We start from the raw sequence: 117,136 nt of genomic DNA, 5'->3' as shown, positions 1-117,136 counted from the left end.
GTCGACATTTCAGCCTGAGATCTTTCTTCAGGACTGGAAAGGAAGGTGGGGGGGAAGGCACGGAGTACAAGCGAGAAGGTGATACGCAAAACACATCTCTGGGACCAGAGTGACATATGGTGAGTTCAGATGGGCTCTGTGCATCCTGCAAAGCTTCATGATCTGGGTCAGCAGCTCTTGAGGTGGTCACATAATACAACTCCACGTCAACTTACAAAGCAGTGCGCTTCCAGCTGAGTGAATGATGCAAACTGGCTCCTCCATCTCTCTTTATTTCATTAGCTCGGGTTCCATAGAGCTGCTGCCCGTGACTCATTCATTGCCTGGCAATTGTAGCAAGGGGTCCTGGTAAGATCCAGACCCCTTTGCAGCTGCTGTGGCCGAGGGGAGAGTGACACTCAAGCTTGGTGCAGCCAACTTTAAAGCTCTGTGGAGAAGGACTACAATCAAGGCTCCTTCCACTGGTGAGAGAAGCCCTTCAGATACTAAAAGGGTGTGTCACCCCAGGGGAAGACATGAGTTGCAATGATCCTATGGTTTTCAATAAATATTAACACCACTGAATACGTTGATCAAATGACACTAAGAATGTAAAAACTTTTGCTCTGTTGTTTTTATTTTTGTATGTATATTTTATTATGAATAAAGTTTATTTTTGAAATAAAAATGTAATATTGACTGCCTAGGCCAAGCAAGCCTGCACAAAGTGTACTGCCTGGCAATAAAGTGGCAAATGTGCAGTCCCAACCACCCAAAATTCATCCCAATCACTTCAGTGAGTCTGGGAATGAGCAGGCTCCGTATAGTACGTACATATTCCATACAAAATTATGGCCCATTGAATCCATGTTGGCTCACAGAACCATCCAATTCCCCCTTGAATTTGCAACGCTTCCCCTCCCACCACCTTTTTAACTCTGGTACGTGCCCCTTCCTTTCCAGTCCTGATGAAGAGTCTTGGCCCAAAATGTCGACTTTTTATTCCTCTCCATAGCTGCTGCCTGACCTGCTGAATTCCTCCAGAATTTTGTGTGTGTGTGTGTGTGTGTGTGTGTGTCCCTTGAAAATTTCCCAGTAACTTCTTCATCACTGATTCTATCATCCTCTACGAGCAAGTTACAGCGGTTGATGGAGCCACCAACCACATAGTGGGTGTTCCACTCCCTGGGCAGTCTGCTACCTTGCTTCTCCTCCCTCTGCTTAGTTTTCCTAATCCTTTTCCAAAGATCTGTAGAGGTTTGGTTAAAGAGTCCATTCTTCAGCTGAGCCAAGAAAGCTGCTCCCCACACCCCAAGTTAGACCACACCTGTAACCCAAGAAAGCAGCATAGGGATGAGATACTGACGTTGGAGGCTGTTGGCTTTCCTGGAGGCCAAGGTTTAAAATTACAAGATCATGGAGACACAAGGATCAACAGATGCTCAGATCTGAAGCAACACACAAAATACTGGAACAACTCAGCTGGTCGGGCAGCATCTGTGGAGGGGAATGGAACAGTCAACACTTTGAGTCCAGGTGAAGGGTTTCAACTTGAAACATTGACTGTCTATTTCCCTCCACCAATACTGCCTGACCTGCCGAGTTCCCTTGACTTATTAAATCATACTACCATCATCTCTGGATCTACATTAAGGTATCACTTACTGAAATTTCTCAGGTTAGTATGGGAACAGCTGAAGTCCAAAGCAAGGAATGGTTTACGTTACTTGGCAAATCTGGGACCAGAGAGTGCAGGGTAGACTTGGCAAAGAGTGCCAGGGTTTCAGGAGTGCTTTTGGAAGCAAATCCACACATGTTTGGTGATTGCAGAAATCCTGCTCAAGCATAACTTGATACCAGGGCAGTCATCAATTTTAAATCTGAGATTGGTACCAAAGATATTAAGAGCTACGGGCTACAGAAAGAATCAGAATCAGAATAAGGCTTATTGTCACTGTCTTATATGACATGACATTTGTTGCTTTGCAGGAGCAGTACAGCGCAAAGACATAAAATTGCTATAAATTACAAAGTAAGTACAAAAGCAGGAGTAATGAGGTCATGTTCATGGGTTGATGGACTGTTCAGAAATCTGCTGACAAAGGGGAAGAAGCTGTTCCTGAATCATTAAGTGAGGGCCTTCAGGCTCCTGTACCACCTCCTCGATGGTAGTAATGAGAAGATAGCATGTCTCAGGTAGAGAGGGTCATTAATGATGGATTGGGGCACTGTCCGTTGAAGAAGTCCTTGATGGTGGAAAGGCTTGAGTTGGCTGAGTTGTGATCCTGTGCACTGGAGTCTCCGTAACAGGCAGATTGCTCGTCATTATACATCTACAGAAATTTGCAATAGTCCTTGGTGACATACCAAATCTCCTCAAATCCCTAGTGAAGTAGTATTGCCGGCACACACAGTGTAAACCTTGAAATAATAGAATGCAGGGAAGCTTCAAGAGGCCAAACAGTCTGCTGACGCTAATCCTCCTGTCCTTATCAGCCTTGTTATCAGAGATTCAGCTGCTAAATTGTTATTAGATTGCAAGGCTGAGCAGGAATTTCGGATTATCCAAATATTTAGGGTCAGAAATCTTGAAACATGTTTGCACTGATGTCTGGAGTAACTCCAGCGCCAGCGATAAGGGAAGCGGCAGAATTATGGAGAGGTTCATGCACGGAGCAGAGCTCACAATCACAGCAAAAAAACAGAAGATATTCTTAATTTCAAAAACATTTCTTTATGTGGAAAATTTGCAAATATGATACAGTATAATACATTCACACATTACTTTGCTCTGTACAAGCCATATCATTTCACTTATATCACATCGACACAAGGTCAAATTTCCTTTACATCTATTCCTTACACAGTGCCAGGGTTCCGACCCCGCAGTGCACAATGGTGTGAGGACCCTCCACTGTGACCCTCTGCGGTGACTCACCATGCACCCCACGACACGTGGTCCTGGATGTTGAGAGATACCAGCCTGTGGCCTTTGGCTGTGGATGGCCCCATCCACTGGAAGCTTTGGGCCAGAGAACATCTTTACCAGATTCATAACCTTCCAGCAGCAGTTGGTATTTGTCTCAGTGTCTCCGGAAACAGCCGGAAGGAGTCCTGGGTTACACAATGTTCGATATGAACCCTGACAGCGCCACAGAATCTCTTTCCTGACCTTCCGGGCAAACTCCCATCCCAGAAGGAGATGGGTGAGTGAGGATCTCATCCCCCATTGCAGCCACCTCATGGGCAGCACACAGGGGTTATAAAGCCATAGCATCATAGAGCACAGAAACAGTCCCTTCAGCCCATCTAGTGCAGGCCACATTGTTATTCTGCCTGGTCTCATCTACCTGCACCTGAACTATAGCCCTCCATACCTCTATCCATGTACCTATTTGAACTTCTCTTAAATGCTACAATTGAATCTGTACCCACCACTTCCACTGGCAGCTCATTCCACACTCACACCACTCTCTGAGTGAAGAGGTTCCTCCTCAGATTTCCCTTAAATATTTCACCTTTCACCCTAAACTTACCTGCATGACTTCTAGTTCTAGTCTCACTCAACCTCAGTGGAAAAAGCCTGCATGCATTCACTTAATCTATACCTCTTATAATCGTCTATACCTCTATTAGCTCTCCCTTCATTCTGTTACACTCTAGTGAATAAAGTCCTAACCTACTTAACTCAGTTCCTCAAGTTCCGGCAACATCCGGAATTTTCTCTGTACTTTTTAAAGCTATTGAGATCTTTCTCATAGGTAGGTGATCAGAACGGCACGTAATACTCTCAGCTTGGCCTCAGCAACATCGTGTACAACTGCAACATAACATTCCAACTCATGTCCTCAGGGCCCTGATTTATGAAAGCAAATGTACCAAAAGATTTCTTCATGACCCTATCTGTCTGTGATGTCACTTTCAAGGAATTATGGATCTGTATTCCCAGGTCCCCGAAGTGCCAGCTGTCAGTGAAAGATTTGACAGTGAGGGCCCTTCTCCACCAGTTGAAAAGGGCCTTGCTGCTTGCTTGTGAGTTCTGGTGATAAGATTTTCCTACAAGTGACTGTGGGGGTCAGCTCAGGAGGCCATCCAATTGGATCCACCTTCTCCCACAAGACCTTGTGTTTCAAACACACTACTGCCTGATGGGCTGATGGCCGAAGATGTTCTTCTGCACAAAATTATCCACAAGGGGCAGGTGATATGGCACAGTCCAGCTGATTCAAATTGGTTTATTGTCATACACACCAGGATACAATGAAATACCTCATTTGCATTAAGCTTACAGAGTAAACAGTGTACATGGTAATAATAAATACAATGTATACAGTGCTGAGTGCAAACACAGCAGATTGATGCCAAGTACTGCAATGCAAACCGAGGGAGTGTAAAAAGAAATGCCAAAGTAACAGGTAGAATTAAGTGTCTGAGAACGTGGCCTGAACCATCGGGAAGGGGATGTGAGAGAGGTGATTGGTTCAGGAGTCTGACAGCAGTGGGGAAGAAGCTGTTCTGGAGTCTGGTCATCCGGGCTTTCAAGCTCCTGTATCTTCTCCCAGAAGGTAGAAGAGAGAAAAGGGAATGGCCAGGGTGGCGGGAATCCTTGCAATACTGTTAGCCTTCATGATGTAATGCACTGTGACTGGATGAAAAGGAGTGACGAGCCCTGTGAAAGGAACAGTCCACAGTACCCTGGCCAAACTATCCTTCCCAACACCAGGGGCAAGCAGAGCTTCAGCACACAGTAGCATTTGTTGTTTGCACAGCCACAGTCCACACACAGAGCTTGACACAGCCACACTCAAAGTCAGACACCAGGCCATGTTGGCTGCATTTTCACCCCTTTCGCTGGTGATTTGTACACTCTATTTCTGCAGGTGTGGACATGGAGTCATCCAATAACCTGTAGGTTTACCCATAGCTTCAATGGTGGACTCTAAGCCAAAATGGCCATTGAATCACACTCTCTCCCCTGCCTGGTCAAAAGGGAAACAGAAGATTTACAAGTGCTGTGTCCAAGAGTTGAGTTGGCCACATATTTTGTGTTTTAGGTTGACGTGACGAGAACCTTTTAGTGCCTTGATTTTTCTCCTTGAAACCAATGACCCTTTCAATATATCCATCGGAAATTTCAATATATCCATCGGAAACTCAGAACCTGTTTGCAAATGTCTTTCTGCTTCAAGTGAATGCTGGTGTCAGACAGCGTCATGTTGCACTGGCTCCAGGTGCAGATGGGTTCAGGCTGCCTGCATGGAGAAGTGCAGCTGTGGCTCAAACTTAAATTGCTTTCAACCCAAAGAACTCAGGCGAAACCTGCTTCAAATAATCCATTTCAACACGCTCCTTGTGCTAATGGCATTGATTTTGGTGAGAAAGTGGTCAAGTAAGTATAGTTGTTAAAGCAAGATCATTAAATTAGTCCAATAGACCATAAGATATAGGAACAGAATTAGGTCATTCGGCCCATCGAGTCTGTATCGCCATTCAATCCTGGCTGATTCTTTTCTCAACCTTATTTTCCTGTCTTCTCCCTGTAACCCTTAACCCCCTTACTGATCAATTTCTGCCTTAAATGCACCCAGCTGCTTAGCCTCCACAGCCATCTGCAGCGATAAATTCCACAGATTCGCCACTCTCTGGCTGAAGAAATTTCTCCTCTGTGCCCTCAGATCCTACATAGTACCCACACTTCTGAAAGAGTTTATTGTCTGTAAAGTGCTTTGGGACATGCTGACAAGGCTATTTAGTTAAAAGGCTATCTTTTCCTTGGCCCATCTTTGCAAATGATGAAATCCTATCACGTCAGCCGATAATCTGTGCATTGGAATGTGGAAGGGGGGATGGAATAACTCAGTGACAGACTGATGCACCATCAATAACTCACACTGAGACGTAAGGCGAGATATCGGCTTTTATTGACTGAAGAAGGAACCAGCACTGAGTGACCATCATATTACATCCTGGAGAATGAGGCAGAGGATTAGATCTGAATCGCCTTTATACAGGGCCTGTGGGAGGAGCTACAGGAGCAGTCAGAAGGGGGCGTGTCTAGACAGGCACATAGTTCACCACATTCACCCCCCCCCCCTTTGTTTGAAAGAGTCCCCATGTGGCGAAGTTTCTTACAGGTCAAGTCTATCAGGTGGTCGAATCTGTCGCTGCGATCTACGTAGCACCGACTGTGATTGCACCGATGCCAGCAACATTGGAGATTGCACAGGAGACGGAGGTTGTGCTGGTTCCAGCTCATGCATGTGCGAGGCACCTGGTATATATGTGTCATGAGGAGTCCATGTAGAGCCTGGTGAGCACGGTGTCACCTCGGGTACAGGGTTCATAGTTACCGGAGAGTGTTCAGGGTAGTGGTCTGTTGCACCTGCGGGCGCCAGGTCGCAGATGGAGACCGTGTCCTCCCGCCCATCAGGTAAGACCACGTAAGCATACTGGGGGTTCGCATGCAGAAGGTGAACCCTCTCGACCAGCGGGGAGTATTTATTGCTCCTCACATGTTTCCGGAGCAGCACTGGCCCCGGGGACATCAGCCAAACTGGTAGAGCGGTCCCAGTGACAGACTTCCTGGGAAAAGAGAATAGGCGTTCGTGAAGGGGGGGTAGGGCCACCATCCAACCACCTGGGCCCTCCAAGGGCTTGTGCTTGGCTCAATGATCCCCTCCCTGAGCAACCACTGCACCGGTTTACAGTCGGGGTCAGGTTGGCGAACAGCGGCGGGGGAGGGACCTCGAGAGTGGAGAGACTGCAAGTGGTGTCGGTAGCGCAGCTGTCGTGCTGGATGGGATGTGTGTGTCGCTGTGTGTGTGTGGTCAGTGGTGATGAAGTCCCACAGAACTGAGGATTCCGGACAGTGAGTGGTGGGAGGGGCCCGTCATATACCATAGACACACTTTCGAGATGGCTCTGGAAGTCCAGCCCCAATAGCACAGGTGCGCACAGATTAGGCATGACCAGTAGCGCAAAGTCCCGATATTCTGTGCCTTGCACCACCAATGTCGCTACACAACCCCCCTGGATGTCTGTGGAATGTGACCCAGAAACCAAATGGATCTTCTGACTTACTGGCCGTGTTGCGAGTCCGCAGTGTTGCACTGTGTCCGGGTGAATGAAACTCTTAGTGCTGCCCGTGTCAAACACGGGCACATCTAGTCCTGTGCCCCTCCACCCGGATGTCCATCATGGACCTTGCAAGCCGGTGTGGGGCGCTTTGGTCAAGGGTTACAGTGGCCAGAATTGAATCGCCGTCGGGGTACCCGGTAAGCATCGGAGGGCCGGGGGCGGGGCATGCTGACGTCGACAAAGATGGCCGCTCACATCCGGGGTACCCGGTCAGCATCCGAGGGTCGGGGGCGGGGCGTGCTGACGCCGACAAAGATGGCTGCCCACATCCGGGGTACCCGGTAAGCATCGGAGGGTCGGGGGCGGGGCGTGCTGACGCCGACAAAGATGGCCGCCCACATCCGGGCATGCAAGATGGCGGCCCCCACGTTTCACCCGCAGCGCTGCACTCCGCTCGCAGTTTAGACTTACAGACCTTGGCGAAATGGCCCCGCTTTCCGCAGCTGGAGCAGGTCGCTTCTCGCGCTGGACAGCGTTTTCGAGAGTGTTTTTTATGGCCACAGAAATAACAAAGCACAGGCTTCTGACGGGCTGCCGCTGTCGTCGGGTTCGGGGAGCTCATGGAATCGCGACTGGCAGAGGCGATTTCGCTCGCGGGAGCCGGCGATGGCGGGGTCTGAGGCGTCCACGGAACCGGCGGGGAATCGCGCGACTGGACAGCGTCGGCGTAGTGCAGCGCAGCTTCCAGAGCGTTGGCCGTCTCGATCGCCGAGCGTAAGGTAAGATCTGAGTGTTCCAGCAGTCGCTGGTGCACGTACACTGACCTCAGTCCCGTCACAAAGGCGTCTCGCACCAGCAGCTCTGCATGTTGTCCTGCCGTGAGCGTCTTGCAGTCACAAGCTCGGACGAGTGTCTGTAATGCTCGGAGAAACTCGGCGCTCGATTGTCCAGTCCGCTGTCGCCGGGTAGCTAAACGATGTCTTGCGTAGACGGTGTTCACCAGCTGCAGGTACTGTCTTTTGAGGGCGTCCAGTGTCCCTTCGTAGGTCGGCAGGTCCCGGATAATGGAATAAACTTTTGGGGTGACCCTCGAGAGGAGAATTCTGTACATAACGGCAGGGTCAGTCGCACGAAGCTCTGCCAAGTATGATTGGAAGCATGCAAGCCAGTGTTCAAAAGCAAGAGCTGCTTCAGGGTCTTGAGGGTCCAAATCCAACCTTTCCGGACGTAAAACGGTTTCCATGTTTTAAAACTTTCAGTCAATAAAATTGATGCACCATCAATAACTCACACTGAGAAGTAAGGCGAGATATCGGCTTTTATTGACTGAAGAAGGAACCAGCAGTGAGTGACCATCATATTACATCCTGGAGAATGAGGCAGAGGATTAGACCTGAATCACCTTTATACAGGGCCTGTGGGAGGAGCCACAGGAGCAGTCAGAAGGGGGCGTGTCCCGACAGGTACATCGTTCACCACACAGACGATGAGAGCTTTTCGTTGAATGTAAGCTTTTGCTTTCATGCGAGTAAATCCCAGTGGTCTAGGTGTTTATCACCCACCTGGTTTATATGAAAGGAGTGAAGGAAATAGAGATCTTTCCGCTCAGATCCTCTGGAACGGAACTGAATGCAGTGAATGTGGAGATCGCCCTGCAGCTAACTCCACCTTGCTAGGCTGTAGGGATGTCAAAGCTGCACTGGTACAGATTATTGGGTAACATCGACTAGCTTCTGTGGGATGAGAGAGAAATTTTCAATCTTTTCTAACATAAGAGGAGGAAATTCAGCACATCATCTGAAGTTCAAAGTTCAAAACTAAAAGTATATTTATTATCAAAGATACTATATACAACCTTGAGATTTGCCTCCTTACAGACAGCCACAAAACAAAGAAACCCAACAGAATCCATTTTAAAAAAGACCAACAAACACCCAATGTGCAGAGAGAAAAATTGTGCAAACAATAAAAGGAAGCAAATAGCATTTAGAATGAAAGTGAGCGCTCAGACATGAAGCCCAGAGTGGGCCCAGCATTTCTACGCCAGTTCTCTGATCAATCCCATTCCTCCACTCATTTCCCTGTCACCTAACCCATTACCTCCCTTCCTCCACCACCGCCCCCCTCCAACTCTTCCACCACCCACCCACACTAGAAACAAGTTATAGAATGCAATTAACTTACTGACCCAGCACATCTTTGGGATGTGGGAGGAGGCCCAGACAGAACAAACAAACTCATACAGTCAGCACTGGACATCAGGATTGAACACAGGCCTCTGTGTCACTGTGCTAGCCTAGTATAGAAGGAAAGTCAGCAAACTAAATTAAAGGGTGGGACTGATATGAGGCACTGGAAAGAGTTAAAGACCAAAACTGTTGCTTTGTATGAGGGTACATTGATTTGACAGCATAACAAGAGAGACATATACTGATTGTACTTCCTGCTTATATTTTTATGAATAATGGATACATTTTAAATAAAATCAAGTTATCACAGTTGTGGTATACAAAATTGAATGCATCACCGTTTCATCTGTCTCTCACATTGGATGAGGAGTATTGAGGGACCCCAAATTGTCCTTGAGGTAACATGAAATCTACTGTACACCCACACACAAACTCTCTCTCTCTCTCTCTCTCTCTCTCTCTCTCTCCCCCTCTCCCTCCCTCCCCCCCCCCCACTCTCTCTCTCTCTCTCTCTCTCTCTCTCTCTCTCTCTCTCTCTCTGTCTTCTGTACATGGTTTCCCAGCGTGGGTCTTGACTCACAACCTTCTGACCCTCAAGCAAGAATGCAGCCCACCGAGCCTCGAAGCTGGCTGCAGGATAGCAGCTGGATAAGTTTGCAGAGGAGATAAGGAAAGGAAGGAGCCAGTGAGAATGCACAGGTAAGGGCTTCTTCAGGAGAAACCCGACTTTTCTCTGTAACATATTCATCTTCCAGGATGGGCACATCACCTGTAGAACCAACATTTATTGCCCATCCCTAATGGCCCTTAAACTGAGTGATCACTTCAGAAGGCAGATTGGAGCCAACAACATTGGTGATCTGGAGTCACACTGGGTAAGAATGGCAGGTTCCCCACCCTCAAGGACTTTGATGAACTAGATGGGTTTTTGCAAGATTCACATTATGATGCCCTGAAGTACTAGCCTTAGTCCAATTGATCTGCGAGGCCAGGCTGAAGAAAGGTGACCTTAACAGTCGTCTGGTTCGACATGGCCGATGACTACCACACATCCTCATCCAGGTTGGCCTGGATCACTACCCTATCCCAGCAGTAACGCAAGGCATGATAACCAGCTACCTAGGAGGTTCAAGCTATGCTTCACTTCAGCCCACTTTACAACCAGGTGACAAAACCTCCAAAAAGGGATTCCAATTGGCTGTACCAACTCCCCCATCTTGTTTGTTATGGGTATGAACCTCCTCATATCAGCAGCAGCTGCAGGCATAACCTGCGGCTCAGCGTTGGAGCCCAGGAGCTGACAACCTGTAATATGGGAGTTCATGGACAACACCACAGTAACCATAGTAACAATGTCTAAGCAAGATGGATATTGGAAACCCTGGACAGTATAGCTACCTGGACTAAGATGACCTTCAAGGCCAGGAAGTCCAGATGCATGGTGATTATAAAGGGCAAGATTACTAGCAAGTTCAGTCTTCAAGTACAGGGAGAAGTTATTCCATCTATAGAGGACAACCCCATAAAGTCTTGGAAAGTGGTTTACTGCAGAAGTGGCAGTCAGCGCCAACACCACCGACACTGTAAAGAAGAATAAAGAGTGGCTGATGAAGATTGACAAAACTGGACTCCCTGGTAAATTTAAGACATGGCTGTACCATCATGGTCTTCCAAAGCTACTCTGGCTTTTCACTGTGTGATGCTCATGACCACTGTTGGAGGCATCGAGAGGAAAGTCAACCAGCACCTGCAGAGGTCGCTGGAGATACCCCCCAAGATTTTCTTCAGTGGGGCTCTACATAAGATCAGGCCAGCTACAGCTCCCATTGTCATTGGTAGTGGAGGAGTTCAAGGTGGCAAAGTGTAGAGTTGTGTTAGCACTGAGGGGCTCCGATGACAAGCTGGTAAGTCAAGCAGGAGTCACAACAAGATTGGGCTGAAAGTGGGCCACCAACTCGGCCATAGTTCAGGCAGTGAGCTCCCTGCAATTGACAGACATCGTCGGCAACCCAGGCCTGGGATGGCAGGGCTTCAGCTCAGCACACTTCCAGTGATGCGGGAGTGCAAGTGCAAGGGGTAGGTGTGACATGGTCCAGGCAGAGGTACAGAACCATGAGGATGAAAGGTGGGTATCAAAGACAGTGGAGCTGGGGGGGTCTCAGGGAGCCTGGACGAAATGGGATCTCCCCAAGCTCAAGATCACTTGAGCAGAGCTTTGGAGACTGGAGCCCTTCCACATTTCTTTCCTCCTGCAGTCTGTTTATGACACTCTCCCTACAACATCACAGCTGCACATGTGGGGGCTGAGAGAGGGCCCTAACTGCAAGCTTTGTTGTCAGTAGGGTTCACTGGCACACATACTGTCAGGATGCAAAACAGCTTTAACACAAGGACGGTATAGGTGAAGCCACGACAAGGTCCTGCTGTCCCTTGCTGACACACTGAAGTGGGAGAGGTGTAAAAAGAGACCAGCTGGCAGAGAGACAAACAAGGCAGTCATTTTCATCAAGGAGGGGGCCACAACAGGCATACCAAAGAGGCCTAAATCCAATCTGCTGCAAACGTCCAAAATCATGGGAGATGAGGGTCGATGTGGGGAGGAAGCCGCAGTTCCCGGAGGTGGTGCAAACCACACTTGGACCAGACATCATACTGTCGTCCTCCAAAGACAAGAAAATCACCCTGGTGGAGCTCACGGTACCATGGGAGGAAGGATGTGAAGAGGCTCACGAGAAGAAGGCCCTGAGGTAACTGTCCTTAGTCCAGGAGTGCAGGGACAAAGGACGGCAGACGTGGCTATTCCCTGTGGAGATCAGCTGTAGAGGGTTCCCAACAAGGTCAGCATGGAGGTTGCTGTCTGCGCTGGGCCTTGATGAAAAGGGCAAGAATCAAGCAGCTCGCAGGATGGGGGGTGAGGGAGGAGGAAGCAGAAAGAGCCTCTTGCTGGAGATGGAGCAGGCGAGAGGAGTTGAGCTGGAAGTCAGGAGCAGATGGGCAGTGAATTGGCTACTGACTCGCCAACTGGTGAGTGTAGTTGTAGGACAGGACTGGAAGGAGCTGTAGAGGGTTGTAAATCTAGTCAGCTCCATCTTGGGTACTAGCCTACAAAGTACCCAGGACATCTTCAAAGGGTGGTGTCTCAGAAAGGCAGCGTCCATCATTAAGGACCTCCAGCACCCAGGACATGCCCCTTTTCTCACTGTTACCATCAGGTAGGAGGTACAGAAGCCTGAAGGAACACACTCAGCGATTCAGGAACAGCTTCTTCCTCTCTGCCATCCAATTCCTAAATCGACATTGAACCCATGAACACGTCCTCGCTTTTTAAAAAAATACAGTATTTCTGTTTTTGCATGATTTTTAATCTATGCAATATATGTATACTGTAATTGATTTATTTATTTATTTTTTATTATTATTATTTTTCTTCTTATATTACCATGTATTGCATTGTACTGCTACTGTTAAGTTAACAAATTTCACGACATATGCCAGTGATAATAAACCTGATTTGGACTCAATTAAGGGTTGAAGCACTCTGTGAATGTTGGGCACCACCTGACGACATCTGCTCCTGGCCAGAGGCTACAGTTAACTCACCCGGTAACTGAAGAGAGCACCCCAATGTATGGTGCAGGTCCTTTTTATTTGTTTTACATTTTTAGTCCAGACTTCTGGTCTACTAATCCAATGATGTAACCACTGTGTAGTGGGTCAAAACTGCAAGAGTTTGAGCAGGAGAGGCAATGGTTGGGAGCACATGATCAATGGGCTGTCAGGTTTCAAGCTCAGCTCTCGATGGAAGAGGTTACCAAGGATGGATGTGCGACAGTTCCGCCGAATCCAGTGGTTAGGGTGTCAAATGGAGTCACTGAAAAGGAAGGAATAAAAGCTCTGGATGTTATTCACCAACAGTATGCAGAGAGACACAACATGGAAATAGGCACTTCGATCCATCGAGTCCATGCTGTCCATCAACAACCATTTACACAGATCCTATTTTATTCTCCTCATGTTCCCATCTACTTCCCCCAGGATCTACACCCCAAAGGCTCAAAGGTTCAAAGCTTAATTTTATTATCAAAGTATGCATGCAGAATACACCTCTGAGATTTGTCTTCTCCAGATAGCCATAAGATACAGAAAACCATACAAGTAGTTGAAAGAAAAAACTCCTCTCCTCCGCAGGAAAAGAAAAAGAAACAAAAACACCCCCCCACACACACACAAAAACTGACAGATCACCCAAACCCCCAGCCCGCCAATCAACAACAAGAAGGACTGGGTGAGAACACATAAAACTGACAGAGGCCAATATGAACTACAGTCCAACCCATATATGTCAGAATTTCGATAACATCTCCAAGAGCGCCTGAACCCAGTGGCCACTCCAAGAGAAGCAACTCAAACCCAGCGGTCCCTCCAAGGCTGTCACTCACACACTAGGGGCAATCTACATCAGCCAGTTAATCCACCAATCTATATGTCCTTAGTAAGTGGGAGGAAACCCGAGCACTAGGGGGAAACCCACAGGGAGGACATGCAGGCTCCACACAAACAGCCTCTGAGATCAGGAGCAAAGACAGATCTCTGAAGCTGTGAGACAGAGGCTCTTCCAACTGCACCATTGTGCTGCCCAGTCACAATACCCCTCCTGATAGCTATCGACAGGAGACTGGACTCACACACTTGGTTGCATTCGTTCATATATCACAGAAACCTGTGTTCACAGACAGTCCCTTCTAGTGATGTCACCAAGGACTTTCAAATTTCTATAGATGTATTAAGGAGAGCCTTTTGACTGGTTCCATCGGAGCGTCCATCACAGTCTATTGTCCGCCACACTCTACCATCCACTGTGTGAAAACAGGTGCAGTGGTGATGCTGTATGGGGTCCTGCGACCTTCCCAAATGCACCATTTCAGTGCTGGAAGACCTGATTTTTAACTGTGCCTGACATCCTTTGCAAGGTCCTTTGGTGTATTTGTAGCTTGCATGGGAAGCCACTGCCACCCACAACGGATCCCACAATTCCTCACAGCGGAATTTTACACTGGGACTGGTTGTTGCTGGAATATTGTTTGCTTTGAGAAGGAAACTCAGACTGGCCAATCACAGAGCATTTCTACACTAACCTTTAAAGTATGGTCACAGATGTAAAGTGGGATATGTGGCAGCAGTTCCCGCACAGCAAGGTGGGAATGATCAAGTCGTCCCAGTTAACAGTGTTGACCGAGAGACAAATATTGGACAGGACTCTAATAGGTTTTCTCCTTTCTTTTTCTCAAAATAGGATCTTCTGTATTCAGTAGAGGGGGACCTCTTTAAACACCTTGTCCAAAAGGGGGCCCCTTTTACAGTGCAGCACCACCTCAGTAATCATTGGAGCATCAGCCTCACACCTCTGAGCTTCTGCATAAATGTATAAAATCAACAATCCGTAGATTAGCTTGAAGTGGTGAATGGCGGCAGCTTTCTGTTCCAGAGGGTTGTGGAGACTTGCTCATTAGGAATACTTAAAGTAGACCTTTGTATTTTTGAAAGATTGGGGGATAGAGGGTGATGGGAATTGGGAACAGCGATGGAAGTTGAGATTTGAGGCTGATCAACAATGATCATAATGAATGGTGGGGCTGGCTTGAGGGGCTAACAGGCCTAAAAAAATGTTGTCTCATTGTTACTACGTACTGTACCAGCAGTTATGGTCGAAATGACAATAAAAGTGACTTGACTTAATATTCTGCTGTTCTTCTTGTGTACAGTGCAAAACTATGTTCTACTTGCTGGCCATTGGTAATGTAGTGGTCAAGGTATATTATGCGCGCGTGTTTCCTGATGGGTACAAGGGTAGATTGTTAAACCTCGTCTTGCTCACCCTCTCATTACAGGTATAGTATGGGCAATGTTAAACAGATTCAGCTGAGGCTGCCCGGAGTTACTAGCTAAATGTAACTATCTGTCGGGGGCAAAATTAGACCGGGGAATCAAACAAATGTCATTCCCTACCCCGTCAAGTGTCCCTCAGGCAGGGGACATTGGAGGAAGGTTACTGCCAGTTTTATTGTGTCTGTTGAGGAGGGCAGTAAGACTGCTGGGATTAAGCCAAAATTGTGACAGAGACTTTTGTAGTGCAGGGGGAACTGTTGCTCAGCAGTGTGTGGAGCTCACAAAGAAACAAATTATACAGGGACTCTAGGACAATGATGATTAATGCTCCTTCTTCATTCAATACTTTGTTGTGTTCATTCCCTACCTGGAGTTCCTTTAATTGAAGTAATCTGATACAACCGGTGATAAATTATTGATGATGGAATTTAAGAAGGATATTTAAGTGCTGTACTTGGTGAAGTATTGGGAACAGGCTCGAGCTCATCTGTGCTGGTAGCCACCAGTCGAATAGCTTGTTCAAGCTCACACTAATATGAAGTACCAAAGGAGTATCTTGTCCAAAAGGCAGCCCCTTCTGCCATGCATTACCATACCACTTATGAGGATGTTTCTAGAACTAGAGGGCCTGAGTTCTTAGGAGAGGTTGAATAGGCTAGACCTTTATTCCTTGGAACATAGGAAAATGTTTGGCAACCTTATAGAAATGTTTAAAATTATAAGAGGCGTCGATAAGAATTTTAAAAATATTAGGTTTATTTGTCACGTGAACATTGAAACATCGACAAATACTGTGAAATGTGTGGTTTGTGTTAACAGCTAACACAGTCCGAGGATGTGCTGGGGGCAGCCCGCATCGCCATGCTACCACTGCCAACATAAGATGCCCACAACTTACTTCCAAACCCGTATGTCTTTGGAATGTGGGAGAAAACTGGACAAAACTCACGCGGTCACTGGGAGAGTGTACAAGCTCCTAACTGTCTTAAACCCAGGTTAGGGGAGTCCAAAACTAAGGAGCATAGGTTTAGGGTGAGAGTGGAAAGATTCAAAAAGGACCTAAAGGGCAGCTTTTGTACACAGAGGGCGGTGAGAATATGGAATGAGCTGCCAGAGGAAGTGGTTGAGGCAGGTACAGTCATATCATCGAAGAAGCACTTGGATAGGCACAAGGCGGGACGAGTCTTAGAGGGATATGGCCCAAACACAGGAAATAGGGATTAGATGGGTGGACAATGTGATCGGCATGGACTGTGTGGGCCGAAGGGTCTGTATCTGTGTTCTGTGACTCCAACAGAACCCCAGCTAGAATTAATTAAAATGGCCAAGGAAATAGACTGCCAAAAAAGGTGATTGGTTGAAACAACTAAAGGCATTCTCCTGTGGATTTATAACCAGCCTACACTGGGACAGAAGAAAATAAAATCCTTCAAAAACACAAGAGTGCCAAAATTATCATGTAATTTAAACTGGCAATTAGCCAGGTTTCTCTAGAATAGTTCTCAGGGTAGTAAAATCTTTTCACTGTAAAGAACAAAGCAACCTAAATGAATAATGACTGGAATAAGATCTGGGGGAGTGGACAGCTCATTGCACCAAGTTTTGGTTGAGAACTGAAGAGTGTCCTTTGAAAAGCACCATTAGGTCTGCACAAAGCATTGGGTGTAACCTTTCACAACACAGCTTACCTTGGATGAGCTGAGTAAACTGCCAAGCTTAGAATGGATTTAAGGTGGACCTGTTTGGGGTGTGTTGATGAGGTAGCAGGTGACGATTGGAAAGAGTGGGATATATCGGTGGGGATAGTGGGAGGGGGTGGTGGAAAGAGGAGGGGGGAGTGGGCAGGTGCCATGCTTCCTCAACATTACCTGCCCCTCCACCTATCTTTATATCATCCGCAAACTTGGCCACAAAGCCATCAATTCTATCATTCAAATCATTGACATATAATGTTAAAAGAAGCAATCCAACACTGATCCCAGTGGCATACCACTAGTCACTGGCAGCCAAACAGAAAAGGACCCCTTTCTTCTCACTTTTTGCCTCCTGCCAGTTGTTAGAGCAATTTCTGGGTTTAGAACATGTACATTCAGCAATTGACTTTGGCTACCATTCTTCACATCTGAAAGTGTATTATAGATTTAATTTGGAGTGCAGCTCTGAACAATGGGTTCCTAAAAGCCATGAATCCCAGACCAGACAATGCTGACTAAAATTCATTTGTGAAGTTTGTGTGTAGCTTCAAAGAAAGCATTGTCCATACATTGTAAATATGGAATTGCCCTTAGATGTTTAGCACATAAAACGTCAAGCACCACATCGGGCCAGCGAGGCCTTTCGACCAAAAGTGTCTCCGGATGATGTATACTGTATCTTGTTTTGTTGAATAGAGAAGCTGCTTTGTATCTACCAGTACTTTTCTCCAGTGACTTCATTCATGCAACAATACAGTAAGCCAATCTTCTGTTCATGCTGGTACCTTTCTTGTAATACCATGGGTTCTTATCTTGTTAAGCAGCCTCATGTGCAGCACCCTGTCAAAGGCCTTCTGGAAATTCAATTACACCATATCCACCAATTCTCCTTTGTCTATCCTGCTTGTTATTTCCTCAAAGAATTCCAACAGATTTGTCAGGCAAGATTTTACCTTAAGGAAACCATCCTGACTTCGTCCTATTTTATCATTTACCCTAAAACTTCATCCTTAACAATCGACTGCAACATCTTTCCAACTACTGAAGTCAGTTTAATTGGTCTATTATTTATTTTCCTCTGCCTCCCTCCCTCCTTAAAGAGTTGAGCGACATTTGCAATTTTCCAGTCCTCAGGAACCTTTCCAGAATTGAGTGATTCTTGAAAGATCATTATTAATGCTCCACAATTTTTCCCACTACCTCTTTCAGAAACCTGGAATGTAGTCCATCTGGTCCAGGTGACTTAACTACCTTCAAACTTTTCAGTTTCCCAAGTACCTTCTCCTTAGTAATAACAATGTCACTCACTCCTGCCTCCTGACACTAACATTTCTGGCATTCTGCTAGTGTCTTCCACAATGAAGACTGATGCAAAATACTTATTCAATTTGTCCACCATTTCTTTGTTCCCAATTACTGCCTCTCCAGCATCATTTGCCGACATTCCAATATCCACTCTTGTCTTTCTTTTACCCTTTATACTGTATATCTGAAAAAAAACTTTTGATATTCCCTTTGATATTATTGGCTAGCTTACCATCATATTTCATCTTTTCTCTTTATAGCTTTTTTAGTTGCCTGCTGTTGATTTTTCAAAGCTTGTCAGCCACAGTTGCCTCATCCTCCTGTTAGAATACTACTTCATTCTTGGGATGTATCTTTCCTGCACCTTCTGGATTCCCCCAGAAACCCCAGCCATTGCTGTTCTGCCTTCCCTTCCAATCAACTTTAGCCAGCTACTCTCTCTAATGCCTCTGTAATTCCCTTTACTCCACTGTAATACTGATACATACAATTTTAGTTTCTCCTTTTCAAACTGCAGGGTGAATTCTATCATATGATCACTGTCTCCTAAAGGTTCCTAATCAACCTTAAGCTCACTAATCAAAGTTGGGTCATTACATAGCACCTAATCCAGAATTGCCATTCCCCTTGTGGGTTCAACCACAAGCTGTTCCAAAAGCCACCTTCTAGGCATCTGACAAACTCTCTCTCTTGGGATCCAGCACCAGCCTGATTTCCCCAGAACTATTGTAACATTGCACTTTTGACATACATTTTCTATCTCCCATTGTCATTTGTAGCCCACATCTTGGCTACTGTTTGGAGGCTTGTATATAATTCCCATCAGGGTCTTTTTTTTTTTCACCCTTAAAGTTTCTTGCTCTACCCACAAGGATCCTACATCTTCCAATTGTATGTCATGTCTTTCTAAAGACTTGATTTTATTTTTTACCAAGAACCATCCTGCCCCCTCTGCCTCCCTACCTGCCTTTTTGATATAAAGTATATCTTTGGATGTTAAGCTCCCAACTATGATCTTCTTTCAGCCACCACTCAACAACATCATACCTGCCAACCTCTAACTACACTACAAGATTGTCTACCTTATTCTGTATACTGCATATAATGCATATAATGTACTGTGGTGCTTTATAGCAAGGTTCATCAGATAAGTTGCTGATACTGTGCCATGCTGGAAGATCTATCCTGGGCCAGGTACATTAATGAATAAGGCCCGCCAGTGGCTCTAATTCGTGAGGAGTCTTGTATCCTGCTGCTGGAAAACAACAAATTTCCTAGTACATGTCAGTGATATGAATCTGATTCAGACCAGCACAGGTGGCTACAAGTTTGTTCACGTGGTTAGGGTTCAAGCAATGGGGTGAAGGAAGACAAAGCAAGGTGGAGGCAGAGGGAGAAGTGGAGAGGTTTCTGGAAGGAATTCCATAGTTCAAGGAAGGAATTCTACAATTTAGTATTCGGTCAGCACTGGTGGAATATTTAGCCAAGGCCCAGAATGGAAGGAGTGCTCAGAATTCCGAGAGTCGTAGGGCTGGAGGGGGTTACAAACATAGGGAATGTCAACATTGTGCTGGAACTTGACTGTAACATTGAGCCTTAGCGATAGGTGAACAGGTGCAAGATAGGTTAAGGGCAGGAAAACTTCGGATGGCTCCCAAGTTTTCAATGAAGGCAGATGAGAGTGCCCGACTAGTGAAGGATAAAGGAAATGAAGATGCAAGCGAGAGTTTCAGCCGGAAGTGTACAGGGCAGGACGGAGTCAATGATGTTGCAGTTGTGGGAGCAGGGACTGGAGATAGTACAGAGGAGAGTTCCAAATCTCAGCTTGGGACCAAAATCAATGCCCGGACACCCAACAGTCCAGTTCTGTCTTAGACAGATTGCTGGGGCAAGGATAGAGTTGGTGACGGGGGTGCAGCAGTTTTTGTGACGAGGAACAAGGATAACAGCTCCACTCTTCCCAGCATGCAAATGGCAATAATCAACATGTGAGGTCCTGGTAGACTAATTAACAGTGAAGTTCATAGTAATGTTTATTTTAAGATAAATGTTTGTCTCACAAAAGGTGTGGTCCTGCAAGTTTGCAAGGCTGATGTAGAAGTTGCCATCATATGAAGTCCTAGTTATCATGTTGGTTTTATGAAAATGAACAATGTTGACTTTGCTGCATTCCTCTCTGAAAGAGCAGTGTTGCCCTGTCTCGGCCCGCTGAGACAGAAGAAAATCACTTCATCTCATGGGTGACTCCTTGTTTTGAAACACTGACCCCTAGTTTTAGATTCTCCCACAAGAGGAGACATCCTCTGTACATCCACCCTGTTGAAACCCCTCAGGATCTTACGGGTTTCAGTCAGGTCCCTTTCACTCTTTGAAACTCCAGCAGATACAAGCCCAGCCTATCCAAATTTTCCTCATAACTCAACCCACCAGATCCAGGTACCTACTTGCTGGAACAATGCCCACACATTGCACAGCTGGGTGGCAAGGGAACATAGCCTTCCCATTTCACACTGCTACAGTGCACCTGCAGCTCACTGATGCAGGCACCCTGTGGGAACTGTTTGTCACTCAGAAAATAGCCTTTATACTTCCAATGGGGCAAATTTCTTATTGTCACTGCTGAGTTCCTCCAGCATTTTGTCTGTGTTGTAAAAGGTTTCTGAGGCAGGCAGGAAAATGGATTACAATTCGATCAGCCGTGATCTGATTGAATGCCAGAGCAGGATTGAGGGGCTCTATGGCGTCTTGCTTCCAGCTCGTATGACCGTGTGCATGTTTGTAAGCCCCCTGTTTGTCTTCATCGTTATGTGTTAAAATCAAATCATCAGGAGATGAAGCAGAGAGGACTTGATTTAAGTCATTGGTTACTTCATATCGCAAACACAAGGAAATCTGCAGATGCTGGAAATTCAAGCAACACACATTGAAAGCAGCAGGCCAGGCAGCATCTATAGGAAGAGGTTCCTGACGAAGGGTCTCGGCCTGAAAAGTCGACTGTACTTCTTCCTATAGATGCTGCCTGGCCTGCTGAGTTCCACCAGGATTCTGTGTGTGTTGGTTACTTCATATGTTGGCTCACATTGCATTGAGTTTACTGGCAGATAAAGCCTCTTACCAAGCCTGCTTCAAATTACATGGGCACAGGTCCCTGGTTGACGCATACCATTTGAAGACGAGTCACAGAAACGGACATAAACTCGACACCGTTGGATCTCTTATATCCACCTTGTGAATATGGTTTAATATCTCACCCACAACGTGGTGCCTCTAGTGCACACCAGGAATGGGAAGTCAGGTGAATCAGTCCTCACTGAGGGATCAGTGGTGGGAAGGGTGAGCCTGGGTGTGGACGTCTCAGAGGATCTCTCCAGTGTCCTGAAGACAGATGCAAGCATGAAGAAGGCACACCAGCATCTCCACTTCCTTGGAAGTTAAAGCATGTCACTGAAGATGCTGAAAAACTTCTACTGCTGCACAGTGGAGAGCATTGTGACTGGTTGCATCACATCCTGGCATGGGAACTCCAAGGCACAGTATCCCAAGAGGCTGCAGAAAGTGGCAAGCTCAGCCAATTCCATCACAAGTGCAGCTCTTCCCAACATCGAGTTCATCAACAAGAGGTGACGTCTCAGGAAGGCAACATCTGTCATCACCAGAGAAATTATAGGTGTCAGAGAGAACTCCACACAAACAGCATCTAGTTGTGGGAGGATTGAACCCGATTGCTGGAACTGTGAGGCAGAAGCTCGACCACTGCATCACTGTGTCATCCCACCTACCTCAGTGTCATCCCCCAATGGGGTGTCCAAGGAGGGGTAGCACCTTTGGTGGCAGGCTTGTCTGCTCCGCCCAGAATCCCCACCTGATATGAGGAGCGTTTGATGGCTCTGGGCCTGTATTCACTGGAATTCAGAAGAACGAGGGGTGACCTCATTGAAACCTATCAAATGATGAAAGGCCTTGATAGAATGGATGTAGAGAGGATGTTTTCTATGTTGGGAGAGTCTAAGGCCAGAGGCCACAGCCTCAGAATAGATTGATGTCCATTTAGAACAGGGATAAGAGAGGAATTTGGTGAATCTGTGGCTCTTTATCATAGATGTAATGTGCTGAAACTGGAGAGGGTCAAAGGAGATTCATGAAAATGATTGCGGGATTGAATGGTTGTCGTATAAAGATCATTTGATGGCTGTGGGCCTGTATTCAATGGAATTCAGAAGAACGAGGGGTGACCTCATTGAAACCTATTGAATGATGAAAGGCCATGATAGAATGGATGTGAGAGGATGTTTTCTATGGTGGGAGAGTCTAGGACCAGAGGACACAGCCACACACACACACACACACACACACCCACACCCACTCACATTCCTTCTCACACACACACACACACACACACACACACACACACACATACAGAGACACATATACATAACAGGCATACACATACACTCATCATACATGGGGCACTGGTGATCAGATTTCTCAGGGGATGTAGATATCACTGGTAACGCCAACATTCTTTGGCCACCTTGAGTTCCTCAGACTGTCATAAGTGAGTGGATCTGGAGTCACACCCAGTCCAGATGGGGTAAGGTTGGCAGTCCTCCTATTCTGGTGAGCACGTATGATCCAATGGACTGATTGCAGGAATGCAAAGGGTTCCAAGGATGGAGGAGGCTACAGAGGGAGGGAGGCAGCTATCACCGGGCAAGAATTTGAGCACAGCAGGGAGGACCATGTTGTCCACTTGCACCTCCATTCTGAGCGCAAGGTCACTTTGGCAAATGTACCATTAAACAGGATGCCAAGTCCTGTGACATCACTGGACAGTCAAGTGAGCCATCTTTCAGCTGTCCTCCATCAGGGAAGGAAAATAATACATTTGTGTCTACAGGTCCTTGGTACGGGATTAAATAGTTTAGAGAAATGCGCGTTGTTTTGATTGGCCAACTCTGTCTGCTGTTGATACATCTTTGCCTGACTTGGTTTTTGAATATGGACAACCTCACCAGTAAATGGAAGGCAGGCAAACACCTGCATTGGTATGGCAGCATTCCCAAAGTCTTTTCCATCCAACAAATAGTTCTGAACTGGCACCTCTGTGGTAGTGCGGGGAATGGCAGCAGTCAATTTGTGCACAGCAGGATCATACAAACATCGTTATGTACACCACAGTAGCGTAGTGGTTACAGCTCAAGGCGTCAGAGTTTAGATTTCAGTTCCAGCGTCCTCTGTAAGAAAGTTTGAACCTCCTTCCCATGAGTGCATGAGTTTCTCTGAGTGCTCTGGTTTCTTCCAACAGTCCTCCTGGTTCGTAGCGTAATTGGTCATTGTAAATTTTCCTGAGAGGGGAAGCCTGCTACATGGGCAACAGCTTGCTCTTCATATCGTACTGCCCTGGCTTACATATCACATAGACAGTTGAGACACATCGTCCGTGGTCAACCTCAACCAACTACTTGTCCAGCAGTTGAGCTGCTGTTAAATAGGGGGGGTTGCTGGGTGTTGCGGCTTGTTGGGCCAATAGGGTCTGTTCCATGCTGTATTTCTAAATAAATATCTAATAAATAAAATAAAATGACCAGATAATTGGCTTGAAGTGCAAAATTGGGTTATTAAAACCATTTGGCCTGTCTCCAGAGTTTAGTACATTGACTTTATTGAGCGGGAGATTTGATAGAGGTATACAAAATTATGAGAGGTATAGATAGGATAAATACAAGCAGGCTTTTTCCCTTCAGGTTGGGTGAGACTAGGGCTAGAGGTCATGGTTTAAAGATGAAAGGTGAAATACTCAAGGGGAATCTGAGAGGTAACTCGTGCCGTAGTGCTCTATGACTCTATGACGCACAGTTGCATCTCAATGCTGTCAAGCAAGGAAGCTTTCTTAGGCAAACCATACCAGTATTGGGAATGATGGATAGATACTGGCACCTTCTTTCTCGTAAGCTAAAATGGAGGGTGGTGGGTGTTCACCTCCATCCTTTCTTCTGAAACAACGCTTTGCAATGCAGGGGTTTTAAGTTCAATTTCAAGTTTAGTATCATTGGTACATACACCAAGGGTATAAATACCATGAAAGTCTAGTCCTTAGCAATAGAAACACAGTACATGATAAACATAAATTGACATAAGCTAAAATTAACATAAATTGTACATAAAACACACAACAAAATAAGCAGAATGACACTAGTGCAAGTTGAGTGAGGGAGAAAGAAGTATAATCCAAGGATTTTTTGGTGTTTCAAGCTGGAAGAAGCTGTTGTTGAACTTTGAGGTGTGGGTCTTCAGTCTCCTGTACACCCTGCTTGATGTACCCATGATGGAACTGGCTGAATCGTAGCTTGCTCAACCTATCCTCATAGGATATGCTCTCCATTCCAGGCAGCCCCCTAGTAAATCTCTTCTGCACCCTCTCTACAGCTTCTCGATCCTTCCTATAATGAGATGACCAGAAGTGAATAGGTTTTGCTAACATTGAGGGAAAGGTTGCTGTCCTACCCCTTTAACCTCCAAGCTGGATTTGAAGTTGCAAACCCAGACAGTGCATGGCCTGAAATCTGTCCTCTGTGGTACGTTCTGATTGTATACACTTGCATTGAATGCTACTTTTGAAATATGGTCCCATTTCCTTCACTCAAACTGCAATTGAGATAAGGAACTTAAATTGCTCATGTTACCAATCGGGGTGTTGAGCAGAGAGCAAAGGGCAATGTTTACTGAGGAATGATGACAGGAAATGATGAAGAAGGGTGGGATGAAGAGAGGCACACCGATCACTCCTTCGCTTGCTCAACTTGTGAACTTGCCTGCACAGTTTCTCAAATGCTGAATTAATTTGCACAGCATTAATCTTACACAGCATCAGTGTGCAAATTGCAGTTGTTTTCTTTACTGTTTGCAAAGCCCAATATATAATGGGAGTGCCCTGGCCTCATCACAGCATTGCACTGGGTGAGGGAGGAAGGAGGAAATCGTAACGTTGGACTGATTCTTTTTTTATCTAAATGACACTTGAAAACCAGGTGGGGCACGGGTAAAATAAAGATAAAATAAATCTTGCAGAACCATGTTCTGCCCATGCCCCACCCTGCAGGTAAGAAGAGGACAGGAGATCTTTGAACAGGGTGTGGTACTTTACTCTACAACAGCTCATGCCACAGTTTACTACTGTTTACCCCAGATGCCCACTAAGCACACTAACTGGGCTGCAGCCAACAGAAGAATCCAAAGTGCCATTGCCCCATTGCCTGCTCCACCCCAGGCATAGCAAGGTCTCATCACATGCTAAGGTTATAAGGTGGCACAATGCCTTGGAAGTAGAATGGACTTAATCCCTGGCTTTTGAAGACCTGAGAAAAATAAGTTGCATAGTATGAGGCACACAGGCTTAAAGGATAATATTCCCACGTTAATACCACTGGTTGTATTACAGAAGATTAGATTGCATTTCTTGCTTTACAACAGGAGAAGGGATCAGCTCTCAAAACTTGGATTTCAAGCTGTTGCTGACTGTAAAACCCTGCCTATTATCATTCCACCCAGTATTGTGTGTGAGCCTCGCTTGGGGTAGTGAATCAGACTTCTCAAACCCACCAACCACACCATAAGCCAAGAGGGGAGCTTACAGGGCATTTTGGAAATGTCAGATCACTCAGGAACTCTCTCTGGTACTGCAAAGGGCAATTTAAGCAATGTTGCCTCATGAGAGCCACACCTGAAAAATTCAGTGCCAACTGGTGCCAGCTGTGTCCAGTTTATAACAATAGCCAATGGCGTAGTTTCAAGTTTCTGAGCTGAAGTTAGCAAGGTGTGACTGAACTCATTGTGGCTTCTCGCAAAGAGTAGGGGTTCATCCCTTGAAGGGGAAGCATCTCTGTCCGCAGTCAATGATGAAAGGCATTTGATTTTTTTTTGCAGATCATTTGTCAAAGAAGCCTTGGGGAGTGTTTTGTGGATGTCACATGCTGTTGCTAGGGGAAGTGAATATTTACAGCGATGGTGGGGTGTCAAATCATGTGTTGGATGGTATTAGGCTACTTGAGAGCTGTTTGAATGAATACCATTCAGTGGAATTTATTCCATTGCACTCTTGACTTGTCTCTTGTAGATGGTGGAAAGGCTTTCAGGTATCAGGAGCTGAGTCACTCACTGCGTCTGATGTCTTTGATATTCATGAGGCTGGCCCAGTGGAGTTTCTGGTCAATGTTGTTATCCAACGTGCTGAGACTTACTGATGGCAATGTAACCAAATATCAAGGATAGGTGGTTGGACGCTCTATTGTTGAAAATAGCTATGACCTGGCACTTTTGTGACAGTTATTTCTGGAATTGCTTTATTTTTGTCACATGTACAATGAAAAGCTTGTCTTACATACTGTTCACACAGATCAGATCATTACACAGTGCATTGAGGTAGAACGGGGGGGGGGAATAAAGTACAACAGCTACGGACAAAGCACAGTGCAGGCAGACAATAAAGTGCAAGGCCATAACAAGGGAGATTGTGAAGTCTGAGCCCATATTATTGTGCTAAGGGACTGTTCAATAGTCTGATAACAGTGGGATAGAAGTTGTCCTTGGGCCTGGTAGTACGTGCTTTCAGGCTTTTGTATCTTCTGCCAATGGGAAAGGGGAGAAGAGAGAAAGTCTGGGGTAAGTGGGGTCTTTGATTATGTTGGCTGCTTTACTGAGGCTGCAAGAAGTATGGACAGATTCTATGGAGAGGAGGCTGGTTTTTGAGATGTGTTTGTGCAACAAAAGTACCCAGATGCTTCCCCAGCTCTTGCTGCTTGTAGCCTTGACTGCTTCATTTTCTCTGCCCTGTATCTGGAGAGCAGGCTGCCTTGGTAAAAGGAAGGGTGAATCACTGTATCCTTACAGTATATCCCAGAAGGATCACTCATTGACTCCCTTACCTCGATCCTCCTCGCCTTTCTCGTCCTCTTCCTCCCACTCCCTTCACTCCAACCCATAGCTAGGCTCCATTGGAAGGATGAACATAGAACAGTAGAGCACAGTAAGGCCCTTCGGCCCACAATTATGTGCCAGCCTCTTAACCTACTCCAAGATTACTCTGACTCTTTCCTCCCACAGAGCCCTCCATTTTTCTATCATCTATGTTTCTTTCCAAGAATATCTTAAATATACCTGACGCATCTATCTCTACCACCACCCCGACAGCATGTTCCACATACGCACCAATCTCTGTGTGAAAAACATACCTCTAACGTCCCCCCTATACTTTTCTCTTATCACCCTTAAAATATTCGTATTTCTGCCCCGGAAAGAAAAAGCCTCTGGCTATCACTTGATCTATGCCGGTTATCATCTTGTATGCTTCTATCAGGTCACCTCTCATAATCCTTCACTCCAGAAAGAAAAGCCCTAGCTCACTCAACCTGTCCTCATAAAACATGTTCTTTAATCCAGACGGCATCCTGAAAATTCTCTTCTGCACTCCCTCTAAAGCTTGCACATCTTTCCTATAATACTGTGACCAGAACTGGATGCAGTATTTCAGGTGTGGTCTAACCAGGGTTTTATAGAGCTGCAATATTACCTCACAGCTCTTGAATTCAATCCCCCAATTAACGAAGGCCAACACTGCATACACCATCTTAATAACCTTCCTTGTGCAGCAACTTCAAGGGATCTATGGATGCGGATCCCAAGATCTCGCTGCTCCTACCCACTGCCAAGAATCCTGCCGTTAACTCTGTATTCTGCCTTCAAAATTGATCTTCCAAAGTAAATCACTTCACACTTTTCCAGATTGAACACCATCAGCCATTTCTCAACCCAGTTCTCTATCTACATTACTACAGAGTCAAGTCAAAGTTTGTTGAACTTACGGCAGGTGATGGAGAAGGAGGAGTCCTTTCGGGATGGGACTACGGAGAGACTCAAAGTCGACTCGGGCTCCAGAGCCCATTTGAAGTTTCTACTGATTCCAGCGCTCCAAGCAGTAGGATATAGATATCTGTACCTCACTAAATTTTACCTGACTTTACAATGTACCACATTGTCAATCATGTAGCTTTTATGCTGTGACTTTCATGCTTTATTTCTCTGTAGCTTTCTACACTTTATTCTGCATTGTTACTGTTTGATCTTGTTCTACCTCATTGTACTGTGTAATGAAATGATCTCTATGCAAGGCAAATTTTTCACTGTATCTTGGTACAATTCCAATTCTAATTCACAGGGGACTGGGAGCTTCTGGCCAACCACAGCTGCCAGAGCACTTTGGCCATGGGATTGTGTTGGGTTTGCAGCTGGCCATTATTACGGTTGGTGATGGTGTTTGCAGATACAGTATACGAAATGCTCATCCTCCCTGTGGCTATGTGTGTGCCCAAACACTGGCTCTCTGTAATGCCCATGCATGTGTTGATTGTATAAACATTTCAATGCAACTGCATCCTGGTAGACCATGGAACAATATTACATTACAACTCTTAAATATTTATGCTATTAACATTTTTAATGTGTTCACTTTAACTTCCATTTTCCACCATCTTGTTTCAGTTGACGCTGCTTGGGTCTGAGAGATTATTATTGAATGGCAGAATTATGGATGTTACTTCATGAATATTTATATAAAGACGCAGTTCCTAGTGAGGAGCAAAAGCACTGAATTTCAGGCAATATCGATCGATACTTTATTGGTCGAACATGACCAATCTTTGTGACAGTGCAAAATGGATGGCAGCATTAAAATTGGGTTCTAAAGGCCAGGGGATACAGCGGCCTGAAGTCCCACACTACCATGTTCAAGAACAGCTATCTCTCTTCAACCCTGAACCAACCTGCACAACCTTAATTCCTTCCTCAGTATAACAACTTTCTGACCATTTACATTGCAATGGACTTGGGTTTCTTTTTGCTCGAATTGTGTTTTTCTTGAATGTTTGCATCAGGTTCTTGAACCTGAGCAATGGAACATTATGGACCACCTTTTGCACTACTGTGAACATGGCTCTGCATGCTTTTGCACTAACGTCTTTTTTCCCCCAGTCTTTTTTCTCTCTTTCTTCACTACTTTCTGTATAATATATGTGGTCTGTGATGCTGCTGCAAGATTTTCATTGTACCTCACCGTACTTGTACACATGACAACGAACTCATCTTAACTTGAACCTGCCTGCCACGATGGCACATTTGTAGCTTTGGTTTCAACAAAAGGTTTGGAAGTGCAGCTGCTTGCAAATGCTGCATGTCCTCATGGTAGCTGTGAACATGACAATAAACTTAACTTGACTTTACGCTAACATGAGAAAGTCTGCAGATGCTGGAAATCCAAGCAACATGCACAAATTGCCAGCTTTTCTCTGTCAGTAGGTCATGACTCACTGGAGTGTCTCCTGCTACATACATAGCCTGAAGGGGTGGCTGAAGCAGACTCCCACAATATTTAAGAAATATATCGACAACAATCAAATTGCCAACACATGAAAATGCTAGAGACCACGTACAGTCTGGAAGGTTGGCATGCACTAGATGGGCCAAAAGGCCTGTTTCTATGCTTTAGCTCTTTATGACTAATGCAGTCCAGTTGGGGAATTTTTTTTTCTTAGGAGGACACCAGTGTTACCTCCAGCTGTAATTCCAGAGCCAAATAGCTAATTGTATTTTGTTAGCTGTGGTTGAGTGGGGCAGCACTTGTGTTTTTGCTTCAGCAGGGTTGTCAGTTCAAAATAACTTCTACAGACTTTGGCACTGAGGAAAGGTGCACTATGTGTCATTTGCTGGGACATTAGATAGCGGGTCTGACTGTTCCATCAGGCTATGTAAAAGAATTAACAGCAGAAAATGCTGGAAACACTCAGCAGGTCAGGCAGCATCTGTGCAGAGAGAACAACAGTTAAAGTTCCAGGTCTTCTTCAGAATTGGGAGTGAGAGATGATAGAGCTGTAACTGAGTCTGGTGAAGGTGGGCAGAGATCTCCCAGCTTTTCTGGTACATATTTATCCCAAACAATATCAGATGACCTGCTTGTTATAATACCGCAGTTTGTAGGATCTTACTGCATATCACAAATTTCAACAGAGACAGCACTTTCTAGGTCTAAAGTGCTTAGGCTGTGTATTTATTTAGCACTATAGCTTGGAGTAGCCCTTCTGGTCCTTTGGGCCATGCTGCCCCAACAACCCCACAACTCCAATTAACCCTAACCTCATCACAGGATAACTTACAATGACCAAGTACCCTATCTGATATGTCTTTGGAAGTGGGAGGAAACCAGAGAACCTGGGGAAAACACACGCATTCCATGGGATGGATGTACAGAGACTCCTTACAGAATGGCACCAGAATTGAAATTCGAACTCTGGAGGCCCCAAACTGTACTAGCGTTGCGCTATCTGCCAACACACCACACACTTTCTTAACCTTTTTGTTAATTTGCATGTCAACTTTGAGGGATGTATGAAAGTGATACACTCTGGAAGATCGAACTTGAAGGCAGAGTACAAGTTAATAGGCAACCGTTTCAGGCGCCCGTCACTCTGTGAAAAAAACCTGCCTTGCATATATACTCTGGAATCCCTGCACTTTGGGATTTTTATAAATGGCTTTCATGAGGACATGGAAGGGTGGATTAGTACGTGTGCAGATGACATGAAGGTTGGTGGTCTTATGGATAGTGTATAAGATTATCGTAGGTTACAAAGGGACTTTGACACGATGCAGAACTGGGCTAAGAAATGGCAGATGGAGTTCAAACCAGAAAAGTGTGAAGTGATACACTTTAGAAGATTGAGCGTGAAGGCAGAATACAGGGTTAATAACAGGATTCTTTATAGATCCCTCAAAGTTGCCATGCAGATTCATAAAAAGGTTAAGAAGGTGTATGATGTGTTGGCCTTCATTAGTAAGGGCATTGAGTTCACGAGCTGTGAGGTAATGTTGGAACTCCATAAAACTCTGGTCACCTCATTATAAGAAGGGTGTGGAAGCTTTCGAGAGGGCGCACAGGAGATTTACCAAGACACTGACTGGATTATAGGACATGTCTTATGAAAACAGTTTGAGCAAGCTAGGGCTTTCCTCTCTGGAGTGAAGGATGATGAGAAGCAATTTGATAGAGCTGTACAAGATGATAAAGGGCACTTTTTCCCAGGGGGGTAATGGCTAAGATGAGAGGACATGCTTTTAAGGTGGTTGGAGGGAAGTACAGAGGGGATGTCAGAGGCAAGCTTTTTACACAGAGGGTGGAGGGCATGTGGAACATGCTGCCAGCATGGCAATAAAGGCAGATACATTAAGGACATTTAAGAGATTCTTAGATAGGCAGATGGATGAAAGAAACATGGAGAACTATGTGAGAGTGAAGGGTAGATTGATCTTGGAGCAGATTAAAAGTTCAACTTAAGGACCTGTACTGTGCTGTATGTTTCAATGTTTTATGTTCATATATGAACTTTAAATGTACCCCCTCTCATCTTAAATGCATGCCTTCTAGTACTTTAACATTTTGACCCTAGAAAAAAAGACTGACTGTCTACCCCATCTTTACCTCTCATAATTTTTATAAACATCTATCGAGTTGCCCTTCAGTCTCTAATGCTCCAGGGAAAACAACTCAGGTCAGTGCAATCTGTATCAGAAAGGAAAGTATGGACAGCTTGATTCATAAGCACAAGGGTGTGGAAGATCTGTTGTAACCTGGCTCACCTGAGTAAGGTGCCATTAAATAAATAACTTTAATTGCTGTAGATTTATGATCCACTGTCACGCTCACTGTGGTGTTTGTGATCTCTCAGTCAGAGTCAACTTCCTGTAGATTAAATAGTGCGGTGTTGATTCATAAATGCACCCAAACTGATTGAACCCCATCCTCTCCAACTTATATAACTCAACATTCCATCTATAACTTATAATGAGCTGGAAGCAGCTAGTTGAGAATGACTGTACTACAAGGTATATCAGTACAACACAATGAGCCAAATATTGGTTAAACATTGCATGTGGCCATGGATACCGGAGAAGAAAAAAATGTCCACTTGATATGGACATTGCCCCATGGATTATCTGTTGATGAATAACTCAGTGATGAAGTATTTTATGGATGTGTGAATCAGTGTGTGTGTGTGTGTGTTTGCCTTTCTTCTCAAAATCTACCAGCTATGATAATGAACAAAGAGCATTTCACCAGTTATTTACAAGCTGCTGTTGTGGGTGTTTGATTGATGCATTAAAACATTTTTATCAATGATGATGGGTGTTCCCCTAGACCCTGCCTTTTTGCCCCACCAAGCGAAAATATTTCAACAGCTCTATGAATGCAGTCATTAACTAAGTGCTCTAGGTCATGCTTTTAGGCTCGAATGAAATACTTCAGTTAATTTAATACACAAACTTATTAATGTTCAACCACTGGTTAACACAATTGCTTGCTAAACTTTCAAAGTTAAAATGTATAACTCATCCCCTGAAGCTAAATTCTGGATACCTGAAATATAATGCTCAGAAATTGAAACGGAATTATTGTTTCAGATGCTTTTAACTTAAAATTCAAAGTTCAAAGTAAATTTATTATGTATATATGCACTGTATATGTCACCATATACTACTTTGAGATTAATTTTCTAGCAGGCATTTACAGGAAAATAGAAATACAATATAATTTTATGAAAAAAACAAAACATATACAGACAACGACTACCATATGACCATAGACAAAACTGCAAATAAAAATAATACTGAGATCATGAGTTGAAACAAGTCCTTGAATGTGACTCTGTAGGTCATGGAACCAGATCAGGGTGGAGGTGAATGAAGTTATCCATGCTGGTTCAGGAACCTGATGATTGTAGAGTGCTAAAATGATAACATTGCTACAATTGCTGATGTTTAGGACAGCAATGAAGGTATTCCATCTCTGGCGGTGTTCTTTCATCGTGTCAGTAGCTCAGTTTTCACTACTGTCAGTCATGCAAGTCCCGGATGGGGACTCAGGAATACCGTCACACTCACATGTAGAAGGATTCTTCATCACTGTTTCTGTAACAAATTTGTTTAACCAGACAGGGTTGTTAGCCCTAAGCTGAATCCCTGAACCTGGAGGACCAGTGGACCACTCTTCGTCTGGCCTCTACCCTTTGACCTGTTTAGCATGGGTGACCTACCAAGAGCCAAAGCATAAAGCCTTGACTCCAGCCAACATCGCTCTCCAGGTCATTGAGACACACAAGCCTCCAAACCATGACGAGGTTGTGGTCCTCTTGGAGGTCTAGAGCTAGTAACGTTGCTTCAATGCCTGAGGAGTGTGTCTGTAAACAGAGACAGACTTTGCTTCATCTCTATGTCTGTCCATGGCAAGGATGGGCCATGTCTGTTTGTGATCTTGCCCAGCCCCTGGCAAACTTGGCATTGTGCCTATCAATGGGCTGTCCTGGTGAGTTGGCGAATGGCCATGAGGGCAATCTGATGGAGTCCTTTGGACCTACAGTCACAGCCACAATGTGGGCGACACAGCAAGCTCCCTCAGGCACCGCAGCTGGACAAGTTGCCTCGCAGGTCCAGAGACCTGGGTTGGATCCTGACCTCAGGTGCTGTCTGTGTGGCGTTTGCATGTTCTCTCTGAGACTGTATAGGTTTCCCTTGGATGTTCCAGTTTCTTCCCTCATCCCAAAGATGTGCAGCTCAGTGGGTTAATTGGCTGCTGTGAATCGCCCCTTAGTGTGTACTTGAGGGGTAGAATCTGGGGAAGTTGATGGGAATGTGGGGAGAATGAGATTATTGTAAGTGGGTGGTTGATGGTAAGCAGAGACTTGCTAGGCCAAAGGGCCTGTTTCCAGGTGGTATGATTCTATGACCTATCACTTGCCAGCTTGTACTCCTTCCCTACCCTTCACCTTCTTATCCTGGCTTCCTTTCTAGTCCTGGTGAGGGTTCTCAGCCCAAAAAGCCAAGTGTTAATTCCCCTCCATAGCTGCTGCCTGACCTACTGTGTTCCTCCAGCATTTTGTGTGACTTTACAACTTCCTGCTTTTACATTAGAAAGCTAAGCTGATGAGAGTCATGAAACACAGGAGAAGGCTCAAGTGAATGTCAGCAGTAATTAGTTGGACCAAAAGGCCTGTTCCTGTGACCTACGCTCATAGGTCAGGGATGCAGCTCACAGTTTCTTCATTCAGACAGAATGTCTTGTGTTTATTTAATTATTTTGATATTACAGGTGCGTAGCTGGCTGCACAGTGGCTTGATGGCCTCCCCAGGATTAATCAGAGCCTGATAATATCCCCACCCTCTTGTTCATCTATTCACTTCACACAATCAAATGTGGGCTTTGTCTCCTCTGAAGGGTCAATAATCTTGATAAGGCCCTGCTGGCAAAACAGATTCCTGGTCACCTTGGAAACCAAGGCACTCCCAGTATGACCACAGCTCTGTTCCGGGGTGGCTTGTTTACCTTAAAAGGAGTTGATGCAGAGATCCAGGTTGCTAGCAGATAAGGAAGGAATATAGTTGCTGGAAGAGAGTAATTTATAATGTTTGAGCAGGGTAGGGCACACTGCTCACAGCCCAAACATTCCTGAAACAGTAAACATGGAGAGGTTTGGTAGTGTGTTGTTCCATATTGAGAACACCAAGAGAGTGTGCAGCCAATTAAGCCAGTGGCTCCGGGCTCCACATTTACAAACACTCAACTATACACTCTCCCCACTGTAGTATTACAGCTGCCCGTCTACTTGGATCAGTGGGCAATGAGAGCTGTCAGTGTTGAGGAATCAGTGGGGTATTAGAGCAGATGGTGTAGAGGGATCAGTGGAGTATTAGAGCAGTCAGTGTAGAGGGATCAGTGGGGTATTAGAGTGATCGTTGGGACTGTGGACATATTTGTAATTTGATAATAAATTTACTGTGAACTTTGAACTGCAAAGGCCCTTCAGCAAGGATTTCACCCCCACCCTGCACTAAAAATTTAAGCTATTACAAAAACTTGTCTCTGTGGAGGTAAATCAACATCACCTATTATCCCGACCTATCGACTTTACAAGAGCAAAGGAAAAGAATTTTAATCTATCATTGGTAATGATAAATCATGGCTGCAAGGGATTTGACCATATCCTGCTCTGGAGTTTGTTAGGTGTGTTCAGGAAGGTTTCTTGACACAATATGTAGATAAGCCTACAAGAGGAGAGGCTGTTCTCGATCTGGTTTTGGGAAATGAACGTGGTCAGTGGGAGAGCATTTCGGAGATAGTGATCACAACTCTATCTCCTTTATCATAGCATTGTAGAGGGATAGGAACAGACAAGTTAGGGAAACGTTTAACTGGAGTAAGGGGAAATCTGAGGCTATCAGACAGGAACTTGGAAGCTCAGGGAACCATATGAAAGAAATGTGACAAATGTTCAGGGGTTATTTGCGTGTGCTCATTTCTGGTCACCTCACTACAGGAAGGATGTGGAAGCCATAGAAAGGGTGCAGAGGAGATTTACAAGGATGTTGCCTGGATTGGGGAGCATGCCTTATGAGAACAGGTTGAGTGAACTCGGCCTTTTCTCCTTGGAGCAACGGAGGATGAGAGGTGACCTGATAGAGTTGTACAAGATAATAAGAGGCATTGATAATGTGGATAGTCAGAGGCTTTTTCCCAGGGCTGGAATGGCTAGCACGAGAGGGCACAGTTTTAAGGTTCTTGGAAGTAGGTACAGAGGAGATGTCAGGGGTAAATTTTTTACTCAGAGAGTGGTGAGTGCGTGGAACGGGCTGTCGGCAACGGTGGTGGAGGCGGATACAATAGTGTCTTTTAAGAGAATCCTGGATAAGTGCATGGAGCTCAGACAAATAGAGGGCTATGGGTAACCCTAGGTAAATCACCCTAGGTAATTTCTAAAGTAAGTACATGTTCAGCACAGCTTTGTGGAATGAAGAGCCTGTATTGTGCTGTAAGTTTTCTGTGTTTCTATGTTTCTAAGATCTTCTTGAATACGTTTGATCCTCTTCTGAAAGTTTTGCTGCTGTTTTGTTTTTTCTGCTGAGCATTGTGGGCAGAATGTGTGGTGCCGCTTGCGAGCTGCACCCAGCGCATCCTTACGTTGCATTGGCTGATAACTGAAACAATTCCACTGTTTGTTTTGAAGTACATCTGAATCTGAATTCTTTCGATGATCCCAGCCATCCATTTGTGGATATGCTTTAGTCTATCACTGTCAGATTCAAGATGTCTGTGTGGAAGATGGTGAATACGTCATTTGTAGTATTTCACCACTTCCTCAACCTGTGAGACGAGGATGCCTGCTGTATCCGCAAGGTCTTTACTGCTTATTTTATCTTTGTCCATGGTCTCAGTACAACCATTTGTGGTTGATGTGTGGGCAAGGGGCACCAGCAGGAGATCTTATCTAGCCCCAGGTTGAGGATCACACACACTTTCATGTGCTTGCCTTGACAGGAGGATATTTGGGAAATCCCCTGGCAGATGCTTTTGGTCTGTTTGCAGAGGGTTTTGGGGCAATCCAAAGGCATGAACCACACAGAGAGCTCTTGGTCTTCATTCAGTATAAGCAAACATTGAGAAGGAAACCTGATGGGAGTCTCTCCTGGGAGGAACTCAGTATTATCGACCCAAGCTAAACATATATTGAGTTTTTATACTCTTAAGGGCAAAGATGGCAGCGGATGTAATTTCAATCATTACTATTGCACCATTTACTTCAATATTGGTAAATTGGTGCCACTGGGGTACATGTTTACAATGGGAAAATGCTGCAACTTACAAGACACCTCTGTATGTTTAAACACCTTTACTGGGGCAAGGTAATTCACATAGGTGGTCTGAAAGCTTCTGAGGGCAGAAACCTCAGACATCAAAATTAGAGTGATGGGGGCTGATTCTGTGAGGACACAAATACTCCTAATTATCAGTCAATGGAACAAATACGCTCAGGAATTAGCGTTGTGAATTTCTTCTGGAGCAGTTTCAAACTTAACCAAAATGCAATCACATCGCACCTGCCTCCCTGGCAGGGAAAAAGGGGCCTCTTTCTGAGTCAGGCGGCCCACTGAGAGCAGTGAGTGACCACACCAGCTTCCTGTGGATTTGAACTGCTGGACTGAAGATGGAGCAGAAAGCATAAATCATGGTCAACACTTCACCTCCCGCATTACCAGTGTTAGAGGAAAAGTACTCGTGGCAGACCAGCCCTGTGCACTCACAAAGAGAAAGAATCAGAGACAGAAGGATCAGTGCCTAACTTACTTAACAGGCACTGAAGTTCTCATTCAATCTGCAAATTTTCACTCCAAATCAATTAATCCTGATGCATACTTGCCCTTGATTTACAAATCCATTCCTCACTATCATGAAATAGCTCTGGATGATAAGAGAATCAAGGGATATTGGAATCAGAACTGGTTGATTGTTATTGCATGTACCGAGATACAGTGAAAAACTTGTTTTGAATACTGTTCATACAATTTCAATCATTACTCAGTGCATTGATGTAGAACATGGTAAAAGAATAACAATGCAGAGTCGTAAACACAAGAGATTCTGCAGAAGGTGGAAATCTAGAGCAACACAGCTAAGATGCAGGAGGAACATCAGCAAGTCAGACTGCATCTATGGAAAGGAATAAACAATCAATGTTTCGGGCTGAGACAGAACAGTGTAGAATAAAGTGTAACGACTTCAGAGAAAGTGCAGTGCAGGTAAACAATAAGGTGCAAAATCATAATTAGGTAAATTGTGAGGTCAAGATTTCATCTTATTGCACTAGGGAACCATTGAATAGTCTTATAACAGTGGGGTAAAAGCTATCCTTGAGGCTGGTGGTCCGTGCTTTCAGGCTTTTGTATCTTGTGCAAATGGGAGAGCAGAGAAGAGAGAATGTCCGGGGCGGGTGGAGTCTTTGTTCATGCTGGCAACTTTACTGGGGCAGCAAGAAGTGCAGAGTCCATGGAGGGGAGGCTGGTTTCCATGATGTGTTGAGCTGTGTCCACAGCTCTCTGTAGTTTCTTGTAGTCACGGGGAGAGCATGCAAGGAGAGTCAAGGTGCTGTTCTTTGAGTGAGTTATTCAGCTGCGGGTGCATCGCCTGAGAATGGCTGCACTTGATAGCTCATTGAATAGACCATGCTGGATAAGTTCTGTTCTGTCCTCAACATAAAACATTTCCTACTGCCAGCCTGTCCAGCTTGGGAAATCTCTGAACTGTTTGGAGTTAGAACTCAGCACGCCAGCAGGCTTGGAGACACGAGGGATTGCCGGTGCTGGAACCTAGAGTGACATTCAAGATGCTGGAGGAACTCAGAGTATCAGGAAGCATCTGTGGAGGGGAATGCATAGTCACTGTTTTGATCAGCCCAGATGAAGGGCTGAGACCCAAAACATTGACTGTCCATTCCCTCCAAAGTTTCAAGTCCAAAGTTAATTTATTATCAAAGTGCACAGAGAATCATTTTCTTGCAGACATTTACTGGGAAAAAACAAATACATAATTTTATAGTTTTATGAAAAGCTATACATAAATGAACAAGGCTGACAAACAATCTAGAAACACCAACTGACCCACTGAGTCTTTCATATTGACCCTCATGGGTGGTTGTCCATTGGGAAAGCTGTCAAAAAATTAAATTAATCCATAGATTAAATAAATGGGACTTGGGTGAATCAGGCACATCAACATTGAGGGTATCCACATTTCATTTTCAAGTATATCATTATACACAGGAAATATAATCACTACTTGTTCTTCTCTACCATCATTGCACTTTCAGCCCAATGCCTTCTCTTACAACGTGTTAATGTCACTCATGTTTCTTCTTTCAACAACATACCCATGAAGTATTTGAGAGGCTTTTACACGGGACCCAGTCCTCAGTGTCTGGTGTCAGTAGGAGCCTAGACTGCAGACCTTTCCCATGGAGCCTTTGCATTGGTTGCACCGAGTTTCAGTGCGTCCCTCAGCACATCCTCCTGCAGCCTGGAGAGTGCCAGTTGACAGCATCCCTCTACGGACATCTCATTGTGTTGGAAGACCAAAGTGTGTCTTTCACTGAATTGATAACCTTTCAACAGCACTTGTCTGTCTCAGTGTGTGTCCCTAGGAACAGCCCGTAGATCAGAGATCGTCAATCGCTGTTTTGCAGCTGCTAAGGACAAACCTCAATAAGGACCATGCCAGCAGTCTCTAGACCACCTTGCTGTCCTCAGCTCTGATCTCTAATTGCACTACCTCTGTACTTGCTGACCAACACTTTCATGTAACCATGCTTTTTTTGAGTGTTTTCTTTCCACCAAAAGCCTAATCCAATGAGACCATATGGGAGACCTTGGTAGCTGTTTAATTTGCAGATAGCAGTACAAATTTTTTGCCCACTCAACGTGCACTGTATGTTAATGTATTTGCATAAAGTCAACATGATCGAAGTCCAGGCTTTACCTGCCAAGACCCCAAGTTCTGGTGTTTGTGAAACCTTTCCTTAAGACCCAACTTGATGCTGAAGTTTTTAATTTCCTGTCCTGCTACAGCCTCCTTTAGGTCAACATCAAATTACTGTCTCAAAATGTCTTGAAGCTGTTTGTTACCTTTTCTTTAACAAGCTACATATAAGCTGTTCTTGTCGGCTCTCGGATTTACTATTTCATTACACATTACTCACTATTTTAAAAAAAGTCTTCCCTTGGGTCACTGTCAAAACCAACTAAAATGACAATTAACTTCTGGGAGGCATTATAACAGTTTAATTTTAATCTGGTATACAATGTCATTAGCTGTGCAAATAATTGCTTCACAAAATGCAAGAGGCTGGAAAATCAGCAGTAAGGAGCAGGAACATTGCTTTCTGCTTCTTGGGTCTGATATCAACCTATTAGACAACACCAGCTCTGAGAAATCAGTTATGCATTCATCAGGTTTAATCATACAGCAGGAGTGGCAAAAATGTAGCAGATAGAGAAATTCTTTCTGAATGAGGTTACTCCACCGCCTGTTTTTTTCTTTACTGGGACCTGCTCTTAATCTTATTTGTTCCATCACTGTGCGAAGCAAATTAATTAATTTGGTCAAATAACACATAGATAAACCAGTACAGTACAGTATAGCCTTTGGGCCCACAATGTCTGCGGTAAATATGCTGCCGGATTAAACTAATCCCTTCTGCCTGCATAAAATCCATATCCTTTCCTTCCCTGCACATTCATGTGTACACTTAACAGCCTCTTAAACACCTCTATTGTATTTGCTTCTACCATCACTCCTGTTAGCTCATTCTAGGCACCCATCTCCTTTAAACTTCTTCCCCTCACCTTAAAAATGTGTATTCTAGCATTTGACAATTCTGTTTCTGCCTGTCTGCCCTATCGTTGCCACTCAAAATTTTATAAACTTCTATGAGATCTCCCCTCAGCTTTTGGCACTCCAGAGAAAACAATCCAACCTCTCCTGAGGGTCATATCTTGTAATCTGGACAACATCACAGTGAACTTGGTCAACACCCTCTCCAAAGCCTCTACATCTTTCCAATAATGGAGTGGCTAGAACAGTACAGCCCTTGCTTGTCCTTTGGGCAGTCCCTCCAGTACTCACCAGTTCGGCCAGCCTTCAAGCATGTTGATGGGTATGCCTGCCCCCTCTCCTGGATCACGGGCGGTCACGTATTCAGACAGTTGGCCAGAGCTAACTCAGAGTGTGCATCCCAGGGTCTTCAGGGTGATAATCATTGCAAAACCAGCATCTCCTCCGATTGCCATAAGAACATAATGATTATGAGACAAGAGAAGGCCATTTGGGCCATCATGCCTGCGCTGCCATTGTGTCAGATCAGATCAGGTTCTGACTTCTTTCCTGCCTGTTCCCTATACATCCTGACTTCACTGTAGGGCAAAAGTCTGTCCATCTCGTTGTATTGGAGTATAAAAATATTATGGAGTATAAAACTTGTATTAATTGTTGTGTAACCAAAACTATGTAGTCAGTTTGCTATGCATGTACCCAAGATGAAATGCTAGGAATGTAGAAGACAATGGTGTGTTAATATATGTTAATGAGAGGTAGCTAAGAGATGTAGTCAGCTTTGAAACTTGCTATTTGCTATGCATGTACCCAATTTAGCAGGAGAATGAAATATCCTAAGAATGTAAAAGACAATGGTATGTTACAGGAAGCTAAGAGATGTAAATAATGTAATCTGAGTTTGCTATTTGCTATGCATGTATCCTAAGGATGTAAAAGACAATGGTGTGTTGGTGAGGGGTGGCTGGAGAGATGTAGATTGGAACATTGGTCAGTTCTGAGTTTGCTGTTATTGTGTCCTGGAAGTGTGGGGGACAGTGGTGTGTTGGTGAGAGACGGCTGGGAGATGTGGATTGGAACATGATTAAGTCAATGAGATGTACGTGTGAAACTGGACCAGGAGATTGATATAAAAAATGCTGTGTCCGGGGATCGGTGGGCAATCAACGACTAGCTCAATGACTGTCTCAGCTTTGATTTGCAAATTAAAGTTTAACCCTTCTTGAAGAATCTTCTGCGTCTCCTGGTCATTTGTGAGGCTAGAAAAACCACGACAGTTGTCACAGTTTTGGAGAGATTCAGTGCCTCCTTCACACCTCATCTCTGCTTTAAAAGAACAAAACCCTTACTTTGAAACTTTGCCCCTTGACTTTAGGTACACTGCATTCACACTCTCAATCCTCTTCAGAAGTTTTAAAATAAACTGCAGATGCTGTAAACACAAAATAAAAACACTAGTAACACTCAGCAGGTCAGGCAGTATCTAGGAAGAGAGAACCAGAGTTAAGTTTTCAGGTCATTGACTGAATGAGCCACACAGTGACTGCAGATGTGACTGGTCTTTATTCAGCACAAGGAGGAGAATTGGTGGACAAACCTCCTGGGAGATTCTCTTTAAAGAATTTCTCCATTAAGGTTTTATGCTCCTGAAACATAAATATATCAGTGGATGATTAAATGGTTTTAATAGCCAGAATTACATAGTTTACTTCAACATTTTGCATGTGGTTCCTCAGAATTACATATTCACAGTGGGACCACATCTTAAATGACAAGACATCTATGAATATTAAAACACATTTGTCAGAAATCTGGACACACAAAACAGTCCTTTTTAACTATTTTATTGAGGGATAACTCTCTAAATACTCAAACAGCCCAAATTTGATTGACAGAATAAATATGCCCATGATTATGTGGTGCATGTCAAGATAGCTGTTCTAGACCCCTTCTTGACATCATCTTAGGTGTTTCAATGTAAATTGGATTAAACATAGACTCTTAGCTGTTGCTTCCGCATGTGATTTACTATGGTACAAAACTGAGAATGTCCCACTCCTTGAAATTACATTTGAAAAGTTTAAAAAGTGGTTCCTGTTTGCTTTACCTCCAGAACTTCAGACTGAAGTTTCTTATCAACTTCTAACAGACCATCTGTTGGAAATGGGAAAAGTTAGCAAAAAGCACGTTTTACCTTGTCATGGCTGCCAGGGAGCAAGGGAACCTCTGCAGGAGAGTGGAGATAAAGGGAAAATGGATGACGCGGGTTCATGCTGGTGGAGACAGAGTGTGAAGAATGGTAGTGATAGCTCCATCTACCAGGTAAAAGGGAAGTAAATCAGAGAAACAAGAAGACATCCATTTCAGAGACCCCACATGAACTTGACCACACTTCCTCCTGCCCCTGCCTTCCTGATCAAAAGAGAAAAATCTCAGCTAACAGTGCAGTACTGAGGGACAGTTACACAGCCACAGATGCATTTTTCCAATAAAGTATTGCACCTCTGATATGTTTGATCTGAACCATAAGACCATAGGATATAGAGCATAATTAGGCCATTTGGACCATTGAGTCAACTTCACTATTCAATCATGCCTAATGTTTTTCTTCAACCCCATTCTTCTCCCTGTAACCTTTAACCCCCTTAACAAGTATGAGCCTATACCAATGACTTGCCCTCCATAGCCTTCTGTGGCAACAAATTTTACCAATTCACTACACCGTTAAAAATTTCTTTCTTATCTTAATTCTAAATGGACATCCCTTTATTCTGAGGTTGTACCCTTGACTCCTAGACTCTCTTACTAATGGTGGCATCCTCTCCATGTCTGCTCTATCCAGGCAGTTCAGTGTTTGGTAGGTTCAATGAGATCCCCCTCCAGCGGAGCACAGACATGTCAAACTCCCCTCATAGATTAAGACTTCATTCCTACGGTCATTCTGGTGAACTTCCTCTGGACCCTCTCCAGTGCTGGCACGTGGCTGGCACATAACCTGCAAGGATCTGTCTGCTATTGTATCCTGACAGACTACTGGATGCGTCAAGGCAAGTTAGAGTTTACAAGGTTTCTTTGAAGTGTGATCGCTGTTGTAATTCAAGATTCAAGATTATTTAATGTCATTTCCAGTACACAAGTGTAAAGGAAACAAAATAATTGTTATGTCAGATTCAAGGCAACATAAAAAGAACACAATAAGATAAATTACACAATAAAATAAACAAAAGGTATAAATAAATAAGATTGATTATATGTCCATAAAGTGTTGCTAGGCACAGGAGTGTCTGTACATAAAATGACTCTGACAGGAAATGATGAGTGGAGGCAATGGGTGTGGAGATCAGCCTTACTGCTTGGGGATGCTAACGGTTTCTGAGCCTGGTGGCCCTGGCGTAGAGATTTCATAGCCTTCTCCCGGATGGGAGTGGGACAAACAGCCCATGGGCAGGGTGGGAGCGATCCTTCAAGATATTGCTGGCCTTTTTCCAGCACCTTTCTGTATATCTGTCCCTGATGGAGGGTAGGCTGGTGCCAGTGATGTGTCGGGCAGTTTTGACTACACGTTGTAAATCCTTAAAAAGGTGCCTTGTGGTATTGACCATTGCCGGTCTGGGAAAACGGCACTGGCTGTCCACTCTATCTATGACTTATCATCTTATCTCTTATACAGCTCTATCCTCTACTCGTGCATTAACTCGGTGTTTGGAAAGAGCAATTCCCACGCTCACTTAGTGCTTCTTACAGCAAATTAAATCCACGTATCTTGGATAACTACCTCACTGAGCAGCAGTACGTACTATTATAAAATTTGACTTTACAGTGAAGAGCTGATAAGCCAGTACAGAATGCCTTCAGGTATTACTGTAGTATTGAAGTGATATGCCAGTCTGTGCTCTCGATTTACCTCGTTGACCTTGCATTTTTATTGCCTACCTGCACTGCACTTTTTATGTCACTGCATTGTAACCTTATTCTGCATTGTTTTCCTTTTACTCCCTTGATGTAGATGTGAACAGAATGATTAGCCTGGATGGCATTCAGACAGAAGCTTTTAAGACCATAAGGCAATAACACATAGCAGCAGATTTAGGACATTTGAGTCTGTTCTACCCTTCGATCATGCTTGATTTATTTTCCCACTCTGCCCCATTCTCCTGCCTTCTCCCCATAACCTTTGACACTCTTACTAATCAAGAACCTATCAACCTCCACTTTAAATATACCCAATGACTTAGCCTCCACAGCTGTCTGTGGCAATGAATTCCCCAGATTCACCACCCTGGATAAAGAAATTCCTCCTCATCTCTGTTCTGAAGGGCATCTTTCGATTCTGAGGCTGTGCCCTCTGGACCTAGACTCTCCCATTATTAGTAACATCCTCTCTACGCCCTCTCTATCTAAACCTTTCAATATTTGGTAGGTTTCAATGAGATCACCCCCGCATTCTTCTACACCCCAGTGAATACAGGCCCAGAGCCATCAAACATTCTTCTTACATTAACCCTTTCATTCCTGGGATCATTCTCATGAACCTCTTCTGAAGGCTCTGCCTCGAAACACAAGGGCTAAGGGCATCAAAGGTTACAGGGTGAAGGCAGGAGAATCAGATTGAGAGGGAAAATAAATCAGCCATGATTGAATTGAGGAGTAGACTCAATGGGCTGAATGGCCTAATCCTGCTTGTATGTCTTATAGTCTCATGGTCTAATGTCTTCTAGAGATGAATAGATTTAGGTCATCCACACTAGGAAACAATGCATGCTTGAAGCCAAGCCCAAAAGAATCATTCTTTTGAAACTGGGCTTTCATTTAATAACTACAGTGTATTTGAGAGAGTGTTTTTTAATAAATGATTGAAAGCAAGTCAACAGGCCTATTGTTTCTTTGCAGGGTTGAAAGGAGCAGACTTGAAGTAATACTCTGCCATGTATGCATTGGCAAGCACTGTTTTTTTTCTGTTCGCTAACTATTTGAACTTAGGTTAACCATTGATGATCCTGTTAAAAATTAACAGTTTAGTCTGCACACTAATGTACTTTTCATTTTGCATCCAGATAAGGTTTACTTGCCTCATTGTAGAGTCAGAGATAGACTGCTGATGAGCTAAAGAACACTTGGTTTCAAGGTGGGTGTATGAGGAGTGGAAGGGTGTGGAAGGTGATTTATCTTCATCTCATAAAATAAATCTCATTGTAAAATTACAGCATGCACATTGGTCAGAAGGAGTTGATATGCTGCTGATCACTGAATTACAATGAGCGGGCTGAGTTCCAGGCTTTGATTGGAAGTCCTGGGGTATGCTGGAATTGGAGGGGATGAGGTTGATAGGAACGTGCTGCTCCATTGTCATCCTGCTAACTTTTGAGAGTGTCGCTTTCAGTGAACCAGAAGCAACTGGTCATGAACCATGTCTAACAGAAAGAGAAGTGAAATCTTCATATTGATGCTTCTGACAGATCTCCTGTCTGGTCCACTTTCCCCATTTTTCTCTGTAAATCTGATCGACAACTGGGGGTGAAAAATAAAATGGTCCTCTTTGCATCAGTGCACAGCGGAGACTGCTGAGTTCATCTTCTGTTACTCGGTTAAAAAAGAAAGATATGGATTTCTATAACCCCTTAAATTGGTAAATTGGTTTATTATTCTCACATGTACTTCAGTGAAAAACTTTATTTTGCATGCTACAGATCATTTCATTAAACAGCACATTGAGATAGCACAAGGGAAAACAATATGAGAGTGTTACAGTTGGAGAAAATGTGCAGTGCAGCCAGACAATAAAGTGCAAGGCCATAACGAGGTAGATTGTTTAGTCAAGGGTCCATCTTATCATGCTGTTCCTCCTCCTTGATGGTAAAATGCGAAGAGAGCATTTTCTGGGTAATGGATGCTACCTTTTTGAGGCATCACCTTTTGAAGCTGTCCTGGATCTCTCCTCATCTCTGTTCTAAAAGGACATCCTTCTATTCTGTGGCTCTGGCCGCTGATCCTAGACTCCCCCTCTATTGGAAATATTGTGGTGACCCACTTCCTAGCGCACTCGAACTGGCTCACAAATAGCCAGCGTGCTGGCATAAAGGCCAGTCCCAAAAGGGCGCCAGGTCTGCTTCACTAACAAAGGGAAAAGCTCGTGCGGGACTGTGAATACGTGCCTCCTACAGCATCCACGCACGGGGAGGGCGAGATCAGGGAGGCTTTAAAGCGAAGCCGCGAAGTTCGAATAAAATCTTCTTTAACTGCAGTTTACCCACTCCGTGTTGTTATTTCAGCGCTGCATGTAGCACACCGCTACAATATCCTCTCTATGTCCATTCTATCTAGGCCTTTCAATATTCCATAGGTTCCAATGAGATTTCCCCCCCTTTCTTCTAAACTTCAGTGCCTACGAGCCCAGAACTATTAAATGCTCCTCATTCATTAACCCTTTCGTTACTGAGATCACTCTCATAAACCTCCTCTGGGCCCTCTCCAATGTCAGTGCATTCTTTCTTTGATATGGGGTCCAAATCTCCTCACAATACTCCAAATATGGTCTGACCAATGACTTAAAAAGCTTTAGCGTTACATCCTTGCTTTGATATTCATTCTTGTCTGCTTGAAATGTATGTTAACTGACTCAATCTGCAAGTTAACCTTTAAGAAATCCTGCACTGGGACTCCCACATTCCTTTGTACCTCCGATTTCCAAATTCACTCCCTGTTTAGAAAATTATCCACACCTTTATTCTTTCTTACAAAGTGCATAACCACACACTTTCCTACACTGTATTCAATCTGCCACTTTTTTGTCCTCTTACTCAATGTCAACAACCTTTCACCCAATGTCAGTAAGACCAAAGAATTGATCATTGAATTCAGGGAGAGGAAACCAGAGATCCATGAGTCAGTCCTCATTGGAGAATCAGAGGTGGGGAGGGTCAACAACTTTAAATTCCTTGATGTTATTATTTTGGAGGACCTGTCCTGGACCCAGAACATAAGTGCAATTATGAAGAAAACACAGCAGTGATTCTTCTCCCTTAGGATTTTGCAAAGATTCGGCATCTAAAACTTTGACAAACTTCTATTGGTGAGTAGTGGAGAGCATATTGGCTGGCTGCATCACAGCCTGGTTAAAACACCAATGCCCTTGAATGGAAAATCCTACAAAAAGTAATGGATATGACCCAGTTCATCATGAGTAAAGTTTTCTTTCTGTTGCCATCAGGAAGAGGGTAAAGGAGTCTAGGACTCACACCACCAGGTTCAGGAATATTGTTACTCCTCAACAATCAGGCTCTTGAATCAAAGGGGATACCTTCACTCAACTTCACTTCATCATTGAGATGTTCCCACAACCTATGGACTCTATTTCAAGGTCTCTTCATCTCATATTTTCAATACTTATTACTTATTTATTAATTATTATTATTTCTTTCCTTTTATATTTGCACAGTTTGTGCTTTTTGCACACTGATTAAATGCCCAAGATGGTGCAGTCTCCCATTGATGATATTATGATTATTATTTTATTATCGATTTATTGAGAATACCCACAAGAAAATTAATCTTAGGGTTGTATATGGTGACATATATGCATTTTGATAATAAATTTACTGTACTTCGAACTTTGAATTCTATCATCTTATGATCTCTGTCTCCTGAGGGTTCCTTTACCTTAAGCTCCCTAATCAAATCTACTTCATTATACAACACCCAATTCAGGATTGCCTTTTCCCTAGTAGAGTTGACCACAAGCTGCTGTAAAAAACAATCTCACAGGCATTCTACTAGTTTCTTCTTGTGGTCCAGCACAAACCTAATTTTCCCTATGTATTTGCATATTGAAAATCCCCCATGATCATTCAAGATTCAAGTACATGTTTTTTTCAAGGAATGTATAAATTATACAACCTTGAGATTTGCTTGCTTACAAGTAGCCACAATTAAAGAAAAAAAAGAATAAAACTAAAAGACCAACACTTGATGTTTAAGAGGCAAAAAGAAAAAAATACAAGTCATGCAAACAATTGAAGTGACCAACAACATTCCGAGCCAAAACTGAGTCCTCAAATCTGAACCCCGGAGCAGCCTGGAGTAGGCCCAAAGCCTTGTTATCAGTTCATCATAGTCGCAGGGATGGAGCACAGCAGCCGGGGCAGCCTTCATAGCCTCAGGGCCATGGAGAGAGGAGTGACCATCGCAGAGAACGAGCGAAACCATCCCTCGTCCAGATCCTGACACCCATCTTTTCAGATGGATCTTTTCAGTCCATCTGGGCCAGCATTTAAATTGACCAAACAATGTAACATTGCCCTTTTTCATGCCTTTTCTATCTCCCTTTGTAATTTGTATCCCACATCCTGGCTACTGTATGGAGCCTGTATATAACTCTCTTCAGGGTCTTTTTACCATTGTAATTTCTTAACACTACCCACAGGGATTCTACATCTCCAGACCTGTATCTAATACTATTCTTTTCAGTTTTGTCTTCACGTTGCTTGAAGTTAAATTCTTTTTGTCTTATCTTTTATTCTGAAGATTTTAGTAACCTTTCCTGCTCTCTCCTTCCCTTTTCCTTTATCCTCACTTTACCAAGCTGTTGAACCCACCTACCTTCTACTGTTTAGCTTGAAGCCCTATTCACAGCACTAGTCACCAGCGCGTTGTTCCTGCATGGTTCAGGTAGGAGATGTCCCATTGGAACAGTTCCCTCCTTCCCTTATATGGTGCCATTGTTGCACAAATTCAAACCCTTTCTCCCAAACCAAACTTTGAGGCATACCTTTAACTCTCTGATCTACTAACCCTGTGCTCATGGCTTAGCTAGCAACCTGGAGATTATTAGCTTGTTGGTTCTGCATTTTAATTTAGTCTCTAGCTGCTCACATTCCTCAGCAGGACCTCTTTCCTTGTCTTCCTATGTCATTGGTACCCACATGGACTGCAACAACTGGATCTTTCCCCTCCCACTCCATAGTTTTCTGCAGGTCTGATGAAATGTCCTAAACCCGGGCACCAGGCAGACAAGACAGCTTTCAGGACTCTCAATCCTTGTCTATTCCTCTCACAGTATTATCTCAATTACAACTTCATTTCTCTTCCTTTTGCCCTCCTGAATGGTCCCCTGAGTCATGGTACCATGGTTCAGTTGCTCATCAGAAGAAATTTCTCCAGCCTGCTGCTCACCAACAACCACTTTGTCATCGGTTGGGGATGTAGGTGAAAGAAGGGCTGCAAAGAGAGACCTCAGAAGATTACAGGACCACAAAAAGCCACAAAAAATGTTGTTGTGTCTGTGACACAGGTGGGCTTTATCTGTGCTGATTGAACAGATACATATTACACAGTCACCTGAGAACTCCAGAGGCAAGGTCTACGGTTTGGGACCAGGATGTTACTTCTCCTACCCTGCACTCTGATCTATTGCATGCTGTCAGTACAGTATTCTCAGGGCATTAGCTTCTTTGGTTCACCTGCCAGTGACCGGAAAATGCAGGCCTAAACAATGGACTCAAGGGAACTACAGCTTCACCAGCCTCCAGCTTATGAGGCCCAGATTTCCGCAGCCCTCTTACCTAGAACCATGGAAACTAGGAGCAGAAGCCTATCAACATCAAAATCACAGTCAAAGGTGAGTTTATCATCATCTGCACAAGTACCTGTACACACAGGTGCAATGAAAAGCTTACTTGCAGCAGCATCACAGGCAGCAGCATAAGAAGTAAGACATTCACAAGAAAACATAAATTATGCACAATACTACAAGAAAGTAGACAATTAGAACAAAATAAAACAAGGTCAGTTGTAGTGCAAAGTGGTGAAAGTGGTTCTAGTGTTGCTATACTGAGGCAACACTGAGATGATTAGGATTCTGCAGATTGGTTCAACAGCCAAATACTTTGTGAACCGGATGGTGTGGGACTTCAGGTTTCTGTACCTCCTGCCTGATGGTAACTGTGACAAGGCATGGCCAGGATGGTGGGGATCTTTGATGATACAGTACTGGTGCAAACATCTGAGACACCCTAGATTTTTTGTATGGTTTCAGACAGTATGGCCTTCACAGAGCCCTGATCTCAACATCATCAATACTGTCTGGGATTACCGGGAGAGATAGAAGCAAGTGAGACACCCAAAGTCTGCTGAAGAACTGTGGCAAGTTCTCCAAGGTGCTTGGAACAACATACCAGCTGATTTTCTTACAAAACTGCATGAGAGTGTACCTAAGAGAACTGATGCAGCTTTAAAGGTAAAGGGTGTTCACGCCAAATATTGATTTGATTTAGCTTTTTATTGTTTACTGCTTTTTATGGTGAATTTTCTGATACTTAGAAACACTTAATTTCATTATTTATGAAAGCATCTTCACCTTACAGAATTTTTTTACATGTGCCTAAGACTTTTGCACACTACTGTAGATTTTCTTTCTTGAGACAGCACCAATGGTAGTAAGGAAAGTGCCTATGATGTTTCTGACCTTTAAGCCTGTTCCACCATTCAATATAATCATGGCTGATCCTATATAGCTTCTCTCTCTCTCTCTCTCTCTCTCCCTTCCTCTCTCCCTCTCCCTCTCGATGCATTTTGTGTTGAGGAAACAATTTCCTTTTTAAATGCATTCAGTGACCCAGTGATAAAATTCCATAGGTTTGCCACCCAGCCCCATCCCTCATCTCAGCTTTAAATCCTGTGCCCATAACCCATGACAGTGAGACCTTGTACTGGATCTACCAGCCAACCAAGAACTGTGTTGCAATCTTCAGTAAATACAGGTGCAGCCAACGCAGTGTTTTCTGTTATAACAGTTCTGTTGTCTCAAGAGTTCGATTGGTAAACTACCACTGCATTCCATTTCTAACAAGTGTATCATTTTCAAAGTAGCAGGCCAAAACTGCCCACAGTAGCTTGAGCTCCTTGATCGTGAAGCAATTAATTCACCACATACAACAGGAGATTCTTTTCCTGCGGGCATACTTAGCAAAATTATGGAACAGTAACTGTAAACAGGATCAATGGATAACAAACTGTGCAAATGCAGATATAAATAAATAGCAATAAATAACAAGCATGAAATAGCAAGATAAAGAGTCCTTAAGTGAGTGAAGTTATCCCCTTTTGTTCAAGAGCCTGATGGTTGAGGGGTAGTAACTGTTCTTGAACCTGGTGGTGCAAGTCCTGAAGCTCTTGCACCTTCTACCTGATGGCAGCAACGAGAAACAGGCATGGCCTGGGTGGTGAGGATTTTTGATGATGGATGCTGCGTTTCTATGGCAACATTTCGTGTAGGTGTGCTCAATGGTTCAGAGACTTTTACTCTTGATGTACTGTGATGATCCATGATGAATCTAGGTGTTTAGATGATTATTCCACTACTTAATACTTCAAAGTGCACTCTGAAAATTTGAAAATTTGAATCCTGTTAGGGTGGCGTGGTAGCGTAGTGGTTAGCACAACTCTTTACGGTACCAGCGACCCGAGTTCAATTCCCACCACTGTTTGTAAGGAGTTTGTACGTTCTCCTCATGACAGCATGGGTTTCCTCCAGATGCTCCAGTTTCCTCCCACAGTCCAAAAACGTACCGATTGGTACATTAATTGGTCATTGTAAATTGTTCTGTGATTAGGCTAGGCTTAAACCAGGGGATTGCTGCGTGGTGTGGCAGAAGGGCCTATTCCATGCTGTATCTCAATAAATAACAAAATAAAATCTCAGCTCCATTTGGTAAATTGTGCACTCAGCCCTTGTCATTCACTGATTGCGATCTGCAAATCTGGGTACTCACGAAGTCAGGACTAGGAAGATTCAAAGTATTTTCTTCAGCTAGTATACCTACAGCGAGGATCTCACGTGGTCTGTACACACTGGCTGTGTGGTGAAAAAGGCACAACAGCACCTCTTTCACCTCAGACGGTTGAGGAAGTTTGGTATAGGCCCCAAAATCCTAAGGACTTTCTACAGGGGCACAATTGAGAGCATCCTGACTGGCTGCACCACTGCCTGGTATGGGAACTGTACCTCCCTCAATTGCAGGACTCTGCAGAGAGTGGTGCAGACAACCCAGCGCATCTGTAGTTGTGAACTCCCCGTGATTCAGGACATTTGCAAAGACAGGTGTGTAAAAAGACCCCGAGGGATCATTGGGGACCCGAGTCACCCCAACCACAAACTGTTCCAGCTGCTACCATCCAGGAAACGGTACCGCAGCATAAATACCAGGACCGACAGGCTCTGGGACAGCTTCTTCCACCAGGCCATCAGACTGATTAATTGCATTTCTATGTTATAAGACATAAGGTCATAAGAAATGGGAGCAGAAGTAGGCCATTCAGCCCATTGAGTCTGCTCCACCATTCAATCATGGCTGATCCAATTCTTCCTGTCATTCCAATTCCCCTACCTTCTCCCCATCCCATTTGATGCCCTGGGTAATCAAGAACTGATCTATCTCTGCCTTAAGTGCACCCAATGACTTGGCCTCCACAGCCTCTTGTGGCAACAAATCCCACAGATTTACCACCCTCTAACTAAAGTAGAGGGTGCTTCTCAGAGATACATCTCTGCATCTCTGTTCTAAATGGATGTCCTTCAAACCTGAAGTCGTGCCCTCTTGACCTAGACTCCCCTACCATGGGAAATAACTTAGCCATACCTAATCTGTTCAGGCCTTTCAACATTCGGAATGCTTCTATGAGATCCCCCCTCATTCTCCTGAACTCCAGGGAATACAGCCCAAGAGCTGCCAGACGTTCCTCATACGGTAACCCTTTCATTCCTGGAATCATTTTTGTGAATCTTCTCCGAACCCTCTCCAATGTCAGTATATCCTTTCTAAAATAAGGGGCCCAAAACTGCACACAATACTCCAAGTGTGGTCTCATGAGTGCCTTATACAGCCTCAACATCACATCCCTGCTCTTATATTCTATACCTCTGGAAATGAATGCCAACATTTTATTCGCCTTCTTCACAACTGACTTAACCTGGAGGTTAACCTTCAGGGTATCTTGCACAAGGACTTCAAAGTCCCTTTGCATCTTTGCATTTTGAACTCTCTCCACATCTAAATAATAGTCTGCCTGTTTATTTCTTCCACCAAAGTGCATGACCATACACTTTCCAACATTGTATTTCATTTCCCACTTCTTTGCCCATTCCCCTAAACTATCTAAGTCTCTCTGCAGGCTCTCTGTTTCCTCAACACTACCCGCTCCTCCACCTATCTTTGTATCATTGGCAAATTTAGCCACAAATCCATTAATCCCACAGTCCAAATCATTGACATACATCATAAAAAGCAGCGGTCCCAACACCGACCCCTGTGGAACTCCACTGGTAACCGGCAGCCAGCCAGAGTTTATATTGACTGTCCTGTTGTACATACTATTTATTATAAATTACTATAAATTGCACATTGCACATTTAGATGGAGACGTAGGTAAAGATTTTTAGTCCTCGTGTATATGAAGGGCATAAGTAATCAAGTTAATTCAATTCAATACATGTATGTACACTTTGATGAACTAATCATTATACGCTAAGTGAATACTGCCGCACTATTTTGCTGTGCTTTTGCGCTGCTAACTATTTTATATACTTCTTATTGTAACTTATAGTAATTCTTTGTGTATTGCACTGGACAGTCAGTGATAATAGACCTGATCCTGATTCTGATAAACACAGTGATAATGTTCCAGACCCCTTGTGTCAAGCGGCTACCCACTGAGCTGTTTTCCAGTAGCGAGTTGCTTTTGTTGACGCAGTTCACCTTGTGAGTTTCTTCTTGTAAGTTTCAGTGAAAGTAGCTTGTTTAATAACATCATTTCCTTTTGACTATTTAAACATTTACATCTGTTCATTAATATGTGTTAATACTTTTAGAAGTACACAGTGTATTTGTGTTTACTTTTCAGATGTATTTGGTTCTTGTATCTTTTGTCATCTGCAATGCATTTATGCCTCACAGATAACACAGATTTAATGCAAACCAGGGCCCCTCTCTGCCTTCTCAGCTGAATGGAAATCATCCTGGGACATTATTTCAGAGAGCAAAAGCGTTCCCCTTCCACCCCCTTCGGTGTCATAGCGAAGACTGACCCCTCAGTCCCTGCAACAAGCTACCTTGTCTGCAACACGAGTGAATCTGCAGATGCAGGAAATAAATAAAAACACAAAATGCTGGCAGAACTCAGCGGGCCAGACAGCATCTATGGGAGGAGGTAGTGACGACGGTTCAGGCCGGAACCCTTCATCAGGAGTGAAGTAACATGGGATGGTCAAGGGGGGATAAGAAGTGGGGATTTGCTGATGATGTTTTGATTTATTTAACAAACCCATTGCAATCGTTGCAAAGATTATCTTTTAGAATGGAAGAATATGGGAAAGTATCAGGCTATAAAGTAAATTGGGATGAAAGTGAAATTTTATCCCTTACCAAAGGAAATTATAATCAATGTCAATTAGCAACTCAATTTCGATGGTCAATAAACGGGATAAAATATTTAGGTATTAGAGTTGATAATGATGTAAAAAATTTATATAAACAAAATTATTTGCCATTATTAAAAAGAAATAAAAGAGGATCTTGATAAATGGATAATGTTACCAATAACATTAATAGGTAGAGTTAACACTGTAAAATGAATATATTTCCTAGATTGCAATATTTATTTCAAAATTTACCAATACAATTACCTCAGAAGTTTTTTCAAGAACTGAATAAATATGTAAGGAAATTTCTTTGGAAAGGTAAGATGTCAAGAATATCATTGGAAAAATTGACATGTAAATTTGATCTAGGAGGGTTACAACTTCCAAATTTTAAGAATTATTATAAAGCAAATCAACTTAGATTTATTGCATCTTTTTTTGATGAAGAAAAATCGGCATGGATTAAAATAGAATTGGATAAGATAGGAGAAAATATACCAGAAGATTTTATATATAAATGGGAATCCAAATGGATACGGGAAAAAAAAGAATCTCCTATATTAAGACACTTGATTGATTTATGGAATAAGGTAAATATAGATGATGAGATAAAGAAATCTTTATTAGCAAAAAGAACTTTAATTCAAAATAGGCTTATTCCTTTTACAATGGATAATAAACTTTTACATAATTGGTTCCAAAAGGGGATTAAATATATAGCTGATTGTTTCGAAGGAGGTATATTGATGTCGTTTGATCAATTAAAAAATAAATATAAAATATCAAATAACACTCTTTTCTGTTATTTTCAATTAAAAGCCTATTTACGAGAAAAGCTGGGACAAACAATGTTGATGCCAAAACCTAGTGAAGTAGAAATATTGATTCAGAAAGGAAGAATTAAAAAATTTACATCTTGTATGTATAATTTGATTCAAAAGCAAATAATTCAATTAGGAATTCATAAATCAAGACAAAAATGGGAATCTGATTTGAATGTTAAAATTGATGGGAAAAACTGGTCAGGATTATGTTTTGATAGTATGAGAAATACAATAAATGTTCGACTTAGATTAAAACAATATAATTTTTTACATCAATTATATAAAACACCACAGAAAATAAATAGATTAAATTCAAATATGTCTGACCAATGTTTTCGATGTAATCAAGAAATTGGTACATTTTTATATTCTACTTGGTCTTGTTTTAAAATTCAACCATTTTGGATAAATTTAAGACTTTTATTGGAACAAATTACTGGAGTACAACTGCCACATAGTCCAATGTTATTTTTATTAGGAGACATTGAAGGGACAATACCGAAACTTAAATTGAACAAGTATCAGAAAAAATTTATAAAAATTGCATTGGCAGTAGCCAAAAAAGTTATCGCAGTTAGTTGGAAATCTGATTTATATTTAACTATGGATCGTTGGAATAATGAAATACATAGTTGTATTCCATTTGAAAAAATTACGTATAATTTAAGAAATGAATATGATAGATTTTTGAAAATTTGGCTCCCATACTTACAAAAGATAGGATTAAATACATAGGTCCTTTGAAGATAAAATTATAGTAATTGGGGAAAGTAAAAAATAAATACCAAAATCATTTTGAACTCCATGGAGCAAGTGGGGATCCTCCGATATCCAGACAATCTTTCTCTTCTTTTTTTTCTCTTTAGATAAGGGTTAAGGCGGGGGGAGGGTTAAGGGGAGGGGGGGAGGGTTAATATTATCTTTCTTACTATTTTCCTATTACATTTATTCTTTGTAATTTCTAAAATTAAATAAATAAATAAATAGATAGATAGATAGATAGATAGATAGATAGATAGATAGATAAATAGATAGATAGATAAGAAGTGGGGGAGGGATGAAGTAGAGAGCTGGGAAGTGATAGGCTGGAGGGAAATGGGCTGGGGGAAGTTGGAGAATTATGGGAAATAAAAGAGAAAGAAAGGTAGGGCTGGGGGGAGATTATAGTGAGGGGGGAAAAGAGAGAGAAAGAGAACCAGACTAAAATTATAGATGGGGATAGGGTAAGGGGGGGACAGGGGTATCAACAGAGGTCTGTGAGTTGAATGTTCATGCCGGCAGGTAGGAGGCATGTGGCTGTGAGATCTTGCTGAGCTCAGCATTGGCAACAGTGAGTACAGCAGGCGGTGGAGCAGGTCTGCTCAAAAATCTGATGATTGTTAGAAAGTAGCTGTCCCTGAACCTGATGGTGTGGTGCTTCAGGTTTCTGTACCTTCTGCCCTATAGTGGCTGCGAGGAGATGGCGTGGTCCAGGTGCCAGGGCTCCTTGATGATAGATGCTGCCTTCCTGAGGTGTTGCCTCCTGCAAATGCTGTCAACAGTGGGGAGGGATGTGCTTGTGATGGGCCGGGCTGTGTCCACTACTCTCTGCACCCACTTGCATTCCTGTGCATTGGAATGGTTGGACCAGGCAAACCAGTCAAAATAGTTTCAACAGTCTATCTGTGAAAGTTTGTGAGAGTATTTGGTGACATGTTGAATCTCCTGAAGCTTCAGAGAAAGTAGAGGCACTGGCATGTGTGCTTCATGATTGCATCTATGTGCTGGGCTCAGGATGGGTCATCCAAGATGCTAATGCCCAGGAATTTGAAGCTGCTTACTCTCTCCGCCTCTGACCCACCAATGAGAAATGTCATACGGTCTCCAACTTACTCTGTCTGAAGTCAATGATTAGCTCCTTGGTTTTGTTGATGTTGAATGAGAGGGACAGCTCACCAGAGCAGAGAGCTTTAAATATCAGGGGCAACAAACACAATGATTGTGAATAGGACAGGAGGATGGAGTCACTGGAAGCAGCTGGCAAAAGTTTTGGAGGGGCTGAGATTTTCCACAAGGTTGCACCATTACCACAGTAATGATCATACAACCTGCCAGGACAATCCTGGAGTCATATACACTGTTTGTAGAGACTTGATACATCAACAAATACACTCAAAAACTTCTTAAGATGTACCATGGAGGCTGCATCTCTGTCTGGTATAGGGGGTGGGGGTGGGGGGGGGTGCTACTGCACAGGACCGAAAGAAGCTGCAGAGGGTTGTAAATTTGCTCGGCTCCATCTTGGGTATTAACCTACAAAGTACCCAGGACATGTTCAAGAAGCAGTGCCTCAGAAAGGCAGCGTCCATTATTAAGGACCTCCAGCACCCAGGGCATGCCCTTTTCTCACTGTTACCATCAGGTAGGAGGTACAGAAGCCTGAAGGCACACACTCAGCGATTCAGGAACAGCTTCTTCCCCTCTGCCATCCGATTCCTAAATGGACATTGAACCCTTGGACACTACCTCACTTTTTTAATATATATTATTTCTGTTTTTGCATGATTTTTATTCTATTCAATATATGCATACTGTAATTGATTTACTTATTTATTAATTTATTTATTTCTCTGCTAGATTATATATTGCATTGATTACTACAGCTAAGTTAACAAATTTCATGTCACATGCTGGTGATAATAAACCTGATTCTGATTCTGGTGTAAAGGAATTTCTGTTCATCTTTCCCTTAGAATGCAAGAAAATGGATTGATAAACTTATTCCAGTGTCAGAAGGCAGAATGGTTTTCCTCACTGTTATTTCTGACTTTCAAACAACCCTGACCTTAACATTCTAGCTCTCACTGTTGCTTACAAGGAACACATTCCTTATTTTGATATAACAAGTAATTGGGCCAAGTCTCAGATGCATGGTGCAGAGGTGAACAAAAGAATTAACTTAAAGGAAAGTATTAGGACGATTCAATTTTGGAACCCAAATCCTTTTTCAATAAAGGCCAACATACTATTTGCCTTTCTAATAGTTTTTCATTACCTGTACGTTAAGTGATGAGATATTGAAAGGGGCTGGTATTCAGTGGCACCAGGTGTTCATGCACATACCTGTTCAGCAAACAATTGGCAAGGCTAAAATGTATGCTCATTGCAAGAGGATTTAGACCTTCAGGAGGCCTTCAGTAAGATGCCACACAAAAGGCAATGAAACAGCATTGTGGGCAACATGCAGGTTAATGGACGGGCAATTGGGAGCAGGAATCAAATGGCCGCATTTGGGTCACAAGGCTGTGACTATTGGAGTGTGGTGGGGCCTGTTGCTGCTCATAATCTGCATCAGTGATTTGGATGAAGGAATCTAGGATGGCTAATGACACAAAGCTGGATGGCAGTAGAGGAATCAGAGGGACCTAGATGGGCCAAGTGAATAGACAAGAACACAGCAGATTTTTTTTTTACATTTATCTTTCCTCATACTTCCTTACAACATTGAAGGAGGCCCGGTGGCTCGTTGTGGCTTCACCAGCTCTTAGAGCAATCTTATCCATCCTATTCCTCCATCCATCCCTCCACATCCTATTCCCTCCCACATTCCTACCACTTCACAAATCACCACCCACACACTGGAGTGGAATTTACAGCAGCCAATTATCCTACAGACCCACATGTCTTTGGGATGTGAGAGGAAACTGGAATACCCGGAGTAAACACACACAGTCATAGGGAGGACGTGCAAACTCCACAGAGACAGCGCCCAAGGTCGGGATCAAACCCAGATCTCGGGGGCTCTGAAGCAGTATTGCCATTGTGCCGCCCACAGACACAATGCAGAAAAATCTGAGGTAATCCACTTTGAGTTAAAAAAAATAGAAAAACAGATAATTTGTAAAATGACAAGAAGTTAATGGTGTTCAAAGAGAACTGCTTGCCTTTCTAGTCAAATCACTGACAAATAATATTCAGGTTCAGCAAGTAAGAGGAGTTGAATGAAAGAGTGGGGCTGTCTTGCTGCAATTATATAAGACCCTGGTGCAAAATACATAGCAACATAGAAAACCTACAGCACAATACAGGCCCTTACTTTAGAAATTACCTAGGGTTACCCATAACCCACTAATTTTCCAAGCTCCATGTACCTATCCAGTAGTCTCTTAAAAGACCCTATCGTATCCACCTCCACCACCGCCGCCAGCAGCCCATTCCACACACTCACCACTCTCTGAGTAAAAAACTTACCCCTGACATCTCCTCTGTACCTACTCCCCAGCACCTTAAAACTGCGCCCTTATTCTGTGATTTTATGTAGAACGGTGTATGCAATTCTGATTTTCCTCTTTAAGGAAGGGTATACTTGTGACAAAGGGAGGGTTTCAGATTGATTCCTGAATTAGCTGGCTTTGTCCTGTGAAGAGAAATTTAGCAGCCTTACAAAGCGACATGGAAAATTTTTGCAGAACTTGACAGGGTCGTTGCTTGGTAATGGTGATCAGGGAGCATTCAGGTCTTGGTGACTGCATCATGGAGCCTTCATCACATGACACACCCATCACATCACTGGCTGACTAATCCATCCGCACCTACCATCCTCCAGCCAGTAAGAAAGCTGCCAGAATTTCCATCACCCAAAGAAATGATTCATCTATTTGTCAAAAGGCACAGGTGGATTCCAGGTAACCAGTTACCTGCTCCATCCCTTTCTCAGCCTTTCAATGCTAATTCATGGGTGCAAACTCCTCAGATCTAATCCTTTGTCTGACTCTGTGTGTTATTTGTAGTGCAGGGAAGGCGAGAACACCACAAAGACTGCTGATAAAATTTATTTCCTTAATCCAAGAAACAAAATTCTGCCCACTCTGCCTAGAGCTATAAAATGGTTGCCCTGTACAAGTTCCCTTTCATTTCAAGTCTGCTCACTGACAGGTGACTGAAACCAGGGCAACAGGAGCATTGCCCATTCCTTGCATTTTTGTACCTTGCTTTAGAAGGGAGAGCTGATAAGCATTGATGTGTTTACACTGGGTGCTGTGGAGTGGAAAGCTGCACTATATCCACCTTGGCTCAGTGAAATGCTCACAGGCATTTTTCACATTTATTCTTTATCCATCTAACCTCCCAGACTCCTGCAGACAGTCATGGGGGAGGTGAGCTTGTGGGGCTGGGTTGATATTAGTCCCAGTTCGCATGTAAAATTAAATGTTTTAGCTCATTAAAACTCAGGGACCTTCCTAGTTTATCAAACTAATCTAATCTCAAACTTTGCAAAACATTACAGAGGAAAACATAGTGCCACTTTAATTTTAGGTGGATGAATTGATTGAAGTATTTAATTTGGAAATACTGCATTAGTGAGCAAATAAGGAATAAGAAAAAAGAAACTCAATAACCTAAATGGCCTAATTCTCCTCCTACGTCTTATGGATTTAAGAAGGAGGAAAAACAAAAAGGTATTTCAGACAGTGGCGACACACACAAACTGCTGAAGGAACTCATCAGGTCAGGCAGCATCTCTGAAGGGGAGCTAACAGTTGACGTTTCAGGCCGAGACTCTTCATCAGGATTGGGAAGGAAGGGGGAAGACACCAGTATAAAAAGAATGGTGGGGAACAAAAGAGGACTATCTAGAAGGTGATAGATAAGGCCAGGTGCATGGGAAAGAGAAAGGGCTGGAGAGGAAGGAATCCGATAGGAGAGGAGAGTGGACCATGTGAGAACGGGAAGAAGGAGGGTACCCAGGAGGAGGAGATAGGCAGGTAAGGAGAAGAGGTAAGAGGCCATAGTGCGGAATGGAAGACGAGGGAAGGGGAAGGGGAAAAGTGAAACCAAGAGGAAGAAAACAAATTACCAGAAGGAGAAATCAATATTCATGCCATCAGGTTGGAGACTACCCAGATGGAATATGAGATGTTGCTCCTCCACCCTGTAACCTCATCATTGCAGAAGAGAAGGTTATGAACAGCCATGTTGGAATGGGAATGGGGATTGGAATTAAAATGGTTGGCCACCAGGAAATTACGCTTTTGGTGGATGAAGCAGAGGTGCTCGACAAAGCGGTCCCCTAATTTACATTGGCTCTTAGCAATGTAGAGGAGGCCACATCAGGTGAACTGAATACAATAGATGACTCCAGCAGATTTGCAAGTGAAGTGTTGCCTCACCTGGAAGGACTCCTTGGGGCCCTGAATAGAGGTGAGGGGGGAGGTGAATAGCAGGTGTAACACCTCTGTTTGCATTTCTCTCATGATGAATGAACAAGGGAATCATGCTCCCTTGGAATCCCTGTGGAAAGCAGAGAGAAGGGGAGGTAAAGATATGTTTGGTGGTAGGATCCATTTGGAGATGGCAGAGGTTGTGGAGGATGCAGAAGCTCATGGGGTGGTAAGTAAGGACAAAAGGAGCTCTATCCCCGTTAAGGCAACAGGAAGATGGGGTGAGCTCGGATGTCTGGGAGATGGAGGATATGTGGGTGAAGGAAACATCAATGGTGGAGCCTCCAGTTTGATGGCAGGAACATCCATTTCTGCTTCCAGTAATTTTATTTTTTCTCTCTTCTTTTCTTTGTCTTCCCCCTTCCCATTTCTTCTGTTCCTAATTCTGGCCTCTTACCTCTTCTCCTCACTTTCCTATCACCTTCCCCCGGGTCCTCTCCTTCTTCCCTTTCTCCTATGGCCCACTCTCCTCTTCTATCTGATTTTTTCCTCTCCAGCCCTTCACCTTTCCCACACACTTGGCTTCACCTATCGCCTTGCCCTCCTTCCCCTGCCCCCACCTTTTTATTCTGGCACTCTCCCCCTTCCTTTCCAGTCCTGATGAAGGGTCGCGGCCCAGAACAACAACTGTTTATTCATTTTCATAGATGCTACCTGACCTGCTGAGTTCTTCTAATATTTTCTCCTTGTTCAAGACATGGCCAGTGTTTTGCCCCAGTCCAAGATATGGAAGTCAATGCCTTCCTGTGATTGGATCTTTGATTTTCACTGCAATGTGGCTCTCGCTGCAGACAGTGGCATTTATTCAAGGCTGAAGATTGGTTGCAAGGATGGTTGCATGAATAAATGCCACTGTCTGCAGTGAGAGCAGTAAAAGGATCAAATGCAAGAAGATCTGCAGATGCTGGAAATCCAAAGAAACAGACACAAAATGCTAGAGGAACTTAGCAGGCCAGGCAGTATCTCTGAAAAATAGTAAACAGTTGACACTTCAGGCCAAAACCTTTCATCAGGTCAGAAAGTCAAGGATCCAGTTGCAGGAAGGCATTGACTTCCACGTCTTGGACGGGTGATGTTTGCTTAGAATTATATGACTGAAGGCAGAGATGTCGTAAATGGACAATAGGCTGATGTAGGTGACTTTACTGTTCAGATGCTCCAGAGATGAGCATTGGACCAGGGAGATGTGTTCGCCATAGACTTGTTTTGGCTGGAGGCAAACTGCAGTGAGACGAGGTTGTCTGGGAGACTGGAGCTGCTGCGTGCCTAAAACAACCTCCCAAATCACTTCATAATGGTGGATGTCAGAGCCACTGGGTGATAACCATTAAGTGCTGAGGGTGAATTTGCATTTCATCACCTGCTATTATCTTTGTGAGAAACTTCTTTATAAGAAACTTCAACGTACTTTGACTTCAGTAAGAATCTCCAAACACTCTCCAAGAGAGATTCTTCCAGAATGTCTGCCTGTCAGGCTGAATAAAGACTTTTTACATTTACAGCTCCAATCTCAGTGTGGCTCATTCAAAGTCACAGCACCTCGCTCCTATCTTCCAATCTGCTCATAATAAAATTAAACACTCCATTTGCCTTCCTAATCACTTGCTTGTGTGTGTTGGCTTTCAGTGAAATGAACACAACCACACCTCAGTCCTCTTTAACATCAGCACTATTGGTCCCACCAACAATGTCACCCCATTGAAGGGTCAGCTTTAGCTTTCTCCTCAACTTGTGGAGCTCAGACCGAAGACCTTCCCATTCCAAAGGGCCAATGGCATCACTGGAGCCAAGTGCACAGTCCTGGCAATGGCCAGTTGAGCTTTGATGGGCAGATGTGGAAGATGGGCATATGAGGGAGCCATATTAGTGCTTTGTCCCCCAGTTCTTCTCGTCATAGCATCAGCTCAAGTTCAAAAGAGTAAAATCAAAGAGACACAAGAGGCGGCACATGCTGGAATCTGGAGCATGAAATAGATTGCTGGGAGAACTCAATAGATCGGGCAGCATCTGTGGAGAGAAATGGATGGTCGATACTGCATCCAAAAAATTAAATCAGGACTGGAGGACTGTTTTATTTATTTATTAAGAAAATTACAAAGAATAAATGTAATTAAAAATGAAAAACAATATTGATCCTCCCCCTCCCCTTAACCCTCCCCCCCTTAACCCTTATCTAAAGAAAAAAAAAGAAAGAAGAAAAAAGATTGCCTGGATATCGGAGGATCCCCACATGCTCCATGGAGTTCAAAATAATGTTAATATTTTTACTTTCCCCAATTACTTTATAATTTTATCTTCAAAGGACCTATATATTTAATCCCATCTTTTGTATGTATGGGAGCCAAATTTTCAAAAATATATCATATTCATTTCTTAGATTATATGTAATTTTTTCAAGTGGAATACAACTATATATTTCATTATTCCAACGATCCATAGTTAAATATAAATCAGATTTCCAACTAACTGCGATAACTTTTTTGGCTACTGCCAATGCAATTTTTATAAATTTTTTCTGATACTTATTCAATTTAAGTTTCGGTATTGTCCCTTCAATATCTCCTAATAAAAATAACATTGGACTACGTGGGAGTTGTACTCCAGTAATTTGTTCCAATAAAAGTCTTAAATTTATCCAAAATTGTTGAATTTTAAAACAAGACCAAGTAGAATGTAAAGAAGTACCAATTTCTTGATTACATCGGAAACATTGGTCAGACATATTTGAATTTAATCTACTTATTTTTTGTGGTGTTATATATAATTGATGTAAAAAATTATATTGTATTAATCTAAGTCAAATATTTATTGTATTTATCATACTATCAGAACATAATCTTGACCAACTTTTTCCATCAATTTTAACATTCAAATCAGATTCCTATTTTTGTCTTGATTAATGAATTCCAGATTCAATTGTCTGTTTTTGAATCAAATTGTACATACAAGATGTAAATTTTTTAATTTTTCTTTTTTGAATTAATATTTCTATTTCACTAGGTTTTGGCATCAACATTGTTTGACCCAGCTTTTCTCGTAAATAAGCCTTTAATTGAAAATAACAGAAGAGTGTTGTTTGATATTTTATATTTATTTTTAAATTGATCAACAACATCAATATACCTCCTTCGAAACAATCATCTATATATTTAATCCCCTTTTGGAACCAATTATGTAAAAGTTTATTGTCCATTGTAAAAGGAATAAGCCTATTTTGAATTAAAGTTCTTTTTGCTAATAAAGATTTCTTTATCTCATCATCTGTATTTACCTTATTCCATAAATCAATCAAGTGTCTTAATATAGGAGATTCTTTTTTTCCCCTTATCCATTTGGATTCCCATTTATATATAAAACCTTCTGGTATGTTTTCTCCTATCTTATCTAATTCTATTCTAATCCATGCCGGTTTTTCTTCATCAAAAAAAGACTCAATAAATCTAAGTTGATTTGCTTTATAATAATTCTTAAAATTTGGAAGTTGTAACCAGGACTGGAGGACTTTGATCCAAATTATCATTGGCACGGGAGCAGTGAACCAGCCACACTTGTCAATGTAAATGTGGGCAGAGAAATGACAGTTCGAGTTTAAACCATCCTAAGTGTAAGAGGCTGCATTTTGGGAGGTCAAGTGTAATTGGAAAGTATATGGTAAATGGTAGGATCCTTTGAGCTTTGATGTACAGAGGGATTTTGGGGTGCAAGTTCAGCTCCCTGAAACTGCCAATGCAAGTGGATAGAGTGTTTAAGAAAGCATACAGCACACTTGAGCTGAGTATAAAAGTCCGGATGTCATGTTGCAGCTGTATAAAACTTAGCCCAGGCCACAGTTGGAGTATTGTGTGCAGTTCTGGTTGTTGCATTACAGGAAGCATGTGGAGGGCTTGAGAGGGTGCAGAAGAGGCTCACCAGGATGTTGCCTGGATTAAAAAGTGCAAGCTATAAGGAGACATTAGACAATCAGAATCAGGTTTAATACCACGGGCATATGCTGTGAAATTTGTTGTCATGCAGCAGCAATACATAGCAATAGATAACAATAATACAAAACAACTAGAAATTACAATAATAAATATATATTTAAATTAAATTAAGTAGGTAGCACATAAAGAGAGCAAAAAAATTGAGGTAGGAAATCTGGGAAGAGACTGTTCCTAAAATGTTAAGTGTGTATCTTCGGGCTCCTGCACCTCGTCAATGAGAAGAGCACAGGTCCTGGGTGATGCGGGTCATTAATGACAGATGCCATCTTTTTGAGGCATCACTTTTTGAAGATGTTCTGACCTCAATGATGGGGAGGCCAATACCCATGGTGGAGCTGGCTGAGTTTGTAACTTTCTGCAGCTTCTTCCAGTCTTGTGCAGCAGCCCCTCCATACCAGATGATACAACCAGTAGAATGTTCTGCATGGTGGATCTTTAGCTATTTCCAAGAATCTTTGGTGACAGTCTAAGTCTCCTCAAACTCCTAATGATATACAGCCATTGGAATACCTTCTTTGTGAATGCATCAATATGTTGGGCTGAGGATAGATCTTCAGAAATGTTAACATTCTTGAACGTAAAACTGCTCATCCTTTCCACTGTTGACCTCTTGATGAGACCTGGTATGTGTTCCTCTGACTTCCCATTCCTGAAGTCCACAATCAATTTTTTTGGTCTTACTGATGTTGAGTGCAAGGCTATTGTTGTGACACCACTAATCTGTCTCACTCTTGTACACCTTCCAGTTGTAGAGGGAAGAACTGTTGCCCAGATTTTGAAGCTTGTTGATTAGTATGATGGTGTTGAACACTGAGCTGTAGTCAATAAACAGCAGTATGGCGTAGTTATTGCTATTGTTCAGGTGATCCAAGGCCGAGTGGAGAGCCAGTGAGATCACATCCACTGTAGACCTATGACGGTGATGGGCAAATTGCAGTGGATCCAGGTCCTTGCTTAGGCAGGAGTTGATTCTAGCCATGACCAACCTCTCAAAGTGTTTCATCACAGTAGATGAGAGTGCCACTGAGTGATAGCCATTGAGGCAGCTCACTCTGCTCTTCTAGGGCACTGGTATGATTGTCACCCTTTTGAAGCAGGTGGGATCCTCCAACTGCAGCAATGAGAGATTGAAGAAGCAAGGGGTCTGTGAACCTCAGATTGGGAACCCCTGAGTTAGATTGACATGATGGGCTGAAGGGTTTGTTTCTGTGTACTCTTCTATGCTCTACATACTATGAACCTGCACATTATTTCATTCAGCAGATGGAAGGCAAGCCTTTCCAGCTCTAGCCTGGCTGAGTTACTCTGGCAAATTATTGTCTATAAGACAGAGGAGGGAATGTTAGTTTCTGTCACCCAGGCTAGAGACAACATGGGCACAAGAGAGGCAGCTATTGAAAAGGGCCCTGTCTGTTGACAGACACACAGTACATTAAACATATACAAGTCAGACGAGATTGATTGCAGAAACCAGGGATTGTGTTTTCAGACAAACATGTTCCTCAGGATAAGAACAACCTCAGATAAGCTGTCCAGGAGAGTGAAATCATGGACAAGGAATGTGACATATTTTGACCTTCCACAGTATCTGAATTTGCAGAAAAAAAGCACGAACTTTGAATTTTGGAGGAATGGTGAAACTATCAAACATTCTTGTGCAGGTTCCCCACACAGATTATGTTCTTAGAGGTTGCTGTGCCAGAATCAGGTTTAATTTGTATATGTCGTGAAATTTGTTAACTTTGTGGCAGCAGTACAATGCAATACATAATAATTGAAAAAATACTGAGGGTGTGGCGCCCCATTTCCTAGCGTATCCGAACCGACTCACAATTAGATAGCCTACGGGGGTTTGCGAGCACAGAGCTTTGGAGCCTCTGCGCCATGGGGGGCAGGTTGAGGGAGGCTTAAAAGTGAGGCTGAAGTTTTCGAATAAAGTTTTTTCCTTCGACTGCAGTTACCGACTCCGTGTCATAATTTTAGCGCTGCGTGTAGCACACCGCTACAATTGGTGACCCCGACGGTCCAAACGATTTTTGGACCAGAAATGACCGACGCCGCCTCTGTTCATGCAGTTTCGTTGAAACTGCCAGGTTTCTGGACACAGCGCCCGGACCTATGGTTCCAGCAAGCCGAAGCCCAATTCCACGTTCGCCAGATCACCTCAGAAGACACCCGCTACTACTACGTGGTGAGCTCCCTCGACCAGGACACAACGGCCCAGGTCGCGGAGTTCGTACAGTCGCCCCCGGCAGACGGCAAGTACATGGAATTCAAAGCCCTGCTCCTCAGGACTTTCGGACTCTCACGGCGCGAGCGGGCTGCCCGTTTACTGCACCTGGATGGCTTGGGCGACAGACCTCCATCGGCTTTAATGAATGAGATGTTGTCTCTCGCCGACAAACACACACCCTCCCTCATGTTTGAGCAGGCATTCCTGGAGCAGCTGCCCGAGGACATCCGCCTGCTGCTGTCCGACACGGATTTCAGTGACCCCCGGAAGGTGGCAGCCCGGGCGGACTTGCTGTGGAACGCCAAAAAGGTGAGCGGGGCGTCCATCGCACGGATCTCCCAGCCCCGCTCCCGGCAGCAAACCAGTCCAGGCCCGGCCGCAGAGCCCGCCAACCCCCGGCCCAATGAACACTGGTGCTTCTACCACCAGCGGTGGGGTGCAGAAGCCCGCCGTTGTCACCCGCCCTGCGAGTTCCCGGGAAACACCAGGGCCAGCCGCCGCTGATGGCTACGGCGGCTGGCCATCGGGATAGCCTCCTGTATGTGTGGGATAGAAGGTCGGGACGCCGGTTTTTGGTCGATACTGGGGCTGAGATCAGCGTTTTACCTCCGACAAGTTACGACACCCGCAGCAGAGCACCGGGTCCCCCCCTGAGGGCCGTGAATGGCAGCACCGTACGGACCTATGGCATCCGCCAGGTGCAGCTACTGTTCGGCTCCAGCCAGTTCACGTGGGACTTCACACTGGCTGCCGTAGCCCAACCGCTTCTGGGTGCGGATTTTTTGCGGGCTCACAGCCTGCTGGTCGACCTGCCCAGGAAGAGACTGGTACACGCCGAGACCTTTCAGACATTCTCCCTGGGTGCAGCCCAGTTGCCGGCCCCTCACCTCGGCTCCATCACGCTGTCCGACAACGACTTCACCAGGGTCCTGGCGGAGTTCCCATCGGTTCTGGCACCGCAGTTCTCAGCAGCCATGCCCAGGCACGGCGTACAGCACCACATCCCGACCCAGGGACCACCCCTCCATGCCCGTGCTCGGCGGCTTCCCCCGGACAAGCTCCGACTGGTGAAGGAGGAGTTCCAGAGGATGGAGGAATTGGGGATCATCCGGCGGTCCGACAGCCCATGGGCTTCCCCCCTGCACATGGTGCCCAAAGCGACGGGGGGCTGGAGACCGTGCGGCGACTACCGCAGGCTGAACGAGGCTACCACACCGGACCGCTACCCTGTGCCGCATATTCAGGACTTTGCGGCAAACCTGCACGGCGCACGGATCTTCTCCAAGGTAGATCTCGTCCGGGGATACCATCAAATCCCGATGCATCCTGACGACGTCCCCAAAACGGCTCTCATCACCCCATTCGGCCTTTTCGAGTTCCTCCGCATGCCGTTCGGCCTGAAGAATGCCGCACAGACGTTCCAGCGGTTAATGGACGCGGTGGGACGGGACCTGGACTTCGCGTTCATCTATTTGGATGACATCCTCATAGCCAGCGGCAGTCGTCAGGAGCATCTGTCCCACCTCCGTCAACTCTGCGCCCGACTGAGTGAGTACGGTCTTACAATCAACCCTGCCAAATGCCAGTTCGGACTCGATACCATTGACTTCCTGGGCCACAGAATTACTAAAGATGGGGCAACCCCTCTGCCTGCTAAGGTAGATGTGGTCCGCCACTTCCCCCGACCCACCACGATCAAAGGCCTTCAGGAATTCGTAGGTATGGTCAATTTCTACCGCCGCTTCCTCCCTTCAGCTGCCCGGATCATGCGCCCCCTGTTCGCCCTGATGTCGGGTCCGAGCAAGGACATTACCTGGGACGAGGAGTCCGCCGCCGCTTTCGTTCAAACGAAGGAAGCTTTGGCGGACGCCGCAATGCTAGTACATCCCAGAATGGACGCCCCTACCGCCCTCACAGTGGACACATCCAACACGGCAGTCGGTGGGGTGCTGGAGCAACTCATCGCAGGTCGCTGGCAACCCCTGGCGTTTTTCAGCAAACACCTGCGACCACCCGAGCTTAAGTACAGTGTTTTCGACCGGGAACTGTTGGCGCTCTACCTGGCAATCCGGCATTTCAGGTACTTCTTAGAAGGTTGGCCCTTCACCGCGTTCACGGACCACAAACCGCTTACCTTTGCGTTTACGAAAGCATCCGACCCCTGGTCATCCCGCCAGCAACGCCACCTGTCCTACATCTCTGAATACACGACGGATGTCCGGCACGTCTCGGGTAAGGACAATGTCGTGGCGGATGCGCTCTCTCGCCCTACCGTTCATGCCCTTTCCCAAGGGGTAGACTTTGAGGCGCTGGCAGAGGCACAGCAGGCGGATGAGGAGATTCCGAGTTACAGGACTGCAGTCTCCGGTCTGCAGCTCCAGGACCTCCCCGTGGGCCCGGGTGAGAGGACCCTACTCTGTGACGTCGCCACCGGCCAGCCCCGTCCGGTCGTCCCGACAGCATGGCGGCGCCGCGTTTTCGACTCCATTCATAACTTGGCGCATCCCTCCATCCGGACAACTGTCCGGATGGTTTCCAGCAGGTTCGTTTGGCACGGACTCCGCAAACAGGTCAGTGAATGGGCCAAAACGTGCATGCACTGCCAGACGGCCAAGGTGCAGCGGCACACCAAAGCCCCACCGCAGCAGTTCCATCCTGCCCACCGGCGTTTCGACCACATTCATGTGGATATCGTGGGCCCCCTGCCAGTGTCGCGCGGAGCGCGGCACCTCCTGACTATTGTGGACCGGTTCACAAGATGGCCAGCGGCGGTCCCGCTCACCGACACCACCTCCAAATCTTGCGCCCGAGCCCTGATCGCCACCTGGATATCTCGCTTTGGTGTACCAGCCCACATTACCTCCGACAGAGGCGCCCAGTTCACCTCCAGCCTGTGGTCAGCTATGGCCAGCCTTTTGGGGACTCAGCTGCACCACACAACTGCCTACCACCCACAGTCGAACGGGCTAGTGGAGCGTTTCCACCGTCACCTGAAGTCGGCCCTCATGGCCCGCCTGCGAGGAGCCAACTGGGCGGACGAGCTTCCCTGGGTCCTACTCGGCATCTGCACAGCGCCCAAGGACGACCTGCACGCCTCGTCGGCCGAGTTGGTATACGGCGCGCCCCTGGTCGTCCCCGGGGAGTTCCTACCAGCCCCAAGGGGGCAAGAGGAAGAACCCGCAGCAGTCCTGGGCAGACTTCGCGAGAAGCTCGGTAACCTGGCCCCCATACCCACTTCACAGCATGGGCGGCACCCGACCTGCGTACCCAAAGACCTACAGAACTGTAAGTTTGTGTTTGTACGAAGGGGCGGGCATCGGCCACCGCTGCAGCGGCCATACGAGGGGCCGTTTATGGTGCTCCGGAACAACAGGTCCACGTTCGTGCTGGACGTTGGGGGGAAGGAGGAGGTTTTCACGGTGGACCGCCTCAAGCCGGCCCATGTGGACCTGGCGCAACCGGCCGAGTTTCCGGCGCCTTGGCGCAGAGGCCGACCTCCCAAGCAGGTTCTGGCCCAGACTGTGGACATTGGGGGGTGTATCGCCGGTTCTGGGGGGGGGTTATGTGGCGCCCCATTTCCTAGCGTATCCGAACCGACTCACAATTAGAAAGCCTACGGGGGTTTGCGAGCACAGAGCTTTGGAGCCTCTGCGCCATGGGGGGCCGGTTGACAGAGGCTTAAAAGTGAGGCTGAAGTTTTCGAATAAAGTTTTTTCCTTCGACTGCAGTTACCGACTCCGTGTCGTAATTTTAGCGCTGCGTGTAGCACACCGCTACAAGGGAAAAAACTGTTCCTGAATCACTGAGTGTGTGCCTTCAGGCTTCAGTACCTCTTACCTGACGGTAACAAACAGATATGGCGGCACAGTCATGCAGTGGGTAAAGTTGCTACCTCACAGTTTCAGAGACCCACGTTGTGTGTGTGTGTGTGTGTGTGTGTGTGTGTGTGTGTGTGTGTGTGTGAGATTCACAATGTCAAATTCCAAAGAAGCAAAGGGCGTGAAGCGCAAAAGAACTGCTCGTTCATTTAAAGAGGATTGTCTTTTTAAAGCATCATTTAGCAAGCAAACCACCATGTGGATGGTGTGCAAAAACTCCAGCAAGAAAATCCTTCATTAGCCGCTACTGGGCTGCTATGTATGTTTTGTGAGAGTGTAGGTGAACGAGAGTGAAAATGATCAAAACCATAGGAGATCAAAGTCCTTATTGACAGCATTTTGTTGTCTATTAAATGTATAACATTCAGTGCACATATGTTGTCCCTGGGCAAAAAAATTGCACAGCACGAGGTTTTTGTGCACACTGGTCATTACAAATTAGAGGGAACATTGCATGTCTGAGGCATTTGCACATTCTCCCATTGGCTGCGTGAGTTTCCGCCGCTCCCCCCAGCTCCAGGTGTTCCAGTTCCCTCGCACATGCTAAAGATGTGCGAATTGATGCATTAATTAGTCACTGTAAATTGCCCTGAGTGTCTGGGAGAGGGGTAGAATCTGAGGGAAGGGGGGTTTGATGGGAATGTGGGGAGAATAAAATGGGTGGCTGGATGGTCAGCATGGAGTCGATGGGTTGAAGTGCATGGTGACACGCTGTATCTTTCTATGACTTCTTGTACCAATAGTTCAGGGGGTTCATGCAAGAAAAACTTCCTTGTAGTTCAATGGTGCTTTTCACCCAACACTGCTCTAGGTGGAAATAATAATCAGGTTTCCCAAGCTAAGTGATCCAGCCTATCTGAAACCAGCTCTGCTTGGGTTAGGGTAGTTCAGTACTGTGATCAGTGTACATTTGTGAATGTATGGACACCGAGCATATTCACCTTCCACCAACAGCAGAATATATGATATTAATAGATGGCCAGGTTCAAGGCAAAACAACTGTCCAGATTTATTTGTAGGTAAAATAATATACAAAACCAGAAACACACCCTAAATACAGCCATTATTGTTAGATTTACACCACATACGAACTGCGTTAACAGATTTCACACTCGTAACAGTTTCCAAGGATCTTAAAGCCATTTCTGGGAAGACTGGGTCAGGGACTCACCTCCTGAAAACGCAAGGCATAAATTGGGGGAGGAAACGCTCGGGTAAGTGCACCTCCAACAATGGCCAAGGCTCTCGTCACCCCCCCCCCCCATTCCTCAGATTCTGTCACTCACCTTCACACTGGGGGCAACTTACACTATCCAGTTAACCCACCAACCCAGACATCTTTGGGATCTGGGAGGGAACGGGAGAAGCAGGTAGCACTGAAGGTCAAATGAAACTCGGCCCTCCCAGAACTGTTAGCTACTGACTCTACTTTGAGACAAACGTTGGATTTCCCCTCAGTGTTTATCTAGAAACTGTAAACAGATTATCTTATCCTTCATATTATCAACATTTGGGGGACTTTCCTCTGTGCAAATTATCCACCACGGGGTTATGAAAGGACTCCCAAATATGGCTCCAAAGAGCATCAGAAGACTATAACAAGGAGGGAGTTTGGCTCAGTTGTGTCCACTGAGACACAACATATGAGTCACCAGGGAAAGGCGGAAAGTGTACCCAACAGTCCCTCACTCTATGGTCCAGCATTATGTGTGACTATGTCAAGCTCTGACGAGACCCTGGCTATGCAACAAACACTAAATGTCATCATGTGCTGAGGCTCTATCCATCCCTAGTATTGGGAAGGATGGGTCTGACCAGGTTGCTGTGGAATGATCCTTTCAGCTGGACAATGGCAATTCACCTGCACCCTTGTAAATAATGTGTGCAGAAGAAAATATTTGACCATCAGCCCATCAGACAGTAGTCTGTCTGAAGTACAGGGCCTTTGGGAGAAGACTGTGGATCCAGTTGGATGCCCTCCATCCCCTGAGCAGACTATCTCAGTTAGAGGACCTCAACACCAGAATTCGCAAACAAGCACGAAGACCTTGCTTAGCTGGTGGGGAGAAGAACCCTCCCTGTCACATCCTTCACTGACAGCTGGAGCCTCAGAATCACTAAGCTCCAAGTCTCAATATCTCAAGGCCTCAATACTCTCTTGTGCACTGAATCCTTGATTTCCTCACTTCCAGACCCCAGTCAGATCAGACTGGCAACAACATCTCCTCCACAATCACCATCAGCACAAGTGCACCACAAGGCTGTGTGCTTAGCCCCCTGCTCTGCTCGCTTTATATGAATGACCATGAAGACAAGTGTAGCTCCGATACCATACTTAAGTTTGCTGGCGATACCACTGTTGTTGGCTGGATCAAGGATGGTGATGAACTGGCGTATAAGAAGGAGATTGAAAATCTGGCTGAATGGTGCCACAACAACCTCTCACTCAACATCAGCAAAGCCAAAGAGCTGATTGTTCACTACAGAAGGAGGAGACCAGAGGTCCATGAGCCAGTCCTCATCAGTGGATTAGAGGTGGAAAGAGTCAGTAACTTTAAATTTCTCGGTGTTATCATTTCAGAGGATCTGTCCTGGGACCAGAATGTTAAGTGTAATTACAAAAGAGGCAAAGAAGTACCTCCACTTTCTTAGAAGTTTGCAAAGATCTTGATGCACCATCAATAACTCTCGGAGACGTGAGGCAAGATATAGGCTTTTATTTGCTGGAAGAGAGCAGTCAGCAGCAAGAGACCACCATATGACATCCTGGAGACTGAGGGAGGAGCAGTGCCTCCAATTGCCTTTATACAGGGGTGTGTGGGAGGAGCCACAGGAGCAGTCAGCGGGGGGGGGGGGGCGTGTCCAGACAGGTATATGTAGTTCACCACAGATCTGAGATGTCATCCGTTATCAGGGACTCCCACCACCCAGGCCATGCTCTCTTCTTGCTGCTGCCATCAGGATGGAGGTACAGGAGCCTCAGGACCCACAACACCAGGTTCAGGAACAGTTATTACCCCTCAGTCATCAGGTTCTTGAACAAGCGTGGATAATTTCACTCACCCCAGCACTGAACTGATTCTGCAACCTGTGGACTCGCTTTCAAGGACTCTACAACCCATGCTTTCAATATTTATTATTTATTTATTATTATTTTGCTTTTTTTCTCTGTATTTGCACAATTTGTTGTCTTTGCCTGTGTATAGTTTTTCATTGATTCTGTTGTATTTCTTTGTACTTTCTATGAATGCCTGCAAGAAAATGACTCCCAGGGTTGTATGTGGTACTTTGATAATTAATTTTACTTTGAAATTTGAACTTCAAACTTTTCACTGCACGCAGCCCTCAAGGTGACTGGACTGGGATGAGAACCACACCCATCTCCTTCTGGGATGGGTGTTTTATCAGGGAAGGTCAGGAAAGAGATACTGTGGTGCTGTATGTTGTGTAACCCAGGACTCCGTCCGCCTGTTTCCAGAGACACTGAGACAAATACCAGCTGCTGCTGGAAGGTTATGAATCTGGTGAAAGAAGTTCCCTGACCCAAGGCTTCCAGTAGAGTCCACGGCCGAACGCCACAGGCTGGCATCTCTCAACATCCAGGATTATGTGTTGTGGGATACATGGAAGCGTGGTGCAGTCACCGCACAGGGTTGCAGGGTAGGTTCCTCACACCATTGTGCATGAGGGACTGGAACCATGTAAAACCCCCTGGACCTATCACTCATGAAATCTTAGTGAAGCAAAAATGTCACACTGAGACCATATAAAGCTTGTAAGCAAATAAAATAATACTGCTAATCATAACACATGAATATACTGTAATATATATTTGCAAATTAATTTTGGGGGAAAATTGTCTTATTCCTGTTCATTCATTAACATTATCAGCTATCCTCTTTTGCATAAATACTCTCTTCCAGCCAACATAAGAATAAAGCCCAAGATAACATCTCAATGTTTAGCTATTAATGAAGTCTAGACAGCCTCTCCCAGCTGCAGGTGACATCAGTCTCCTGAAGCAATCTATTCTGTCTTGGAATTTTAACTGTTTTCGACTGTCATCGAGAGATACAACACAAAAAACATGCCTTCTGGCTCACTGTGTCTGTGGTGGCCACCACCCATCCATTTAGACTAATACTGCATTAATTGACATTCCCATCAATTACCCCTCGATACTACCACTCACCTACACACTAGGGTAATTTACAGTGACCGATTGACCAACAGACCTTCAGCTCTTTGGGATGTGAGAAACTGGAGCACCCAGGGGAAACTCACATAGTCGCAGGGAGAAATTGCAAACTCCACGCTGACAGCGTTTGAACACAGACCTCTGGTGCTGTGAGGCAGAGGTTCTACCAGTTGAGCCACTGTGACACCCCTATAAACAGTAAGAGCATTTAGGGCATTAACTGTTGGTCTTGTTAATGACAGAACATCATTAAATAAAAACTTTGCATTAATATGGTGCTCTTACCACAGTAGCTATTATCAGGGAAATGATTGAAGAGATTATCTTAAAGGTTGCAGATTAAAGAGACTAAAGAATTTCTCAAATGTTTTAAATCTATATTCTAAACGGTATTTGATAGCCTGTCACAGGACAGCTCTGTGGGCTTCAGATGTTTACCTGGATGAGCTTGAAGTTGTCTGGCAACATTTAGTATATGAAGGAAGTCAAGTTGGGATGCAAAAGTAGTCACTTGAATATAACAGTAATTATTTAGAATGCTTAACCACATCTGTCCCATGATGTATATCTGGAAGTAACAGAATTTATTCTATGTGCATGAAATCACACAGAACAGAAACAGGCCCTTTGGCCCAACTTGTCCATGCTAGCCTAGGTGTCTATCAGAGTTTTCTCCCATTTGCCCATGTTTGGCCCATCTTTTCTATCAATGTATCTGTCTAAAGGCCTCTTAAACATTGTAATTATACTCACCTCTACAATTTCCTCTGGCATCTTGCTCCATACGATCTCCATCCTCAATTTCCTCTCAAGTCTCCTTCAAATCTTTCTCCCTTCAACTTAAATCTATGTCCTCTAGACTGCCCTACCCTAGGAAAGGAACTGTGACCATCCACCTCACCTCTTGTCAGGTCACCACTCAGCTCTTCACTCCATGGAAAATGGTTCCAGTCCATCCAGTCTCTCCTAACTCAAACCCTCCAGTGCTGATGACATTCTTCTGAATCTTTTCAGTTTAATGACGCCCTTCCTGTAGCTAGGTGACTAGAACTGTGCACAACACTCCAAGTGTGGTCTCACTATCTTGCACAAATGTAGAAAGGTGTCCCAATTCCTGTTCACAGAGCCCCGACCAACATGCCAAACACCTTCTTCGCTACCCTGTCTTCCTGTGCATCCATTTCCAATGAGCTGTGTACCTGTACCCCTAGGTCTTTCTGTACTGCAACGCTCTCCAGGGCTCTGCCATGCACTGTGTAAATGTTAAGCGTCAGATTTTCATTTCTTTGAGAGCACCAGTGCAGAATGGAGAATAACTCCTTCTTTTAGTCAACATGGCAGGGCTGCATTTCCTTCTCCTTAGAGAAGCAAAAAGCCTACGATTGCTGTAAACCGGAAATGTTTGACACTCAATAGGTCAGGCAGCATCTGAGGAGAGAGAAATAGGATTAATCAATCCACTTTTTCCAGTTCTTCCTCACCTACTGAGGATTCTGAGCATTTTCTGATTTTTTGTTTCATTTTACTGTGTTACAAAAGAGAAAAAAAAAACAGGGGTAATTGTAATTTTTCCAGATGAGTTTTAAACAGGCAGTCTCAGTGGAAGAACACATCAGGAGAAGTGTATAACTTGCAGGTAATGTTATAAAATTTTTTGAAGTGGTCTCTTCCATTTTCCACTTGATAATTTTTAGTGGAATGCGAGGATTTATCTTGCATTGCAGGTGTGTCTGTGCACTTGTTTTGTACCCAGCATTATCTCAGAAACCTTGAGTGAATCAGTAGTCAGATAGCATTTTTCACTGAAGGTCAAACCTGACACATGGTTCAGTTACTCACTTGCCATTCCTGATAGATTCGAGTGAGATGCAGGTAGAAGAGGGTATTTTTGATCTTCAGAGGCAACATTGACAAATATTCAATATACTGGGGTCAAGAGCTGGATGTGCTTCTCTCTATAGCCCACCTCCCACCTCCCACCTCACTGTCCCTGTGTCTTCTGTCACCTCCCTGAGAGGAGGGGCAAGGGGCAAGGGGTTTCTGTGGTTCTGAGGGGACTGTTGAAGGTAGTGTGGGAACTGCAGACCCACAGCCACCTGTGGCAATGAATTCCACCAATTCACCACTCTTTTTAAAAAATTCCTCCTTATCTCAATTCTAAATGGACATCCCCTATTCTGAGGAGCTGCCCTCTCATCCTAGACTACCCCACCATAAGAAACATCCTCTCCATATCCACTCTATCTAGGCCTTTCAACATTCGATACATTTCAATGAGATTCCCTCCTCATTCTTCCAAATTCCAATGAGTACAGGCCCAGATGCATCAATCGCTCCTCATATAATAAGCCTTTCATTCTCAGAATCCTTCTCATGAACCTCCTCTGAATCCTCTCCAATGTCAGCACATCCTTTCTTAAATAAGGGGCACAAAACTGCTCACAATACTCCACGTAAGGCCTCCCCAGTGTGTTATAAAGCCTCAGCATTACATCCTTGCTTTTCTATTCTAGTCTTCTCGAAATGAATGCTAACATTGCATTTACCTTCCTCATCACTGACTAAATAGAGGAGCTGAGGGAAATGAGTGACTGTTGTATTCTATGTCTGAGCGAGTCCTGGCTGTCTCCCAGCACGCTAGATACAGAGGTGAAACCAGATGGTTTCTTAATTTTCTACATGAACCAAATTGCTGATTCAGAAGCAGCTAAAGGTGGAGGTGTGTGTTTCATGATAAACTCTCGGTAGTGTTCTGATGTGGTGGCTTTAGTCAAACTCGTGCTCCCCTGACCTTGAACACCTAACGGTCAAATGCCATCGGTTCTACTTGCCTGGGGAGTTCTCCTCCATAACCCTGACCGCAGTTTACATACCTCCAGTGGCCAACTATAACCAAGCACATGCAACACTACATGATGCCATCTCTAAACAATTCATCCCTATGCATTCCACATCATAGAAGGGGACTTCAGCCAGACTTGTTGGACGAAATCCTTCCTCAATTACCATCAGCATGTAACCAGCTGCAACAGAGGTCCCAACACACTAGACCACTGTTATACTAAGATAAGGAATGCCTACCATTCCTTGCCCAGACCGCATTTCAGGAAATCTGATCACTTGGTTATCCTTCTACCTGAATACAAGCAGAGGCTGAAGAGCAAAACTCCGGAGATCAGGACAACGAAGGGGTGGTCATGGGAGGCAGAGGAGCAGGTACTGGATTGCTTCGAGTTGGTGGACTGGGCCGTGTTCGAGGACTCATCTGTGGATCTGAATGAATACACCACAGTTGTCATGGGCTTTGTTAAAACAGTTGCGGATGAGTGTGTCCCCACAACATCATTCAGAGGTTTCCCCAACCTAAGCCTTGGATGAACCATGAGATCTGCAGTCTGCTGAGGACCAGGTCAGTGGTCTTCAAGACTGGGGACCAAGAAAGTTACAAGAGCTCCAGGTACAATCTGCAGAAAACATCTCATGGGCAAAGTGGCAATTCCGAACTAAACTTGAATCAACTTCCCACTTATTTTTACTCTATTATATGTCCTCTCTTTTGCTTTTATATCGGCTTTGACTTCCCTTGCCAGCAACTGAATTCACAAGGATTTTACATCTTCTGATCCTATGTCATCTCTTTCTAATGATTTGATTTCACTTTCTTACCAACAGAGCCACACTGTCCTCTCTGCCTATCTACCTGTTCTTTCAATACAATGTGTATCCTTGGATTTTAAGTTCCTGACTATAATCTTCCTTCCACCACAACTCAGTGATGCCCACAACATCATATGTGGCAATCTCTAACTGCGCTGCAAGATCATCTACCTTATTCTGCAAACTGTGCGCATTGAAATATAACATCTTCGGTCCTGTATCCATCACCCTTTTTGATTTTGTCTGCCTTCTACTCTGCAACTCACCCCACTGCCTGCAATTTTGCCCTATCATCTGCCTGTCCTTCCGGACAGTCTCACTACACACTGCCTCTGCTTGTAAACCAACAGCCTTGTCACTCCGGTTCCCATCCCCCTGCCAAATTAGTTTAAACCCTTTCCAACAGCTCTAGCAAACCTGCCTGCAGGGATATTGGTCCCCCTCTGGTTAAGGTGTAACGCGTCCCTTTTGTACGGGTCATACCTTCCCAGAGGAGATCCCAATGATCCAGAAATCTGAAACCCTCGCCCCTGCACAAGTTTCTCAACCACACATTCATCTGCCATTCATCCTATTCTTACCCTCACTGATGCGTGGCACAGGCAGCAATCCAGAGATTGCTACCCTGGCGGTCCTGCTTTTTAGCTTTCTACCCAACTCCCTAAAATCTCTCTTTAGGACCTCCTCACCTTTCCTACCGATGTCATTGGTACCAATATGTACCAAGACTTCTGGCTGCTCACCCTCCCCCTTAAGAATGTCGTAGACTTGTTCCGGACCCTGGCATCTGTGAGGCTACATATCACCCAGGTAAATCTATCGCGTCCACAGAATCTCGTGTCCACTATGGAATCCCCTATCACTACAGCAGAGCTCTTCTTCTCCCTTCCCTTCTGAGCCATACTGTTTCTTTCTATGACTTCTTGTACCAATAGTTCAGGGGGTTCATGCAAGAAAAATGTCCTTGTAGTTCAATGGTGCTTTTCACCCAACACTGCTCTAGGTGGAAATAATAATCAGTTTTCCCAAGCTCCCCCAGTAGCATCGCCCTCAACAGTATCCAAAACTGTATACTTATTATTGAGGGGAATGGCCACAGGTTACTCTGCGCTGGCTGCCCATTTCCCTTCCTTCTCCTGACAGTCACCCAGTTACCAGGGGTGACTGCCTCCCTGTAGCTCCTATCCATCACTTCCTCAGTCTCCTGTTTGAGCCAAAGCTCATCAAGCTGCAGCTCCAGTTCCTTAACACATCCTTTGAGGAGCTGCACCTCAGTGCACCTGGTAGTGATGTAGTTATCTGGGAGGCTGGAGATGTCCCACAGCACTCACACATCTCACACACAGAACAAGAGCCATTCTCACTTCACTAACTATGCCCTAACAGACGGAGCTACAAGGGCTCTAGATGAGCTTCTTCACGCTCAGCTGCAAAAACAGCTTAATTTCTACCTTTAATGTCTATTGTTTTCCTTTTCAAGGTGGATGGGGTTCTGTCAGTGCCTTTGACCCACAGCTGGACTCAAACTGCGGGTCTTTACGAAGGTAGTTCCTACACCTGGAGTTTGCTGACCAGCAGTTTCTCAATATTGGAAGGGTGTGGCCCAGAGGACAAGTGTACCTACGCAGTGCTGAGGCTTTGCGGCCCTGCTGCCACAAAATAACAAATTTCACAATGTATGTCAGTAGTAATAAACGTGATTCTTATTTTGATTTGTCTGAGAGAACTCTGTCAACTAACAGTGATAAATATTCCAACCCTTTTCAAATAATGCATGAAAGCACAGATAAGCTGCCTTTGAACTTGATGTTGACAATGGTGGAGGTGATTTAAAGCTTAGGTCATGGATCGTTTGACTCAGTGTACAGTAAGGCAGAGTCAGCTTGTGAGCATAGGAGGTATGAGTCATTTAAATCAAAGGTACTCTCTATAAAATGCAGGAAGGAGGCACATTTACCCCAGTGAAATGTTGAAACCAGAATGATTCATCTATCATAAAGTGTTGAATGAACTGGCAATCAAGGTCAGACAAATATCTGACCAAAGGAAAGGCTGCAGATGAATGTGGTGGAGATTTGACCATGAGTGTACCAATCCATAGTTCCTTGTTCGGCATTATCAAGTCATATCTCACTTATAAGCAGGTTATATTCCAGTCAGCTGTTATAGACGTTTGGCCCAACACTGCAATGTCAACCTTGCTTGGGGTGTGGATGTTCATGGATCTGTCTCTCTGCCAAACTTTGCATCATGTTAATGTTTGTGCTGAGTCAGGGAAGATGACTGTGTCCCCTTTATCATCAAGGAGTATCAGAGATTAATATTGGTCGAAACTGGGCCTTCACTGACAATCAAGCATGCATTTACATCGACCCTACACAAGTCCCATTTTATTCTCTCCATCAGCTTCCCCCAAGTTCTACCACCCACCTACAAACACCAGAGGCAATTGACAGTGGCCAATTAACCCATGAACCTGCACATTATTGGGATGTTGAAGGAAACCCACACAGTCACAGGGAGAACAAGCAAACTCTATACAGACAGCGTCCGAGGTCAGGATTGAACCTGGGTCTATAGACCTGTGAGACAGCAGCTCTACCCACTGCACCACTGTGTAGCTTTACAACAACAAACTTCTCTCAATGGGCTCCAGGAGTAAAGTCCAGTGAAGTCCACAACTACCAGAGCAGGTTTAAGCTCTGTTCTGCCAGTCCCTCACCGTGCACTGTGGAGGGATTCCACATCATCAGAAGTGTTACCCTTTGGATGAGTGTTAACCAAGACGGCTTTTGCTGTCAGGTAAGAGGCTCAGAAGTGCCATTTTGAGGGAGAGCCGGTGTCCTGGCCCGTGGTTACCTCTTAATCAGTGGATTAGAGAAAAAATCTGCAGATGCTGAAAATACAAAACAAACCCAGAATGCTGAAAGCAGACAGCAGGTAGGGCAGCAATGCTCAGCCTTCCCAGCATTCCTTGTTTTTGTCTGGGATTTGCTGCATTTCCAGGCTTTATTGCTAACCTGCCATAGGAATGGTGCTGTTGTTTTGGGGGAACTGTCTTCTGTCACTTCCACTTTCCTTAGAGGAACAATATGGCAGCCTCCTCTCACCCTCTAAACAAAGTAAGAGCCCATGGTATTAAAGGAAAGATATCAACATCGACAAAAGATAGGTTGACTGGCAGGAGGCAAAAGAGTGGGAATAAAGGGGGCCTTTTCTGGTTGGCTGCTGGTGTACCATAGGGTTTGGTGTTGGGACTGATTCTTTTCATGTTATATGTTAATGATTTGGATGACAGAATTGATGGCCTGTCAATTTCATCAGCCAATCTCCGGCCCGCTCTATGGATTTGGATCTAAGGACTCAATTTGGTTTGGAATGCTGTTGTTTTTGCTTGCTTCTATTGTTTCTTCAATTTTGTTATTTGTTTCTCTTTCTCTATGCATTGGTCATAGGACCTTTTTTAAAAATTTTGTTCTTTTGGGTTTCTTGCTTTGCGACTGTCTATAAGCAGACAAATTTCAAGGTTGTATAATTTATACATTTCTTGATAATAAATGCACTTTGAACTTCTGAATTTTGATGGCTTTGTGGCCAAGTTTGTAAATGATACAAAGAAAGGTGGAGGGGCAGGTAGTGTTGAGGAAGCAGGAAGTCTGCAGAAGGACTTCACAGATTTTGAGACTCGGTAAAGAAGTGGCAGATGGAATACAGTGTAGGGAAGTGTATGGTCATGTACTTTGGTAGAAGGAATAAAAGAGTAGACTACTTTCTATACAGGGAGTGAATTCAGAAATCAAAGTTGCAAAGGGACTTGAGAGTCCTAGTGCAGGATTCCCTAACTTGCAGGTTGAGTACATAGCAAGAAAGGCAAATGCAATGGCATCATTCATTTTGAGAGGACTAGAATATAGTCCTGGCGCGTGTTGGCGCGAGGCCTAGTGGGCAAAGCATCAGACTAGTAACCTGAAGGTCACTGGTTCAAGCCTCAGCTGAGGCAGCGTGTTTGTGTCCTTGAGCAAGGCACTTAACAACACATTGCTCTGCGACGTCACCTGTGCCAAGCTGCATGGGTCCTAGTGCCCTTCCCTTGGACAACATCAGTTGCATGGAGAGGGGAAGGCCTGCAGCTTGGGCAACTGCCGGTCTCCCATACAACCCTGCCCAGGCCTGCACCCTGGAAACTCCAGGTGCAGATCCATGGTCTCTCGAGACCGACGGACGCCACCACAGAATATAAAAACAAGGATGTAATGCTAAGACTATATGAGGCACTAGTGAGGCATCACTTGGAGTGTTGTGAGCAGTTTTGAGCCTATTTCTAAGAAAAAATGCACTAGTTTTGGAGAGTCTCCAGAGGATACAATAATAATCCCAGGAATGGTGAACCAGATCCTGAACCATCAGGCATTGAATAATCGGGTGGTATATTATTGTATTTCATCTTTTTATCATAATACATTCAAAGTACTTCATGTAGTGATACACCTGTTATTGATTATACCTGCTGTACTGTTAAAACAGGCCCCAGTTCCCTATAGCTGCTCTCTTAGTCATAGCATATTTAAAATTATGCTTACATTTAATTTGACTCAGAAATTCTTTCACATTTTCTCTTTTTTGTGGGTATTTGAGCACTTATGATGCTTTCAATACTTTTCCTCAATCTGAAGTATTGAAAGCAATAGGAGCATTTGATGTCTCTGGGCCTGTACTCACTGGAGTTTAGAAGAATGAAGGGGGGTCTCATTGAAACCTATCAAATATTGATGTCTATAAGACCATAAGGCACAACAGAATTAGGCCATTCAGCCCATTGTGTCTGCTCTGCCATTCCATTATGGCTGATCCCAGATCCCACTCAACCCCATACACCTGCCTTCTCGCCATATCTTTTGATGCCCTGACCGACCAGGAAATGATCAACTTCTGCCTTAAGTACACCTACAGACTTGGCCTCCACCACAGTCCGCGGCAGAGCATTCCACAGCTTCACTACTCTCTGGCTAAAAAAAAATCCTTCCTTACCTCTGTTCTAAAAGGTCGCCCCCTCAATTTTGAGGCTGTGCCCTCTGGTTCTGGATATCCCCACCATAGGAAACATCCTCTCGGCATCCACCCTATCTAGTCCTTTCAACATCCAGTAGGTTTCAATGAGATCCTGTCCCCATTCTATTAAATTCCAGTGAGTACAGGCCCAAAGCTGCCAAACACTCCTCATATATTAATCCCTTAATTCCCGGAATAATCCTTGTGAACCTCCTCTGGACTCTCTCCAATGACAACATATCCTTTCTGAGATATGGAACTCAAAACTGTCAACAATCCTCTAAGTGCGGCCTTACTAGTGTCTTATAATAGCTCAGCATTATGTCTTTGGTTTTATATTCTATTCCCTTTGAAATAAATGCCAACATTGCATCTGTCTTCTTTACCAGAGACTCAACCTGTAAATTAACCTTCTGGGAATCTTGCATGAGGACTCCCAAGTCCCTTTGCACCTCTGATATTTGAATTTTCTCCACATTTAGCTAACAGTCTGCACTATTGTCCCTTTTACCAAAAGGCATTATCATACATTTCCTGACACTGTATTCCATCTACCATTTCTTGCCCATTCTTCCAATTAGTCTAAGTCCTGCTGCAATAGAATTGCTTCCCCAGCACTACCTACTCCTCTATCTGTCTCCGTATCGTCTGCAAACTTTGCCACAAAGCCATAAGTTCCACTATCTTAATGTGTGAAAAGCAGTGGCCCCAACACTGACCCCTGAGGAACACCACTACTCACCAGCAGCCAACCAGAAAAGATCCCTTTTATTCCCACTCGCTGCTTCCTGCCTGTCAGCGATTCCATCATCCATGCCAATATCTTTCCTGTACCACCATAAGATTTTATCTTGTTAAACAGCCTCATGTGTGGTCATCTAGAGGATGTTTCCAATAGTGGGCGAGTCTAGGACAAGGGGACACAGCCTCACAATAAAAGGATATTCCTTGAGAACAGAGATGAGGGGGAATTCCTTTAGCCAATGATTGGTGAATCTGTGGAATGCATTGCCACAGATGGCTGTGGAAGCCAAGCCATTGGGTATACTTAAAGTGGAGGTTGATAGGTTCTTGACTAGTAAGGGCATCAAAGGTTACAGGGAGAAGGCAGGAGAATAGGACTGAAAGGGAAAAATAAATCAGCCACAGAGCAAAGTGGATGGGCCAAATGGCCTAATTTGGCTCATGTCTTATGGTCTTTCACTGGACTTCAGCTCAGACCTCTGTGCCGCAGTCATTGGTCTCACCTCCTTGGGGACCTTTCATCTACAATCTCCACATGCATTGTTCCCAACCTCACACAGCCGGCCTCCAGCTTCCATGAAAGTACTGTCCACACTGGTTGCCCACCACACTTATTTTTTCCTATGTTGACTCTCCTCTCATCCAGTCCCTTCCCACTTACATCTGTGACACCTCTGATGCCATCTGCATCTTCCAGTATTCTGGTCCCAACTGGTTTATTTTCACCATTGGTGTGTGACTTCTATACATACCCCCCCCCCACTTCTTTCTGTCCTGTTCAGGCCCAAACCCCGAAACTCTTTCTCCAGTGCATTGATCCTTGCATTGGTGCTGCTTCCTGCACTCATGCTGACTGTTGCCAGTTATGATCCGGCTCTGTCTTCGGCACAGACTCATTTCCCCTCACAGATTTTGTACAACGCCGCTGAGTCCCTCCAGCAGTTTGTGCGTTGCTCCAGATTCCAGCATCTATGGTCTCTTATGCCTGCACAATGTCAATATTACTTGGGTGTGTCATCTTGCATTTTGCTGGGTCATTGTCGGTAGGATGCATTAACAGCAAAAGAAGTTGAGTGAAATGTTGCATCTGAGTCATCTCATTCTTGCCATTGTACTTGGAGATGAATTAATAAAAAAAGGTAAGTTAAATCTCATTGAAGCATCATTCATGATGCACTGAACCATAACCACAAGATATAGGAGTAGAATTAGGCCACTTGGCCCATTGAGTCTGCTCTGCCATTTCATCATGACTGATCCATTTTTCCTCTCAGCCCCAATTTCCTGCCTTCTCCCCATATCCCTTCATGCCCTGATCAATCAAGAATTTATCAACCTCTGCCTTAAATATATATAAACACTTGACCAGCACAATTGCCTGTGACAAACAATTCCACAGGTTCACCACACTCTGGCCAAAGAAATTCCTCCTCACCTCCATTCTAAAAGGACACCCCTCTATTCTGAGGCTGCATCCTCTCCACGTCCACTCTATCAAGGCCTTTCACCATTATTTAGGTTTCAATTAGGTCACTCCTCATTCTTCTAAATTCCAGTGAAAACAGTACCAGGCCACCAAATGCTCTTTATATGACAAGCATTTAATCCTGGAATCTTTTTTGTGAGCTATCTTTGAATCTGCTCCAGTTTCAGCACATCCTTTCTAAGATGAGGGGTCCAAAACTGCTCACAATACTCCAAGTGAGGCCTCACCAGTGATTCATAAAGTCTCAACATTACATCCTTGCTTTTATATTCTAGTCCATTTACAATGAATGCTAACATTGCATTTGCCTTCCTCACCACACATTCAAACAGCAAATTAACCTTTAGGGATCCTGCAGAAGAATTCCCAAATCCCCTTGCACCTCAGATTTGTGTATTTTGTCTACATTTAAATATAGTGAACAGATTCATTTTTTCTACCAAAGTGCATGACCATACACTTCCTGACACTGTATTCCATCTGCCACTTCTTTGTGCACTCTCCAAATCCCTATTTCCTCAAAACTACCTGCCCCTCCATCTATCTTCATATTGTCTGTAAGCTTTGCAACAAAGCCATCAATTCCATTATCCGAATCATCGATATATAATGTAAAAAGAATTGATCCCAACACAGACCCCTGTGGAACATCACCAGTTACTGGCAGCCAGCCAGAAAAAGTTCCCTTTATTTTCACTCCTTGCCTCCTGCCAACCAGCCACTGCTTTACTCATGCTAGAATCTTTCCTGTAATAACATGTACCGGTAGCTTGTTAAACAGCCTCATGTGTGACACCTTGTCAAAGGCCTTCTGAAAATCCAAATACACAACATCAACTGATTCTCCTTATCTATCCTGCTTGTTATTTCTTGAAAGAATTCCAACAGATTTGTCAGGCAAGATGCTGACTATGGCCTACTTTATCATCGACTCCAACATCTTCCCAACCACTGAGGTCAGACTAACTGGCCCTTTCTTCTGCCTCTTTCCCTTCTTGAAAAGTGGAGCAATATTTGCAATTTGCATGTCCTTCAGAACCATGCAAAAATCCAGTGACTCTTGAAGGATCATTACCAGTGCCTCCACAATCTCCTCAACCATCTCTTTCAGAACCCTGGGGTGTTCACCACCTGGTCCAGGTGACCTATATACTTCAGATCTTTCAGCTCCCTGATAATGGCAACTTCACACATTTCTGCCTCCGACACACTCGAACTTCTGGCATACTGCAGTGTCTTCCACAGTGACAAATGATGCAAAATACTTAATCCATTTCATCAACCATTTCCTTGTCCCCCATTACCACCTCCCCAGCATCATTTTCCAGTGGTTTGATATCTACTCTCACCTTTCTTTTACACTTAATATATCTTAAGAAACTTTTGGCATCCTCTTTCATATTATAGGCTTGCTTAACTTTGTATTTCATGTTTTGCTTCCTTTTGACTTTCTTTAAGTTGCTTCTGTTGGTTTTTAAATGCTTCCCAATCCTCTGAGTTTCCAATAATTTTTGCTCTATTATTTTTGGCTTTAATGTTGGTTTTGCCAAATCTTGTCAGCCACAGTTGCATCATCCTGTCTTTAGAATACTTCTTCTTTGGGATGTATCTTTCAAATTGCTTCCAGAAGCTCCAGCCATTGCTGTTCTGCTGTCATTCCTGCTAGTGTTCCCTTCCCATCAGTTTTGGCCAGCTCCTCTCTCATACCTCTGTAATACTGATACATCTTTCTTTAGCTTCTCCTTCTCAAATTGCAGGATGAATTCTATCATATTGGGATCCCTGCTTCCTAAGGGTTCCTTTACCCTAAGCTCTCTAATAAATTCTGGTTCATTACACAATACCCAATCCAGAATAGCTGATCCTTGAGTGGGCTCAACCACAAGCTGCTCTAAAAAGCCATCCTGTAGGCATTCTACAAATGACCCCGCTTGATCTAGCACACACCTGATATTCCAAATCCACCTGCATATTGAAATCCCCCATGACTATCGTAACATTGCCCTTTTGACATGCATTTCCCATTGCAATTTGTAGACCACACCTTTGCTACTGTTTGGATCTGAAACTGTGCTACAAGTTAATCAACCTTATTCCATACACTGTGTGCATTCAAGTATAACACCTTCAATCCTGTATTCAACAGTCTTTTCAATTTTATCCCCCTTTTACACTGTAACTTATCCTGTTAATTGCAATTTTGCCCTATCATCAGCCTCTTTTTGCTAGCAGTCTAACTACACACTGCTTCTGTTTGTAAACCAACTACCCCTTCCTCAGCCCTATCATTCTGGTTCCCATCCCACTGCCAAGTTAGTTTAAACCCTCTCAAAAAGCTCTATCAAACCTGCCCTCAAGGATATTGGCCCTCCCAGGTTCAGGTGCAACTTGTCCCTTTTGTACAGGTTGTCCCTTCCCCAGGAGAGATTCCAATGATGCAGAAATCAGAACCCCTGCCCCCTGCACCGATTCCTCAGCCACACATTCATCTGCCAAATCATCCTATTTTTACCCTCACTAGCACATGGTACAGGCAGCAATCCAGAGATTACTACCCTGGAGGTCCTGGTTCTCAACTTTCTACCCTCATATCTCTCTTCAGGACCTCGTCACCTTGTCTTTGGTGCCAATGTGTACCAAGACTTCTGCCTGCTCACCCTTACCCTTGAGAACAGGTGTGGAAGCTGCAGCTGAAACTCATTAGAAAACTGCAGGAACTGGAAAATCTGAAATGAAAACACTAAATTCTGGTGAGGAAGAAAGGTGGTTAATGTTGCAGATCATCAGAAGTTTCTGGATCAGAATGTGCCCTTCTTCCCCCTTCCTTTCCAGTCCCAATGATGGGCCTCAGCCCAAAACATCGACTGTTTATTCCCCTCCGTAGATGCTGCCTAACCTGCTAAGTTCACCATTTTCTGTGTGTTGCTCAGAATGCGCCCTTCCTGGCAGGAAGGATGTGCATAGTGTTATCCCTGGCTTTGGATTGCCAACATGCTTGAGATCAGGGCTTGCATTCAGATCTCATGCACCCTCATACATAAAAACAGACTTTAGCCCGATTGAAGCTTTCATAGAGTTTGGAACATGGAGTACTAAAGCACAGTACAGGCCTTTAGTACTCAATGTTATGCCGGCCTTTTAACCTACCTCATGATTAATCTAGCCCTTCTGTCCCACAAAGCCTTCGATTTTTCTTTCATATTAAGAGTCTCATAAATGTCCCTAATGTACTGTGTCTGCCTCTATCATCACCCCAGCAGAGCATTCTATGCGTCTAACACTCTGTAATAAATCTGCATCTGAATCCTGCCTTTACTTTCCTCCAACCTCCTTAAAATTATGCTTTCTTGCATTAGCCTGGATAAAGACGCTGGCTGTTTAGTCTATCGATGCCTCTTATCTTGTACACTTATGCATTTCATTGAAACATAATACAACAATCTGCACCAGAACCACTCACTTTTTCACTCAGTTGAGACCCTCAAATAATTATCTTTATGTTGTCCACAGACAACTGAAGCCACATCATTATTCCTTCACTTGCAACACTACTCATTAAATCTCCATGTACCGCATTGAGTGCCCTCCCTCACGCCTTTGAGAATCTCCCTCATTCCCCTCCCTCTGAGATTTTTCTGACAGTTCCTCACACACAATATCAACTATTGTCTGAACACCTTTGTCTCCCAGCAGTCGAAGGGAGTAAGCAGTGGGAGGTTCCCTGTTAACACGAGAGAAGTAGATTGTCATCCCTGTCCATCCAGGCATGCTGGGATCCAGAGAGTCAGAATTTTTCCACCCACCAGGCTCCAGTAGCACCAGGCAAAAGAGCAGAAGCTTTTTGGGCTCTGGGGTACAGACTGGTAACTACTATTTGTCATCGTGGCTATCCCTCAGGGTTGAGGATGATGGTCTTTGTTCCGTTGATCTATCACAAAGCGAAGACACCTGTGTGTGTATTTGTTTAACGTGTACTTGATGTTACACTCCAAGAAGCATACGATGCTTCACAAATCAACCAACTGATTCCAATGGCGTGGAAACCATGACGATTGGAGCTGATGGATTTGTTGCAGCCTTCATCCACCTTCACAGCCATTGAGTTTGAAATAATTTTGTCCGCCCGTTCCACCGTTGAGGTCTTGGTTGGATTGTTCTTTGTCAGGGACCTCACCCTCGACCTTACTGCCAGACGGTATAGCTCCAGACAGCATTGCTCTCAGGATCTCAGGACCACACAAGTTTCTCCACCACAACAAGGTGACAATCCATGGAGAAGTACTATTTGCACTGATAAGAGAAACAGAAGGCTGCTTGGGCTGAAAGTTCCCATATATTCCTGAGTCACAAATCATCATGGTGTGAGCACAACAAGATAAATACAGCAGTTTTGGGAAGGCTGAATAAAAGGCCATCAGGAGATTGACAACGGATCAATTACTGCTTGAATTGGGGTTGCCCATTGGCAGCAAGGGAGGGAAATATCCAGAGTCATTACAAAGGGAGTCCATGATGGGTCCAACCTGTCCAGTAATGTGTTGCTGCCCATCCCTGCACAGTACACAGATCCACGTTGGTGTAGAGGTTCTCCAAGCTTTACTGTCAGGGCGCTGGAGCAGTGATCCAATCCCAGACCCAGTACTGTACACACAGTGATATTAATTGAGTAACCAACCCCGAGGTCCAAACAAAGTCAGTGTCAAAGTTCAGGCAGAGATCAAAACATCCGGAGAAATCCAAAAACCAGAATCAGGAAACAGGCAGAGTCAATATTCAGACAGACAGAGTACAGATACAAATGCTGGAAAGACTCAGGAAAATCCATTGGTACAATCTGGCAACAAACCAGTGAAAACACAGGACTAAACTACACTGAGCAATAAACAGAGAGGCAGATGATAGGTGGAGCACAATGAGACACAGGGGGCAGCAAAACAGGTAATAATGAGAAACAGGTGAGAGGCAGAGCACTCAGTGATACAGGGGCCGGAGTAGAGCAGGAGTGGGGACAGGAGAACATGGAGTGTGAAAACAAACACACAAAACGACAAAGTTCAACTGGAGGTACTGACACTTCATTCTGACTGTCTTACCTATAGCCACCTCCCACCAGGAGCTGGGAGTTGGTCTATTAGCCGCCTCAGCGTCAATGTCAAAGGTTCCCCAGTCCCTATCCTGGCCCAAAGGTTCATTAGTACAGCCCAGACTGAGTATGGACTGGGTTTGGACCACAGGAAACTCAAGACCTTTTAATCTAGCTGCACCCTGAATGGGTCACTCCAGCTTGGACACATAGAACTGGAAAGAGACCCACTCCTCTCACAGCAAACTGTAAGTGAGAAATGAGAAACAAAGCTCCACCCTCCTTTTAAATGGAGCCTACCTCTCACCATCAAGCGTCCCTCTGAAATGCACCCAGGATATTTGATATGCTCCTCCATGTTTTCTTTGGGTAAAGGCGTTGCCCCATCCTCTCCTATATTTCAACTACCACTTGAGGGGGAAATATCAAAACTTTCCTTTGGTTGACACCATGATCATCATTCACCTGCCGGATTCATGAACAAACTGAGCCAGAGGCAGAAGGGAAAATGACAGGCCTCTGCACTACCAGCCAAAGGCCAAGTTTTGACCATCCGCTGACTGGAAGGATTGAAGTTAGACCCTCCCTTCCCTTCATTCAGAGATATGTTCAGCACCAGCAATGGCCCGAGTACCATCAGCAAAAATGGGGCCTTTGCCTTGGCTAATCTGGGTGGCAAAGTGGCAAATTGGGTCAAGCTGCTGCCTCCCAACTTCAGAGACCAGATTCGATCCTAACTTGGAGTGCTGTCTCTGTGTGGAATTTGCACATTCTCCCTGTGACTGTGTGGGTTTCCCCTGGTTGATCTGCTTTCCTCCCTTATCCCAAAGACAGGACACTCACTCTTCTCCCCTCTTGAATCAAGTGGAAGATACCAAGACCTGAACGCACATACCACCAGGCTCAAGGACAACTATCCTATTGTTATCAGAATCTTGAATGGACCCCTTGTACAATAAGATGGACTCTTAACCTCACAATGTACAATATGATCTTGCACTTTATTGTCTTGAACTTCATCTTCACTGTCACATTTACAGTTTATTTTGCATTGTTATTGTTTGTATTGTTCAACCTCAGTGCACTGTGTAATCATCCAATATGTATGAACAATACATATTAACCAGCCTCTGGCTAAAAAAATTCCTTCTCAACTCTGTTCTTAAACGAACATCCTTCTATTCTGAGGCTGTGCCCTTTGGTCCTAGACTCCCCCTCTATAGGAAACAACTTCTCCACATCTATTCTGTCTGTGCCTTCAATATTAGATAGGTTTCAATGAGATAACCCCTCATTCTTTCAAATTCCAGCGAGTGTAAGCCTAACCCAATTTGCCACTTTGCCACCCAGATTAGCCAATATTACATGCCTTTTCGATTTCCTGCTGAAATTAATATCCCACATCCTGGCTACTGTTGGGTGCCTGTATATAACTCCCATCAGGGTCTTTTTACTCTTGCAGGTTCTTAACTCTACCCACAAGGATTCTACATCTTTTGATCCTAAGTCACCTTTTCCTAAGGTTTAGATTTCAATTTTTATTAACAGAGCCTCCCCACCCCCTCTGCTACCTGCCTGTCCTTTTGATATAATTGTGTATCCTTGGATGTTATACTCCCAACTACGAACTTCCTTCAGCCACACCTCAGTGATATCCATGACACACCTTCCAATCTCTAACTGTGCTACAAGATTATCTATTTTATTTAGTACATTATGTGCATTCAAATCTAACACCTTCAGTCCTATATTCATCACTCGTTTTAATTTTCCCCCATGTTACACTTCACCTGATCCCAGTGTGTGTGTGTGTGTGAGAGAGAGAGAGAAACCTGGTGGCAGTGGGGAGAAAGCTGTTGTTGAATCTCGAAGAGTGGCAATAACCTCCTGAAAGTGGGGCTGTTACATCAGATTTCAGCCTTGACTCTCCCCTTTGTTCTAGGGAAACACTTTTTAAGGGGTATACAAGGTCACTTGAAAGGGAATGGGAGCTCTGAGAATGGGGTTTCCAACACCTGGGGATTCGGACTATGATGGGAGTCAGGTCTAAGGTGTATCTGCTGGAAACACTCAGCAGGTCAGACAGCGGAGAGTGAAACAATTGGTGTTTCAGCTCTGAGGCCCTTTGTTAGGCAGCTGTCAGGCATTTCTCACTCAGATTCACAAGATTTTAACACAACATATTAATCTGCCGGGGACATCCAACACCTCTGCACTCCTTTGGCTGCACACTCCTCATAGGAGAGGAGTTGGGAGACCTTTCAGCACAAGTGAGACAGCAGAGAATCTGGAGTGACCTGGAGGCTTGACACTGCCACCTTGTGACTGCTCACAGGCTGGGCAGGGAACTGTAGATTCCATTGGAGAAGTGGTGTCCAGAAACCTGCCAGGTTAGTCAAACAGAACATTGATCGAGCTACCCATTTAATCCCATTGCTCCAATCTTTCCTCATAGATCTGGCAATTTTCTCCTTCGAGTTTATTTTGAAAATGTTGCTTCAGAACCTCCCAAGGCACTTAGCAATGCAAAGAAAAGCTTAAAAATATAGAAACTAGAATAATACAGCGCAGTACAGACTCTTAACCCATAGTTGAGCCAACCATTTAACCCATTCTAAAATCAATCCAACCCTTCCACATAGCCCTCTGTTTTTCTATCTAAGAGGCTCTTAAATATCCTTACTTTATCTGCCTCCTCTGCCACCCCTGGCAATGTGTTCCACACACTTACAACTCTCTGTACAAATAAAAAGCTACCTCTGGCTCCCCCTATACCTTCCTCCAACCACCTCGTATTAGCCATTGTCACCCTAGAAAAGAGATGCTGGTTGTCCACTCTATCTATGCCTTGTCATCTTATACACCTCTATCAAGTCACCTCTCATCCTCCTTCACTCCAAAGAGAAAAGCCCTAGCTTGCTCATTCTTTGCTCATAAGACCTGCTCTCTTATCCAGGCAGCTTCCTGTTAACTCTACTCTGCACCCTCTCTAAAGCTTGCAATGAGGTGACCAGGATTGAAAGTGTGATCTAACAGGATTTCATAGAGCTGCTCGAGCTCAATCTTCTGACTAATGAAGGCCAACATACTATATACCTTCTTAACCACCTTATCTATTGCGTGGCAACTTTGAGGGAACTATAGACATGGACCCCAGGATCCCTCTGTCCTCCACATTGCTAAGAGTCCTACCATACATTTTGTACTCTGCCATCAAGTTTGACCTTCCAAAGTATATCACTCACACACCTCTAGATTGAACTCCATCTGCCACTGCTCGGTCCAGCTCTGCATCCTATCCATGTCCTGCTGTAACCTACGACAACCTTCTACACGACCTACACCACCAACCTTCATGCTGTCTGTGGACTTACAAACCCACCCTTCTACTTTCCCATCCAAATCATTTATAAAACTTACAAAGAGCAGGGGTCCCTGTGGAACACCAATAGTCACTGACCTTCATGCAGAATATGCTCCATATGCTTTTAAAGTATTGTCAAGTATTTTGAAGACTAGTCACACAGAGCATTATTCCATATAAATCAATGCATTACTGACTAAAGCTTCTATTTGCTGATGTTGTTCCACCTCGAGGTGCATCTGGCAGCACCCTCACTGCTCCTTTAGCACTTTGCCTGTTTTTTATGAGGCCAAGTTGCTAGCTTGATGCTCAACCCAGCCCGAATTGTAAGTGTGCAAGGAACCAGCCAGATTCGAATCCGGGACCACGTGCCTTGAAGTCTGCTATGGATGGCACTACACCACCAGCCGGCTTTGGTGATATTGATAGTGGGATAAATCTTCTTCTAAGGCAGTCACTGGTGATCGAGGAGAACTCGTTTCCGTTCTTGTTCCGTGTGCTCTCTGGTGATTGACAAAATGAAGCCTATCTGGGACCTATGGACTCTGCCACAGATAGGTGGGGAGGTGTCAGATAGGATGGATGGATGGGTAGGTTCAGAGGAGGAGTACTTCCAGCACATAGACTTGAAAGTCTCAGGCCCATTCCCCATCTTAAGGGATTATGGGTTAGGAATTTCCCAGCAGTAAATGGGAATGTTATACTTCAGGGAATAAATGTCCATCTCAAAACAGAGAAGATGAGATTTCACTCAAAACAGTCCCTTGGGAGCTTTTACAGCCAATGAGACAGAGACCAAGCAGGGCAACAGTTTAACAAATTCTCTGTCAATGTCTGCAAAACAAAAGAGTTGGTCACTGACTTCAGAAAGCATGGTAATGCACACACTCCTGTCTACATCAATGGTACTGAGATGGAGATGGTTGAGAACTTCAAGTTCCTAGGTATAATTGTCCATGTAGATGCCAGGGCCAAGAAAGCACACCAGTGCCTCTACTTCCTCCAAAGACTCAAGAAATTTGGCATATCTTCTTTGACCCTTACCAATTTCTACAGAGGCTCCACAGAAAACATCCTATCCGGATATACCATGGCAACTGCTCTACCCATTACTGCAAGAAATTGCAGAGCTGTGGACACATCCCAGTCCATCACGTAAACCAGCTTCCCCTCCACAAACTGCATCTACACTTCCTGAGGCCTCGGGAAACCTGCCAGTGTAATCAAAGACCCACTGGACATTTTCTCTTCACCCCTCTCCCAACGGACAGAAGATACAAAAGTCTGAAATAACATTCCACTAGGCTCCTGAACAGTTTCTATCCTGCACTGATGATAAACTCGAATGGACCTCTTGTACATTAAAGATGAACCCTTGACCTTATAAATGTGACTCTTGCTCCTTATTGTCTGCACTGTACTTTCTCTGTATCTGTAACATTTTTTTCTGCATTCTGTTATTGCTTTCCCTTCTGCTACCTCACTGCATTGATGGGATGAAATGATCTGAATGGATGGGATGTAAAACTAAGTTTTATACTGTACCTCGGTATATGTGACAATAATAAACTAATTCCAACTTACCCACAAGTCAGCACTTCCAACAGTGTCTCACTCCCAGCTGAGACTTGAACCCACAAATTTCTCTCTCAGAAGTAAGGGTTCGATATAGCCAATGTCACCAGACAGCACACCCAAAGATGGAATCAGGAGATTATTACAGCAGGGAAGAGGGCCATTTGACCTATTAGCCTTTACTAGCTCTTGGTGATAGCCATCCAGTGTGTTCCAAACTTCTTCAGAGTTCTATAACTTCCTTCTTGGCAAAGACATAACTACAGGCAGTTCCCAGGTTACGACATGGTTCTGTTCCTGGGGACTGGAACTGTTCATTAGTTGGACATGAGCAACAGCAGTGCATGGGGGATGATCACAGGACAGGAGAGCTAGCAGGCGCAGGAAGAGTGGCTGCCAGCAGCGGACAGTCTAGAGATCTGCCCGAGCTGACTGCTCTCCCCTCTTCCGGGGTTCCACCCATGCCAGGTGTCCGTGAAGGGGCATGCCGTGTCCACTGTAACAATGAGGGTTTTCTGGGAATGCTGGGCACCTCAGGGTCTCGAGTGTGTTGATTATAACCATGTTGTAATTTGAAATCTTGTGATATTGCATAATATTGCATTGCTGCGATATCGTAATCATTTGAATAAACTTTTGCAAGAAAAAGTAAAAAAAAATGTGGCCACTAGCTTGTCACACTGACTCGGTGAAGAGAGGAGTGAGTCTGCTCAGCTCAACCCAGCCCCTGAGTCTTGTGGCTTGAATGAGGGAGAGAGAGAAGGCATAGGCATGCAAAAATGCCCCAGAAGAAGCCTACAGCCCCATAGCAGCCAACAATCCACCCCCATCTATCCCTTGGGTCTCATACACGTCTGCTTCTATGTCTGTGCCATGCATAAGACTACAAGAGAGCTAAACCAACAGGAGTGGAAAAGGTTTGTCTTGTGCAAACTTTTTCAGATAGAAAACAAAATTACAGTAATTCCAGGTCTTCACTAGGTTATTAATTGGATGGGATTGGGGATTAGGTCCTGAGTGACTCCAGCTTCAGTAAACAAGCAACAGCTGTGTCTGTGGCCCCCCCCCCCCCCCATCGCCATCTTTTTGTGTTTTCTTCCTGCAATCTGGTTACCCTCTCAACCTCTTTATTTTCTTCTCCCACCCTCACAATTTGCCCACCTCCTCCTGGCTCCGCTCAACCTTGCCTTTCTTCTATGGTCCATTGTCCTCTTTTATTAGATTCCTTCTTCTTCAGCCCTTTCCTTCTTCAACCTACTCCTCCCGGCTTCTCACTTCATCTCCCTCTCGCCCACACACCCACCTTCCATGTCATCTGGTTTTACCTATCACCTGCCTGCTTGTGCTCTCTTATTCTGGCCTTCCCCCTCCTTTCCAGTCCTGATGAAGGGTCTCAGCTACATGTACAGACATACCGTGGGCAGCTTTCTGACAGATTGCATTGCCACTTGATGTGAAAGCTCTAATGCACAGGATCATCAGAGGCTTCAGAAAGTTTTAGACTCAGCCAACTCCGTAACAGGCACAACCCTCCTCATCATCGAGGACCTCTTCAAAAAATGGTGCCTCAAGAAGGTGGCATCATCATTAAGGATCCTCACCATCTGGGATGTGCCCTCTTCTCATTACTACCATCAGGGAGGTAGCAGAGGAGCCAGAAGACCCACACTCAACATTTTAGGAACAGCTTTTTCACCTCCAGCATCAGATTTTTGAGAAGTCTATGAATCCATGAACACTGTCTCACTATTACTCTTTTGTACCATTTATTTATTTTAGTTTTTAGGTTTGCACAGTACTGCTGCCACAAAAACAACGAATTTCATGACATATGTCTGTCATAATAAGCCAGATTCTAATTCTGAAATGCCAACTGTTTATTCCCTTCCACAGATGCTACCTCACCCTCTGAGTTCCTCCAGCAATTTGTTTGTGTTGCTCAAGATTTCTTGCATCTACTGTATTTGTTGCTCTGTGCAGTGGACCATGGTTTTGAGCTGATGAGGCACAGGCTGCAAAGATTATTGATGCAGCACACCAGTGTCCAGATCAACTCCCAATCCCTAGAATAACTGTTTACCTGTGCTGTGCACTACGTGCACTTTGTTACGCCCGTGGCCCCCTCCTTTTTAAGAATCGCAGGATCGCTATTGATTCGGGTCAGGAGACCCAGGAAATGAGAGAGAGACACGCAGATTCCTCAATGTTTGGAATGTGTCCTGGGCCTCCGAGAGATAAAGCCACGGATAATGGCCATTATCTCTTGGAGACGGAATTGTGTATTGAGTACTGTACGATTCATCGAAGCCCCCAGGCAACGAACCGAGGGGGGTTGGTGGAGGGATTGCATCATCCCAACCTGATTGACATTTGAGACCCTGTGAGTCAGGATAAAAGAGGGTCTGGGGAACAGCCCCTTCAGACGCACCAGAAGAAATGCTAGAACCTCTGTAACAGCATAATAGCGAAAGCCGGTGGAAAAGCCCACGTACGTCCTTTTCCATTTGCCTCGGAATTGTGGGCCTTTACCATGGAAGCACGGCTTTAGCTAACAACAAAGGGGAAATCAGCCCCCAACGACTCTTGAAGGATTGACATCATAAAAGGAATGGGCAAGTTAAACCTCCGTCTTTCTCTCCAACCAAAAGCTGCAGCTTGAATGAACTTGAGTGACTTTTATATTTCCATCGGACAATACATTATCCCCTAGATGACAAAAGAGCTATTTCTTATTGATTATTATTATTATACCCGCGCTTTTAGATTTAGTATTGACGACGTATATTATCTGTATGTTTGCATTGATATTATTTTTGTGTATTTTTATCAATAAATACTGTTAAAAATAGTACCATCAGACTTCAACGGACCTCTCTATCTTTGCTGGTAAGTGACCCAGTTACGGGGTTCGTAACAACTTTGAATTATATCTTATTAACTTGTTTGTAGTAATATTTGTTTTATGTGCTGTGTGTGATACATGTTTTGTGGATGCACTGTGGTCCAGAGGAACATTGTTTCGTTTAGTTGTATATATACAGCTGGTTCTGTAAGGTTGTGAGAGCCAGGGGTGGTAATAGGGACAAACTCCCACTACCTATTAAATGCCCCCAATGGCATGCACCTCAAATAGCCTCTGACAACCAAGTCCAGCTCCTCGCTTCACATGTGGCTTAGCTACTAAGCCCGATGGAACTGTTTCTCCTGACAGGAGAAGGAGCAAAGACAGGTTATTGGCGCTTTAAAAACCAGTCGCTTCAGGCAGATGGGGCTCATCAGCCATGGTTGACAGCTCATCTCGGAGAAGGAAAACCCTGATCCCAAACCTCCGCTGCCTTGAGGCTATACACACTCATGGGGAAGGCTTCGGGAGTAAATTTCCAGAGCTGGACTCGCTAAGACAGTCCTACGTTGAGTTCAATGCTGACTGGCAACTCCTGCAACGCTGCTGGTACCAAACTGTATCGGTCTCTGTTGTTCTTTTGTTATGTCAAGTCAAGTCAAGTTTATTGTCATTTCAACCATAATCTGCTGGTACAGTACACAGTAAAAATGAAACAACATTCCTCCAGGACCCTGGTGCTACCTGAAACAACACAAAACTATACTGAACTATGTGAGACAGCACAAGGCTACACTAGACTACGTAAAACAACATAAAAACTGCACTAGACTACAGACCTGCACAAAACAGTGCAGGGCAGTACAATAATTAATAAACAAGACAATAGGCATAGTAGAGGACAAATTTCAATATAATAATAAATTATGTAGATGTCAGTCTAGACTCTGAGTATTAAGGAGTCTGATGGCTTGGGGGAAGAAACTGTTACACAGTCTGGTCGTGAGAGCCCGAATGTTTCGGTACCTTTAGCCAGATGGCAGGAGGGAGAAGAGTTTGTATGAGGGGTGCATGGGGTCCTTCATAATGCTGTTTGCTTTGTGGATGCAGCATGTGGTGTAAATGTCCGTGATGGCGGGAAGAGAGACCCCGATGATCTTCTCAGCTGACATCACTATCCACTGCAGGGTCTTGCAATCCGAGATGGTGCAATTTCCGAACCAGGCAGTGATGCAGCTGCTCAGGATGCTCTCAATACAACCCCTGTAGACTGTGATGAGGATGGGGGGTGGGAGATGGACTTTCCTCAGCCTTCGCAGAAAGTAGAGACGCTGCTGGGCTTTCTTTGCTATGGAGCTGGTGTTGAGGGACCAGGTGAGATTCTCCGTCAGGTGAACACCAAGAAATTTGGTGCTCTTAACTATCTCAATGGAGGAGCTGTCGATGTTCAGTGGGGAGTGGTCGCTCCATGCCCTCCTGAAGTCAACAACCATCTCTTTGTTCACATTCAAAGACAGGTTGTTGGCTCTGCACCAGTCCGTTAGCTGCTGCACCTCCTCTCTGTAAGCTGACTCGTTGTTCTTGCTGATGAGACCCACCACGGTCGTGTCATCGGCGAACTTGATGATGTGGTTCGAGCTGTGTGTTGCAGCACAGTCGTGGGTCAGCAGAGTGAACAGCAGTGGACTGAGCACACAGCTCTGGGGGGCCCCCGTGCTCAGTGTGATGGTGTTGGAGATGCTGCTCCCAATCCGGACTGACTGAGGTCTCCCAGTCAGGAAGTCTAGGATCCAGTTGAAGAGGGAGGTGTTCAGGCCCAGCAGACTCAGCTTTCCAATCAGGTGCTGAGGAATGATGTGGAGAGGGGGAGATTGCTACATGGGCAACAGCTTGCTCCCCATATCGTACTGCCCGGGCTTGCTTATCTAGACAGCTAGGACACAATATCCATGGTCGACCCTGAGGACCTGAAAACTGGCCGGAATATCTCGGCCTTCTAAACAGAATAGAATTTTCATTCCTACCCCAAATTATTTCAGAAGATCAAACCAGTTTTATTAAAAATCGCTCTTCTTTTTTCAATGTTAGGAGATTATTGAATATTGCTTATACTCCTTCACATAGCACTTCAGAATGTGTTATTTCATTAGATGCGGAGAAAGCATGATAGAGTTGAATGGTCTTACTTATTTAATGTGTTGGAGAAGTTTAATTTTAGTCCGACATTTATTTCCTGGATTAAACTGATTTATCACACTCCAGTAGCCTCGGTGTTTACTAATAATAAAAGATCTCCCTTTTTTCGTTTATTTCGGAGCACTAGACAGGGTTGTCCTCTTAGCCCATTACTATTTAATATTGCTTTAGAACCTTTGGCAATTGCCATCAGAGAATCACAGGATATTTCGGGTATTGATCGTGGGACAGATATTCATAAGTTATCTTTGTATGCAGATGATTTATTATTATTAATTTCTAACCCTGAGAAATCTATTCCAACAGTTCTATCATTGTTGGCTCAATTTAGTGAGTTTTCTGGGTATAAGTTAAATCTTAAAAAGAGTGAATTGTTTCCTTTGAATAGACAGGTCCCAATTTATGGAAATTTACCTTTTAAATTAGTTAATGACTCTTTTATTTACTTAGGGATTAAAATCACAAAAAACCATAAAGACTTATTTAGGTTTAATTTTCTACCCTTAATTGATCAGATTAAATGCATGTTTACTAAGTGGTCACCATTATCTTTATCTCTGATAGGTAGGATTAATGCTATTAAGATGGTTATTTTACCTAAGTTTTTATATATTTTTCAAGCGGTACCAATTTTTATTCCGAAATCTTTTTTTACTAATGTTGATTCAAAAATTTCCTCATATATATGGCAGAATAAAAATCCCAGGTTAGGAAAAATATACTTACAGAAGGCAAAGAAGGAAGGTGGGTTAGCATTACCTAATTTCAGTTTTTATTATTGGGCAGTTAATATTAGATATTTGTTATGTTGGTTGAAAGACTGGGATGGATCTTTTGGCCCTCATTGGGTGAGTTTGGAAATTAAATCAGTACCAGGTTATGCTCTGGGTTCTGTTTTAGGGACTTCTCTCCCTTTTGCTCTTTCTAAATTGCCGAAACGAATTGACAACCCGATAGTTAAACATACTTTATGTATATGGTTTCAATTTCGGAAATTTTTCGGGTTGACTCAGTTCGTTTTAAATATTCCTATTGTATCTAATTGCTTTTTCCACCCTTCAATTATAGATCAAGCTTATTTGGCTTGGAAAACTAAGGGATTACTAAGATTTTCTGATTTATTTTTGGACAATTGTTTTATGTCTTTTGAGCAATTATCTAATAAATATAATTTGTCTAGATTTCATTTTTTTTTAGATATTTACAGATTAGGCATTTTTAAGTACTGTACTTCCTACATTTCCAAATTTTGTGTCTTCAGATATTTTGGAGAGTTTGTTTGAATTAAACCTTTTTCAAAAAGGGCTGATATCAAAACTTAATAATATAATTATGAAGATACGTTCAGAGCCCTTTTATAAGACAAAAAATGATTGGGAAAGAGAGCTTAACCTTATTATTCCTATTAAGAATTGGGATAGAATTCTTCAATTAGTTAATACATCATCTATATGTGCCAAACATTCATTAATATAATTTAAGGTCGTACATAGGGCCCATATGTCCAAGGATAAATTAGCTCATTTTTATTCTTATATAAATCCTATTTGTGATAGATGTCAATTTGAAACAGCGTCTTTAACTCATATGTTTTGGTCATGTCCGCTTTTGAAAAAATATTGGAAAGATATTTTTGATATTACCTCTGCGGTATTGAACATCGATTTACAACCCCATCCTATTACCACAATTTTTGATTTACCAATGATGGACTTACTTCATTTATCTTCTTCCGCCTGTCGAATGATTTAATTTCTCACTCTGATGGCTAGAAGATCTATTTTGCTGAATTGGAAGGAAATTAATCCTCCCACTGTATTTCATTGGTTTTCTCAAACTATGTTATGTTTAAATTTAGAAAAAATTAGAAGTGGTGTATTTGATACTTCTATTAAATTTGAAAAGATATGAAGACCATTTATTCAATATTTTCATATGATGTAATATGACCCTGTTCCAAGCCTATTTGATTTTTCAGCTTTAATCTTATTTATGTTGAGAGGATCAGAGTTGACGACACTGATGATTATGTATTCTTGTGAGATATTATAAACAACCCTTTTTTTCCTTTTTCTAGTTTTTCTTTCTTTTGTTTTCTTTTTTTTGCTTTTTTTTACTTTATTAGCTATTAGATTAGTAGTTTAGTTATTTTTGCATAACATTTTTTTTTCTTTTTTCTGTTTTTTTTATATTATACATTATGAAATACCTAAATTTACCTTGTTCATATATATACTGTATTGTTCATGTTTTGGGAATACTCATTTATACTGTAATCATTGCTTATGTTGTGGCGGCTCATTTCCTAGCGTATGCGAACCGACTCACAATTAGATAGCCTACGGGGGTTTGCGAGCACAGAGCTTTGGAGCCTCTTCGCCATGGGGGGCCGGTTGACAGAGGCTTAAAAGTGAGGCTGAAGTTTTCGAATAAAGTTTTTCCTTCGACTGCAGTTACCGACTCCGTGTCGTAATTTTAGCGCTGTTTGTAGCACACCGCTACAATTGGTGACCCCGACGGTCCAAACGATTTTTGGACCAGAAATGACCGACGCCGCCTCTGTTCATGCGGTTTCGTTGAAACTGCCGGGTTTCTGGACACAGCGCCCGGACCTATGGTTCCAGCAAGCCGAAGCCCAATTCCACGTTCGCCGGATCACCTCAGAAGACACCCGCTACTACTACGTGGTGGGCTCCCTCGACCAGGACACAGCTGCCCAGGTCGCGGAGTTCGTACAGTCGCCCCCGGCAGACGGCAAGTACACGGAATTCAAAGCCCTGCTCCTCAGGACTTTCGGACTCTCACGGCGCGAGCGGGCTGCCCGTTTACTGCACCTGGATGGCTTGGGCGACAGACCTCCATCGGCTTTAATGAATGAGATGTTGTCTCTGGCCGAGGGACACACAGGCCTCATGTTTGAGCAGGCATTCCTGGAGCAGCTGCCCGAGGACATACGCCTGCTGCTGTCCGACGCGGATTTCAGTGACCCCCGGAAGGTGGCAGCCCGGGCGGACTTGCTGTGGAACGCCAAAAAGGTGAGCGGGGCGTCCATCGCACAGATCTCCCAGCCACGCTCCCGGCAGCAAACCAGTCCAGGCCCGGCCGCAGAGCCCGCCAACCCCCGGCCCAAGGAACACTGGTGCTTCTACCACCAGCGGTGGGGCGCAGAAGCCCGCCGTTGCCGCCCGCCCTGCAAGTTCCCGGGAAACGCCAGGGCCAGCCGCCGCTGATGGCTACGGCGGCTGGCCATCGGGATAGCCTCCTGTATGTGTGGGATAGCAGGTCGGGACGCCGCTTTCTGGTCGATACTGGGGCTGAGGTCAGCGTTTTACCTCCGACAAGTTACGACACTCGCAGCAGGGCATCGGGTCCCCCCCTGAGGGCCGTGAATGGCAGCACAGTAAGGACCTATGGCACCCGTCAGGTGCAGCTACAGTTCGGCCCCAGCCAGTTCACGTGGGACTTCACACTGGCCGCCGTAGCCCAACCGCTTCTGGGTGCGGATTTTTTGCGAGCTCACAGCCTGCTGGTTGACCTGCCCAGGAAGAGACTGGTACACGCCGAGACCTTTCAGACGTTCTCCCTGGGCGCGGCCCAGTTGCCAGCCCCTCACCTCGGCTCCATCACGCTGTCCGACAACGACTTCACCAGGGTCCTGGCGGAGTTCCCATCGGTTCTGGCACCGCAGTTCACAGCAGCCATGCCCAGGCACGGCGTACAGCACCACATCCCGACACAGGGACCACCCCTCCATGCCCGTGCTCGGCGGCTTCCCCCGGACAAGCTCCGACTGGCGAAGGAGGAGTTCCAGAGAATGGAGGAATTGGGGATCATCCGGCGGTCCGACAGCCCCTGGGCTTCCCCCCTGCACATGGTGCCCAAAGCGACGGGGGGCTGGAGACCGTGCGGCGACTACCGCAGGCTGAACGAGGCTACCACACCGGACCGCTACCCTGTGCCGCACATTCAGGACTTTGCGGCAAACCTGCACGGCGCCCGGATCTTCTCCAAGGTCGACCTTGTCCGAGGGTACCATCAAATCCCGATGCATCCTGACGACGTCCCCAAGACGGCTCTCATCACCCCGTTTGGCCTCTTCGAGTTCCTCCGCATGCCGTTCGGCCTGAAGAATGCCGCACAGACGTTCCAGCGGTTAATGGACGCGGTGGGACGGGACCTGGACTTCGCGTTCATCTATTTGGATGACATCCTCATAGCCAGCGGCAGTCGTCAGGAGCATCTGTCCCACCTCCGTCAACTCTGCGCCCGACTGAGTGAGTACGGTCTTACAATTAACCCTGCCAAATGCCAGTTCGGACTTGATACCATTGACTTCCTGGGCCACAGGATTACTAAAGACGGGGCAACCCCTCTGCCCGCTAAGGTAGATGCGGTCCGCCACTTCCCCCGACCCACCACGGTCAAAGGCCTTCAGGAATTCGTAGGTATGGTCAATTTCTACCGCCGCTTCCTCCCTTCAGCTGCCCGGATCATGCGCCCCCTGTTCGCCCTGATGTCGGGTCCGAGCAAGGACATTACCTGGGACGAGGAGTCCGCCGCCGCTTTCGTTCAAACGAAGGAAGCTTTGGCTGACGCCGCAATGCTAGTACATCCCAGAATGGACACCCCTACCGCCCTCACAGTGGACGCATCAAACACGGCAGTCGGTGGGGTGCTGGAGCAGCTCATCGCAGGTCGCTGGCAACCCCTGGCGTTTTTCAGCAAACACCTGCGGCCACCCGAGCTCAAGTACAGTGCTTTTGACCGGGAACTGTTGGCGCTCTACCTGGCAATCCGGCATTTCAGGTACTTCCTAGAAGGTCGGCCCTTCACCGCGTTCACGGACCACAAACCGCTTACCTTTGCGTTTACGAAGGCATCCGACCCCTGGTCATCCCGCCAGCAACGCCACCTGTCCTACATCTCTGAATACACAACGGATGTCCGGCACGTCTCGGGTAAGGACAATGTCGTGGCGGATGCGCTCTCTCGCCCTACCGTTCATGCCCTTTCCCAAGGGGTAGACTTTGAGGCACTGGCAGCGGCACAGCAGGTAGATGAGGAGATTCCGAGTTACAGGACTGCAGTCTCTGGTTTGCAGCTCCAGGACTTCCCCGTGGGCCCAGGTGAGAGGACCCTACTCTGTGACGTCGCCACCAACCAGCCCCGTCCGGTCGTCCCCGCAGCCTGGCGGCGACGTGTTTTCGACTCCATTCATAACTTGGCGCATCCCTCCATCCGGACAACTGTCCGGATGGTTTCCAGCAGGTTCGTTTGGCACGGACTCCGCAAACAGGTCAGTGAATGGGCCAGGACGTGCATGCACTGCCAGACGGCCAAGGTTCAGCGGCACACCAAAGCCCCACCGCAGCAGTTCCATCCCGCCCACCGGCGTTTCGACCACATTCATGTGGATATCGTGGGCCCCCTGCCAGTGTCGCGCGGAGCGCGTTACCTCCTGACTATCGTGGACCGGTTCACAAGATGGCCAGAGGCGGTCCCGCTCACCGACACCACCTCCGAATCTTGCGCCCGAGCCCTGATCGCCACCTGGATATCCCGCTTTGGTGTACCAGCCCACGTTACCTCCGACAGAGGCGCCCAGTTCACCTCCAGCCTGTGGTCAGCTATGGCCAGCCTTTTGGGGACTCAGCTGCACCACACCACTGCCTACCACCCACAGTCGAACGGGCTAGTGGAGCGTTTCCACCGTCACCTGAAGTCGGCCCTCATGGCCCGCCTGCGAGGAGCCAACTGGGCGGACGAGCTTCCCTGGGTCCTTCTCGGCATCCGCACAGCGCCCAAGGACGACCTGCACGCCTCGTCGGCCGAGTTGGTATACGGCGCGCCCCTGGCCGTCCCCGGGGAGTTCCTACCAGCCCCGAGGGGGAAAGAGGAAGAACCCGCTGCAGTCCTGGGCAGACTTCGCGAGAAGCTCGGTAACCTGGCCCCCATACCCACTTCACAGCATGGGCGGCACCCGACCTGCGTACCCAAAGACCTACAGAACTGTAAGTTTGTGTTTGTACGAAGGGGCGGGCATCGGCCACCGCTGCAGCGGCCATACGAGGGGCCGTTTACGGTGCTCCGGAACAACGGGTCCACGTTCGTGCTGGACGTTGGGGGGAAGGAGGAGGTTTTCACGGTGGACCGCCTCAAGCCGGCCCATGTGGACCTGGCGCAACCGGCCGAGTTTCCGGCGCCTCGGCGCAGAGGCCGACCTCCCAAGCAGGTTCTGGCCCAGGCTGTGGACATTGGGGGGTGTATCGCCGGTTCTGGGGGGGGGTTATGTGGCGGCTCATTTCCTAGCGTATGCGAACCGACTCACAATTAGATAGCCTACGGGGGTTTGCGAGCACAGAGCTTTGGAGCCTCTTCGCCATGGGGGGCCGGTTGACAGAGGCTTAAAAGTGAGGCTGAAGTTTTCGAATAAAGTTTTTCCTTCGACTGCAGTTACCGACTCCGTGTCGTAATTTTAGCGCTGTTTGTAGCACACCGCTACAATGTATTCTTTCATGTGCAATGGGAATTTGTATGTTTGTAATCCCTTTATTAATATATCAATTGTATTTTGTTCATATTATTAATAATAATAAAAAGATTGGAAAAGAAAGAAAGAATTTTCATTCCGATGTGGGTACAAATACAGTCACTGGGGAGCTGCCCAAGATGCAGTCTGAATCAAGACTCCCACGGCACTGAGGGGTGAGATGAACATTGTTTCACAGATGCAACGTGCTCTGGAATTACCTCTTCAAACCTCTCCCTCTTTAAAACCTACCATCATAAGGCTACCTGCCTCAATATCTCCTGAGACTTTGCACCTGCTGCACATGTTAGTGTCAATTGCTTTGTCAATTGGCTCTTTTGACGACACACACACAAATGGGAGTTGTTTTGGAGAGATCTTCCCGAAGTTAGCCAGACATTATCCATGGTGGAACCAGGCAGTCTCAGACAAGCACCTGGTTACCTGGACAACCCACAATAAATTGAAGTCTTCTGCAGCACCGGGCAAAAACGCTACATTTGGAAATTCCAATGAAGCTAGGTAACACTCTGCCTTTGCTGGTTTGCCTTGGTTTTTAAAGTTCAAAGTAAAATTAATTATCAGAGTACATACATGTCACCATATACAACCCAGAGATTCTTTTTCTACAGGCATGCTTGTAGAACAGTAACTATAAACAGGATCAATGGACAATACACTGTGCAAATGCAGAAATAAATAGCAATAAGTAACAAGCATGAAATAACAAGATAAATGAGTCCTTAAGTGAGTGTAGTTATCCCCTGTTGTTCAAGAGCCTGATAGTTGAGGGGTAGTAATTGTTCTTGAACCTGGTGGTGCGAGTCCTGAAGCTCTTGTATCTTCTACCTGATGGCAGCAACGAGAAACAGGCATGGCCTGGGTGGTGAGGATCTTTGATGATAGATGCTGCATGGATGATGGATGTTTCTACGGCAACATTTCATGTAGATGTGGTCAATGGTTGGGAGGGCTTTACCTGTGATGTACTGGGCTAAATTCACTACCTTTAGTAGAATTTTCCGCTGAAAGGCATTGGTGTTCCCATACCAGGCTGGATTGTCCTGGCCTTTGTACTAGCAGGCAGGTGAGCTGTTGCATGGTCAATAGTTTATTCTTCCACTGACTCATCCCCTGAGTCTTTGAAGTTAGGTACAATTGTGGATTTGTGGATTTTCATAGTCTGCAAGTGTCGTTTTGGTGTCATTCTTTGGTCTACAGTTAACTATGACAGAGATTGATGGAATTTTTAATGGACAATTCTGTCACCTATACTCCATAACAGCATAGAAGGAGTCCATTCAGCCCATCACATCAATACAGCTTATAGAGCAATCTAATTCCTCCACTTATTTTCCCACCAACTTTCCCCACAGACCCATCAACTCCACCCCCTCACCCTAGACTTCACCACTCACCCACACTGTAGGGCGGTTTACCATAGTCAATTGATCTACCAAGCCACATATTTTTGGTGTGTGTGAGAAAACCGGAGCACTTGGGGGGGGGGGGTCACTGGAGCAGTGGTGCTAACTGCTGTGCGCTGTACTCTGCCCCCACACCTAATCCAGAATAAAGAACTTGCAGTGTTTAGAAATAAACATTTTTATATTAAGAGCAGTATTTGAATTAAGAACTGCTGTTTTTATCAAAATAACTCAGTGGCTGCAAAACGTTGCAGACCCACTGTTTACTTTGAAGTAATTTGCAAAAGATAATAAATTGCGAATGTTGATACAGTTCTCTGAGTACTAAATTCCCGGCCACCTGCCTCTTGTAGCAAGGAATTTGGAAAAGAGATTAACATGATCACCAAGAACAGTTAAGAGTTTTATACTGAATTCAGTCTGGCATAAGGCATGAACACTCTGCTATGTCATGGCCTCAGCGCTGGGTAGCAGTCCCACAGGTATTAGCTGTACATCACCTTCACACCTCGCTCTGACAAAAGGCAGCATAAAACAGAACTAATTTTGAAATAGCCAGCATCACAAGACGAGGGATCATCTGCCCTTTAGTCTACATGCTTGAACAATTGCACAAAACCAAATCCAAAGAAAATCCATCCAGGTTCCAACCTCCCTTTCTGCCACAAAGAGGCCACACAGAGGTTTCAGAACCAGCAACTCATATTCCATTTGGGTACCTCCGACCTGATGGCATGAACACTGATTTCTCTAATTTCCTGTAATTTCTCTCCCCTTCCCTTCTCTTTTCCTATTCCCCATTCTGGCTCTCCTCTTAGCTATTCTCTTCTCTTCACCTGCCCATCACCGCCCTCTTTTTCTTTCTTCCATTGTCCACTGTCCTCTCCTATTAAATTCATTCTTCTTCAGCCCTTCACCTCTTCCACCTATCAGCTCCCAGCTTCCATCTCACCTGATCTCACCTCTCACCTGCCAACTTGTACTCCTTCCCCTCCCCCCACTTTCTTATTCTGGCTTCTTCACCCTTCCTTTCCAGTCTCGATGAAGGGTCTCGGCCCAAAATGTTGACTGTTTATTCCCCTCCCGAGATGCTGCCTGACCTGCCGAGTTCCTTCAGAATTTACTGAGTGTTGCACAGGTTCCAACTGTTCCTCGTTGGGACTTTGCGAAGTGGAGTTTTTGCGCCAGGGTGCTCTGGGAATTGTTGATAGTTGTGGATGGTGGTATTCACCCAGTCCTGTGGACAAAAAGTCTGACCACACTCGTTGAATCCTTCCAAGACAGAGCACAGGGCTGAAGGATTGGAAACATTATACGTTTGTTCATAATAAAGCCTTACATTCAAGGGTCAGCTGGTTGGTATGGCAAGCTTTTAAAATGATCAATCCTGGTAAATTAGTACAGTTGGTCCTCCTTATCCATGGGGGATTGGTTCTGGGACCCCCCGCGGATACCAAAATTCCCGGATGCTCAAGTCCCTGACTTAACAAGCAGTGGTCTTTAGGACCCAGCAGAACCCGGGACTTTATTTAACATGTCTCCGTGCGGTGGACATTAGGACCTGGCGGCGCAGCTCTGAATCCGCAGTGTTTCTGGTCATGAAAATAATCAGGATCGCGATTGAAAAGAAGGTAGAAGTAATAAAGCGATCGGAAAGAGGAGAAACGCCATCGGTCATTGGAAAAGCGTTAGGCTACAGTCGGTCAACGATCGGAACAATTTTAATAAAGACTGTGAAAGGCCCTACTCCGATGAAAGCGACAATTATTACTAAGCAACGCAGTGGTTTAATTATTGAAATACATATGTTTCTTAAGTGTTTTATATGCATAGAAAGGTAAAATATGTACTATATACTAAGAAAAACGTTTGACTAACTGATGCTAAATAATACCAGACATACCTGTTCCGACTTCAAATCCGACTTAAAGACGGACTCAGGAACAGAACTCATTCATAACCTGGGGACTGCCTGTACTTTTAAATCATCTCTAGATTACTTCTAGTACCTTATACAATGTAAATTCTATGCAAATAGTTGTTATACTGTATTGTTTAGGGAATAATGACAAGAAAAAATAGTCTGTACATGCTCAAGCAACGAGCGCTGGAGAGAGAACTTCAGGGTTTTCCTGATCCGCGGTTGGTTGAATCCGCAGATAAGGAGGGCCGACTGTAAATTACTTTATTATTGTCACATGTACCAAATCTTTGAGCTTTCTTTGAACTTGGTAGTACATGTTTTCAGGCGTTTGTATCTTCCACGAGGGAGAAGTGAGAATGTCCAGGGTGGGTTGAGTTCTTTCATTATGCTGGTTCTTTACCAAGCCAGCAAAAAGTACAGAGAGAGTCCATGAAGGAGAGGCTGGTTTTCATAATAGACTGGTCTGCGATCACAACTCACTACAGTTTCTTACGGTCACCTGCAGAGCAGTTGCTATACCAGGCCATGATGCATCCAGATAGGACGCTGTCTATGCAGCTTCAATAAAAGATGATGAGGGTCAATGGGCACATGTCTAATTTCTTTAGCCTCTTAAGATTGTAGAAGCATTGGTGAGCTTTCTTGGCCTTGACATGACAGACTTTGGTTCTGTTCACTCCTAGGAAATGGAAGCTCTCAACCCTTTCAATGTGAACACCATTGATGTAAATAGGAACATGTACCATGCCTCTGTTCCTGAAGTCAACGACCAGATCTCTTGTGTCATTGACACTGAGGGAAAGGCTGTTGTCATCTCACCATGCCAGAAACCTCTCTGCCTCCTTCCTGTACTCCGACTCATCACTATCTGAGATAAAGCCCACTACGGTGGTATCATTTGCAAACTTGTAGATAGAGTTAGAGCAAAATCTGAAAATGCAGTCATGAGTGAACTGTAGTAGAGTAGGGGGCTGAGGATGTGACCCTGTGGGGCACCAGTGATGAGGATAGTTGTGCAGAGGACCTGCTGCCTTTCCTTTCTGATTGTGGTCTGTTGGTCAGTAAGTCAAGAATCTAGCTGCAAAGATTAATCACTGCAAAGATTAAAGTTAACAGACATTGAAAAGCACAGGCTAATGAAACCACATAGGTTTGATAAGGGCATATCCTGTTTGATCAAGTTGGTTGTTGCAATGGGGACACAGCCTCATGATTCGGAGGAGTAAATTTAGGATGGAGATGAGGACTAACTGCTTTTCCCAAAGGTTCTGTGGAATTCTCTGCCCAATAAAGCAGTGGAGGCTACCTCAGTAAATATATTTAAGACAAGGTTGGATAGACTCTTGCATAGTAGGGGAATTAAGGGTTATGGGGAAAGGGCAGGTAGGTGGAGATGAGTCCATGGTCAGATCAGCATGATCTGATTGAATGGCAGAGCAGGCTCGATGGGCCAGATGGCCTACTCCTGCTCCTATTTCTTATGTTCTTGTGTTCTTAAATAAAAAAATGGCAGTGCACTTAACATTGGATTCACAGACTTGAAAAGGCACTTAATAAAGTATGCCATATAAGGCTTGTTAGCAAAAAGAAAGCGCATTGGTCAAAAGGTGAAACAGTAGGGGACATGGCTGGTAGAGCTGCTGACTTACAGCTCCAGTGACCTGGGTTCAACCCTCACCTCTGGCACTGTCTGGGTGGTGTTTGCACACTCTCCCTGTAACCATGTGGACACCCCGCCCCTAAGTGGTTAGATTAATTAGCTGCTGTAAATTGCCCCTAGTGTGTGGGTAAGGAGTTGATGGGAATGTGGAGAAAATAAAATGTGAGGGGTGTAAATGGGTTACAGGAAAAATCAATGAGTAATGGAATTGCTCTGTGGCTGGGTGGGTCTCCTGTGGTGCCAGGAAATATATTGCCTTTAACAATGCAGCCTCAAATTTCAAAGGGTTAACATTTTCCCAAAAGCAAAGGCAACACTGGACACAAAGCAGGGATGGAATTACAAGAGGGGCCCTTTCCAGTAGGTTTGAGCTAGATTTAGTATGACAGATTTTGCCCGGCAGCCTCAGATAGATGAACATTCCTGTCATTACTGTGTCCATCCAGGTGAGAGCTTAAACACTGGTAACCGAAGGAAGGGGACAAATACCTAGCAACGGGCAACAAAAAGCTTTCAGGAGTCTGTGGAGTGGGTGGGGCCCACTCTACAATCTCTCCATAGGGAGTGGCAAATGTTTGTTTAAGGTAGTAGAAAGATAAGGAATTAAAGTCCTTTTTATATAAAGGCAACCTTATTCTCCCTTTGAACCAAGCCTGAGAATTTCTGTTACCTGTAAACAATGTTTTTGCAAATATTGCTGGCGTGGCTCCCAGAGTTACAGACAGCCCTCCAAACTAGGATTAGTGTGCTTAATGTGGGCTTGTCACTGCTCTCTGCCTTTAGTAGTTCTTGCCTTTCTTTATAAAACCAGGGGTCACACATGTTTTGTCCCTGTGTGGGACATCCTGTCCTCCCAAGTCTAATGATTTGTCCACTGACATCAGTAGGTCTCTTTGTTCCTTGAATTCTCTTTAAACTTACGCTTGGTTTGCATTCTGAGCAAAATGTGTCACTCCATCGTTTACTGCTGTGAATTTCAACTTCTGCCCTGTTCACCAGTCTGTCTGTGTCTCCTCAAAGTCCTTTTCTATTTTCCTCACCCTTTGACACACTTCCAAAGTTTTGCAAAGTGCAGACCTGTGGGTGACCAGAATTTCACACTGCACTGATACTGTAGTCAAAACACCTAAATACATCACTGAAAGCAGGTCAGCCTCATTTCGCTGATAATTAATAACAACATCAGAAACTGAAGGGTTTCTGCTCACAAAGCAGACACTGGTACACACAGGCTGAAACTCCAACCCGCCAAGGTCAAGCTTTCTTGTTTTGACAGCAGTGTGGCTGCAGCAAAGCACAGGTGTGAAGCCTGCTCTCTTGGGTAAATATTTCTACATAATACTTCAATGGCAAAGATGTCAAGGGACCTGTCACCAGTCTTGAAGGGGGGGGGGGGAGGAGGGAGGGAGGGAGGGAGGGAGAGGGAGAGGGAGAGGGAGAGGGAGAGGGAGAGGGAGAGGGAGAGGGAGAGGGAGAGAGAGAGAGAGAGAGAGAGAGAGAGAGAGAGAGAGAGAGAGAGAGAGAGAGAGAGAGAGAGAGAGAGAGAGAGAGAGAGAGAGAGAGAGAGAGAGAGAGAGAGAGAGAGAGAGAGAGAGAGAGAGAGAGAGAGAGAGAGAGAGAGAGAGAGAGAGAGAGAAAACATTCTTGCTTGACAAAGCTAAGAAATTTTAGCAAATTGCAACATTGATCCAAATTCGTTGCAATTTGAACCAGGAAAACCCCTGCAGCTTTTTCTCAATGCTGGAAAAAGGATTTTGCTGAATTTGTACTCTTCTCATTGCTACTGTAAAGGAAGAGGTACACACACTCAACGTTGGATACGAAAGGGTCTTTTAAGAGGCTCCTGGACAGGTACATGGAGCTCAGAAAAACAGAGGGCTATGGGTAATCCTAGGTAATTTCTAAAGTAAGTACATGTTCGGCAGAGCTTTGTGGGCCAAAGGGCCTGTATTGCGCTGTAGGTTTTCTATGTTTCTATGCTTTAGGAACAGCTCCTTCCCCACCACCATCATATTTCTGAATGGACAATAAACCCATGTACACTACCTCACTATTTTTCTTTTGTTTCTGCCCTTTTTGCACCACTTATTTAATTTAATTTTTTTTACTGTAACTTATAAATATTTTTATTGTGTATGCAATTAACTGCTTTCAATAAAGAACATATTTCATGACATATCCCTGTGATATTAAAGCTGATTCTAATTCTGGAAAGTTGAACTGCAGAAAATGTTCAAAAGACGAACTGGAGAATGCGTTCAGAAAAGTCAACTTATTGTTCCTCATAAGCAAGTTAGAGTCCAGAAGAAACTAACCTGGCTTCTTGCAGTTCTGCTCAACAAAGGCAGAAAACCCTGTTGGACATTGTGATTCACTGATTTATTGTTGGGCAGTGGAGAAGCTGCGTTGCCTTGGTCATAGTGAGAACCAGGCCTGAAGCTGCAATGTCGCCTGTTTACAGCCGCCCAGGGGAGAGGCATCAAAGTTGGTACGCTCCACCAGAGGCAGGGTGGCACAGTGTCTAAGTTAGAGTCGGTGCTGTCCCCAGTATACACTCTCTGAAGTCAAGCTGCACTGTATTTGATTACAGATTGCTGCAACATTCTTGCACTTGGGGTCTTGGACCATATTTTTTGTGTGACTACATCTACTGATACCGTATATGTGTTTGTTAACTTATATATGCTATATGTGCCTTGTGCTGTGTGTGACTGGTGATAAAGTGTTTTGGACCTTGATTCCAGAGTAAAACATTTTTGTTTGGCTGTATTCAAGGGTATTCATGTATGGTTGAATGACAATTAAATTTAAACTTGAAAGACAGCAGTCAAGATGGCTTTGAGGTCCAAAGATTGGGAGTTTCCCTGGACACATATCCTGTGCTCAGTGGGTTTATATCAGCAATTCTGGATCAGGTGTTGTGTAATGAACCAGATATGATTAGGGGGCTTAAGGTAAAGGAATCCTTAGGAAACTGTGGTCACAATATGATAAAATACACCCTGAAATTTGACAATAAGAAGCTAAAGTCAGATATATCAGTATTACAGTGGAGTGTAGTGATTTACAGAGGCATGAGAGAGGAGTTGGCCAGAATTGATTGGAAAAGAACACTGGCAGGGATGATGGCAGAGCAGCAAGGGCTGGAGTTTCTGGAAGCAATCTGGAAGGTGCAAGATAGATACATTCCAAAGGAGAGGAAGTGTTCTAAAGGCAGGATGACACAACTGTGGCTGATAAGGGAAGTCAGAGCCAACATAAAAGCAAAAGAGAGGGCAAATAATAGAGCAAAAAAAAGTGGAAAGTTAAAGGATTGGGAATTTTTAAAAAACCAACAGAAGGCAACTAAAAAAACCATAAGGGTGAAAAGATGAAATATGAAGGTAAGCTAGCTAATAATATCAAAAATTATACCAAAAAATTTTTCAGATATATAAAGAGCAAAAGGGAGGTGAGAGTAGATATTGGACTGTTGGAAAATTATGATAGAGA

The 117,136-nt window shown here is 44.7% G+C and overlaps 1 long non-coding RNA gene across 3 annotated transcripts; it reads left to right on the top strand.

The window, feature by feature from the left end:
• Nucleotides 1-30,648: 30,648 nt before the first annotated feature.
• On the top strand, nt 30,649-81,432 carry LOC132384659 (uncharacterized). 3 transcript variants are annotated; one of them, XR_009508974.1, is made up of 3 exons: nt 30,649-30,760; nt 50,413-50,613; nt 81,246-81,432. It is a non-coding gene; the product is annotated as an uncharacterized LOC132384659 (long non-coding RNA). The 3 variants fall into 3 exon arrangements; XR_009508973.1 differs by lacking the exon at nt 81,246-81,432 and adding an exon at nt 54,329-55,792; XR_009508975.1 differs by lacking the exons at nt 30,649-30,760; nt 81,246-81,432 and adding exons at nt 45,465-45,507; nt 54,329-55,792.
• Nucleotides 81,433-117,136: the final 35,704 nt, after the last annotated feature.

The sequence above is a fragment of the Hypanus sabinus genome, chromosome X1, assembly GCF_030144855.1.
Source record: "Hypanus sabinus isolate sHypSab1 chromosome X1, sHypSab1.hap1, whole genome shotgun sequence".
Classification (NCBI taxonomy): domain Eukaryota; kingdom Metazoa; phylum Chordata; class Chondrichthyes; order Myliobatiformes; family Dasyatidae; genus Hypanus; species Hypanus sabinus.
The sequence above is the reverse complement of the archived record's forward strand: the minus strand, read 5'-3'. Positions and strand labels throughout refer to the sequence as shown.